Genomic DNA, 143329 nt, shown 5'->3' with positions numbered 1-143329 from the left:
TTGTTCTGCGGAATCTGTGGACCATCTTCTTATTCACTGTCCTGTAGCTTACTTTTTGTGGGTGCGAATGTTACAAGTTTTTTGGGATTCAATGGGTCATGCTAGGTTTAGTGGAGAGTTTGGTGTTTTGTTGGAACAATTGGTTTGGGAAATTTTCTTCAGATACATGGAATATGGTTCCTGGCTGCTTGATGTGGGTTATTTGGATGGAAAGAAATAGGTGCTCTTTTGAGGCTTTAGAAAAATCGCTCGATCAGTTACAAGCCCTCAGCCAAAGTACTCTTTTTGAATGGGCTAGGTGTTGGGGTTCCTCAAACTGTTCTTTTATTTGGGAGTTTCTTACTTCACTTAGTTGTGCCCCTTAAGATTAGTTTTTCTGCTGTCTTTGTTTGCTGCTTTTTGTGTTCACCATCATGAACACCTTGTATTTGCTGTTTTGGCCTTTTCTTCAAGTTTAATATAATTCTCATTACTTATTAAAAAAAAAAAAAAAGATTTTGTGACTTTGTCTTGAATACTTAAATTCTATAAATGGATGATCATAGTGGTCCACACACCATCTGATTTTTTTGGAAAATTTTTATTTGAGAGTCCATTTCAGCAATACTGATATTTTAGAAGTATTGGGCTACAGTTATTGAAGTCTAACCAATTAGGTATTTCATTTTGACCCGAATCATTTTTTGAACGCAAAGTCTACGATTTTGTTATTCAAGACATTCAAAAATTCAAGTAACTCAATCAATTAGAAGAGGACATTCTACAGTTGGATGCCTTAGCCTATATTAGCTGTTTAGTGTCAATACTAATGCAACAAAAACAAAAGTATTTGTTGTGGCCGCATAGAGTTTACTTTAGTTCTTTTTATTGTGACAACTTACACTCAATATTTTAGCCTTTAGATCTATTCCATGGATAGAATTAATTCTGAAAAAATAAGTTCCTGTCTCCTGCCTTAGAATGTTAGAAATCATGCTATAATGAATCTGAAAGTTTTGGCCAGGGCAAGCAGCCAAGGCCAAGGCAGCCTCCGCGGGCATGGTGCCAAGGCTAGGGTATGCAGCCAAGGCCAAGGTAGCCCCCCATGTGCATGCAGCCAAGGCCAAGGCACTCTGCCAAAAGGAAAACCATTGTGTCAAATGCCGATGGTGGAGCATAGATTATGACTTAGGGGCTCACTCACACCACAATCATATATGATGTTGAGTTTTTTATCAGAATGTGAAATAGGGACGTGCTGATGTGGATGCAAATTAAAAGTCTATTTGGCATATATATATAAGTTTCAGTGGGCTCTAATTAATAATTATAGTGAATTTATAACTTATGCTCTCTAGGCCATGAAAAATTATGTGTCAACAATATAACCAAAAGGAAAACCATGTATCATAACAAAAATTAAGAAAACTGTAAAATGAAATCTACAAGCAATGCACAGTGGCTATTTATATTTATATGCATTCTAAGTTAGAGCTAAAAATAAATAAATAAAGCGAGTAACTCATAACTAATTACGTTGAAGAAAAAAAATATTACATTGGGCTAATTTCATTTTGGAATGAAGTCTTTGGAAGCATCAAGCCAGGTTATAGTCAGCATTGTCGTAGGTTATAATTAGTAGTATTCTAGGATGTCTGGTACATGCAAGCAGTAGGATCAGATCATGATCAATTAGCCATGTGCTTATTGTAATTCTAGCATGTGTGTAATCAAGAAATGGCATGTGAGCTGTGTGCTTGTTATAGTCATGGTTGGTAGTGTGTGATTTGAAGATTAAGTTTTTTAATTCCTTTGGAACCAGCATAATTATTTAGCTTAAGTGACACATCAAGTGTTAGCAGATTAACAATCTTGTGATAATGCTGATCTTAATTAATATCTTGATTTTCATTCATTTTTGCAGGAAACTTGTGGAACCCATGGTATCTCCAGCATCTACACATTTAACAACAAGAATTAAAGCTCACTACAACTAGGTTTGATTATCAAAACATTATTTTTCTCCATTTCATGTTCTTTTAGTCTATAATCACTTTGCTGTACCATGTTGTTCATCATTGCTTTGATGAATTAATGGCTGCATGTCCAAATAATACTCATTTTGTTGGTGAAATGCTGGATTTTAGAAGGTTGAATCAATGATGAGTGTTTCTTTATTTATTTATATTATAATTTGTTGGTAAGCAAGAGATTGGAAGCTTGATTTTTGACAAAGATGATCAATAAGCTAAGGAGTTTGTTACTGCTGCTGCAAATATAAGGATGTCTTCTTTGGGAATCTCTTTGCACAGCTTTTTTGAAGTCAAAGGTATTGCTGTAGAAAAAAAAAATTTGGTTTTCCTTTTGAAGTACAATTAGCCTTTGATTTTGTAAATTCTTGTTCTCATGTTGTGATAGTGAAAGCAGCGGTTTTACAGTTTTGGTTTGTTTTAATTCATGTTTATTGACTTGTCGCTATTTGCATATGGAACGTTCTTTACAAATGTTAATGAGCATTTAGCAACTAAGTTCATTGTCATCTATGGTTGCTTCAAGAAGAAAATATGCTTCAACTTTTGACAACCCCCAACAAGTAAAAAGGTAAAGGATGCTTTTGTGTGTGTGTATATTCTGTTGTGGTTAAATTCATGGTGGTCCATTTGAATTATTTTGCTATGGTTGGCTTGTTATTAAAAGCTAAAGGGCAAAGAAGATGTTGGGGTTGACTTGTTCTAATTTGATTGGGATGTTTATAGGATGGCATATTGTCTTAGAGAATCTGACAAAGAAGATGTTGTTGATGCCGGTAGAACCTTGAGAAGGTGTGAAGTTGGTTATGATCTTGACAAAGGCATGTACCAAATTATGCAACAAACCTTGAGAAGGTATGTTTTCTTTCTTTGTGTTTGGTATTTCTAAGGTATGTTTTCTTTCTTTGTGTTTGGTATTTCTTGTCATTTTGTTCTCAATGTAGGCCTTTTTCCTTTGAGATTGGTGTTGTTTAAGCTTCCTTCTCCAGTTACTAGTGGGACTATGGGTACTGTTGAAGATCTAAAACAAGAACTCTCCAAATACCTTTTAGTGTGTGTATGGCAAAAATTATTTTTGCCAACTTATTTTATTATTCAGCTTATTTTTGCTACTATTCATGGATCCCACTGCACTTTCTAGTACTATTAATGAGTCTCATTGTACTATTTCAGTTAACTTTTACCTTTATTTACAGTACTTTCAGTAAAAAAATTTTAATTTTAGCAAAATAAACGGATTCCAAACAGACCCTTAATGTACAAGAATTGGCTATTGTAAATACTTTTAAGTGTACTATTCAAAAAAAAAAAATTAATAAGTAATAAGATATATTGATATCAAAAAGGAAACACCCTAGTACACAGGGAGTGAGCAAGGGGACAACAAATCAAAAACAAAAATTGCAAGAATCTAGGAAACCAAAAAAAGAAGGGAAAGATTTGTTTTGCAAAGCAAACAACCAATCCAACAAAGTTCTAAAAAAGAAAAGCTTGAGGTCCGGAATAGATCGCTCAATATCTTCAAAACAACGACTATTTCTCTCCCTTCAAAGACACCACATTAAGCCATGAGGAATGATGGACCATATATAGCCATTTCGACGACGACCAAAGCTGCCTTGCCAACACTCTAACTATTCAAAAAAGGTTTTGTATAGCATGTAGTGATTCCTGTTTCAAATTTAAAAATGTAAAGGGCATCAGATAGAGTAGTTGATTTATGTTGATTTGTATAGTTTTTTTCATTGTGTTAAAAGATTAGTTGATTGGTTGTCGTAATTTAATTTGGAATTGCACAATTGAGTTTACATTTATATATTGAATTAGGTTATTAAATTTTGTATCAATGTGAAAGAGTGCATCCAAATTTATTTATTTGTTTATTTTAAAGAAAATACTTATTTTAATGTTTACAAATCGTTGAAATTTATCTCAAGATACCCTTTATCAACGGTTGAGTGCATGTAGAAAAAAGTAATAAGCATATTTATGTGTATATGTTTCAATGGCTTTTAATAATATTTTGACGTTTATTAACCGTTGATAAAAGTGTAACATTTTTTTCGATGGTTGCATAGGCCATAGAAAAATGTTCTCGACATAGTTTTTAATGACGGTTCTTGATGGTTATTTCAACCATCGAAAATAGTATTTTCAATGGTTTTTAATACCTTTTTCAACGATTTTGACAGTTGAAAATAACCAAATTTATTATAGTGGCTGGGGCAGCTTCACTACCTGGAATGGGTGCAACTTCATTGGCCACTGTTGTAGATACAAATTGCTCGGTCAACATTGTTGGATTATCTAACAGTGCCGTGACTGAGACATCTCAAGGTTAGGGATGGCCATGGGTAGGATATGGATCAGATATACCCATACCCTACTCGAAAAGTTTGCCCATGGGTATCCGAATATCAATACCCATTAATATTCATACTCGAATCTCACCCGAATATATTATCCATGGATATCCATACCCTACCCGAAATCCATTTAATTTTTTTTATCCAAAACATTTTAACGTAAAAACTAACCAATCTTAAAAAAAGAAAAAACTAATCAATAAAAAATTTAAAAAAAAAAAATTTTATATGTTAGTGTGTATTTGCTTCTTCTTCTTTCTCCTTTTTTTTTGAGGTAGAGATAGAGATAGAAATAGAAATAGAAATTTTATTAGATAAAATTTCTAATAATCCCAAAGACATCTCCTTTCTTGTTGTGTGTATAAAAAATTTAAATTTAAATTTAAAAAAAAAATCCAAGAAATTTTTTTTTTTTTTATATTGAGAATCTCGGTGATTTAAAAAAAAAATAAACAATAAAAAATTCTTTGCCGTGGTGTGTGAGGGATGAATAAAGAGCTAAAGTTAAAGCGGTGTCCAAGGTATTGAAGAAAAAGAAGAGGAGAGAGAGTGTGGAGAATTGTATAAGAAACGATGCCGGTTAAAAGAAAAAGCTTGGCTCCGGGTTAGGAGAAAGGGAATTCCACAGCATAGAGAATTACAACAGAGCTTATCAGTTGTGTGTTAAGTTCTAAACTGATAAGTTGATTGCTTATTAGGTTACTTTATCTGTCTTCCTCTCTCATAGAAAAAACCCCATTTCTGCAACTTCAATTTCTCATTATATAATTTCCTAGAGAGAGAGAGAGGGAGGGAGAGAGAAGAGTTTGTTTTGTAGAGAGAGAATCTCTGTCTCTCTTTGTTCGGTTCTGTTTGTGTTCTTTGGTTTTCAAGGTAAGAGAGTTTTGTTTTTCCTACGATTCTCTGTGACGGTGAGAGAGGTCTTTTATTTTATTTTTTATTTTTTTGGGTCGGGTTTGGATAATATTCATACCCTACCCGAACAATTCGGATAATATCCATATCTTACCTGGTTAAGCTCTATCCATGATGAAAAACCGAGTATTACCCGAAACATTTGAATCGGGTAGGGTTGGATATCCATTACCCAATGGGTATGGCCATCCCTATCAGGGTAGACTTGCCTCCATTACAAACTCTGAATTTCCATCCTCAGTTTTGGTGTCGGTGCTAACAGTTTCTGGGGCTTCAGACTCTGTTACGGCATGTTGCAGCTGACTTTTGACTTTGGTCATACCAGCTTTTCGGGTCCTAGCTTCAGATACATCTCTTGATCCTTGACTCTGAGCCTTGTTGATTCTCAGTTTCAAGAATTGATTGTGATGCTGCTGCTGGTGGTACTGGCACTGAAGCCAATGTGCCTGCTGCAGGAATCAGTCCTGGTGCTTGGGCTTGAGAGAGAACATAAGACATCAACAGCTGGGCCAAAAGGATTTGGGGGTCATTAACACCTGGTTGAACTTGAGGAGTTAAGGAAGTTGATGGAGAATTGACGTTAGGTTGGTAGACTGCTTGAAGCCCCATTTGTCCGTGCTTTGATGGAGCGTTAAAGTTAGGTGGGTAAAGTGCTTGAAGTCCTGCTTCTCCATCACGGTGGCCATGAAACCGCTTTTGATTTCCCTGGTGCTTTTTACCAGTCAAATGACTATTAAAAACAATCTGTGAGTCACACTTGACATTGCACAACTCACATATTAAAGGAACCACCGGTTTTGGTTTAGGGGGCTCAACCGGCCTTCTTGATCCTTCATAGGTTCTATATACTTACCCCATTGGCCCCCTCTCATCTTTCGCTTCAATCCACGACCTCGAGCTGCAAAATGATCCTGAGGCTTACCCTCAGGTTCAAAAGCTAAAACTTCAGAATTCCCTACTACCTCTTTCTGCTGCTCTGTTTCCTTTATATTGTCATCAGAAACAGTTTCAATGTTTAGTTTTCTAAAGGGTTTTGGTTTTCAAATTCCTTAACTTTTTTCCTGCTGAACGGTTCCTTGTTTCAATCCAGAATTGGGCATTTGCACATTCTGCTGTCCAGTTATGACTTGGTTGAGTTTCTGCAACTCCTTGTGTACTTGCAAAATTCTTATGCGGCTCTTGGATTTCCAGAGTGTTGCAGTCAACCCTACAAAGTTCACACCATGCCATTCGGGGAGGTGGCCAGAATGGAGCACCAGGCACTTGTGCCGCTACAGGTAATTGTGCCTGCCCAGAAACTGATGCTGAAGGTGGTGGCATTATAGCAGCCCCACCTTCAACTGGTGCAGATGCAGTAGCTGTAGTTATTGCTGCACCATGTGGTGGATAGTGCCTGCCACCACCCTGGCCATGTCCCCTACCACGAAAATGGCCCCGGCCACCCACTCTGGAGGGCCTACCACCCCTTCCACCTCCACCTCTATATGGAGATTGCCCAAATCTGCAGAATAGTATTTGAGGATCAAGTGGACTATGTAATAATGTATTTGCTAGATTCTTTTCTGATCATAGAGACAACCATCTAACAAGCTTATTAAAAAAAAGTTTAAAGATAAATTTGCAAAAATAGCGAATTAAGCATCAAGAAAGCAAGACAACAAAAAGTACATTACATGTAGCTTATATGCATAAATGGAGTGACAATAAAATGTTAAAACACAAAATGGGTTCTAAACAACCAGACTGAAATTTTCTATAAGTGATTTGAGGTGTAATTGTGTGAGACATCAGAAAAGTAAATAATCTGCTAAAGCAGAATAAAAGTGTGAAACCATTATATATAAATTGGTAAAGACGCTACAAACTTCATGCATAAATAAGAAATATATTACTAAACTAAAATGAAGTTTGTTGCAACGACCAGCAACCTTGATTAGGCACTGACCTGGAAAACTAAGAATTAGTTCAACCACGTAATGACAGATGGCGTTGTTCTTGAGAAATTAAAATAATAAAATTATTAACAAAAAAATATTGTCAAAATTATAAGAAACATGCGGGCATTCTTGCAAAGCAGCCATGAAGCTTTTTAAGCCAGTATCTTTAAGGTCACTCCTACAAGTATTTAGCAATGCAATGCCAATTACAGAAACAAATACAAGCAGATAACTTCTGATAAGCAAAATATCTAATATGAAAAATAACCAGGATCGCCATCCTCTAAGTGACCTTAAGTTCTAATTATGTTTGTCAAGCCACAGCTAAAAACAGATATAAAAAATAAAATAAAACAATCCTTATTTTGTATTTGCAAATACTGGCTTTTTTAAATGACCTTAAGCTCTAATTATGTTTGTCATGACATCTTTGTTGAGTTAAAAAGGAGATATATGGAACTATACACCCAAAGACACAAACACTGGATGTATATATACAAGTATTAATCTGTATTTAAACTCTCTCTCTCTCTCCTACACACAAAAGAAAACCTTATTTCTTTTGAATTTTTAGATAGGATTAAGGAAAAGGGCATTTATTGGCAAAAAGATATTCCCTCATTACACTTGATACAAGGTCCTTCTTGTATGGTTATTGGTTTGTTTCTTCAAAAACTAGAATTTTAATGCATAAAAGACCCACTAGAAACTCTCCACCAGACAATTATTTCATCCATTGAGATCAACTTTTTTAGCATCACCAAGATGCAAGTTGATCTAAAAAAATTCTTGGTAATCCTCATTAAGGGCCCTGAAAACAGGGTACTCAAGTCTCAAACAGATAACAAAACACCTAGTTCAAAACAAAACTGGAGTAAAGAATCATATTAGACACTGGGACCATTAAGATGAACTATCCCTCACTTGCTTAATTGTAAGATGCAACAAGTACTTCAGTTGAAAATACCAGACAGTTACACTGAGGAACAAGCACAAAGTGGCCTAATAAAATTTCAATTATGAGCCAGAAACTAAATCAAATGATAACAATCAAACCCAACAATATATGAGTTAACAAAATGACAACACATGAATTTGGGAAAGAAAGATCACTTGATTAGAAAAGCACATCTGCAAAGGATGACAACTTGTCCACACAAACTCTAAAGCAACCAGCAAAGACCTGCCAATATGCTTCAATAAAATGGCACTGAAAGCTATAGCCATAATTGTTTTGTAAGCTAATTAATGGACCCAATTGTCTTTATTTGGTCACTTAAGGGTTTTCTGGCCAAGTTTCATAACTATATGTTTTGGAAGTTTTTAATGTCAAAGCTGAGAATTTAATACCTATCGGCTATCAACTTGTTGTCCGAATGATATTCCCATTAGAGCCAAAGGCAGCATAGCAATATACTCACTAATAGAATGCAAAAATGCCAGAGCTAGAGGCATGTTGACTCTCAAGTCTCAAGGCTCAATGGTTGACACATTAATATGCTCTCACTCTCTCTCAAACTCTCTTGATCGACCCTCTCTTAATTGATCTACAAGCCAGCTAACAGATCATCTTCATAAGTGCTTAGAATATAACATTTGATCACTCATCGGATAAACACCATTGCTCCCAAGGCCTACAAATATATTAGTTTATGAGTATCAATCTATTTCTTAGCTATTTTTTATTACTTTTAAATTTTTAGTTCTTATTTATTTAAAAGAGTATCTACTTAAAGATTAAGGGAGTGTTTGGTACATGCACTTAAAAATATGTATTTTGTTGTTTGAAAACATGTGTGGAAATACGCATGCGTGAAAAAGTGTGTGGAAATACATGTAATGTTATTTAAAAACTAAAAATATGTATTTAGGTTGCCATACTTTATGAGTATCAATCTATTTCTTAGCTATTTTTTATTACTTTTAAATTTTTAGTTCTTACTTATTTAAAAGAGTATCTACTTAAAGATTGAGGGGTATTTGGTACATGTACTTAAAAATATGTATTTTGTTGTTTGAAAATATGTGTGAAAATACGCATGCGTGAAAAAGTGTGTGGAAATACATATAATATTATTTAAAAACTAAAAATATGTGTTTAGGTTGCCATACCAAACAGGGTTAAAGAGTGAAGAGGAGCAATCCTTTGGAAGAAGGATCTACTTAAAGATTGCGGGTCAATTCTTCTCACATTCTTGCTAAACACAATAGATGACTTCTTGAGGCTTACTACATGCCCCAGTGATTCTTGGTATTTAGGAGGGCACTACATAATTCTAAAAACTTTATCTTGATTTGCCCTTCAAGTCCTATTAGTGGGTGCCTTTGGGCAATTGTTAACAAACTATTTCAAGAAAGTTTTGACATCACTTTCATCAAAATATAAAAAGCCATCAAAACAATTAATTACCTTTTATTTTTAGATAAAAAGTTTCAAAAAAATTTCCTAAATCAATGCCCTTAGGGCAGCTATTTATTTATTTTTTCTTTAAAAAATAAATAGATCATCCGCAAATTACAAATGATTAACTTTTGGACAAGCCCTTGCCACCTTAAAGACCAATTTTTTTTTTCACCTTCTACTTGCTAAAGAAGTCTTGACAATACTTCCAATCCTATAATGTATAGGAAAAGAGATAAAGAATTTCCTTGTCTCAAACCTCTTGATGGTTTGATAAAACCAAAAATTAAGATTGGGAATAAGTAAAAAGAGTTGCACTCCCTAAGTAATCCCAACTATTGGTTGCCTAATGCAAGACATATTACTAACCTGAATAGAAAGCTCCACTCCATTCTAGCATAGACCTTCTCCATATCCAAAATGAAGCTACCAATACAAAAGGCACACTACCCCAACACAAATAACCAAGGTAGTCATCATACAAGTTCACATATTTGCAACAAAATTATTATCCCACATGCATGTTGGTTCTCAATTGTCCTTACATTACGGCTTTTTTTAACTATTTGAGACTCTACTGGCAATTATGTTCTGTGATGTCATTTTTTTTAATGGTTTTGTTGGTGTATATCTTCTTTTCAAATTCCAAATAGCATGTTCAATGCCACCTGTTTGAGGAGGGAAGTTATTTTATAATATATTTTCCATATATTTTATTAATCTAAAATTTGATATCATTGTATCCTTGACTTTAGCCTCAATCATGAATATTTGCCTATCTAATTAGTCAACAATGAGGTCTACACTTACACTACATATTCTACCAAAAAAAAAAAAAAAACACACACACACACACACACACAATATACATCAAAGCACTTACAACCACACCTAAACTCATACTCAATTTCATAACTTGCTTGGGTGTTATTTTGTGATTGGATTTCAATAGTTACACATAGGATTCACACATAAACTTAATAAAAAATAACAAAAAATTTGGGTGCACCAATCACAAGGTGACATTTAACTATGTTATGAATTTGGGTGTGGTACTAAACTTTCTCCACTAAGGTGCACATTTATTCCCATCACTCTGTTTCTCTGGCAAAAATGGCCCATTACCATCAATTTTGGAAATAATTTGCCCAAAAACACTGTTTCTGAAGTATATAGCCCGCTTTCTCGGGTACTCGAGCTCAGAGCTCGAGTACCATGTTTTTTTAATCCACCCTGACCTGCTGACATGTGAGGTACACAGCCCTAAAAACACACTATTATCTCTCACTTCTCACTCTCACTTACCCAGAACACACTCTCACTCTCACTTACACCTAAACATACAAACCCCAAACCCTCACACCATCGGCGGCAGAAAACCCTTCGGCGGCGACCTCTCAGCTCTCTCACTGTCTTAAGAGACTGAAACGACGTCGTTGTGATCTGTTTCGTGTATCGATGATGGTCGGGGGAGTGGAATCGTGGTCTCCGTCGCCGTCGCCTTTAAGGGAGAGGGGAAGGGAAAGCGGTGGTTGTTGGAGGATCGATGGTAATGGACTTTCCGTTGGATGACAGTGGTGCGACGGCGTTTTCGTCCTCCTCTTCTTCTTCGCCCTTTCTCCACCCAAATTGCCTCGCAGGCTTCGCCGGAGACTCTCGGAGTTTAAGTCCCCGCAGAACTGTACTGTCGAAGATATCGAAGCGAAGCTCCGCCACGCTGATCTTCGCCGCCAGGTCTCTCTCTCTCTCTCTCTCTCTCTCTTTGGTGTGGTTCTTGGTTTGTGAAATTACTTGGAACTTAACTGAGCCAATTAATTCTTCAGGTGGTTAAAGATTCTTGTTTTAAACGTGCTGATTAGTTAATTAAACATTTTGAAGACTTATCAATCTGAATTTCATTTACAGAAAATCTTCAGAGATCACCAAACGCTGTGATCGTTTCATAAAAGTTGGTATAGTCTGTAATTTTCTCAGGAGCCAGATCAAAATTTTGATTTTTTTTTTATCTTGGTAACCAAACATGGTAATAGGATTTGGATATAAGCTTCCTGAATCTCAAAGAATCATGGGTTATGTTATTTATTTATAAATAAAATTTTTTTGGGAGGTTAAAAGTTAAAAGCTTTGTATTGAAGGTTTTTTTTTTTTTGGGGGGGGGGGGGGGGGGGGGTTGTTAGGTAAAGGTGGGTGCTTCTTCTGTTTGAGTTTTTTCTGTTTTGTACTTTCTGGTCTTTCCTTTTCACGTCTGGTGGGCGTCTCTTTGTTCCATTTTCAAAATATTTTGCTTTTTAACATTCTTTCCTTAAAAAAAAAAAAAAATGATTACTTGTTGAATTGAATTTAAATTATCCCTTACTTTTTCAATAAGAAATTTAGTTTTGTACCCATTTTTTAAAATAGTTTTTTGTAGTCATGAATCCTACATTGGTTTTTTTTAATTGTTCTTAGTCCCTCTGAATAGTGAATCTTACATGAGCTTTATTCTATCATGTTGTTTTGGGTGCAGCAATGCGATGGGAAATTGTCAAACAAGGCTCGAGCAAAGCCCAGAAGCCCATCACGGTCCTCATCTAATGAGGAAGATCTTGGTTAGCGCCTTGAAGCGAAGCTCCAAGCTGCTGAGCAGAAGAGGTAATATTTTTGTATTGCATAACTTATTTTTCAGCCTTTTGAAAATGGGGTTGTTTGAGAAAGCTTCACCTAGGAAAAAATTGAAGTTCAAAAAAGCTGTGCTCTGAAAAAGTGCAGTTAGAAAATGCATGTTTGCATTACCAAACATGCATTTTGAGATCTTTGACTTTGACCAAAATGTCAAAATTTTCAAAATGGACCTATCCTACTCAGTTTTTCGAGTAGAAAAATTAATTGTGGTAGCGTACCTGTGCATTAGGCTTAATGTTAATATCTTGTTGACATGGATTCTGGGGACTTATTTCGTTAAGAAAATAATATAGTCTAGATTTTCCTTGTGACCTATAGTATTCGGTGCTGGATGGCTATAAAAAGCTCAAGTTTTTTTCACAACAAGAACTCAAGCAAACCCTCACTCTTCTACCCCAAACCTTGTGATTTTCTAACCTTTCTTTTATTTTTTTTTTTCTTGTGTTACCCAATTAGTAATCCATTATGGGCAGCAAGTTGGTGCCGAGTTCAGTACAACAAAGTGAGCTGAGCGTGTTAACCATGTCCAACCTCGACATCATGAACCACATTTACGCAACCCATGTTCATGGTGACGAAAAGTTTGATGTTGAGTCTCTTTTCGTTCTCGTCGAAAACATCCTTAAGCGTGCCACCCTAATTGTTGACCATGTTGCACTGGTACACTACCATAATTCTTTATTAGAATAAGATGCTCTCTCTCTCTCTCTCTTGTTTATTTTCTTTTTCCTAAAACGGAATTTTAACTTGGACTGAAGCATTCCATAGTTTGGAATACACTATAGTGAGGTAGGGTAGCCATTACTTTTACCAAAGAAATTGAAAAACCACTTCAGCCTTAACGAAGTGGAATAAGCACACAAGGTTGCTTTACATTTTTGTTTCTTTAAAATGAGGGATATGTAATGCAAGTCCATGTTTGGGGACTTGTCTGTGGAGGAGGATGCCAGCAGGTAGGATTCATCCTTATGTTTCTGCGTCTTGATTCATTTACAAATACATTATATTCTCATTCCTGTTATATGATGACATTACCCGGTTCATCAGCCTCCAGTTTGAATATGGCATCTTGAAAATACATTTGGTTTTCATGTTTGACAGTGATGATATATCTTTGGATGGCTAGAGCAAGAACTGGAAGAATGCAAAAATGATGATGTAAGTAATTCCATATCATTTCCTTTGAAAATTCATTCCTTTAGATATATATTTTTTATCAACGGTCCTTTAAGCTGCAATTCTTTATTTATTTTATTTCTTTTGCTTTTTCCTTGTACATTTTAATCGTGTTTTATTATGTAAATTGTTTTCAGTTGCTTACCGGAAGAATGCTTTCATGTTTATTTTTAGAGGTTTATATATTTATGACCCCCGTCTCTTTAATAATGTAGGTAGTTGCAAACATACTATTTGAAGGTACAAAATTAAGGGAGTATACAAAGGGGGTTGAGAACAATTTACGGAAAGTTGAATTGGACTCGATTCAGGTTTGTGCTTACTTAACGAAATCCTTTTTTGCCAATCAATAGTTTTATAATTCATAGAGACATGATTTATTTTTGTAAACTTTCTTACTAGGCTTTGCTTTATTTTAACCGGAAAATTGTCTCACGTAGCTCATAGTTCTATGAAGTTCACAACATAAAAGTGTTTGATGCTTTGTTGCCTGAAATCCTATAATTATCCATATAAAAAAAAAATAGTGTAAAGAGGCTTCTCTTCTATGTCAGGAAGTCTTCTTTGTAATGCTTGGTTCTCCACTTCTACATCATATTATATTGTGCAAAACTTTTTCTTCTTCTTTGATTCGTAAGTTTACATGCAATTAGTGAGTTTTGGAACCCAAAACCTTACCCTCCGCCCTTTCTTATTGAGGAGGAGGTGACGTGTTAGCTAGAGCCCATTAGCCATATTGTGCAAAAACTTTGTGGAGCATTGCTTCCTTTCGGAAAGCTTATTGTCATGAGATCATTTAGTTGGTGATTTGGGTGTCGACTCACCATCACTGTTTTTTCATAATGAATTATGGAAAGTTGGTTTTAGTGTCTCATGAGACACTTTTTGCTGAATGTTTTGTTAGTGTAGTTATCCAAGTTAAAACTAGTGGTGATTAACAAATAGACCATGCAGTTATTGGATTGTGATTTATTTGTGTGAAGTTTTGAGAAGCTTTGGTATCAGATCTGGAAGTTTATATTACCGTATCTGCCCTATATTCTAGTACTTTCATATTGCCCAAGTTTCATGCTACTATCATTGTTTCCTTGTGCCAACTTTCTTTGACTGGTTAGATTTTGGACCAAATATATTTTTTTCTGTCCCACCCTTTGTCAATTAACTGCATGGCTCTGTTATCATTTTTATCCTTGTACTCCAGACACATTCTCATTCTCTTAGAGTTGGCAAAGTAAGCCCTACCTCATCTAGTTAGGCTTGCTTGTCTAGGTAGCCTGCATTTAAGGTTATAATAATTAGGTGTAGCACTTGGAGCTAATGGGCCATGAAGGAGGACAGCTTTAGTGACATACACTTTGGGGGCCTTTGGTTCGCCGTGATGTTCAATTACAGCATAATATTACGTTATTGTAATATTACATTAATGTAATCTCAATACAAGAATACAACATTACATTGTTTAGGAAGGGATGAGATTAAGATGATATGATATATTTTGTAATTTTAAATTATAGTAATGTTAGAAAAAATAAAATAAACCAAAAATTTTAATGTCACATTATCGTAATATGCATCATATCAATGGTACATCATAGCGAACTAAACGCCCTTTCATGATGAGCTCTGGTTTATGGTTATTTTTTGGTCATTATTATTAATTAGGTATTTACAATTCTTTAAAATAGTTGTTCTACTTGTGTTGGACATTTTAATTTGTTCTCCTTAGGTTTTGAGTTTGACCAATTTAAAATAGTTCAAGTTGTTACTGTTAGCTTGTGTGCCATTATGGGTTTTACAACTGGCCCAAACTTGCCCTAAAATTGTTAGTTTCCAACTTTAGTTACCTTAAGTGTCGCTTTGGCCATGGCATGTGCATGATCATATCTCCTAAGTGAATAGTTGGAGAAGCATCAGATGTTGCAGGTTGTCTCAATTTATGTGTATGGGGAAGATGTGCTTGAGAGCATGTGTATGCACATCAACTAAGAATAAGACTTTTTTGACTTGTTAGATTGCTCATCCTTTTTGTTGTATTGCTCTTCTGTGGCACTATATTAGATTATAGAAACAAGATTTATTTGGTAAGAATTTAAATAGAAAATGTGTGTTTGGTTTATTTTGATTTTTGATTTTTTTTTTCATTCATTGGTAAAGATTTGTGTCGCAGAGATACCTTTAGAATCCTTTTTGAGTACTCTTTTATTATATATTTTATAAAGATTAAATGTTTTTTATTGCATTAAAACTTCTTCTTCAACGTTGCAGGATTACATAAAAGAAAGTGATAATTTAGTGTTGCTTCATGATCAAATTCGTGAATGTGATAGAATCTTGTCACAGATGGAAACTCTCCTCAGTGGATTTCAAGTATGTTGTCCCTTACTTTGCAATAAGCAATTATTTACTTGCTTGCAGCTTCATTGAGACTGTTTCTCATTTGTTTTATACTGATAAAATATATTTTGATGGATATACACAATTGATCACCCTCTAATAAAACATATTGGCTGAAAATGTAGTTGCATATATCTTTGTCACTTTGCAATGATCATAATTTTTTTTAAAAAAAATTCTTGTATATGTTGACAAAATTATATACATTGTTTTTGCTCAGGGACAAGATTATATGCATTCTTGATTTTAGTAGCGGTTCCTGGATATAAATCACTACCTCACATAAATACCATAAGTTATACATGTTTTCCATTAGTCTATGGTAGTAAAATTTCCCTTTTTCCCAATGCTGGTTACTTTTTGCAAGTACGCTATTTATAAGCTGAAAAAGATTGTAGGAATTAGCTTTATATCACTGCTGCTTTAAGGATGTCATAACTAGTGCAGTCATTTTTTCCCTCTCCTATACATCCATTTGTCAAAATTGATAGTGTTTTTAATTCAACTGTTATATGTAAATAAGGAGAATATGAATCACAAACTTTAGATGCATTTAATGGTATAAAGGCTCTATTTGTTTAACTTTCTTTTTACATTGATTCTTGCAGAATTATTTGTTGTTGTGTTGTTTTGTTTTTTATCCTCTTCTTTTAGTAAAACCCCAGGGTTTGAATTCTACTTTTCAATGAAGGTTTTCTCCTTACCTCTTTTTGTCCCAGGTTGAAATTGGTTCCATAAGTTCAGACATAAAAGTCCTCCAAGAGAAGTCTATGGATATGGGCCTGAAGCTTAAGAATCGTAAGGTATCATTGTTTGTATGAGTAGCTCCGCTTCATTGTTTGTTTGGAGTTTAAATTTTGAGAACCACAGAAACATGCTTGTATATCTATTAGATGTTAATGACCACTAGTTAGTAAAACAAAAACATAAGAAAAATTGTATTTGTTTGAAGTTCCTCTTGGGGGTTATATGTGCTTTTTCAATGATATTTTGTGGCAACAATTTCTCAGCAGGGGATAAAGCTAGCTGAGTAATGATTCTTCAATTGGTGATTTGTGATATGACCTAGTTGGATTGCATTCCTTGTCTTTTTCAATGACAAGTTTCTTTCTCTTTTAGATTTATGCAGTTTTTGTAATTGATTGTCTACACCAGTATATCTCCTGTATACTTGGGTGACTCTTTTTTCTGATTTATATAATCTTATTACTTATCAAAAAAGAAAGGGTACCATTTTTGAATTATTATTGATATGCAAAATGTTTTTGTGCTGTGATAACATTTTACTTCTTTTTGGAGTTAAAAGAACACAACCGAAAAAAGTGTGAAAATGTGGGGAAAAACTTTTTCGAAGTTTTTCTATCTGAACAATTTTCCTGGAAGTGGGCCATTTGAGTAATGCCAAAGTGACATCTCTAAATTATTGTTCTATAAACCTTTCCGTTTTTCTTATGATTGTTCTATGTTCTATAAACATTCGGCAGAATCAAAATTGGCAAAGTTTGTCGAAGACATTATAGTCCCTCCAAGGATGGTTGACATAGTCGTTGACGGAGAGTTATTTCTAATTTTTGTAGAGCCTGCGTTTTTACTGTTACTGTCATAATTGCTATTATTACATGTTTCTCGTAGCTTTCAAACTTGCTCACAGATGGTCTTGGCTTACAAACTTGCTCATTGATGTCCTCATCCAAAAAATTGTTTTTGTTTACCCTTCGTTTACATGTCCGTTACTTAAAAAGAAGAAGAAGAGTTTCAGTGATTTACCCATCCAATGAGATTATCAGGACTTTGGTTATTCTTTAATGTTTGGGATTTGAATTATGAGAAAAGCATTGATACATTAATCTGAGAGAGGTCTATTTGTGCTTCATTTATTTTGGTTTACAGTTGCCTTAATTAAGAAGGCTCCTTTTTTAATATTTTGCTACAAGCTTTACCCTTTTGCCTTGATACCAATCACATCAAGCCTTGGATGGCAGAATGGGATTTACATATGCTCTTTTATGCTTGATTTATATCATTGTTATGTCCTTGTAAGGCTTGCTAGGTTGGTTTGAGGGAGAACTTAATGTGTGGAAAAATGTGTTTACTTGAAATGATTAACTGTTCTCATGTTCTCTCTCGCCCCTCCCTTATTGTATTAGTGATTCAATCATTGCATGATGGGTTACTTATCGAAAAAAAAAAAAAATCATTGCATGATGGGGTTATTGTGGATTGATTGTGGAAAGATCTGGTCATCTGCTTCATTTGCTGCCCATCTTTTTTTTATTAAATTGCAACTTAGAGTAGCACTTTCTAGATGTTTTATGCTTATATACATGATTTAGGCTCTTCTGATATTCACATTATAGGTTAAAGTTGATTTGTTAATATGCAGGACATATCTATAACACAATTGAGCTACAACATACGTCCTTGAATGTGCATGGTGTACAGTCCATGTTGCTTCCTGGTTAACATAGTGATTTGGGAGATTTTTGTGTTCTGTTTCTTTTATTGCTGTTAACATACTTGCAGTGGAATTTGTCCAGATCAATGATGAATACATGAGAACTCTTGAGATTCTGAGTAAGAAGCTGAAGTTTGTAGAAGTGGATCCTATGGTCAAAGCTTCAAAAGCTCTGAAAGACGTTCAACCTGAGCTTGAAAAAGTTAGGCAGAACAATCTGCAAAGGTTATTGACTAGAATTACTGGATGCTTTGGTTGATGATGATTATTCAATTTCTTGTGTTATTGTATGTTTTAAACCTACCAAAATATTAATGTGAGAGCCCCTGTACAATGTCATGCATATCATATACACTAATCTGCCCATGTACATATTTGGATACAATATTGTTTGTATGGACTGTTTAATTATCAATTAGTAATAGCAGTCCTTATTGTGCACAGGAAGAATCCCAAGCTTGTGACTTGATGAGTTAACACTCTTGTGACCATTTCAATCATATATGTTAGAAAGGACTACAATTTGACATCTGTAACTTGAATAGAGTTGGTTATTAGTACTTAGGTTTGATACTTGAACATAATTTTGTTGACTGAATATTAGTTTTGGTCAACATTTTAATCTATATTTACTGATAATCAGATGTTTTTAGTTTGCTTCTTCAACTGAAGTTAGAGTTTTGAGGTAATTGCTAAGGTCAAAGATTTCCTCAAGGCAAGGGTAGGGATAAAAGGTTTTTTTCAACAATTCTCGTCTTAGTTAGCTTCAACAGAAGGTAGCCAATCCAAATTTCATTCATTTGATAAGGATTCAACATGTACATTGTATAGTATTGAGGCCAGAATGTCTTATTAATCAAAATTTGAATAGTGACCATTTTGTACTGAGAACCTTTTAGAATTACAGTGACCATTTGATGAATTGTATGTATGGCCAAACTTTTTCTTTGTGCTGAACTTTACTGTAATGAAATGACACATTTCTTTGTTTCAGTGGAATTCATTTTGTTGCCAATCAACTCTCTCATTTATCTTATATTTCGTCTGCCTTGTGCAGTATTCAGTTTTTGGTTCATCATTGACTATTGGAGGAGTGATTGGTGGATTAGTAAGTGGAAGGATTGCAGACCTTTTTGGTCGGAAAGGTGTAAGTTTCTTTTGTCACCTTTTTGTATCTTAAGGCTCACTGTAAACTTGTAAATCTATAAACTTTGTTTGTGTGTGTTTCTTTTTACTATTGTAATGCAGGCAATGTGGTTCTCTGAAATCTTCAGCTTGGTAGGGTGGCTCGCCATTGCATTTGGAAAGGTGCTCTCTCTTGTCCTTCATTCCAGTTACGCTGCATTTGATTGTCAATATGTTCAAGTAATAAGGCAAACCGGAAGTGGTGGAAAGGGTTGTAAGTTCTAACCAACTTCTATAACTTGTAATAACCCTAGAATCTTTTAGGAGCCTCAGGATTTATAATAAAAAACCTTCAATCAACAAATTGAGAAAAAAATTAGGGAGTATTAAATAACTGAATATATTATTGATAGCTTTGCCTTGAAGGCTAGTAACTCCCTTTCGTTATGGTAACAATTCTACACTTAGTAAACGCTGGACATATAGAAGATTAATATTGATTTTCTAGGATGATAATTAAATATTCTTGACTTTTAATCCCAATTCACCTTGTCTTGCATTTTCTCAATGAAGTCACACGAAGCATCAGGATGTTATGGAAGGAACTATTCTTAGAATGAGTTCCAACTCCCAACTAGTTTTGAAAAGAAAACCTTCTGATTATACCTAATATCTTACTTTTTTTTATCTTTTTTTTTTTTCAAGTTACTTCCATTTGTTATTTTCATGGAAGTTGTGGAAGGGCCAAGATATTATTCGAAATCAACATGAATCAGGTCAAGGGAATCACTCATTCTACATTTTCTCTGCTGGGTTTCAATCACTAATGGAGTTCACTATTTGTTATAGAACATTTGGTGGCTCGATCTTGGGAGACTTTCATTGGGAATTAGCATTGGAATTTTTTCCTATGTGGTAATTTATCTGTGTTAACATTTGATGTATCTATTTAAAAGACACAAAATAATGCTCAAGTTCTTATACCAAACAGGTACACATTGCAGAAGTAACACCTAAAAATCTTAGGGGACCATTTGCATCAGCTAACGAGGTATAATGAAATCATTGTGGCTTTAAACCAATCTCCAACTCATTGTTAACATACCAATGCTTTGTCAAGAGCGCAGTTGCTCCTAGCTTGTGGTGTTTCACTAATGTATTTCATCGGAAATATCATTACCTGGCGTACCCTAGCATTAATAGGTAACTTGTTTCTTGGTCCTTCACTAGTCACTAAATTATGGTCATCTGAAGGGAAATCTGTTAAAACAATAAAATTGGTTTCATTTTCAGGTACTACTCCATGTCTTGTACAACTAATGGGATTATTCTTCGTTCCAGAGTCTCCTAGATGGCTGGTGGGTCCAAATATCTTTATGGGAATGTAATTTATATGTTGTTTTAATTTTGTGACTAAAAAGAAGACGATTTAGAAGTATTAGTGAAGAAGAGAAAGATCAATTTTTATGACATGTAACAATATTTTTTCATTATTTCATGACTATATATATGTGTCTCAATTGGACTTTATTGTAGATGTGGGATTTATATTATGGGTGAAAGCTAGTAGAAGTATATCACTATGTTGGTATTGGCTAGCACGTGCAGCCCAAAGTAGTTCTGAAAAAAATAGGATTGGGTACCAACCTGCCAATTTGCAAAATCGTCAACATTGGGTACCCAGTCCTATTTTGAAAATTGGCAGGTTGGTACCCGAGCTTGGTGAACTCAGGTACCTTGTGAAGTACCCGAGTCCACCAAGCTCGGGTACCAACCTGCCAATTTTCAAAATTGTCAACATTGTACCCAGTCGTATTTTGTTCATTTGCAGGTTGGTACCCGAGCTTGCTAGACTCGGGTACTTCACAAGGTACCCGAGTCCACCAAGCTCGGGTACCAACCTGCCAATTTTCAAAATTGTCAACATTGTACCCAGTCGTATTTTGTTCATTTGCAGGTTGGTACCCGAGCTTGCTAGACTCGGGTACTTCACAAGGTACCCGAGTTCACCAAGCTCGGGTACCAACCTGCCTATTTCCAGAACTTACTTGGGACAACTGAAAAAAAAACTAGGCAGATTAGTACCCGAGTTCACCAAGCTCGGGTACCAATCTGCCTACTCCGGAATTACCCAGTCCAAATTTCACAACAGAAAAAAAATGACTGTCAGATTAGTACCCGAGTCCACCAAGCTCAGTACATGGGTAATTCTCTTTTTTTTTTGAATTGGCAAGAATTAATTAGAATGGTTTTGTATCTTCTTTCAGTTTTTCTTTTTGCGTCTTTCAGTATCTCAGTATTTATCCGTCATGTGATGATTTACTTTAAAGTTGTAAATCATGAATCAGACCAATAGGAAAGCATTGAAAAGCTTTAGCTGCCCTGATTATCATCAAGAATGTGACCGAAATTATTATCATCATCAAAGCCTGATTCAAGAAGCGATAAAAATGGAGAAAAATATCAAATAGAAATCTACCATTGATTAGTCTTGAAGGGCAATCATATTATTTCTTGTATCAAACTTGAGATCCTGGCTTAGTTTGACATTACGCAACATGTACAGCAACATAAAATCATGTCTTTGGTAGTACTAAAAAGGATATAAATCTAAGCACCCATAAAAGCATTTCAAGCCTTTCAAGATGAGAGTAGTATGATAACAAAAAGGAGATCAAAGGCAAGGCCCACTAATAATGATAGCCATGCCATAAAAGGAAACTATAACAATATTAGTAGTTAGATGAGCAGTTGGCAGCACTTCCAACTCTTGGCATGCCGACATTTTCCCTCTTCGACTCTTCATCCACAGTGAAAGTTACACCACACACCTGACCAGAAATTTCCACCTTGGCACAGGCTTCACCTCATTAAGGGGGTGTTCATAACTCCTCAAGCCTCCAGACGATGTGAAGAAGCATCCTTTGGAAAACAACAGAAACAGATAAATCAGCAACCTAGTAGTCATGCTCATGATGTAATATCAAACAAATAGACTATAGTATTAGTATCTGGAAGTTCATTCTAATAATTACACAAAATCAAAACAAGTCCTACTTTTTTGAACTTTTTTTAACAATGTGGTAGATAAATGACAGCACTTGATAAATGGGAAAATGAGTTAATTAGAATACCATCAATTGTTGAAATATTTTGCAAAAATAGGGACTTCAGCATGCTGAATTTGAATACTTATCACTTCATTCACATCATATCCTATTTTTTGTTTCAATCCAATGGATGATACGATTGAAAAACACTTGTAAGAAATGGGCATTAGCATTTTACACATAATGATCCAACACATACAAAATCAACACTATAAATAATGCAGTCATCAACACCAAGCATAAGAAGAGAAAGTCTTAGTCCCAAAACTTTGGAATTGGGTATGCATCCTCAAGAGACTAATTGGAATGAACCACATGTACACAAGCAACGATGATATTTTAACGATATATGTCATAGTTGGTCCTTCAAATTTTTTCCAATCTTTCTTAAGTTATAAAAATACATAATTGAATGGCATATAGCATGCATTTTGTTTCAAGTTGCATTTAGAAGAATGCCACGGTTTAAAATTAGCGTACCTAGTCTGCGACACCACCACTTGTCGGTACCTCATTCCGCTTAGGGCATGTTCTTCGGTTATGCCCCTTTTGGTCACACAACCCGCATTGCACCTTCCTCCCCCCCTCCTTCCACGGTGTGGTTCTCGGCCGTCTCCCACTCTCGTCCATCTCATTCCTGATTTGTGTTGAGACAGGGCGGCCTTTCTCTCGAATCAATCGGGGGTTAGGGAGGACCCTTCGAGTTTCTTCAGGATCCGGCCATGATAATCTATCTTTCAACGCAGGGAAAATGGGAGCATAGCTCCGAAACAGTGCATCCACGCTATAGCATGGGTCAATGTATTGCTCTGCATCATGTCGATACCTAATACAAACTGCAATGACATGTGAACATGGTATCTTGTACAACTTCCATTTTTGACATGTGCAACTTCTTTGCAACAAATTAACTCCATGTGTGTGATCCCCATGTCCAGCACTCTCTGGATTATGCGGTGTATCTACTTGATATGATTGTTGTTGCGCGCTCAATCTTGTCACCCTATGACGCTCCACCTTCGCCTTATTTCTCATGAAGATATGCAAGGCATATTTAGTCCATTTTTGTCCCGAATTTGACTGTGCTATGCTCTTATTGCGACGATCATCGAAGTAAGAATTCAATTTGAACCATGTGTATTTCACCATTGCCGTAATGGGCAAGCTACGAGCACCCTTTAGAAAACCATTGAAGCACTCAGAGACGTTTGTCGTCATTGCCCCATAACGATAACCCTTGTCAAAACTTAGAGCCCATTTCTCTTTGGGCACATCCTTTAGATATTGGTGCGCATCCCGGTTGACATTCTCAATTAACTCGAAGGTGGTATTGAACTTTCGCTCCTGGGTAGCACTTGCTGCCCTTCATACTAGATTCTTTAAAGTTTCATTGTTCCATCTAGTGTTGACGTTACTACATAGATGACGAAGGCAGTAACGATGTTCTGTCATGAGAGGCCGCAGGGAAAAGTCTCGATTATTGTCTCTAAAAATAGCTTGTATCCCAAGGTGTCTGTCAGATATGACACACAGGTGTCTCCGGTCAGTAACATACGTTCTTATACAAGCCAAGAACCAACCCCAAGTCTCTGTGCTCTCGCTCTCGACAACGGCGAAGGCTACTGGATAAATTTTATTATTAGCATCTGTCGCCATTGCAATCATCAATTTCCCTTTATATTTTCCATAGAGGTGGGTTGCATCAATGCTAATCACAGGCCTACACTTCTTGAACCCAACAATACATGGACAAAATGCCCAAAATACGGACTTGAATGTACAGGTTCCCTGTTCATAATTATCGTCCACTATTAACTTATACTCTGTACCCGGACTTGCGTCCTTCAGTCCTGCCAAGAAACGCGGCAACTCCGCATAAGACTCCTTAAAATCCCCGTATATAGATGCAACGGCCTTTTGTTTGGCATCCCATACCTTGTATGTGAACCATAATGATTACGTTAGAAATTAATACAAGTTAAATAAAGAAACTTGAAGAAAACAAATCAAGACTTGTAAAACTATATTATTTCTTCGCTCCGCATTCCTTTTTTTCTTTTCTTTTTTCAATTTCAATTTTCATAATATAAAGTATTCATGGGTTTTGGGAAAAAAAATATCATGATTATACTTCCCAAAAGACTGATGTCTCTATGTTGTATTGAAAATATAATGCAAGTTAAAGAATAGAATACCTTGTAATGAGATATTTCGTGTTGTAACTCTGCCAAAGCAACGTGGCGTAAGTTCTTTATCTTATACGCAGGGTCTTCTCGTATATAGCGCTCAAGTACATATGATAAGAACACCGAATCAATCATCCGACCATCATGAGCATTCTAAATTTTGTCGCACGTGTGGGGGCCCTTGCATTTTGCGATCTTCCAGATATTGTCTCCCTTGCAACATATCGCACGGACTGACCATGGACAGGAATCATCCTCGCAACTCACCATAAGCCTCTCTGAGTCTGAATGCTCAGTTTTGAAGCTAAAATTATCTCGCACTGCGTACCAAGTCAACGCATGTCGCACCGCCAATTTAGTTGCGAATACCATCCCTTTAATTGGCTGCTCCCCAGGCGTCCATGGTAATACTTCCGCTTGCATAACCGGTGATGGATCAAACATATTATCCTAAGTGTTTTGGGTGAACCATTCCGGCGTAGGATCGGGACCGGGGCATGTCTCTCTATTTTCTTCTACAACCACATCTTCGATATGATCAACATCCTCATGTTCACCCATGGTATCTAGGAGCTCCTCGAAGTCATCCCTAGTAACATCGATATGGGTTGCATCATCACCAAGTCCGTGATCATTAGGGTTATTGTCGGATGTGCCCCTATGGAGCTCATCATTAGGTAAATGCTCTCCTTCATGCACTTGCTGGGGCCCTTCCTCCTCCTCAATTGAGTTCCCATGGGCAAATGTCTGCCACGGTTCATTGCCAAACCCATCTCCTGTGTTCTCTACACACCCTTGATAAGATCTTTCTGGTATTGACTCGATGTGCTCATCTACTCTTCCATCCAAAACAGTATGTTCCGAACCCTCTCCAGCCTCTACTGTGGCGGGCTCAACAGTGACATAGAGATCCGAAGCAATGAATCCTCGAGCCACCATTTGTGCAACCATTTCCCACATCATCTTCACTTCGGTGCCACCCAATAATTGTAGTGAATTGTAGAAAACCTGTGTGTCTACAACCCATTGAGGTGCTCGATACACGATGGAAATCTTATGCCTAGAGTGGTCTAACCCCATCGCCTTCAATATTCTTCGTTGCAAGTTCGTAAGCCCTATCCCATGTTTCACCTTAACGTATTTTTGCTTTTGGTTCGAGCCTTGGTATGACAACCCATGCAACTCATGATAATACATCTCCCCGTCGTAGTACACATAGAAAAAGTGAAAATCCATCACCGACCTGTTATTAACAATATAAAAGTTGTCATCATCTATAACCACTTAAATAAAGATGACGTATGATAAAAACAATTTATATTCAAACTCAACCTCCTAAACTTTCTGTATAGAGATATAAATAATTTTCAATCGTTTTAACCACATATCTATAATTTATAATATATTTAATTACAATACTTGGCTGCCAGCAAATTGTAAACAAAAACTGTGTTTTATTTAATATTTAGATAACTTGTAAATTATAGAATAAATAATATACAATGACATAGTATTCTTTTACATCTAAATAAATAAAATACATAGAAAAATAAAATATAAAATTTAAGATTCAAAGCATAGGCAAATATAATGACAATGATACGAATTCTTTTACATCTGAATAACTAAATACATAGAAACATAAAATATAAAATGAATTCCCCAAAGCATAGGCAAATATAAGTTTTAATGATACAAATTTCTTTCTTCTCCTTGAGTTTTTTGTTATTTAGATATAGTTTATGTTAATTGTGGCTCCCCCCAAATGAATTTTGATATTGTATAGACGTTCATTTTCTTTACCAATATCACTATTCACATCACTTGCCTTTCTTGCTTATCTCATAAATGAATGTGAACAATATAGTTATGTATAAATTTTTTTACAATTTTAAATTCTGAATTTTTGTTATAAACTAAGTTTTTTAAATATTTAGAAGGATAGAGAAGTAAATGCTGAATGGGGCATATTGTGAGAAGCAATCAGACAGCAAGATATATACACAACTTTACAAGTATTTGCTATATTTTTAGATTTCACAAAATTAAATAAAAAACTTATACATGATTTCTTTTTTCTTAATTTATTTGAAGGAAAAGGAATCAAAGTACATGTCTAAACTATATGTATTATTCTTCTAAAGCATATAATAATTTATGGATTTACTATCTCTCTTTCAACTATTAGTAATTATGAAATGGTTTTTTTTTTCTTTCTTTTTAGGTAAAAAAAAAAAAATGCTTCTAATTGCAATTGTTTCTTTACAATTTATTTTGTTACAATATAGTTCTGCTCCATTTGTTTAGATAACTTGTAAGTTATATATATATATATATATCAGCAGTTGTACATGGACGCAGGGTCTTGCAAAAAACTCAACTCATGAACTGTGGTCATGCAAAAATAATGTCATACGAACCACACATGCACACACAATCAGACAAAACATTTAACTTACCTCTATGTATACAATAGGCAGGACCCAAAGGTTAAATGGTTTGCCTTCAATGGAAAAAACTGACACAGTTCATCTGCAGATGGTGACCCAACAATTGTAAATAGCTTCAGTAATCTTTCACATGGCAACAACTGACTCTTCACATGGACTTGTGATGTTAGTGCAAGAGTCATTATGGTCATAAATTCTACAAGTAAGCTAGTGAGGGAGACTCAGAAGGTACCATTTGCCTTAAGTTAGTGGTTGGCGTCAGACAAGTGGGCAGGAAAAAAAAAGGTGAATTTCACTTAAATTTGGAAGATCAAATGCTCATTTATAGCTATTTTTTATTATCTTTTTTTTTTTTCCATTTTTGTTTGAAGATTAGAATAAGTGTTTGTAGATTGTAAGTGTCACTCTATCATAAATTTATATTAGAGTAATTGTACAACCATAATTAACAATTTGTACAAAATGTTGATGTGGCCAACTTGTTATTGGTTTTTATTTAGGCGTACCATTAATATGCATTTTTTCATAATAGCTTAATCACTCACCACAACAGTACTTTGTAAAAAAATGTGATTGACAGTTTGTATCTGTAGTATTATTCTTTATATTATATGTCTATGAGACTATATGTAATATTGATTGTGTGCATTATTTTTTGTTATAATGTTATTTGTGTAAATAATAATGTGTGTGGAAGTTTGTGTGTACAATATAAAAATAATACTTATATGGCTAATGAAAAAATGACATGACATTTGTAATTTTACTACAAACACTTTATAAAAACTGTGGGAACTTACATGTCCTGATATAACTGGATTTTATTTATTCTCATGACAAAAATAAAGAAAAAAAAAAACGTTGGCTTCATTGTACATTAATTTTTCGTCAATCAAAAAAAATAATAATAATAATTAACGCCAACCAAGTTTGCGTTACTGGGTGGTGGTCTTTGTGAAGTACCCGAGCCCACCGTGCTCGGGTACTAGCAGACTTCCTACACTAGCAGAGTACCCGAGTTTGGTGGACTCGGGTACTTTGCAAAGTACCCAGGAGTGGCCCAGCGTACCTCTGCCAATTTCAAAAACTATAGGCCCACCACACCCGTACATTGGGTGAATTTTTTTAAAAAATTTTTGCTTCTTTGGGTTGATGAGACTTTGAGAATTATTTAGCCAATGAAAACATACCACGTACTTATTTAGCTTAGTTCACAAATGTTATCTTCTTCTTTGGATTTTCTTTCTCTCTCCGCCCCCTCTGTAACTCTCTCTTTTCGCGTCTTTTTTTTTTTTTTTTGACCTTTTCCATTGCTCTTCCCTGCACTGATCCATGCATCAACACAGTGGCAATGGGCATTAAATCTGAAAGTAAAAAGAGAGCCAGAAAACAAGCATAACAACCTCAAAAAGTAAAAGGAAAAAAGAAAAAGAAAAACTTAAAGGTGTGGAAATTCCTTGCGTTGCAAATGGGCATATTAACACTAACAAGAAGCTCAAGTCCCGCAGAGAAGTCATTGATAGATCTGAAGGTGAAGGGTTTTTGGGTTTGATAGATCTGAAGGTTTTTCTGATTTGTTAAATTTTTTTTTTTTTTTTCCAATTGAATTTTTTTTTCTTCTTGTTGTAGAATCAGAATAGAGGGATGAATAGCAACTGGGTTAAGAAACTGGTTTGCAAAGATCCAATTAGTAGACACGGCTTTTTCATCCGTAGCAATTTCTTTCTTCTTTTTTTTTTTGTTTTTTTTTTTTAATTTTTATTTTTCGGTAGAACTTCATGGTTCTATTTTGGCTTTTGTTCTCTTTGTTCTATTTCCTTAATCTATACAACAAAAGATCTGAAATTTCACGTGAGGTGTGGAAATTTTATTGAGCGGAAAAATGACAAACTTTTTGCAGTTTTTGGTTCTGTTATCTTTTTCTTTTTTGGTTGATTTTTCAATTCAGAGGCTCTCATGGGAAAAAATGCAGGAGATAATATCAACTTTTTACGGTTTTCTTGGTCCTTTTTCTCTTGCTCTTTCTTGTTGACTTCTTTTATCGATTCAGAGGCTTTTCGCTAATCTAGGGGAAAAAAAATGAAGATCCATAAAGGTGTGGAAATTCCTTGTGTTTTTGCGTGTTTGAACATACACTATCAAATTTCCATCTTTCATGCAGATTGGTACCCGAGTCCAAGAAACTCGGGTACCAATCTGCCTAAGTTCATGATCTTGTTGAGAGTACTAGGCCAACGTTAAGTTTAAATTAGGTAGCTTGGTACCCGAGTTACATGGGCTCGGTTACCAATCTGCGTAATTTCCAAAATTACCCTGGCTTAAATACCTGGGTGATTCTGAAATTAGGCAGATTGGTACCCGAACTTCCTGGGCTCGGGTACCAGTCTGCCTATATTAAAAAAAAAGGCGTAGTACCTTGGCTTTTTTTGGGTTTAATTTTTTCCCCATGCAGATTGGTACTCGAGGTCACTAAACTCGGGTACTAATCTGCCATTTTCTTAAAAAAAAAGGGACTGAAAACATTCATTAAGAACCTATGCAACAATACAAAGGAAAGCAAGAACTGAAGTCACAGCAAAATTTGCCACAACATGAGAACACAGGTGCTTTGCACCTTCTACTGAGAATTGTCTTCCATCAATATATAGAGTGCATAGACAAATCAAAAAGGAAAAAAACCACCACACCCTCAACAACAATGGAAAAAAGTTCATCTCATTTTTTTTTCATAATAGCTCAGTGCTAAGCAAGATTACATAATACTCACCAAATAATACATGGGCTAAGTTATTATTTTCCATGTACTCATAGGCTAACAATAATTGCTCCCCTTCAATACAACATCCATAAAGCTTCACCAGATTTGGGTGTTGCAAACAAGAAATCATGCCTATTTCATTTAAATATTCACAATTCCCTTGCTTTGATTTAGATGAGAGTTGCTTAACTGCTATGACAGTACCATCAGGTAGTTCACCCTGCACCGAACCTTATCGGATAAGCAGGAAAATCAATACTCAATGGGATCAGCCATGTAAGAGTAATACCTTTTTTTTTTGTTTTGCTAAACATTTGCTAAACGAGTGATACCTCGTACATAGGACCAAAATCACCTTCTCAAATTTTGTTGGCAGAATAGCAATCATTAGTGGCTGCTTTTATTTTTTTTGAAGGTAAAAGTTCTCTGCAAATTTAGTCCTGTAATATCTGTTCCAGGAGGCATATATGAAGCCGTATGATAAGGAATTGTCAGTTTTCTTTGTAATTACTTTCATGATTCACACTTAAGGAAAGATGATATGCTCATATGAAAATTATATGCTCAGGTGCATAAAAATTGTAAATTTTCATTGTAACTGCACAAAAACTAGTCATTACTTGAATAAGAAATTGAGAATTCAATTCAGTAAAAAAGAAATCAACCCTAACAATTTAACACGACAAAATTTTGAAGAAAAAAAAAATTCTAAGAAGTTTCATATACTCTGATAAATTACATATTGTCCCAAAAACTTAAATTATTTGGAAATGGTGAATTAATCAGTTAACCATAAATCCAACAATCGCTCTCATATAGACCCAAAATGCCCCTTAATAAGTGTGGTCCAACACATGGGATATTTAACATTTTAAATAGGAGCTGGTTCCCACAGTTTCTGCATACAAACCCCAAGTAGAAACTACAGACTCAGATTAAAGAAAAGCCAAGCTGCTACGAAATGTGTCATCAGTGCTCTTTTCTTTCTTTCTTGTTAGTGCCGCCACTATCTACCACTTTCTTTAAGCACAATATTTTGTTTTTTCCTTTTTACAAGGAAATTGCCTTTCTTGGATCCGATCTATCAACTGCAGTTGGAGAAACAAACATTTAATAATATATATAATCAATACAGAATGGAAAATAACAAAAATTCCAGACGGGAAATCTTCAAACATGAAAACTATCCAATTTTTATGGAAGAAAGGTCATTCTCTAAAATCTGTATGATCAGCACAGTTCAGATACATTCTCTGTGGCTATTCTTCAAATTTTTTGATAAATGTTTCCTTCATTACTACTTCTCTTTTCTCACAATATTTTTAAGATAAGCTTCGTAACAAGAACCAAATCAATAACATTCAAGAACCAGGAAATTCCAAAAACCAAAGATAACTTGCAATACAATTCAATCAATCAGAATCCAGAAAAAAACCCATTAGTCTAAACCATATGAAAGCACAAAAAAAATCTCAGGGACAGCATCATCGGCCTCAACTTCCGTGCCAGTGGTGGCATGGAAAAGCCCATCTTGTTGTTGTTCCACATAGCCTTTTCTTAAAATTCAAATCTGGCAGTCACTTTCCTAAGAAAATCTTCAAACCCTTTTCTTGAATTTCCAAGAAAAGTGTTTTTTTTTGTTTCTTTCAGTTGTTGGAGAACCACTTTCTATTTAAGGATAACTTAGAGCATTCAGGAAGAGAGAGAGTTTCAGATCAGGTTTTCAGGGGAAAAACATACCCCTGGCACAGAAAGGTACCAGGCCACAGACTGCATATATGGAAGAAAATATTATGTATTCAATATATTACAAGACTACATAGGCAATCCCAGAAAATTCTCAAGTACCTACCCCAGATAAGACCCTAATTGAACCACAAACAATCAGCCTTAGTTCCCTAACCTATCAATGTCTAAATTCAAACTCCACTAAAAAAATATGCTCTATCAACTATTTGTGCATCTATATAGAGCAAACTAAGAACAAAGTTTTCATTTTTCAACAAATAGATTACACTATCCATATTGGGAAAGTAGAGAACATCCCAGCAATGCAGAATTATCAAAATAAGGGAGTAGAAAACTGAAATGTCCAAAGTCAACCATTAAAAAAATGTAGTAATAATAATAATCATAAATAGACAATTTAAACTTAATGAAATTACAAGCAGTTGCATACCAACAAACCTTGCTGATCTGGAAAGGCAGCAACACATCTTGTCTGGTACTTTAGAGGTGAAGTGATTCTCTTGAACTCAGTCTGTTGGCATTTGGACCATGATTAGACTTGAAAATTTAAAGCAAAATAAAGGGAAGATAAGACAATGAGCACTATCAATGACTCAAACACAATTTACGTTTGAAATTTCACGGTATCTCAACCATTTGCTCATTATTATGTACACATATACTTTCTAATAACAATACAAGTACAAAACAAGGATATTTGTAAATCCCATGAAGAAGGCCATTGTAAAATTCAACTCCTTTTATATTGAAGCTTGGAGTTCTACTTGTGCTTATTGAAACAACAAAGAAGTTACTCAACTCATATCACCATGATGCAAACCACAAAATACTCGTGTAGTTTAGTTTCTGGTATAAAGAGACAGTAAACTAATAGAGATGATAAACAGCAAAGAAACCTATTCCATACCCAGTTCACAAAGCTTCCATATATTTATCAAAGATGTAAACCAATATCAGGCATATATGTTTATGTCAACAAAATATACATATTTCCAGAATCACACTTGTGCAGTGATTAGATGATAAAGCCACCCATATGTTGAACCGTACAAGCAAACAAAGAAACATGCCAACCAAAATAATGTATCATATTTTGTCTGTGGGACTCACAGGAGAATCCTTAGCAACAAGAAATGAGGAAGCACTTGTGAGTCGTGCTGCTAGCATCCAACTTCTGGTGGTTATGAAAAAAAAAATAAATGCTCTAACCTTTTAGAGTGTTGATACAAAAAGGTCTCTATACTGCATAGAAACCATTTCTCTTGCTCCAGCACTTGTAAGCATCTCTCTTAGTAGCTACAGACCACTTGGGTTTTTCCTGTGTTTTCAACCCAAAATTTGCTTTCACAGCAGACTAAGGAATGCAGTAAAAGCTAAAGAAAGTACTGAATAATGACCATCATCACTGCCTCAAATTTGTTTGGAAGAAATAAATAAACGAACTAGTCAATCGCAAAAAAAGGTTTTGCTAACAATAGCAAAAAGTTAATGTCACATACAGTGAATCTATTCCAAACAACCTACCAAATACATACATACACACACATATAGAACCTGCCAATTTTTCTAATCCACACACACATATAGAACCCAAGTGATTCAACCTGCCAGATACATACACACACATATAGAACATCCCAATTTTTCTGATCCACACACACATATAGAACCTGTCAAATTCAACCTGCCAAATACATACACACACATAGAGATTCAAATATTGCACAATAATGAATCTCAATCGAGAGTCAGCCACAAGTATCACAATGGAACACAAATCAATGACAAGTCTTGCCCCTCACAATATTGGCTCAAATCAATGACAAAATTTAAAATTTTAATATGGCAAATGAATCAATCCAAAAAGAATGTTATATGAAGGGGTTTTATCCTTGAGCTCAAGTGTATCTCAGTTTTTATTGTAGACATGGCTATCTTTTGGCCAAATACCACCTTCTCCTAAATTTACTAGGAAAAAAAAACAGTTGTGCAACTGAAACATAATTTACATAAGTTATTCTATAGATCTCAAATGGAAATTTCTGAAGTTCATTGGCAGAATTTTGCAAGTTACGAACAAAAAATATATCAGATTGTAAGCCCAAATGTTCATGTTCATTGCCAAAATATATGTGCTACTATATATATATATCACCAAAGAACAAGAAGATCCTATACATGACAAAAAGATCCTACACCATTACAAACCCAAAGTAGCACAAATTCTTGCCCATTCTTGAATCATTCTCGTTTTCTTCTCCTCACCGGTTCCTTGACTGGTCTCACCTTGCCTGAAAAGAACACAACAAGAACACAACACAAGCAAATATTAATATGCAAATGATTTAACTATAAAGCGATGTATATGTAATCGGTATAGAATCAAACTATAGTACCATGTCCAGTCCCACAGTCAGGAGGATGTGTCCGTGTGCGTTGCGGCCTTCGTGGCCGATCCTCGATGTGCAAAGGCTCTGGTGGGGGGGTGGGTATCTTTGTCTGGATAAACTCGGTATGCACAAACTCAGGGGGGACAGCAACAGGGGTGGGTCGCCCAGGAGTGGGCATGAACCTCATCTCATCTCTATCATCTAAAACTGCGGGGGCAAGACCGGCAGTCAGTGGGGGAGACGTACGGGTGGTGGGCAACAGAGATGTACTAGGGGGTGTGGGTGGGCAAGTACCATCGCTCCTCATGGATGGGGACCCAAATGTGTCTCTATGGGCAAACATATGGGATGGACCCGCATCATCGTGTGCCATGGAGCCTACGTCATAAGCAATGTCGTCCCACATCTCATCTGTTGTCTGACTTGCTTCCTCCATGGTGTGGTCATGCACGGGTGTGTGGCGCCGAGTAGATGTGGGCACGGGTGTGTGACGCCGACTAGATGTGGGCACGGGTGTGTGACGCGAACCAGATGTAGGACGCTGAGCAGATGTGGGACGTCAACTAGATGTGGGCACGGGTGTGTGACGCTGACCAGATGTGGGAGGCCGACTAGATGTATGACGCTGGCTAGATTGACATCCTCCACGCCCTTGACGTCCACTTGCTTGCCGACCACGTCGTACAGCTGGTTCACTTGTGTTGCCCACGTTACGTGCATGGTCCAAGGATAACCGACCGATCTCTTCAACAGCTTGCAAGGCATTAATACAGTCGGTGTAGATCTCAGACCCTGGTTCGCACTTCGTTATAATGTGCAACTGTGATTCAACCTGTCAGAAATATACAAGAGGGTAGTTTAGTAGGTTTAACTAAACTATGCGAACCAAAGTACATTTATAACGAAACAGTCTTTGTAAATTTACCAAAGTGTCCCAGTACGAAGTCTCTTTTGTAATATGGCGAATAGTGCGGGGACGAAACCAAACCAAATACTCGTCATTGTAGTTCATCTCCCCGTGAAAGGCCGGTGCATCGGCAATTCTGGCGTGCACAGCCCATTTAGCAATATGCGGGGCATGTATTCGGGCCCAATCTTTTTCGTGCTTGCCCTGGAGGGTGATCTTGTGCAGTTCAATTGAAGTATCAACATTTCCTGGTATGCCTTGCTTCATCCCAAACTGTCGGAGAACATGTTCGGGATGATGGCCTTCAACCACCCAAAAATGTATCAGCGGCACAATAGACCTCCATATACGTTGGCCTGCCGTACAATATGCGGGTTGAGAACGCAAATAATTTCTGTACGGCTCCCAAACAATCTGCAATGATTCAACAGATGCAAACAACCATATTAACAATATAATTAGAAAAAATATGTAACGAATGTGAACAATACATGTAACTCTGAAATTAAGAATGTTTTTTTTTTTTTTTTTGATAAGTAAGAAAGATATATAATTAAGAATGTTTATTCACTCCAAAGTGAATTGTAAGTACAAAAACGATACCTGATTTGGCCGCAGTGAAGTAAGTGACACACGATAGGCACGTAGGACGTGCATCGAATGTTCAGTTGTTATCTTAGCCCCTTTCCATCTAGCAAACAACACAGACATAACCTTCATATTAGTTACTTACATAATTCCCATGCGAACAAAGTTAATGAGGAAAAGGAAAATCAGTACATATGCTAAGATGCTACATACCTGACAGCAAGTGGACCTGGAGGCAGTGCCTGGTGTGGATGCCTCATCACAGGACATATGTGGGGAAACCTCGCCCACGCCCACAACTGCACCAATAGTAGTGCACCCCCAATCTGCTTGGCTGTCTTCTCTGATGCCTTACAGAGGTGTCTATAGAGCCAACTTAGTGCTGCACTACCCCAACTATACTTCTTTCCGTTGCTGATTGGATCGAAATATTGCAAATACCTAACTGAGATCCGTTCTCCAGACTTATCCATAAATAGCATACCACCTAACAACTCCAATATGTAAAAACGAGCATACTTCTGCACAAGCGCCTCAGGGGCGTCAACCGGGAGAGGGTCGTGAAACTAATCCTCAAGCCATTTGGCTTTTATGCTCGCCCCTTCCAGCACTCCAGTGTTCTTTCTGTTGTTTCTAAGTTCTCTATTTGGCGGTATACGCCCTAGCAATCTTCTGCAGACGTCACGCCAACTGCCTGTCGAGGGTATAGATTCCACCAACGGCAAGCCATCTACAGGTACCCCCATTATAACCTCCATATCTTATAGTGTGATGGTCATCTTACCGTGAGGCAAGTGAAATGAGTGCGTCTCCGGCCGCCATCTCTCCACCAACGCTGTGATCAATGCGTGGTCAATGTCCATATGTGGGACCCAAAGCAGCCCATCTAACCCCGCATCAGTGATATAAGCGAGAATTCGTGGATCTAACCCATCTACCCCTCCTTCAAGCAGACCTTTGTCTCGGTGACGACAAGTCAATACACCTGGCACTTCCTGCAAATAGAGCAGCGTAGTATTAATAATAATTACAGTACCACATAATAAGTACGCTTCAAAGTTAAATTCTGCCCATCTTTCGACTACATATATTGAATAAGTGCATACCTCGCCTTCCAAATGAGCATCCAAAAGCAAACTTGAACGATGCTTATCCTGCCTCGTGCACAAAGTCTGTATAGCTCCATGTGGGTCCATATCTGGCATTTGGAAACAACATCAAGACAGTCTTATTTATTTATTTTTAATTATAAACAAATTTGTCTGAAAATGGCAACATTATTCATCTAATACAGTCTTTCACTGATTTAATAAATTATTTTAGAAAAGTTAGTTATCAAAGCATGTGTTTCGACAATTGATTCATTTAACAAATTAACATTTCTTTTGATAAATTAACATAGTATCAAAGCATGTGTTTCTACAATTGAAACTTATCTCTACACTACTAAAATAAATTATAAACAACATAAAAAAGTGTTAAAATAATAATTAAATTCACTATTTTTTAACATGAGACAAAACTTTTTATCGTGCAATGTGTGCATGTGCGTGAGTGCGTGAAAAGATTTGTGCAGCTCATGGGTCCGGGATACAATTATAATTTTCCGAGTAACATTGGAAAGATATACATTTGGACCACAATACCAAGTTCCCGTTCACATTGGCAATCAGTATTCTCAAAACCATATCAGTTTCCTTAAAGAATAAGAGATTGCAGTCATTAATAAATTTTAATTGATTTAATTAGTACAAAATCTTGAAATAAATTTTGATGCTGTCACTTTTTGCCATTTGGGTTATTTACATACCAATCACACCCAAAAAATGCCAAAAATGTAAGCACATCATGGGTAGTTCAATTTTCTTCTCAAATATAGAGTTTTAATGGCTTATTGACTTGAATAAAATGAATTACAAAAAAAAATTGAGTACGCGATTGTGTGGTGCAATAACATTCTTCACAATACAAATTGCATAAATTCTCTTTTTAATAAATCTAAAATATTCAAATAAACTTGCATATTCACATTTGCATTAACCTAGTATGCTGAAAAAATTATTGGAGACAAAAGCCACTGCCATTCTTGAACAGAAAGAAGCAGCAGAAAGAATGAAAGAAAACAAAATCAAACATAAAATGAAGAAACAATAAAATTCCAGCAATTATGAAATAATAGCACCACAAGTATGGACTGAGGTGTGAGCCTTGTCTTCCTTAACTATATTTAGCAGAAAGAATAACATCTTCCATGATATGCGTATTGAACAATGTTGGAAAGATCAATACATGGGGAGGGAAACTACAAAGTACAAATCATGGAGTATCATACAAGAGCAAAACGATCACAAATGTTGCTTCTTATTTTTATAAGTGCAAATTCAACCAACAAGTTACAAGCTTGACAAAAACAAACTAAGTACATGAATGTATGACTTCAATACTATGTTAATTGTTTGAGTATCTATTTCTAATTTAAGAACAAAACTATACCTTAAGGTAATCCTAAAAGGTAGAGTCACAAAAAGAGAGAGATTAAAATAAAAAATAAAATCATATGTTAAAAGATGATATGTTGAAGTGACAAAATTTGGTAATATCACCTCAACCAGAACTTTTAATTTGATGTTAGGGGATGACCAGAGCAATACACCAATTTATGCCAGTAATCCTTGTACTAAATGACATTTTCTTTTCCTTTAAGTAGAGGATGGTGGATAAATTAAGAAGAGTTATGAATGTACCTAATGTGAGAGGAAAAAAGAAAAAAGAAAAGAAAAAGGAAAGCAATGCCCTATGCCTAGTAATCAGGAAAAGGGAGGACAAAGTAGGGGAATGCATGAGATACATAGTTATGAAACTCACTTGAGGAATAGTAAGTGAAAAGTTATATACTTCAAAAGTTTTTTGATGAAGTTTTACCAAAAGAGTTTGAGTTAGTTCAATAACCTAGAGGATAAAGGCCTAGAGAATAATTTGAGGTACATAATTTTGGAACTCACTTACAGAATAATAAGTGAATAGTTATTTGGTTGAAAAAGGTTTTAGACAAATAAAGTTATACAAAAAAGATTTGAGTTAGGTTAATAGGCTAATGGGTTGATGATATTCTATCTCCTATATGAATTTTGTGTCCGAGGTTTGATCGCCCACAATTTTAGACTAATCTAGAAAAAAAAAAAAGGAAAACTTTGAATTAGTTTCAAAATTAAGTAAGATTGAAGGAAAAAATGTTGATGCTTTTAACTGTAACAATACGTATTGAAAAATATATTTTCCATTTGCTAAGAAGAATAAATTTTGAGGTCTTAAGTGTCTAGCATAATTGTTGTATGGTATAGAATTGATGAATAGAATGAATGGTACCGCAGTTGGAATTGATAGGTGGGTAAAAAGGCTAGTGAAAAGGAAAACGAATGGTTAGCCTTTAACATGAGTGAATGATAGTAAGGTCGATTATCAAAAAAAAAAAAAAAAGAATGATAGTAAGGTCACCTACAATGCCGACTGCACAAAGCACAGGAGCACACAGCCAAAAGAAAGATGATGGTTTAAAAAAAAAATATTACAAATTGATATTTTTTAAAATAGTACAACCTCATTTTGTGATATGGCTTTCTAAAGAGTTACAAATAAAAATTGAAGCCATATGGTTTTTCCACTTTGAGACACCAATTTGCTAATGATGATAAGCTCATAACTACATTGATGCTGATCGCTATCTGCTATTGAGACTTCTTTATTAATTTCATAAAACAGTATTCATGATAGTTACATGTTTTTAGACCATCAATTTATGGACAGCCAATTTGGATTTTCTTGAAAACCAGTTCTATTAATGCAGAGAAAAAAAAAATATTATTTACTAGGAATAAGGAATATATATATATATATATATAGTAGCTCATATGGTTATATGCAACATCATTATATGTGATCTGTTTCAACTTTCAAGTTTAATGCAAAAAAGTGAAACATTAGAAGTGCGACAATGAATTCTATTTGTGTGTAAGAGTTTAGAGGCTATATATCTTAAAACACTGCCACATGAATTTGTTCTATATATAGGTGTTACTTTAATAAGCCTATATTAGGTTATAATAAATATTTCGAAACTATTGCTAAATATCTCCTATCTCCTATAGTTTCACACTTTGAAACATGGCATAAGATTACACAGATAATTCCTAATTTCCTATTAATCACTAAATAGTACGATATGCTGCCTGTATGGTGTATATATGTGTATCATGAAGATCCCTTTTTATTTCCTTAATCTTTGCATTTAGAAAAAAAATACTAATTACTTGTGGAGAAAACAGTAAAATATATTTCATGTCCATTCAATTAGTTCACATTTGTCAAAAGATTTTTTTTTTTTTTTTAAACACTATTTTTTTTTCCATCTATTTGTTTTGCATTTATCAGTAATATTTTGACTTTCATTCCATTCTAACCAGAATATTCCGTTCTGGTACATAAATAGGTACACTATATACCTAATATTTTTGTCTTTGTCAAAAGTCAGAAGCCTAAATTGGCCATTTGGACAAAATTTTGGCATGAAATGAGATCTAACTTTGTGGATTAGAGTTTGAGGTTTGGAAACACCTCATTTAAGAGGACCTTTGTTGTAATGCAAGTAACAATGAAAGACAAAGACTAGAATGACTACAATTTCTAAGAAACTAAGTACCGATATCTAAGTTATTTCCAATGCAATGGATTTGAAGTAATCTAATTCGAAATAAATTGGCTTGAAGTGAAATATAAGTAAACAAACTAATTCAAACTAATTCAATTCAAAGTAAACTACATAAACCATATACTAGTCATCATTCTAAAACCAAACTAATTGAAAGCAAGCACAGCAACTAGATACAAGAAACTAACTTAATTAAACTTGATCACAAAGTTCACAGAAAGCACTTACAAACATAAATTCTTCACTACTCCTAAGAACTACAATATCTCCTACAAAACTAAGTACAAATGATCTCAACAAATTTTTTAGTGTATTCGCGGTGTTATTTTCTGTAGAAGATGCCTCTATTAATACTTAAGATTTTAGCGGTTATTATCATTTATCAGTTTATGCCTTCCATGTGTTTCCTTGCTAATTGTTAATGACACTTTCCAAATTTTCAACTATTCTCAGTAAACTTCTTACAACTTCTTTGAGGCAATTATTCCAAAGTTAACTGCATCAATGCCATGTGTCGCTTTTGCAGATGTGTGTTCCAAAAATTGCTCAAGGCCCTTAACTACGTTGAGGGAATTGCTCCACCCCGCCCTCAACTATTTGAGTATTACTATGCCTAGCATTACTCCTAGTTTTCAATTATTTTTACTGGGGGCACCACATCACCTACACCTTTTCAGTTGTACGTTTCTTACTGTGCCTCTATTTCATCCCACTTCAGAATTATTTTAACCCCAACAGAAACCATTACAAACAACATTTAACTCCATGGCAATTGTCATTTAAGCCCAAGAAGAGAAACACGTGAAATGAACAATTGTCAGTCTCTCACCTAACTGCCAAGGGCCTCAAGTACAAATAGAGGACTCGTTTTCAAGAAAAATAAATCTAACAAACTTGCTTATACATAATGCAATGATCATTCTCTTTGTTAAGAGTCTTGAAAGTTGATTATAGAGATGTTTTGATGGGATTCAAGGCTGCTAAGATGGGTTTCTTCAACACTTGACTGGTGGCATTGATGGAGGTTGGTGGCAATAATTGTGGATGGATGGGTATGGATTCAATGGGTATAGAGAGAAAATTTAAATAAATAAAAATACAAACCAAAAAAATAGTAATTTACTAGGAAAAAAAATATATAATATAATTTTTATGTGCTCAAAACAGCATAGTTTACAGGATGTGGTTTAATACTGTACGTCAAAACTACATTGTTTTCAGCTTAGTAGGAATTTAACAACAGCCCCAACAACGGGTATTGACAAAGGGACGCATATCAAAGCGTATTATACTTTTCGGATCCAAAATCTAAATGTTTAAACTTTAAGCTTTAGAGACAAAACAAAATGACCACGTACTTTAAGAAACAAAGTGCAATTTAATCAAATATAAACATTCCTCATCTCTCTATAACATTTGAGACAAGTAAAGAATATTTCCATTCCTTCCATCGCATATAATCAGCCCTACCAGGAAATTAGAATGGGGCAGAACCATGTCAAATTTTGTTAATTTGCAACAAACTCCTAAAGTATTATTCTCACTGTTTCGGTACCACTCATAGCTTTTTATGAGACAGCATGAACAAAACATTTATGTTATATAGGGACGAACTGCTCTAATATATGTCAAATAAAAATTTTATATTTTATAGAATCTTATACTAACAATTGAATTACTTTTCAACACCATTCTCTAGGTTAGAGAGTTTCCAAATACGAATTGAACAACTCTTCTTGTTTGAGCTTACTGAGTTGCTAATCCAGAGTTCATCCAGTACATGTTTATGACTTAAGAGACAAATATGGCCCTAACTCACAAATCACAATTCACGTGTCTGCTTCCAAAAAAAAAAAGCGTTATCTTACATCATTAGCATCTTGGACTTCATTTTGAATCTTAGTAAAACTAGGGTCAAAGCTTGGATCCAATGCACTAGAGCACTGGACCCAATCCCAGTCTGTAAAACTATATGCATTTTTAAATTTAAACACTACTAAAATCAAGTGAAAATTAACACAAATCACACATAGGTCACTTCCTAGCTAAGGTTTACCCTCAATATAAGTTGGCTTACTGACACATGTATCATAAGCCTCTTCTTGTCAGTGTAGAGTAAATGTTCAATTTGTATAAGCTATAATGGAAAGATAATTTTGAAACCAAAAATCTACGATCAAGTATACCCAATGCTCCAATCTGGCTCCAGATAATGGTTCTGTAACTACAAAATAACATTTACAGCATCTCCTCTACAAATACCCACAAAGACCCACAAATACCCAATGCTGAAACAAATATTGAGATAAGGAGACATACCTGGTGAATCCAAACTGAAGATGCAGACCGACAGTGACAGTGAGAGCGAGCGCGAGACTGAGAGGGAGACCGCGAGCGAGACCGGCGAGACTGAGAGGGAGACCGCGAGCGAGACCGAGAGCAAGAACAAGAACGAGACTCAGAATGAGAGCGACCGCGAGACTGATAGGGAGATTGAGAGCGTGAGGAAGATGATAGCGAGATTGAGAGGGAGATTGAAAAAGTGATGGCGAGATTGAGAGGGAGTTTGAGAAAGTGATATCTGAGATTGAGAGGCAGATTGAGATTGAGAGGGAGTTTGAGAAAGTGTTAGTGTGGGTAGCAGTCTAACAAATGGTTTGGTTTGTGGGTAACAGGGGGACAACGGGTTTTTCTGGTACTCGAGCTTCCTGAGCTCGGGTACCAAGCTATTTTTTTAATTCCTTGTTTCCATGTCACGGTGCCAGGTGGATTAAAAAAACATGGTACTCGAGCTCACCAAGCTCAAGTACCCGAAAAAGTGGTACTTTGCTATCTAGTTCGGAAACAGTGTTTTTGAGCAAATTATTTTCAAAATTGATGGTAATGGGCCATTTTTGCCCTGTTTCTCTTCATTATTACTGTTCTTAATTTAACAGGGTCAACTTTCTCATCATTAATGTTCTTGAGGCCCAAAAGAGCTGGTGAATTTAAAAACATCAATAAGCCCAAGCCCAACCCAACATATTAGTGCTTTACTCTTTTTACGCCTAGAACAGAAACCTCTCTCTTCTGCCAAAAAATGTCCCAAACAATGGAACCTCGTCGACAAGTACAACCTTGGATCCTCCGACAAAGGAAGAACCATCTACCACAAGACATCGTACTCAACATTCAGGTGCGTTTGCAAACCCTGGGACTTCTCAATCACTAGTCCTAATTTCATCTCCACCCACCTTAATAACACCAACAACGACGATGATCATGCTTATCTCATACAAACTTGTATTCATTATAACTCTTCTAGGATACCAAAAGTCTGTAAGCTTCTTTGTTGTGACCACACGTTTGATTAGCTTTTTGAGTATTCAGTCCCCTCTGCTTTTGATTTAGACATGTCCCAAATTGTCAGTTCGTGCAATGGTTTAGTGTGTCTTGTTCGATATGGAAATCGTTCCACTACTTCTGATTCTATGTTTTTGTGCAACCCCAGTATTAGAAAATTTAAGCCAAGATTTTTGGAGTTGCAATTGTGATCATGGATTGTCAACACCTTCACTATTTTGGAGTAGCAATTGTTTCCCCTCATGTTTTGGTGGCTAAATCACATGTTCATTGCCAATGGTAATGAGAATGAATCAGTGTGTTTAGCTGCTAATACATTGTGTTTCTATTAGTATTGGTGTTGTCATTTTGTGAAAATATTTAACAAATTATTAAGTGTAAATATGGAAAGTTCTTTTTGAACCTCAAAGTTTATGGTAATGTGGACAGTGTTTCTAAAATTTTGTTTTATATGAAGAAGATTTGAAGACACGCTGTTGTAAGGTTGTCACATGGCTTGGCCCCTTTCATTTTTTTGGCATTGATGTGATTTGACCTGCTTTGGTTCATAAGATAAATTTGTTTATTGATTGCATCACTATAATAACATTTCAGTTTTTTGTTAATATACAAAAATAGTAATTCTGAACTAAAGTTATCTTTTGATTGGATGTCATACAAGTCTTTTCTTTTTTCAACTCTCTGGAGTTGATTTCCATTTTGAAAGTTGACAGACGTTTTAATTCTCAAATTGCCATTGTAAATAAAAGTTTATGGTAACGTGGATAGTGTATCTAAAATCATGAATTTTATTAACGACATCTATTGTCCCTAGTGTAAAAGTTGGGAGTAGCAATGAACCATCTCCTTGATTGATTGTTCAATCTCCAGCTGCTTCTAGGAATGGTCTTTATTTATTTCAAGGTACACCTATGACACTCCAACAATTTATTTTTCCTCAAACTCAATCATTCCATCAAGAATGAGTACGGAATACCCATAATTTTCATCAAAAACAGATATACATTAGTAGCTTCTGGTCTATTTGGAGCCTTGGATTAAAGTTTACTAGCTTTTCCCCTGATTGGAATGGCTCATAGGTGCAATGAGCTCATACAACTTGCTTGGCCAACATGGCTAGATCATCCAATGGTGCCACAATTTGAGTTATCTGAGGGTGAGCTGCCTACTTTACACACTGAATTTCTATCCTCAGTTTTGGTGTCAACACTTAAAATTATTTGTGCTTCAGATTCTTCTGTTAAAGGTTGCAGCTGACTTTTGACTTTTGTCATACCAGTATCTTGAATCCCAGCTTCAGATATATCTCCAGATCCTTGAGTCTCTAAGCCTTGTTGATTCCGAGTTTGAAGAATCGATCCTGATGCTCTAATGGAGTGTTCAAGTTAGATAGGTACAGAGCTTGAAGTCCTGTTTCTCCATACAAGGAACTATGGCCATGAAACTGCTTTAGCTTTTCCAAGGACATTTTACCTATCACACGACTATTAAAAACAATCTGAGTCACACTGGACATTGAAAGAAGTTCTGTTATGGTTTGAAGGGCTCAAACGACCTTTTAGATCCTTCACAAGTTCTCATATACTTGCCCCTCATCTTTCACTTGAAACCATGCCCCCAAGTTGCAAATCATCTACAGGTTCAACTGCCAGAAGTCCCTACCACCACATTATGTTGCTCTGTTTCCTTTCTATTGTCATCAGTAATAGTTTCACAGTTTATATTTTCTGGATGGGTTTGTTTTTCAAATTCCTCAACTTTTTTAGTCCAAAAAACTCCTTGCTTCAATTCAGAATTGGGCATTTACACTTTCTACTATGTGGTTCTAACTTTGCTGAGTCTCTACAACTCGCCATGTCTTTACAAATTCCTTTTATGTTTCTTTTTATTATTATGCTACTCTAGGATTTCCAGAGTGTTGCAGTCAACCATACGAAATTCACAGCACACCATACCGAGAGGTGGCCAGAATTAAGCAATTGGAACTTGTGCCAATACAGATAATTGTACCTGCCCAGAAACTGAAGCTGAAGGCAGCGGCATTATAGCAGCCCCTCCTCCAACTGATGTAGTTGTAGTTGTTGCAGGACCATGTGGTGGGGTGTGCCTGCCACCATCTCCTCCTCTACATGAAGATTTCCAGATCTACCGAATAGGATTTGAGGATCAAATGGACTGTGTAATATTGTATTTGTTAAATGTTTTATGATCAGATAGGAAAACGGACTGGAGCAATAATCTGATTAAAAAAAAATAGCAAATTAATCATCAAGATAGAAAGAAAACAAAAGTATATTACATGTAGCTTGTATATATAAATGGAGTGACAACAAAATATCACAACTCAAAATGAGATATCTAATAAACAACAAGACATAAAATCTTAACAAGTGACCGAGACACCGAAGAATGAAGAACCTGCTAAAGCAAACTGAAAATGTGAAACCTTCATAAAAACTACATATTTTACAATTAAACTCAAGGGAAGCTTGTAGTAGCAGCCTAGAGCAGGCACTGACCTAGAAAATTGAGAATTGGTTCAACCAGGTAATGACAGATGGCATAGCTCTAAAATATAATTTTTTTTTAAAAAAAATCAAATTTTCACAATTATGAAAAACTTGCAAGCATTCAAGCAAGGCAGCCATGAAACAATTAGAGCATTCACATTAACCTCTTCAAATTTTTAGCTAAACTAACTCAAAAAAAAACACTGCTGTTTCAAGTTTAATTGCCTTTATTATTATTATTATTATTATTATTATTATTATTCTTCATGCCTCAATACTCTATCACTATTATAATTAAATATTATTTCCTCTCATTCACATTTTCAATCCCAAATTTTCACAACCATAACACACAACTCAGCACAGCCCATAGACCCACAACCCAACACAACCAAATGCTGATCTCATAAGGCTTCTCACCAATGAAGAAACTAATAGTAAATAGCTTGATATGAATGCTCTTAAGACAGTATCTTTAAGGTCACTACCATTAGGATTTAGTATTACAATGACAATTACAGAAACATATACATGCAAATATGAAAAAAAAAAAAAAAAAAAAAAAAAAAAAAAAAAAAAAAAAAAAAAAAAACGAAAAAAAAAAAAAGGCAAAAAAAAAAAAACAACAACAACAACAACCAAGATTTCCTTCCTCCAAAAGACCTTAAGCTCTAAACTCCATGAAGTCTCTCCAGCAACAGCTCAAAAATCAATAATAAAAAAAAAATCAAAATTATTCTTTTCACCCTTGCTAATTTAAAATTTCCAAAAAAAAAAAAATAATGGTAGAGAAAGAAGAAGACACTTCAATTTGTTGTGAGCCCAATTTTCTTTTATGTATGTAAAACTTGTTCATAGGCTACGGAGGTGAGACATTGTGAGGACAGAGGACCATGTGCAAAATCATTGTACAAGGGAGAAAATGACACCACTATCATACTTCCATAACATAAATGTGACATCGATCATAAATTTTCTATGATATTTCCATAAGCCAACTAAACATTAACATGATATTACAAAAAATTTATACCAACTCCAATGCATTGAAGAACAAAAAACTATGATTAAACAAACAATCAACTTATGAGTCAACAAATAGCGTCCATGAAACTATGGTTGCTTCATTATAATCATATTTGCTTGTTCATTCCAGACTCTATTTCATTAAAATATTAATTTTTTTTTAGTCAATTTTTTCTTCTTTTCATGCACAAAAACTATTATTCACTTTCTTTTATTGTCCTCTAGAAATGAAAAGAAATGATAAAAAAGTATTTTGCTTAAGCTACTATAAATTGTATATTTGCACAAGCATTATACCAAAATTTCATTTTGCATAATCAGTTCATGATCTGATGTTTGTGATTTTTTGGATTATTTAGGCTTTATATTATTTTATATGAGCTAGTGCAAATGCTCTAATAGAACTCATAAATTATTTATTTATTTATTATATTGATTTGACAGTGAAGGTGGGGTATTTAAACCACATACCTTTTGCTATAATACCATAAAGTGTTTTTTTTTTTTTTTCTTAATTAAGAATGCTTAGAATATCTACTAAATACTAGTTGTTGCATCTTAACTTCTATCCCCAACTTTCAAGACATTTGTACTTGAAGATGTACCACTTAGACCAACATGTTTCATATGAAAGTATCAATTAAGTTACAAAACTTTTAGAGAATTTATAAAAGAGAAATGCAACATATACAATATTTTCACCACAAATCTTAGGTGGTTTGTTGTTAAAGGTTATAATTTAAACCCCTACTAAAATTACTTTTTTACCACAAAAAACAGCTAATAACAACCTACCACTTAGAATTTGTTGTAAAAATATATTATGAATATACATTTCTCTTTATTAAATTTTTGAAGAATTAGTGGAGGGTAAAAGAACTTACCTGGATATTCATTGGTAAGAGGTTCCTGGCAATAATAGAAAATTTTGGTGTGGGTGCCATGCAAGATGTTCCATGTACCTTCGTGTCCAATTGAAGCCTTGACTCATGACTCAAGTCATGAGTCAATAATTAGCTTCTACGAAGTTGAGGTTCATTCCATTATTTCCATTATTTCAATCCGTCAGACTCGACCGACCTGTTCAACTTGAAGGCCTACGAACGGATTCGAATGTCCATACAGGTCGGGTATGGGTCAATTAAATTTAAAAATCGATTTTTCAGGTCAGTTTCGGGTCTATAGACTTATAACCCATGTAAACCAACCCGCCCAACCTAGAATTTTTAAAAAGAAAAAACATGGGTGATGGGTCTGTAATTAGGTTAACGCCGACCCGTTCTACACTAACACTTATGTTTTAGTTTTAGAAAAATCTCTCTCTCTCACTTCCTCTAATCTCTCACTCAAATCCCTAACTCTAGCACCTAGCCTTCTTGTTGCCGCCGTTACCAAGTTGGGCCTTATCGCCGCCCCTAACCCTAACCTCCTTGCCGTCGCCCAATCCATCGTCACTGATTCAAACTCCACAAGCCTATTGCCGACGTTGCCCTGTTGTCGCACCTGCAGTCCTTAGTTGATTCTCAAACTCCACAAGGCTCCTCTAATTTACTTGAAATCTCATCTTAATACTCTGATATGTGCATTTTGATGGTGGGTTAGTAAATTTTTTTTTTCTTTTTTAAAAAAATTTGTACTGATTTTGTCATTTTTGTGATGGATGTGTTGGTGGTGGGGGAGGGAGTGGTGGTGCTGGTGGTGGTTTAATCTTCTCTCTTTTTTTCATTTTAGTCTCATAGATCTGAGTTTTTTGGTTTGGATTGAAATTTCTTTGTTTTGGGTTTTTTTTTTTTTTTTTAAGATTGTTCTGGGCTTTGATTTTGTTTTAGTCTCATAGATCTAGGGTTTTTGGTTTGGATTTTGAGAAGATTTTTTTGGGATTTTTTTTAAAGAATATTGTTATGGATTTTTTCTTGAGAAAATTGTTCTGGGTTTTGAAATGTTGTTGTGCTTGAGAATTGAGACCTGAAATCACCCAACTAGCTCCAACTCGATGACTCGCTCTATCGGGCTTAACCCAAATGTTCGGTTGGCCACGGGTCCATTTTCCGTTCACCCAATTTGATCGAGTCGGTTGCAGGTCAGACCCAAACCCGATCTGACCCAACTCATGGATAGCCCTATACCATCCATTAAGTTGCGGTTCCCTTCAAAAAAATCATATCTAATTGTTTATTATATATTCTATTTAATTAAAATATCAAATTTTCTTTTTTTTTAATTATTTTTTTCTTTTCACACATAATTATTATTCACTTTTTTTGTCCTTGAGAAACGTAAAGAAATAATAAAAAATTATCTTGCACAAGCTATTGACTTGTGTATTTGCACAAGCATTATAGCAAAACCTTATTTTGCATAACTGGTTCATGATATGATGTTGGTATTTTTTGGATTCTTTAGGCTTTATGTTATTTTCTATGAGCATATGCGAATGCTCTAATTGAACTTATGAATTTATTTATTTTTTCTATTAAATTGATAGTATGGTGGGGTAATTAAAACACATTCCTTTTGCTATAAATAATAGAAAGTGTAATTTTTTTCTTTATTTAAAGAATGCTTAGAATATCTACTAAATACTAAACATTGCATCTGGAATCTCTTTGCCCAACTTTCAAGGACTTTGTACTTGAAGATATACCACTTAGACTAATATATTCTATCAGTAAGTATCAATTAAGTTACAAGACTTTTATAGAATTTATTAAAGAGAAATGCTACGTACACAATATTTTCACTACAAATCTTTGGTGGTTTGTTGTTATTGGTTTAAATTTAAACTCCTACTAAAATTACTTTTTTTTTTTTCCCATCAATAATAATTAGTGATAACCTGCCTATTAGAATTTATTGTAAAAGTATTATGAAAATATTGTGAACATAAATTTCTCTTTATTATTTGAAAAGTTAGTGGAGGGTAAAGGAACTTACCTGGATATTCAATGGTAAGAGGCTCCCAACAATAATGGACAAGTTTGGAGTAGGTGCTGTGCAAGATGTTCCATTCATCTCCATATCCAATTGAAGCCATGACTCATGACTCAAGCCATGAGTCAACAAATAACTTCCACGAAGCTAAGGTTCCATTCCATTATTTCCATACAAACTTGAAAATGACTTTTGCAAGTAGAGTCGTCCCTATCTTTGTTTCTTTCTCTCTTGAACATCAATGAAAAATACAACTTGTCATCCCAACCTTCAACATGTTCAATTAAATGGCCACTACCGTGTAAGAAAAATTGATCTAATTCTTTGTTGCTTTCTTACTTTATCCTCATTGCTTTCTCACTTTATCTTTATTGCATGTAGAGTCATACCATGTAAGAAAAATTGATCAATTTCTTATTAAATTTAATGCAACGAGTGATTATCATTCTTTTTTTTAAAATTATAATTACTATTAAATAAAGCAATAAGAAAGAGAGCTTGATGGGCCCAATCACTATTCTTTTTCAGTCCTAAAAGCTATCAGTCTTACAAAATCAGCCCATCTGACTCATAAAAGTAGCCTATGACAAGTAAAATTATTTCATGTAATTTCTTATTTTTTTTTCATATTAAGAATGAAATTTGTGACACTTTACTAATTGCACCATTGATTTGCATCTTTTAATAGACTAGTGTATTGCATTGTATTAAAAAATTGGTTTTTATGATTTTTTTTTTCATACTTTGGTCTCCTATTCACATTAGCTCATGAAAAAATTTCTATCTATTTTAATAAAAAAACTTATTTTTTTTTATTTTACATATTCGCTTTTCGAAACACCTTTAATCAGATTATCTACTTTACACTATATTTTTTTTAAATATTAATTTTTTTTTAATAGTTTCTTTTTCTTCACAAATAACAACCACCATCTACTTTCTTCCTTCGTCCTTGTCATACGTAAAAAAAGAATGAAAAGCTAAATATAATATGAATAGTGCTAGTGTAAATTTACACAAGTATTATAGCAATAATATATTTTTACACAATTTGCATAGTTTGATGTGAATGAATTTTGGACTTGGTTGGCTAAAATGTGATAGATTTTCTATTATACAAGCACTAATGGGAGTGCTTTGAGACTCTAAATCCTAGTTTCCTCTCTACATGAGAGTGACACATGACATCTTACTATAGTTGGTTCAATGAAGTTTGTATCCAAATTTTGTCCTAGGACTAACATTATATGTGGATGATTTTATTAATCGCCATCTAGTGAGTTGAAAGAATTTTCCTTCAAACTAATTGAAGGAAAACTTTTTTTCTTTACTATTTTGGGTGTTACATGCCTTTTTTGGAGATAAAATATGTTTTGATGTTATGGCATGAGACTTTATCTATTGTCTTGAGATTTTTTTGTAGACTACTCATAAAACCATTACAGGCCCATACAATGTGTGGAAATATATAATTATTTTGTGATAATGTGTCTAATTTGTTCTCTGAAATTTGTTGAAGAAAATTTGTTCCCTCTAAAAATGAAACAATTTCTATAAGTATTTTTCATTGCTATATTTCTACAAATATAACATTCTATTATTTTATATTTGAGTGCGTTTGATTGATTTTTTTTTAAAGGTGGTCCATATTCTTTTTAACTAGTATTATAGTACGTTATGTTTTCCTAATTTTTTTTTTGTAGAACTAAACTTTCTTCAAATATATTATACAAATTTCTCTTCTCTTAAGGAGATTATCATGATAATCAAAACTCACCACAAAATTATAATATTATCTTAACCAAAATTAAAATTAAACTAAAGGCATTGAAGATAGACAATATAATAATTTATTACTCACACAATTTATAGGTACATTTAAATATATAACCATGTATATTTTATTTGAATATAAACTCAAATCTCCACTTTCAAAATAACTAAATATTAATCCAAACTAAAATCAACATAAATTATAAGAGGGAAAGAGGGGAGTTGTGATGGAGACTTAAAAAATACAACACAAAACGTATCAACACAAAGTAGAATTATAAATAATAAATAAATAAAATTCCATCAACTTGAGGGTTAAGTCTATAGTTAGTAAAATATGGTATGCATAAATTATGGTAAACATAGAAATGAGTATAATTTGGTATCTTTCAATAAAAGTGTGTTTCAAAAATTCAGCATAAAAATATGGAAACAGAAAAATAAATAATATGTGTGTAGTATGGGTATTAAATGTTTATTTATTAAAAGTTTGTGTAAAAAATACGAAAATATTTATCATATAAATACAGTGTGTTTGTGTGTGTGTCTATACATACATACATACTCAGTTACTCACTTACAATTATTATTGTGGTGTACTAGTGAGGGGATGAAGCATGGCAATAGGTTGTGGTAGCTTTTGTGTTTAACTTTTTGTGAGTTTCACAATTTAATAAAGAGTAATTCTAAATGCACAAACAATTTTACAATATTTTTACAAATTGTTGATGTGAGATTGTGATAAATTATTACGGGTTCTCATTTGGGCCCGCTACTAATATCATATTTTTATTTAATAATAATCACTTATCACACCAGCAGTTTGTAAAAAAGTTTATAAAATAGTTTATAGCATTAGCATTTTTATTTAATAAAATAAAGAATATTTTTCACAATAATTTGATAATAAAAATTAAGTGTCAAGCTGTTAATGATAAATAAAAAAGTGATATAACTTATGAACTCTAAATAGAAATCAGTAATAATTTACCGCTTAGGTTTTGTTGTAAAATTGTTATGAAAATATTGTTTATTGTAACACTATTTTAAAATAATAATAATTAAAAAAAAAAAAAGGTTAAAGATGATTGTTTGTGTTTAACTTTGAGGGCATTACGTTTCATTTAAGATTATTTTAATATTTTATATGTGTAGTTTCTCACTTTCAGTCTTAGGTTGCGTTTGGCTCTATGTAAATTGAATTTTGAGTGTGGAATGAATGCAGGGGAAAATGAATTCCCGTAAGGAAAATGAAATCTGGATGTTTGGTTCTGTAATGGAAAATAGTCCAGAAAATGATTTTCAGTGTTTTGTAAAATTTTGAAAATGCTATTTTCCTACAAATGCTTCGTATTTTCCCAGTAATTTTTTCAACTTCCAAACAAATTTTATAATAGAAAATTTCAAAATATACACCTAACACAACCAAAAATCAAAATAAATCATTTATTCACAATATATACATGATATACTTGATGAGAGGAGGAAGAAAGAGTGAGAGATAGATCGGGAAAGAGAGAGATCAATACCAGCGGAGGATGGCGGCAGCTAGATTGGGTGGGTGTGGATCGGGCAAGGTGGATGTGGGTTTGCCGAAATGGGGATTGGGTTATGTGGGTAGATGGGTAGCTTGGATGAGGATCGGAGCTCATGGAGGAGGGTAGCTTGGATGATGGCGGGGTGGATGATGTCGGTGGTGGATCGGAGACATGCAGTGGTGGAGCATGGCAGCAAGGTTGAGTGGGAAGAAAAGATGGAGAAATCTCACCATTGAGTGGAGGAAATAGACGGCTTGGGTGGTCGGAGCTGAGCTTTGTCGCGTCGGTGCGTGAGGTGGTGCCGAAGTAGTGCCATTGCTCTTTCTCTACTCACTCTCTCTACTCTCGCTTCTTGCTCTTTCTCTCTCTCTCTCTTTGGGTGTTTGTGAGTCCAGAAATCATTTGAAAGTAAAATAGAAGTGTAAATGATTTTTTGGGTCAAAAGACTTATTTTACGGTTAAAGTTTAAGATTTTCCAGAAAAACTTTATTTTATATGTACACTCAAACACACTATTAGGTGTAAAATATTTTCCAGAAATCATTTACACCTAATACAAACACAACCTTAGATAGCAACAGGTTTGCGTCAATTTTGTTTAACTTTTATATATGTTCGCATTTTATAAGCCCTTTTTATCGTTTTTCAACCTTCACGAGAAGTATACGTTTACGTACAAGAAGTTTAAGAGTATGATACACTTAGGCAGTAAGAAACAATAAAAAAATTCAGCAAAAGAAAAAAAAAAAAAAAAAATTCAGAGAGAATACTCACTTTTTTTTTTTTTTTTTAAGGTCAAGGAGAGAATTAAGAGGTTACAGTGATAAGATGTTTGCACATGAATGCGCGTTGTCCAAAAAAAAAGAAAAAGATTTCCACTTTCTCTCTTTGTGGAAATTGCCGGAAAGTGCAAAACACGTTGGACACCCCCATCACTCAGAACGTGTAGGACACGTGAAAAATTGCAATGAGGAAAATTCTCTCTTTTTTTAATTTTTAATTATTATTTTATATTTTTATTTTGTACCTATCTTTTTGTCTTTTCTTTTGTACTTACCCCTTTTTCTTTCTTCTTATCTCATTTCTCAGAGACCCACACCAAGCGTTGTCCTTCTTCAACTTCTTTCTTCTTCCTTTCACGGTAAACTCCTCCTTCTTCCTTTCCTCACCGTCAAATCACCTCCCTCCACAAGCATTTTCTTCCACCACAAGAACCACAAGAATCAAAACCCACCAGCACCACAAGAATCAAAACCCACAAGCACGGACTCCGTCGACCCACAAGCACCTATCTCCGCCGCCAGCACCGACCCACAATCAACAAAACCCATTCCCTCTGAGATTCAATTCTAGTACACTTGTTGTAAATCATCATTCTTTCGTCAAATTTCCCAATCAAACGTACCTACTCAATTTGCAAGTTTTCATTCACCTCTTATCATTCCTGTTAATTTCGTCACATCTTTGATCTTTCTTACCTTCTGCTCTTCTTTTTTCATCTTCTCAATCTTCAGTCAACAGATCATATCAATGGATTTCTTGACCAACGAAGGAGCCTCTTCTTCTTTTTCTACTCCCCAATGGATCTATGATGTCTTCTTGAGTTTTGGCGAAGATACTCGTAATAATTTTACAGGCTATTTATATGAGGCTTTGTGTTACCAGGGTTTTAACACCTTCATCGATAATGACCTTCAGAAAGGAGAAGAAATTTCAATGGAACTTCATAAAGTCATTGAATCGTCAATGATTTCGATTGTTGTATTTTCTAAAAGTTTTGCATCTTCTACTTGGTGCTTGAATGAACTTGTCAAGATCTTTGAGTGTAGGAGTAATGGCCAACTGGTTCTACCAATTTTTTACAAAGTGAACCCATCAGAAATACGTAAACAAGATGGAGAGTTTGGGATTGCTCTAGCTGAACACGAAGAAAAATTCAAAGATGACAGAGAAAAGGTTCAGAAGTGGAGGAAAACTTTAACAGAAGCAGCTAATTTGTCTGGATTTCATTACAATGATAGGTATGTATTTAATTAATGACTATTTCGGTGTGCTTTTATTAGTTACATACTTTTATTGTTTTTCTGTTTATATATTATGTCACAATTGCTGACATTGAAGATGGGGATGGTGGTGGTGGTGGTGGTGATGAGGGTAGGGACGATGAAGGTGAAGGGAAAGGCTTTTTTTGAAAAAATATTTTATTTTATTTTTAAAACTGGGTTGATGCCAAGGATCTTAGTCAAATTATCATATGGCATAATACTATTAGATTGGAAGACCACTAGGTATTATTGATGAGGTCTTCCAAGAGGACTGAATAATTTCTTTGTATTCTAAATACTAAGGCAGTTAAGCTATAAAGGTCAATAGTAGAATTAGGGTAATTTTAACTTGGATAATGTTTTTTTTTTTTTTTTTTTTTTTTTGATAAGATTAACTTGGATAATGCTATCAATTGTGAGAACTCTGTGTTGTTATATTGGTTATAAGCTTATAATGGTTTTGTTATGACTGCTAATAAATTATGAAAGTAATGTTTCTATCATATTTTATTAGTTTTTGAGAAAGTATAATTATTATAACACGCACTTTCCTTTCTTGCCAAAATTTGGCATTTACATTTACCGTTCCCACCCCATTAACCCATCACTATATGGTCGTGATGTCTTATGCACTAAGTACACTTCCTTTCAGCATCAAAAATTGGTCATCACTTTTATGTTAAAATCTTTCACGATTTTTCTATGTATCACACACTTCATCAATATAAGAATACCATTTTTTTTTATATTAACAATTGAAAATTAAACAGATAAAATAATCAACAATCATATTATACGTGCTAAACAAAAATTTCTTCCATTAAACTTCTTTTTTTTTTTTTTTAAATTAATAAATCTACCTAAAAGGACCTCATATGACAGCAAATTAATAAAACCAAACTGTTGCCCTCAAATGTCCAACCCAGAGATGCCTTTGATACCTCTTCATCTCCACCAAATTAATAAATTATATTGTTTCCATCCCAATTTTCAATTTTTCACAACCTTATCTCTCTTTTTCTCTCACACATCGATTATTCATTTAACCATTTCCATGTTGTATCTACCCATGAACATTCTAAATACAATCCACCCCATCATCCACAACAAATCATTTTGGTTTGGTATTGATTGTTCTCCACAAAATTACAATTACGATTTTGAGAAGACATGGATTGTGTTTTTCATAGAATTTTGAAGTTAAGTAGGCAATATGATGATCTAATCTTTTTTTTATTTTTTTATTTCTTTTGATCTTTTTTCTTTTTCTTTTTTGAATTCTTCCATCTAGAATTTGTAAGGTGTTTCTGTTGTTTTCTTTCTTTAATTTTCCAATGTTATTGACTTGTGTAATTGTTAACTAACTTTTGATTGTTAGAGTTGCTTTATTTGGCCATCATTGTTGTTGAATTTCTCATTGTTAACTGACTTAGATTTGATAAAATATATGCATGGGTGTTTCTTTTTATTTTGAACAAAATGGTGGATTTATAAATATTTGTAGAGCAACATTGATATCATAGTAGTCTCAAAATCTTTAGTGTTACAACTTGCAATTTTGTTATAGTTGCATCCCAGTCTCAAAACCTACGATCAGATTTCTTGCTTCTCTTAGCTTTCTTGGTAAGTTTTTAAATACTTTCTTTGCTTAGCTGGTCATCTTTGGGAAAATTAAAAGTCATGAAAAGAACAAGACAAATATAATATACTCTGTAGCATTAGTATCCCGTTATGGATTACCATTATTCAAGGAATGTGTAAGTATTGGTAGCATTATTCAAGACAAATATAATATACAGACACATTCCTTGAATTTCTCTTCTACCCATAAACTTCGATTTTGTTAGTTTCAATTTAATCTTTGATGTACTAGAGTTCGGTTTTGATGAAGAATAAGTCACCATGAGTGCCTTATTGCATATAATCTTTTGTGCCCTCAAAAAAGATACCTCTAGGTTATGCAATTGGGTCTTGGATGGATTCTATAATAGGAAGCTAGATTTCTTTGTTGTTTAGCCATATATTTCGTAAGTTTGCTTCCCTGCAGAAGCTTTGATGGGTTATAATCACTTAAAAAGGAAGTTTAATTGGTTAAAAGCCCTATAAAAAAATTTATAAACTTACGGTGAAATACTTAGCACATGTGCTCCTATAATAGGTATCTGATAGTCACTGATAAAGAACCTATGGTGATATACTTAGCATAAGCTCCTAAAATGGGTATTTGGTCGTCACGGATAAAGTAGAGATTTTTGGTACAATGCTTAAATGTTTGCATATCTAAGTATTTTATGATACTCTTTGGTATTATTTGGAGTGTTGTATATCTTTTATGGGCTATCTTCTTTAGGAGCTTGAACTAAATAAAAAATGGAAAACAAATTAACTTATTTTGACTATAAAATCTGCTATTTAAATGTTAATTTGTTATTATAAATATTAGAATTATTTTATTTTCCTTTGGGGTGTACGAGACAAATGCAATCCAAGCAATTATGCATGCAACATTGGAATATAAATCCTCTATCTATTTTTTTTTTTTTTCATTTTTTTTCTTCTATCAAACAACTGGTCATGTATTCACTTGACTTTTCTTATAAAATAAACAAAATTTCAAATGAAAAAAAACAAAAAAAAAAAAAAATTAACACATGGCAATTCAAATGGATAGAGGATTTGTATTCATAATATAGAATATAATTTCATATGACATTTGAATGTATAAATTTAAAACTTAAAAGTTTTTCCGTACATTGCATTGGTTAATCACTAGTATCATATATAATTGATTGAGAAAGTTACAAAAGATGATATGTGTCATTGTTTTATGCATTGTCAAAGAGACACGTGTCACTATTATGTGTATCCACCAATTGTAGGGACCCAAATTTTATATTATATATTATGTATAGATAGATAGATGCTTCTTTCTCAAAAAAAAAAAAAAAAAGAAAAAAGAAAAAAAGATGCTAGAAATATAATAACTTTAATTCACATGATGTTATATATTCAAACAACTTTTCCCTCAAAAAATAAAAATAATTCTAACAACTCTTCTTCTTTCATTAGTTAGAAACTTTTAATTGGTCTTGTGACCACTAAGTGTCCAATTTTGAAGGTATACTTAAAAAAAAAAAAAAAACCCATATATTCTACTATTAAATTATAGAAATAAAATAATTTAATGTTAATGTTACAATTCAAGAGTTTCTCCCATTTAATTTTTAGACAATTTTTTACAAAATTTCCTAATCTCATTTTGTTCAAGTATTAGAAGTGAGTTTCCAGTAAGTGGGCCTCCTCAATCCTCATCACTAAAAGGGAGTTCCTATCCAACCATTTGCTAAAATCCTAGATCTAATTTTCTAGCCAAAAGAAGAATAATGTGCTAAAATTAACGATATTTCCTAATCTTTTGAATTTCAATGCCATTTAATTTAAATAGCAATATGTTAATTGCACAGAACTAGACATATTGAACTTTGTTCATCTTCAGATTTATGTTTACAACAAATCCAACTCATTATGTCTTTCTTATGCTCTATGCTTTGCAGCTGCACTAAATCTGAATTTGAGTTTATTCAAAGAGTTATAAAGGAGATATCAAGCGCTAAATCAAATCAATTATTTGTTGCTAAACATCCAGTTGGAATAGATATTCGAGCAGAGGCCATAGAATTGCTTTTAGATATCGAGTCAAATGATGTTTGCATGGTAGGAATTTGTGGTTCTAGGGGAATAGGTAAGACTACGATCTCGAAAGTTGTATATAATAGTATTGCTAACCATTTTGAAGGAAGCTGTTTTTTAGAGAATGTTAGTGAAATGTCAATAACAAATGGTGGCATAATCCAACTACAAGAGAAACTTCTTTCTAAGGTCTTACAAGGTAGAGACTTGAAGGTGCAAAATGTATTTGAAGGTATGAATTTGATAAAGAAACGACTTCATGGTAAAAAAGTTCTTTTAATTCTTGATGATGTGGAATACTCAAAAGATGTAGAAAATTTGCTTGGAGATTGTAACTGGTTTGCTTCCGGAAGTAGAGTAATTATAACAACAAGAGACAAGTATTTACTAACCTCTTTGGGAAGAGATCCTCAAATATATGAGGTTACAAAATTGAGTCAATGTGAAGCTCGTGAACTTTTCGACCGGTATGCCTTCCAAGCAAGAAAATATGGGGAAGATTATTCAGAACTTGCAAAACAAATTATATGTTATGCCAACGGCCTACCATTAGCTTTAAAAATAATTGGTTCTGATTTGTGTGGAAAAGATATACATGAATGGAAAAGTGCATTAGAAAAGTATAAAAACATTCCACATGAAAAAATTCAAGAAATACTAAAAATAAGTTATGATGGATTGGAAAAAATTGAAAAGGATATTTTTCTTGATATTGCATGTTTTTTTAAGGGTTACAACAAGGATGATGTTGTAAATATATTAGGTTCTTGCGATTTATATCCAGAATATGGTATCAGAAAGCTTATTGATAAGTGGCTCATAACCTTGGAAGATAGCCATTTGTCAATGCATGACTTGCTACAACAAATGGGTAGAGAAATTGTTCAACAAGAATCAGAACAGCCTGAACAGCGTAGTAGGATATGGCATTTTAAGGATGCTCATAAATTACTAACTGGAAATATGGTATACTTTCTTTGCTTCTCTATTTTTTCAAAATATTTCTTTATTGGATTTTCCCTTTACAATATTGAACAAAATATAATTTTCTCAATATATGTTTTGTTTAAAGTTTCAAAATCTTTATACTTTTGTTAAATTCTATTATGAAGTGTGACTAATTCTTTGTCCTAAGTAGGGATCAAATAAAATTCGAGGTATAATGTTGCGCTCACCTGAACCAACAAAGGTTGCATTGAAAGCTAATGTTTTCAAGAGGATGAAAAATCTCAAATTTCTTATAGGCAATGTACATATTGGTGAAGATCTTGAATATCTCCCAGATGAGTTAAGGTTTCTTGAATGGCATGAATTTCCTTTGTCCTTATCTTCCAAATGTTGTGTCCCTGAAGAACTTGTTGCACTTAAGATGTCTAAGTCTAACATTATATTGGAGAAGGTATTCAAGCAGGTATAAGTATTATTATTTATAAATTTTAATTTCTTTAAATGTTATTTTTAAAAGTTGTTGAAGATTAATATTGTTTTTTTTTTTTTTTTTAATTTTTCATAGGGGTTCCAGTACGAAAATTTGAAAATGATTAATCTGAGATCTTGTGAATTCATTACCAAATTACCTGACTTGTGCTGCCCAAACTTAGAGAAATTGGACCTTCAAGATTGTAAAAATTTAATTAAGATTCATGAGTCCATTGGATTTCTTGAGAAGCTTAAAGTATGGACTCTCCGGGGCTGTTCACAACTTCAAATTCTTCCAAATACACTCATGTTGAAATCTCTAGGATATTTTGATCTAAATAACTGCTCAAGGCTTGAGAAGTTCTCCGATATTCATCCAGAAATGAAATGTCTAAAGAAATTGTTTTTGGGTCATAGTGGTATTAGAGAATTGCCTTCATCACTGTTGTATCTGACTGAACTTGACACGTTAGAACTACCATGCTGCCGTAAGCTTACAAAATTTCTAGTTATTCCTTCTGCCGAATTGAGACCGGCGTGCAATTCCTTTAACAACTTTTTGGGACCTACTGGGTATCTGAGCTTGACAAAACTGGATCTTACCGGATGTGTTAGAATTAAAGTTGAATTAGATTCTTGGATGCAGGCCGATTACTTTCCAATATTGACAGATTTAGTTCTAGATTCTACCAGTATTGTTACCATCCCAGAAAGTATTAGCAGATTTACTAGATTACAATATCTTTCCATAAGATATTGCAGAAAGCTTCGGGAAATTCCAAGACTTCCAAAATCTATAAGAACTGTGGTTGCACTGTATTGCTATCGGCTGGATCCACAATCATCAAGCAGATTATGGAATCAGGTGTCTCTCTTTCTCTCTCTGAAGTTTAAGTTATAAAGAAACAATTTATGTTAAACTTCAATTTCTTGCAGTTTGGAGAAATTCTAGGAATTCTTCCAAATACAGTCGCTGAAGCTGCAAGAAGCTTTGAATCTAAAATTCACTGTCTTGTACTACCAGCAATTGAGATTCCAAGGTGGTTCAAATTCAACCATCACCAGAGTGTTGGAGATTCCGTATCATTCTTGGTTGGTCCCAAATTTTCAAATTTAGTTGTTTGTATTGCTTTTCCATCAAAGGATGAGAACAGCAATATGGAGAACCATTGTTTCATTGACATTTCCATCAATGGTGTTAAACAATCATTCATGGATTTTGTTAATTATGGCCATGTATGGTTAATTTATGGGAAAGTGAATATATCAAATCCATCTGAAGAGAATCGCATTAAGGTTGAGGTTAGACAAATGGTGCAGATAAGATCGAAGAATACGATGAGGATTTATGTAGAATGCATCTGTTGTCCTGCCTCATCTATGGATCAATGGGCTTTCAACAATAGGGAAGAAGATTCAGGCCATGTTGGAATCCGACACCGACTGCAAAGAAGAAATCATCGATCAACCCATGCTAGACATCCCCAAAAACACTACCTGTCTCGCTTTGGATGGCTTCGAATCCGATTCCAACTCTGGAAACGAAGCTCCAAACCCTGGAGACAGTGATTTTCTAATGGGTTTCATGACCAGGGTTCATCTTCAATTCCCAATGCCTTTTTCAATGATGATACCAACACCAATCTGTACGCACCATCATACAAGACAAAAACATCTTGATTCAGCTTTAAAGAGATGGTTTGCCTCTCTCTATTTCTCTAAATTTAAAGGATCATTCATAGGATTGTTGCTCAAGTATATATTGTGTTTCAAGTAAATAATAGCGAAATCAAATTATTGGGCTATGTAATTATAGTTTATACAAGAAACATTTTATTTCTTTATTTCTTTTTCAATGTAGATAATGCCTTGTTGCTATTGAAGTAATTGGTAGGCCTAAGATCCCTTTTCACCTTGCAATTTGATTTTCATTTATTATAATATTTGTCTTTTATTCATCTTATTTGTCTGCTTCTGGTGCATAGTTTCTTCTTGTAAGATATTCCAAACTTCTCTTCTTCTTCTTTTTGTGGTAGAAAACGAAATGCATTTCATTAACTTAAATTAGAAGAGTTAAGGCATAGCCTCTCATAAAACACACCTACTGAATTATAATACATCACCAAAATAATATCCAGTGGTGGACTAGAAAATAACAAAGAGTCTTGCTACTGAGTTGCTCCCATTTTTCCAAGTTTGTCTGCACATTGATTCGCCACTCTGTGGCAGTTCTTAATCTTGACATTCGGAATTTGCTCCATTAGTTACCTGCAATCCAAGATGAGAATAGAGTGAGCAATATTATCGTAGGATTTGCCCAACACCTAGTCCATCACCACTTTGGCATCAAAACCAATCTCAACTGCCTGCAAGTTTAAAGAATTGCAGGTTTTAAGACCATCACATAAGGACCAAAGTTCTGCCTCTACACTTGTGGCTATACCAATGGCTCTACTAAACCCAGATACCCATTCTCCATTGCTCCCTAGGCAGGCCACACATTACCCTCTTTAACAAGGCAATTTCTGTCTCAAGTTGGCTTTGGGTCTCTCTTGCTGCACTACCCTGGGCATCCTCTCAAATAATTCCTCCACCACCTGCCTTACCTGGATTTCCCATTGCTGACCCATCCATATCTAGCTTGAGCCAATTCATCTCTGGCTTTATCCATCAAACATTAATTGAGCTCTTTGTTGTCATAGGTTTAACATGTCCAGCATAGTAGAAATAATTTAGAGCCATGCTTTTCACTTCTTTACTCAATCTGCTATTTGGTATAACTTGGTTGAAAACTCTCTTATTTTTCTACATCCACAAGCCCCAGATACCAAAAGCAAAAAACACTTCCCACGGCAAGGTTGACTCCACCAGATCCTTACAACGTCTTAGATTTTTTTCAGCCAACTACATAGGTCAGAGTTAAAGAAATTACTACTACACCTCATGTTACCTGTATCCAGCCAGAATTTTTTTGCAATTTCAGAGTCTCGAAGAACATGAATAATGGTCTCAGCCTCTCTCCCACATGCTTCACACTTACTGTCTTCGGCAATGCCTCTTGCAAAAGTAATTCTTTATCTGGTAGACTAAGAAGATAGCGCTTCCATATGAAAACACTGGATTTTTGGAAGCATATCCACTTTCCAAATAGACCACCCAGTGAACTCTGCTGCCACATTTATTTCTCCTTTTGCTAAGTTGTAGGCATTTTTCCCATCAAAATGAGGTTGAATAAGCCCAGCTAATGTTGTCCAAACCAGATTCTAAGTAAGGAATCGTAATGGCCTTGATTCTTTGTAGTAGGTCACAGGGAAAAACAAAGAAGCAGCACCCAATGTTCCAAATTCCCTCCTGAGTCACCTCCCCCACCTTCATTTGCTCTTCCCCTTGATTGAGGAGACCTATGAGCAGACTTTTTTACAATCCTTCATTAAGCCATTTATCATGCCAAAAATTGAACGAACTGTTTGCACCCACTACCCATTTGGTACCTCGAACAAAAATTTCTTTACCTTTAATCATAGTAGCCCGTGTTCTGGAGCCTGCACTTCTTGGGTTTAAATACTTGGTTCTTAGGACTTTGGCCCATGGTTGATCACTTTCTTTATTCATCCTCTAATTTAACTAGGCAATCAGAGCTAGATTTTTGGGTTTTGCCGCAGTTAGCCCAAGTCCTCCCTCTTTCTTTGGCCTAGTGATCTTATCCTAGTTTACAATATGCAGCTTCATTTTTTCCACAGAAGATCCCCAGACAAAATTTCTACTGGCTTTATCAATTGCTTCAAGGGTTTTTTCAGGCAGCATGATTCCTTGCATGACATAAGCCGAGATAGCAGACAACCCCAACTGAGTAATGAAAACTCTCCCAGCAAAGGAAAGGAGATGTGCTTTCCAGCCACTTAACCTCCCCTGCACTCTTTCAATAACAAAATCAAACTCTTGATTTTTTGTACCCGGCAGCTTCAATGGGAATCCCCAGTACTTCCCAAGGTTTGGAATTGAGTGAAGATCTAAACAAGAGCATAGTTCATCCCTTCTTTCCCTCAAGACATTGGGCGAGAAATAGATCCGTGACTTGCCGTTGTTTACCTTCTGCCTAGAGAGCTCACAGAAGCTATCAAGGGCTTCTTTTATACTGGTGCAGTTTTTTTCTATTAGCTTTTCCAAAAAGAATTAAATCATTTGCAAAGAACAGAAAAGAAAAGCCTAGTCCACCCCTAGATGTTTTCACCGGATCCCATAATTTTGAGTCACATTTATCCTTTTTCATAAATTCGAGAACTTCCATGAACATCATGAATATATAGGGAGACAAGGGGTCACCTTGCCTTATGACCCTAGACTGTTGAAATCCTTCCAAAGCTCCACCATTAAATAACACTAAAGGATGAGATGCAGCTCATAATCACATTCACAAGATCATCTAGGATATTAAACAGCCTGAGATTGTCCTGAATGAAGCTCCTTCCAATCTATCATAATCCTTCTCAAGGTCTATTTTGAGGTTCATGAAGCCCACATTCCCTTTCTTTCCACTCATAGTATGAAGAATTTCCTGAGCTATGATGACATTGTCCATACCTTTTATACCCGAAACAAAAGCAACTTGCATTGAGGAGATAAGATTGGATAGAAAGGGTCTGAGTCAAGCAACTATAATCTTCGTGATGATCTTATACACTGTGTTGCACAAACTTATTGGGCGCAAGCTGCCAATTCCATCAGCTCCTGTATGCTTGGGAGTAAGTGTAATGAGATTTTTATTTATGTGCTTCGGGACCTTATCATTATTAAAGGCCCCTTTTACCATATTTGTCACTGTTTCTCCAACCAACAGCCAAAAACAACTGGAAAAAGCCAAGATGTGGCCCATCAGGTCCTTGTGCCAAAAAAGGTTTTAGGGACCACAACGCTTCTTTAACTTCTAAACTTCAATTTTACCAAATAACGAGTATGTTTGCTGATTGTTCAAAATTGAAATTCAAGTCAAGCACACAACTGTTCGATGAAATGCTTCTTCAAGATATTGAACCTATTTGCTTGGATGACCTATGCTACTCATCGAGCCAATTGTTAAGGTTTTATTTTTAATTTCTAAAAAAATATTTCTGTTTGATTACTTAATTACTTATGCTTTTCTCCTGGGTTTTTAAATTTTAATATTCTTAATTGTCATGGATTGTTTCTTTGCTTTTTTTGGCTCACTGAATATTACTTAGATTGTTCATAAATTTATTGAAAGATAAAGGACATTTGACAAGGATGCATTGAGCTTTATACCAAGAGAAATGTAAACTAAAATCTGCAACAAGCTATGGCCCTAGAAGGCTTTTTTTTTTTTTTTTTTTTCTGCAGAACCTGCCTTGAGAGTGTGGCTCACTTCTTCATATTATTCATATTTGATTGGTTGAGGTTGAGTAATTATTTAAGCACATGTTTTTATTTGCTTGTTTCATTCTTTGTCAGTTAGCAATAATTGAATTAATGATGTTGTCAACACCACAAACTTGTCATTGTTGAGATAACAACTGTACCTGCTAACAAAACATCTTTATTTCTTAAGTTTTTGTGCTTAAAAATGATTCTCTAAAGCTTTAATTAAATTCTCGAAGTAGTTTCGAGTCATGCTATTGCCATTGGAAAACAAGATAATCAGTAACTGATTTAGAAGTACAGATTTACTGATTTGGCCACATGATCACTCGTCTTTATACAGTCAAGAGAGCCTCACTTCTCCGTAGTCAATGCTTAGATGGAAGAGCAGAACTCAGAGATATGGCTCTCAAATGTGGGCTGCCCTATGGAAGCTTGAACTTTCATTTAAATTCCTTATTTCCTTCGGAAAGCTACAAAATGATTGTCTTCCATTGATTAGGGAGTTAACAATTAGGAATCTCATCACTAATACTTCTTGCCCTTCATGTGCTATAGAAGAGGAATGCTTGGATCACCTATTTATTACCTATAACTTAACTTGTGTGACGTGCTTCAAATCACCACTCACCATTAGAAGGTACTTGAGTCAAATTCAAGTCATAATTGTGTTGCTACTTGGCTGGAAAGAGTGTACAAAGCATAAGGCCGGTGCAATCAATTCATTGTATTCTTTCAACAATCATTGGGCTATTTGGATACACATGAAAGAATAAGTGTTAATGCTAGATTTTGAAGTCCTAATTCGTAGTGCTTACCTTTATACTATTTGTAGGGATGCAACAAACACATGGGAAGTGAATGCTTCTGTTAAACCACCTAATGTACTTTTCAGTAGTTTCCTTGGCAGTATAGCACATGATCAGATGTTGAAGGTATGGATTCCTCTCTCTCTTTTCGTGACTATATGATAGTATAAAACCTATAGAGAATCTGGTAAATATAATTATTATTGGATGGTTCATACAATTGAATGCATAATACTTGAGGTGTGATTGAAGATGAAAAAATAAGGGATAATTCCACCAGATATGTTGTAATTGGATACTCATGTTGCAGGCCATTTCTTCAGTCAATATTTTGGGGAAAATTGGGCAATTTCTTGAGATTATGGTAGTGCTTTGGTCAAATTGGTCCGCATCTGCCCTCATCATCCAATGCGTTTGCATGGATTGTGTAGTTGTTTTTGTATCATTTTCAATAAGGAAAAAATGTTTATGTTTATGTCACCCTGTCAAACTAAACTTTCTAGCATTTAATTGCAAGCTTCAATCTTTGAACTTTAATAAATATATAGATAGTGGGTTTAAGACACATGTTACATATATATTGCATAAATGATCCTTGGGTGTCTTCTTTAAAAGGTATTTAATAGGAATGCTTTCAAACCAATTTATTCAAAGATATGTTTAAAACCATTTCTCGTTTTGAGAAAAGAATATTGTCTTGAATAATCATTTTCTTTATTTTATGTAGGGGGGTAAGGGTGGGGCTATAGTTTAAATGCTTTGTACATCATAGTATCCTTTTGGCTGTATAAAATGCTCAATGAATTCCCATAGGAGGGGTTGATTCCTTGCCACTTGTTGAATCAATATGGCTGGCTCAGGTTTTCTCATGTTAAGATATAGTGCTTCAGGCTACTTAATACAGATGCATTTGACAGCTTTAAAACTACTATTAAAATCTTAATCTTTCCTACTAATAAAAAGGATCAACACATTCACTTTTTTTTTTTCTTATAATTTTTTTTCCAGTACACATTCATAAGGAATTGCTACGGTGTCACCAACAACTGAGAAAGAGATTTCGCTTATATCACCAGTGATTCATACAATAGCTTGTGGGTTTTGAGTGTTGACCCTTACCAAGATTTCAATGGTGCATGTGTTCTATAACTCGGCTGGATTTGTAGAAAGAATTCCTTTGTACCTCAAAACCCATCAAACCCCTCACACTAATAGAGCTTCACTTGCTGTTTAGCCCTCCCATTTGAACCTTCGCTCTAGTCCCTGCACACAAACGAATCCGAAGAAAAACAAAATGACAAAGAATCACATCTTGAAGAAGAAGAAGAGCACTCCGACCTGAAGAAGACTGCGATAGTATGGTGAATACGTTTGGTTGTCATGAAATTGTAAGAAAATTAATAATAATAAAAAATTTAAGATTAAATTTGTTATAAAAAAGTATTTGTAAATGTTGATGTGGCTTGATTTTGCCATCTAAGCGCTTATGTGGTCTTTAAAATTTAGACATGTCAGCTTAATCATGGCAATAATGCACATCATTTGCCACACAAGTATTTTCCGTTAGTGAGTTAACAATAGAGACCAGATTGAAAGCAAATTAAAAATAATGTGGACTAAATTAATTACTATCAAAATGTAAGGATCAAATTGATTGTAACCCCAAAATAGAAGGACTAAAATGGTATTTTGGCCAAACTCAAATCTTCACTTTCAAAATAACTAAATATTAATCCAAACTAAAATCATCATAAATTATAGAGAGAAAGAGGAGAATTGTGATGGAGAATTAAAAAAATAAGACACTAAAATGTATCAAGACTATGTAGAATTAAAATAAAAAAAATAAAAAATAAAAAATTTCATCAACTTAAGGGTTAAGAAACAATAAAAAAATCAGCAAAAGAAAAGGAAAAAAACAAAAATTGTGTGAGAGAGAGAGAGAGTATTCACCTTTTTTTGGAAAGCTCAAGAAAAGAATAGAGAAGCTACAATGATAAAGATATATCTTACAGAATACTGTTGTTCCCACCTCTCATGTAAACATTATTTTTTTAATTATCAAGTGTTCCATGTGAAAAGAAATAATAAAAAATTATTTTGCTTAAGCTATTGTACCTTGTATATTAGCACAAGCAGTATACCAAAATTTTATTTTGCATAGCCGGTTCATGATTTGATGTTTGTGATTTTTTGGATTCTTAAGGCTATATATTATTTTATATGAGCTAGTGTGAATGTTCTAACAAAACTCATGAATTAACATCCTGCCATTTAAGATTTATTGTAAAAATATTATGAACATACACTTTTCTTTATTAAATATTTGAAAAATTAGTGGAGTATAAAAGAACTTACCTAGATATTCATTGGTAAGAGGCTCCCAACAATAATGGAAAATTTTGGTGTGGGTGCTTTGCAAGATGTTCCATGCACCTTCGTATCCAATTGAAGCCTTGACTCATGACTCAAGTCATGAGTCAACAAATAACTTCTGCAAAACTAAGTTTCATTCCATTATTTCCATACAAACTTGAAAACGACTTTTGCATGTAGAGTCATCCTTATCTTTATTTTTTTTCTTATTTGAACATCTATGAAAAATACAACTTGTCATCCTAACCTCCAACACGTTCAATTAAATGGCCAGTACCATCTAAGAAAAATTGATCAATTTCTTTAGTTCTTTCTCACTTTATCTTTATTGCCTGTAGGGCCATGTCGTGTAAGAAAACACTATCTCAAATTTAATGAAATGAGTGATTGTCATTCTTTTTGTATTTTCATTATTATTAAATAAAGTAATATGAAAGAGCTTGGTGGGCCTAGTCACTATTCTTTTTCAGTCCTAAAAGCTGTCAGCCATACAAATTAAGCTCATCTGACTTACAAAAGTAGCCCATGTCGAATAAAATTATTTCATTTAATTCCTTAATTTTTTTTTTTTTCATATTGCAATGTATTAAAAAATTGGTTTTCATAATTTTTTTTTATATAATTTGTCTCCTATTCACATGAGCTCATGCAAAATTTCAGTCTATTTTAATATAAGAATCTATTTTTTCTGTTTTGTATATTTACTTTTTAAAACACCTCACATCAAATTATCTACTTTACACTATATTCCATTAAAATATGAATAGTGCTAGTATAAATTTACATGAATACTAGAGCAACAATGTATTTTAACATAATTTTACATGGTTTGATGTTAGTGAATTTTGGGCTTAATTGGCTAAAATGTGATACTTTTTCTATTATAGAAGCACTAATGTGAGTGCTTTGAGACGCTAGATCCTAGTTCCATCCTACATGAGAGTGACGCAGGTCATTTTACTATTGTTGGTTCAACCAAGTTTCTATCCAAATTTTGTCCTATGACTAAAAGTACATGTGGATGCTTTATCAATCGACTCGTAGTGAGTTGAAAGAATTTTCTTTCAAGTGAACTTTTTTTCTTTCCTATTTTGGGTGTTATATGCCTTTTTTGTGCAGAGATAAAATATGCTTTGATGTTGTTGAATGAGACTTTATCTATTGTCTTGAGATATTTGTAGACCACGCGTAGAGTAATTACAGACCATTGTAATGTGTGGGAATATACAATTTTTTTGTGATATGATATAATGTGTAATTTGTTTTCTGAAATTCGTTGAAGAAAATTTGTTTCCTGTAAAAATGAAACAATTTCCACAACTATTTTCTATCGCTCTATTTCCACAAATATAACATTCTAGTATTTTAAATTTGGGTGTGTTTGATTGATATTTTTTTAAAGGTGGTCCATATTCTTTAACCACTATTATAGTGCATTATGTTTTCCTAATTTGTTTTTTTTGTAGAACTAAACTTTCAAAATTTCAAATATATTATACAAATTTCTTCTTCTCTTAATTAAGGAGATTATCATGATAATCAAAACTCACCACAAAATTATAAAATTATCTTAACCAAAATTAAAAATAAACTAAAGGCATTAAAGATAAATAATATAATAATTTATTACTAACACTAAAACGTGTCAACACAAAGTAGAATTATAAATAAAAATAAAATAAAATTTCATCAAGATGAGGGGTAAGAAACAATAAAAAAAAACTCAGCAAAAGAAAGAAAAAAAAATTGTGAAAGAGATTCTTTTTTTTTTTTAAGCTATAGGATGGAATTGAGAAGCTACAGTGATAAAGTTGTTCATACATTCTCTCTATGTGGAAAATGCAGAATGTGTAGGACACCCTCGGTGGAAAATTGCATTGAGGAAAGTTCATGGAAGAGGGATCTCTGATCAAATCAATTGACGTGAAGTTTTTCTCTCCTTGTGAAAATGCAGAACATGTAGGACACCCTGTCACCCTTAATGGAAAATTGGGATTTGGATCCAGTGGGGGCAATTACACCACACCCACTCACATTAATTTTTATCACTTTCATTTTTTAACTTTTTCAACTTTTTTTTTTTTAATTTTTTGTTATTCAATGGTTGAAATTGAAAGTTTATTTTTTGAACTTTCAATCTCAACCGTGTATTACTATTAAATTAGGTACAATACCCTAATTATTACACCTAATCTGAATCCGGAAAATTGCATTGAGGAAACTTCGTGGAAGAAGGATTTCTAATCAAATCAATTGACGTGAAGTTCTTCTCTCATTGTGGAAAATGTAGAACGTGTAGGACACCCTATCACCCTCGGTGGAAAATTGCATTGAGGAAATTTCGTGAAAGAGGGATCTTTGATCAAATCAATTGACGTGAAGTTTGAGATGTGGCTATTCAACAAACAATGGTTCAAACAGGACAAGTAAAGTAAAATACAACTTGTAAGTTGTAACAATGTTTATGTACACAGCACCATGAATTGAAAGGAAAAATTAATATTAGGGAAATGTATATAAAAATCTTGTAATTTAATTCCTAGGATACGTTAAACTTCAAACTGAGTTTAACTTTTAAATGGGATACTTTAAATTTCATACTTCCACAAATATATATAAATCCAAATCTGGAGTTTTAAGTGTCCTATTTATGAAATATGAAAGTGTGTGGTTTAAAATATGTCCAATTTAAAAGTGTGAGGTTTAATGTGTACCAAACAAACAAAAAAAATATAATTTTTTTTTTACTTACTTTTCCTCAATATTTGCATTTTCTCATGAAATATCCATTGGCTTTAATTGCTTAGTAAAATTCCAACTAATAGGGTACATAGCATTCAAACTTTGCCATTCAACAATGAAGTAATGTTGGCATTCAGGTATGGTCATTAGTGTCTCTTTGAGCCAATACTCTGACATGCATATTATAAGTTCATAAAACAAATACCAACTTGTTTGGGTTGGGTGCAAAATATTTGAACCCTACATATTTTGGACACTTCAAGAAATACCACCTTGTTGAGCTCAAAGGTTGGCAATAAAAAATTTATTAACTATTTGAAAAGTTTTGTGGGGATGTTCCATGCATCTTCATATCCAATTGAAGCCATGACTCATGACTCAAGTCATGAGTCAACAAATACTTTGAGTCATGAGTCAACAAATACCATCCATTAAGCTGCGGTTCCCTACAAAACAATCATATGTAAGTAATTATTTATTATATATTCTATTTAATTAAAATATCAATTTTTCTTTTTTCTTTTTTCTCTTTTCACACCTAACTGTTATTCACTTTTTTAGTCCTCAAGAAACGGAAAGAAATAATAAAAAATTATCTTGTACAAGCTACTGACTCGTGTATTTGCACAAGCATTTTAGCAAAATCTTATTATGCATAACTGGTTCATGATATGATGTTGGTGATTTTTTGGATTCTTTAGGCTTTATGTTATTTTCTATGAGATTGTGTGAATGCTCTAGTTGAACTCATGAATTTATTTATTTTTTTCTATTAAATTGACAATGGGGTGGAGTAATTAAAACACATACCTTTTGCTATAAATAATAGAAAGTGTAATTTTTTTTTTTTTTTTTTGTATTAAAAGATTGCTTAGAATATCTACTAAATATTAGCTATTGCATCTGCAACCTCAATGCCCAACTTTCAAGGACATTGTATTTGAAGATATACCACTTAGGCCAATATATTCCATTAGTAAATATCAATTAAGTTACAAAAACTTTTATAGAATTTATTAAAAAAATGCTACGTACACAATATTTTCACTATAAATCTTTGATGGTTTGATGTTACTGGTTTAAATTTAAACCCCTACTAAAATTACTTTTTTTATTATTTTTTTTATCACCAAAACAGCTAGTAATAATCTGTTTATTAGAATTTGTTGTAAAAATATTTTGAACATAAATTTCTTTTTATAATTGAAAAGTTAGTAGAGGGTAAAAGAACTTACCTGGATATTCAATGGTAAGAGGCTCCCGACAATAATGGACAAGTTTGGTGTGGGTGCTGTGCAAGATGTTCCATTCACCTTCATACCAATTGAAACCATGACTCATGACTTAAGCCATGAGTCAACAAATAGCTTCCATGAAGCTTAGGTTCACTCCATTATTTCCATACAAACTTGAAAATAACTTTTGAATGTAGAGTCATCCCTATCTTTGTTTCTTTGTAAGAAAAATTGATCAATTTCTTATTAAATTTAATGCACCGAGTGATTATCATTCTTTTTTATTATTATTATAATTACTATTAAATAATCAATAAGAAAGAGAGCTTGATGCACCCAGTCGCTATTCTTTTTCAGTCCTAAAAGCTATTAGCCTTACAAAATCAGCCAATCCAACTTATAAAAGTAGCCCATGAAAAATAAAATTATTTCATATAATTATTTGATAATAAAAACCAGGTGTCAAGCAATTAATAGTAGGTAAAAAAATTGTATAAGTTATGAACTTTGAATGAAAATAAGTAATAATTTATAGAATAAATTTTGTAGTAAAAATACTATTTATCATAGTACTGTTTCAAAATAATATTGGAAAGTTAAAGCTGATTCTTTGTGTTTGGCTTGGAGGGGCATTACGTTTCATTTAGAGTTAACATTCGGTCAGGCAGTGTTTTACGACAGCCAATAAGAGACTGCCAAGTCATCCCTTTTTAAAATATTATTATTTTAATAAAAATATCTCATCATTCTCTCTCTATTTACGGTCACTCTCTCCCTCTTTCTCTTCTCACTTCTGCCTTTACCTCTTCTTTCTCACTGTTTCCTTTTCTCTGCCGTTTGTCTCCACTGCAATCACCTTGAAGGCGACGGTAGCCACCATCTCTTTTTTGTTTTATTCTCCATAAAAGATTATGCTTTACTCTACACTGGCTTGCTTTTAATGAGTCACTTAAATCCCTCTCCAAATCAAACCAAAACCAAAACCCAATCTGAGAGACAGAATCGGAGTGAGAGAAATAGAGAAGAGAGAAGAGAGAGAATCGGAGAGTGAAAGAAGAGAGAGAGGCCGCTGTTTCCAGCCACGCACCACTCGCCGTCGACGTCGATCCCTAGCCCGCAACCCACAACCCATATGCTACCAGGGCCCGTGACCACTCCACCACCACGCCACAACCATCGGACCGCCCTAACACAGCGTCGCCACCATCGAGAGAGATTGGCAGAGAGAGCCCTGATTTGATGAGAGAGGTTTGAGTTTTTAGAGAGAGAAGTCTGAGTTTTTAACGCAGTCAATTTTCAGATTTAGTGCCCTCAACTCATCCGTGAACCTCCACTGGAATTTCAAGCTTTCATTCATCTCTTCTCATTCCTGTTAATTTCGTCACGTCTTTGATCTTTCTTACCTTCTACTCTTCTTTTTTTATCTTCTCAATCTTCAATCAACAGGTCATATCAATGGTTTTCTTGACCGAGGAAGGAGGAGCCTCTTCTTCTTCTTCTGCCCACCGATGGGACTATGATGTCTTCTTGAGTTTTCGAGGTGAAGATACTCGTAAAAATTTTACAAGCCATTTATATAAGGCTTTGTGTGATCAGGGTTTTAATACCTTTATTGATGATGACCTTCCGAGGGGAGAAGAAATTTCAATGAAACTTGTTAAAGCCATTGAATCGTCAATGATTTCAATTGTTATATTCTCTAAAAATTTTGCATCTTCTACTTGGTGCTTGAATGAACTCGTCAAGATTTTTGAGTGTAGGAGGAGTAATGGCCAATTGGTTTTTTTAATTTTTTACAAGGTGAGCCCATCAGAAATACGTAAACAAGATGGAGAGTTTGGGATTGCACTAGCTGAACATGAAGAAAAATTCAAAAATGACATAGAAAAGGTTCAGAGGTGGAGGACAACTTTAACTGAAGCAGCTAATTTGTCTGGATTTCCTTACAATGATAGGTAAGTATTTAATTAAAGACTATTTTGGTGTGCTTTTATTAACTACAAACTTTTAGTGTTTTTCTATTTATAAATTATGTCATCATTGCTGATATTAAAGATGGGAATGGTGGTGGAGCAAGAGGGTGGGGACGATAAAGGTTAAAGGGAATGCTTTTTTTTAAAATAAATTATTTTATTTTTAAAACTGGGTTGATGCCAAGGATCTTAGTCAATAAATTATCATGAATTAGAATAATTTTAACTTGTATAATGTTATCAATTATGACAACTCTGTGTTGTTAAATTGGTTATAAGCTTTTAATGATTTTCTTATGACTGCTAATAAATAATGAAAGTATTGTTTCTATCATATTTTATTAGTTTTTGAGAAAGTATAATTATTATCACATGCACCTTCCTTTCTTGCCGAACTTTGGCATTTGCATTTACCATTCCCAACCCATTAACCTATCACTAAGTACACTTCCTTTCAGCACCAGAAATCGGTCATCACTTTTATGTTAACATCCTTCACGATTTTTCTATGTATCACACACTTCATCAATATAAGAATACCATTTTTTTATATATTAACAATTGAAAATTAAACAGATAAAATAATCAATGATCATATTATACGTACTAAACAAAAATTTCTTCCATCAAGCTTCTTTTGTTTAAAATTAATAAATCTACCTTATTGCTACATCAGTGAACTTCACGTTGTGGTAGTAACATAGTGCACGAGTAACACACTTAACTCTTCATTGCATATCTTAATAATAGGTGTTAGACAAAATATGTGGTGTAAGGTCTCAGATAAATTAGAAGATTGAATTGTATGATATTAGATTAGATTTATAGTTATTGTACTTAATAATAGGCAATATTTTATAGTCATCCGGTAACTAAATTGAAAAATCAATGGGTTAAAATCCAAAAGTGCATGTATATGGTCTATAATTACTTGATATGTAACTGTTTTATAATTTACTATTGGATGCTAAATAAATATTATGCTCAGAAAATATTTTTCATCCTGTGATTTAATAAGAAATAAAAAAATAATAATGAAGCAAATAAACAAATCAATAAGGTGGATTAACTATTAAAGGTCTTTTTGCCTCTCTTCTAAAGGAAAACGTCTTTTCCTAAAATGCTATTCAGACCTTTTAGCAGTTTGCTTGTAATTAAGGGGTGACAGCCATTAATCAATATAAGCACTAAAAAAAATCCTAAAATGTGCACCAAAAATTCCACCAATATGACACCCCTCGTCAAATTGCTTTTAGTTTTACCTTTTAATTTTTCAGATGACTTATTAATTGCCTTAATGAATACAAAATTTAAAAGGAGTATATCATTATTTACAAATTACAATTATCTGTCCTATAATATAATTACAGGCAGCCTTATGCATTAGTGGCGAATAGGCTGTGAGTGTTTTTTGTGCTTTAGTACAGACTATTAGTCTTGCTTTTCTTTTATGATTTCGGTTGCACCATTTCTTTAAATTCGCTTCCATTACGGTTCACTTTCTCTTCCTCAACTAAACTATTGTTAACACTACAAATAAAAAATAATAAATAAAACAAAACTGCTGCCCTCAAATCTCCAACCCAGAGATGCCTTCTATACATTTTCATCTCATCCACCACTAATTATATTGTTTCCATCCCAATTTTCAAATTTTCACCACTTTATCTCTCTTTTTCTCTCACACATCAATTATTCATTTAAGCTTTTCAATGTTGTATCTACCCATGAACATTCTAATTACAATCCACCCCATCATCCACAACAAATCATTTTGGTTTGGTATTGACTTTTCTCCACAAAATTACAATCACCATTTTGAGAAGACATGGATTGTGTTTTTCAAAGAGTTTTGAAGTTAAGTTGGCAATATGACGGTCTAATCTTTTTTTCTTTTGATCTTTTTTCTTTTTCTTTTTCTTTTTTGAATTCTTGCATCCAGAATTTGCATGTTGTTTCTGTTGTTTTCTTTCTCTAATTTTCCAATGTATTGAGTCATGTAATTGTTAACTAACTTTTGATTGTTAGAGCTGCTTTATTTGGCCATCATTGTTGTTGAATTTCTCATTGTTAACTGACTTAGATTTGATAAAAAAATAAGCTTGGCTGTTTCTTTTTATTTTGAACAAAATGGTGGATTTATAAATATTTGTAGAGCAATATTGATATCATAGTAGTCTCTAAATCTTTAGTGTTACAACTTTGTTATTGTTGCATCCTAGTCTCAAAACCCTCCATCAGATTTCTTGCTTCTCTTAGCTTTCTTGGTAAGCTAAGGTGAATTTCACCTAATTAGCACATGTGCTCCTGTAATAGGTATTTGATAGTCACTGATAAAGAACCTATGGTGATATACTTAGCATAAGCTCCTAAAATGGGTATTTGGTAGTCACGGATAAAGTAGTGATTTTCGGTACAATTGCTTAAATGTTTGCATATCTAAGTATTTTATGTTACTTCTTAGTATTATTTGGAGTTTTGTATATCTTTGATGGACTATCTTCTTAGAAGCTTGAACTAAATAAAAAAAATGGAAAACAAATCAACTTATTTTGGCTGTAAAATCTGCTATTTAAATGTCAAATTGTTATTACAAAGAATTATTTTATTTTCCTTTGGGGTGTACGAGACAAATGCAATCCAAGCAGTTATGCATGCAACATTGGAATATAAATCCTCTAAAATAATCATTTTTTTTTTTTTTTTTCCAACAATCACAACTAGCCATGTATTCACTTGACTTTCCTTATAAAAAAAAAAAGTTAAAAATGAAAAAAAAATCTAACACATGGCAATTCAAACGGATAGAGGATTTGTATTTGTAATATAGAATATAATTTCATATGACATTTGAATGTATAAATTTAAAACTTAAAAGTTTTCCGTGAATCGCATTGGTTAATCACTAGTATCATATATAATAGATGGAGGAAGTTACAAAAGATGATATGTGTCATTGTTTTATGCATTGTCAAAGAGACACGTGTCACTATTATGTGTATCCACCAATTGTAGGGACCCAAATTTTATATCATATATTATGTACAGATAGATAGATGATAGAAATAGAATAATTTTAATTCACATGATGTTATATATTTAGACAATTAAAAATGAAAAAAAAAAATCTAACACGTGGCAATTCAAACGGATAGAGGATTTATATTTGTAATATAGAATATAATTTCATATGACATTTGAATGTATAAATTTAAAACTTAAAAGTTTTTCCGTGCATCACATTGGTTAATCACTAGTATCATATATAATAGATGGAGGAAGTTGCAGAAGATGATATGTGTCATTGTTTTATGCATTGTCAAAGAGACGTGTCACTATTATGTGTATCCACCAATTGTAGGGACCCAAATTTTATATTTTATATATATTATGTATAGATAGATAGATTCTAGAAATAGAATAATTTTAATTCACATGATGTTATATATTCAGACAACTTTTCTTTCAAAAAATAAAAATAATTCTAACAACTCTTCTTCTTTCATTAGTTAGAAACTTTTAAATGGTTTTGTGACCACTAAATGTCCAATTTTGAACGTATACTTAAAAAAAATTATTTACCATATATTCTACTATTAAATTGTAGAAATAAAATAATTTAATGTTAATGTTACAATTCAAGAGTTTCTCCCATTTAATTTTTAGACAATTTTTTACAAAATTTCTTAATCTCATTTTGTTCAATTATTAGAAATGAGTTTCCAGTAAGTGGGTCTCCTCAATCCTCATCACTAAAAGGGAGTTTCTATCCAACCATTTGCTAAAAGCCCGGATCAAATTTTCTAGCCAAAAGAAGAAGAATAATGTGCCAAAATTAATGACATTTCCTAATCTTTTGAATTTCAATGCCATTTAATTTAAATAGCAATATGTTAGTTGCAATGCACAAAACTAGACATATTGAATTTAGTTCATCTTCATATTTATATTTACAACTAATCCAACTCATTATATCTTTCTTATGCTCTATGCTTTGCAGTTACACTGAATCTGAATCTGAGTTTATCCAAAGAGTTATAAAAGAGATATCAAGGACTAAATCAAATCGTGAGCTGTTATTTGTTACTAAACATCCAGTTGGAATAGATATTCGAGCAGAGGCCGTAGAATTGCTTTTAGATATGGAGTCAAATGATGTTTGCATGGTAGGAATTTGTGGTATTGGGGGAATAGGTAAGACTACGATCTCTAAAGCTGTTTATAATAGAATTGCTCACCGTTTTGAAGGAAGCTGTTTTTTAGAGAATGTTAGAGAAAGGTCAAAAATAATTGGTGGCATAACCCAACTACAAGAGAAACTTCTTTCTAAGATCTTACGTGATAGAGATTTGAAGGTGCACAATGTATTTGAAGGTATCAATTTGATAAAGAAAAGACTTCGTAATAAAAAAGTTCTTTTAATTCTTGATGATGTGGAAGACTCAAAAGAGGTAGACAATTTGCTTGGAGAATGTAACTGGTTTGCTTCCGGAAGTAGAGTAATTATAACAACAAGAGACAAACATGTACTAACCACTTTGGAAAGAGATCCTCGAATATATGAGGTTACAGAATTGAATCAAAGTGAAGCTCGTGAACTTTTCAACTTGCATGCTTTCCACACAAGTAAATATGGGGAAGATTATTCAGAACTTGCAGAACAGATTATATGTTATGCCAATGGCCTACCATTAGCTTTAAAAATAATTGGTTCTGATTTGTGTGGAAAAAAAATATATGAATGGAAAAGCGCATTAGAAAAGTATAAAAACATTCCACATAAAAATATTCAAGAAATACTCAAAATAAGTTATGATGGATTGGAAAATTTTGAAAAGGAAATTTTTCTTGATATTGCATGTTTTTTTAAGGGTTACAACAAGGATGATGTTGTAAATATATTAGATTCTTGCAATTTATATTCCGACTATGGTATTGGAAAGCTTATTGATAAGTGTCTCATAACCTTGGAACATGACTATGTGCCACCGGATGACTCTTTGTCAATGCATGACTTGGTACAACAAATGGGTAGAGAAATTGTTCAGCAAGAATCAGAAGAGCTTGAACAGCGTAGTAGGATATGGCGTTATAAGGATGCTCGTAAATTACTAACTAGAAATATGGTATACATTCTTTGCTTCTCCATTTTTTTTTAAAATATTTCTTTATTGGATTTTCCCTTTACAATATTGAACAAAACATAATTTTCTCAATATATGTTTTGTTTAAGGTTTCAAAATCTTTATACTTTTGTCAAATTCTATTATGAAGTGTGACTAATTCTTTGTCTTAAGCAGGGATCAAATAAAATTCGAGGTATAATGTTGTGCTCACCTAAACCAACAAAGATTGCATTGGAAGCTAATGTTTTCAAGAGGATGAAAAATCTCAAATTTCTTATAGGCAATGTACATATTCGTGAAGCACTTGAATATCTCCCAGATGAGTTAAGGGTTCTTGAATGGCGTGAATTTCCTCTATCCTTATCTTCTAAATGTTGCCTTCCTCGACAACTTGTTGCACTCGAGATGTCTAAGTCTAACATTATATTGGAGAATGTATTCAAGCAGGTATAAGTATTAGTATTTATAAATTTTAATTTCTTTAAATGTTATTTTTAAAAGCTGTTGAAGATAAATTTTGTTTTTGTTTTTTGATTTTCTTTTTTTAAATTTTTCATAGGGATTCCAGTATGAAAATTTGAAAATGATCTATCTATCTTGTGAATTCATTACAAAATTACCTAACTTGTGCTGCCCAAACTTAGAGAAATTGGATCTTAGCGATTGTAAAAATTTAATCGAGGTTCACAAGTCTGTTGGGTTTCTTGAGAAGCTTAAAGTATGGAATCTCTATTGCTGTTCACAACTTCAAATTCTTCCAAGTACGCTCATGTTGAAATCTCTTGAACATTTTGTACTACGTGATTGCTCAAGGCTTGAGAAGTTCCCCGATATTCACCCAGAAATGAATTGTCTAAAGTCATTGAATTTGGAAAGTAGTGGTATTAGAGAATTGCCTTCATCACTGTTGTATCTGACTGGACTGAAGTGGTTAAACCTACTTGGCAGTAAGCTTAGGAATCTTCTAGTTGGGGCCAATAAATCACAAATGCGGGAGGAAGAAGATATTCCTTCTGCCAAATTGAGACTGGCTTGCAATTCCTTTAATAACTTTTCGGGACCTACTGGGTTTCTGTGCTTGACACAACTGGATTTTAGCCATTTGAAAATTAAAGTTGAATTAGATTTTTGGATGCAGCCTGATTACTTCCCAGTATTGTCACATTTAAATCTAAATGCTACTAGTATTGTTACCATCCCAGAAAGTATTAGTAGATTTACTAGATTACTATATCTTACCATTCAAAATTGCAAAAAGCTTCGGGAAATTTCGAGACTTCCACAATCTATAAGATATGTGAATGCAATGAATTGCGATCGGTTGGAGACACAATCATCAAGCAGATTATTGAATCAAGTATCTCTCTCTTCTCTTTCTCTCTGAAGTTTAAGTTATAAAGAAACAATTTATGTTAAACTTTAATTTCTTGCAGTTTCGAGAAATTGTAGGGATTCTATCAAATATAGTCGCTGAAGCTGCAACAAGCTTTGATTCTGAAGGGGTTCAAATTGGGAAGGATCATTATCTTATACTACCAGTAACTGAGATTCCAAAGTGGCTCAAATTCAACCATCATCAGAGTGTTGAAAATTCCGTATCATTCTTGGTCGGTCCCAAATTTTCAAATTTGGTTGTTTGTATTGCTCTTACATCAATGGGTGTGAAGACCGATGCAATGTACGGATGGGGTATTTACGTTTTTATCAATGGTGAAGAACAATTCATAAATACCATGACGTGGTGGCCGGATGGTAATTGTGACAATGTATGGTTAATTTATGGGAAAGTGAATATATCAAATCCATCTGAAGAGAATTGCATTGTGGTTGAGGTTAGAGGTCCAAGATTTTCTCCAAATAGGATGAGGATTTATCCTATGGTGGAATGCATCTGTTGTCCTCAGAAACCCAATATATCTATGGATCAATGTGCTTTCAACAATGGGGAAGAAGATTCAGGCCGTGTTGGAATCCGACGCCGACTGCGAAGAAGAAACCATCGACCAACCCATGCTAGACGTCCCCAAAAACACTACCTGTCCCGCTTTGGATGGCTTCGAATCAGATACCAACTCTGGAAACCATGCTCCAAACCCTGGAGACGGCGAATTACCAATGGGTTTCATGATGAGGGTTCATCTTCAATCCCCAATACCTTTTCAATGATGATACCTCAATGATGATACCAAGGCCAATCCTTCACCACCATCTCAATCCAACTTTGAAGAGAAGGTTTGCCTCTTTCTATTTCTCTAAATTTAAAGGCTTCTTCATAGGATTATAGCTCAAGTATATATTGTGTTTTAAGTAAATAATTGCAAAATCAAACTGTTGGGCTATGTAATTATTATTTATACAAGAAGCATTTAATTTCTTTATTTCTTTTTCAATGCAGATGATGCCTTGTTGCTATTGAAGTAATTGGCAGGCCTAAGATCCCTTTTCACCTTGCAATTTGATTTTCATTTAATATTTGTCTTTTTGTCTGCTTCTAGTGCATAATTTCTTCTTGTAAGATTTTCTAATCTACAATTTTACCAAATAATGAGCATGCTTGCCGCTTGTTCGAAACTAAAATTCAAGTCAAGCACACAACTGATCGATGAAATGCTTCTTCAGGATGTTAAACCTGTTTGCTTAGATGACCTATGCAACATCAAGCCAATTGTTAAGGTTTTATTTTAAATTTCTACAAAAATATTTCTGTTTGATTACTTATTTAGTTATGCTTTTCTCCTGGGTTTCTAAATTTTAATATTGTTAGCTGTCATAGATGTTTCTTTGCTTTTGTTGCTTCACTGAATAATATAACTTAGATTGTTCATAAATTTATTGAAAGATAAATGACATTGGACAAGGATGCATTGAACTGATTACCAGGAGAAATGTAAATTAAAATTTGCCATAATCTATGGCCCCAGAAGCCTTTTCTTCTGCAGAACCTGCCTTGAGAATGGGGCTCACTTCTTCATATTATTCATATTTGATTGGTTGAGGTTGTGGAATTATTTAAGAACATGTTCTTGTTTGCATGTTTCTTTCTTTGTTAATTAGGAATATTTGAATTAATGATGATGTCAACGCCTTAACTTTGTCATTGTTGAGATAACAACTGTACCTACTGATAAAACATCTTTATCTCTTAAATTTTTGTGCTTAAAAATGATTTTCTAAAGCTTAAATTAAATTCTCAAAGTAGTTTCAAGTCATGCTGTTGCCATTGAAAAACAAGACAATCATTAACTGATTTGGAAGTACAAATAAACTTATTTGGTCCCATGATCGGTCTTGTCTTTATACAGTCAAAAGAGTCTTGCTTCTCTATAGTTAATGCTCAGATGGAAGAGCAGAACTCAGAGATATGGCTCTCAGATGTGGGCTGCCCTGTGCAAACTTGAACTTCCATTTAAATTCCTTATTTCCTTCGGAAACTACAAAATGATTGTCTTCTAGTGATTAGGGAGTTAGCAAATATGAATCTCATCAGGCATCACACATGCTTCTTGTGCTTCATGTGCTATAAAAGAGGAATGCCTGGACCACCAATTTATTACCTATAACTTAACTCGTGCGACGTGGTTTAGATCACCACTTACCATTAAAAGGTACTTGAGTCAAAGTCAAGTCATAATTGTGTTGCTACTTGGCTAGAAAGAGTGTATAAAGCATAAGGCTAGTGCAATCACTTCACTGTATTCTTTCAACAATCTTTGGGTTATTTGGATATATTGAAATAAAATAGCACATGAAAGAATAAGTGTTAATGATAGATTTTGAAGTCCTAAGTCATAGTGCTTACCTTTATACTATTTGTAGGGATGCAGCAAACACATGGGAAGTGGACACTTGTTAAAACACCTAATGTACCTCCCAGCAGTTTCTTGGCAATATAGCACATGATCAGATGTTGATGGTATTGATTTCTCTCTCTTTTCGTGATATGTCTATATGATGTTGTAAAATCTGTAGAGAATTTGGTAAATATAATTATTGTTGGATGGTTCATACAGTTGTATGTGTAATGCACGAGGGGTGATTGAAGATGAAAAAAAATAAGGGATGATTCCACCAGATATGTTGTAATTGGATACCCATGTTGGGGGCCATTTCTTCAGTTAGTACTTTGGGGGAAAAAGGACAATTTCTTGAGATTATCGTAGTGCTTCGGTCATATTGGTCTGCATCTGCCCCCATCGTCCAATGCGTTTGCATGGACTGTGTAGTTGTTTGTATTATTTTTCAATAAAGAAAAAATGATTATGTTTTTGTCACCACGCCAAACTAAACTTTTTGGCATTTTATTGTAAGCTTCAATCTTTGAACTTCAACAAATATATACATAGTGGGTTCAAGACACATGTTATATTGCGTAAATGATCCTTGGGTGTCTTCTTTAAAAGTTATTTAAAAGGAATGCTTTTAAGCCAATTCATTCAAAGATATGTTTAATTTGTTTTGTTTTGAGAAAAGAAGATTGTCTTGAATAGTCATGTTCTTATTTTTATATAGGGGGCAGGGGAAGGGCTGTAGTTTAAATGATTTGTACAACCTAGTATTCTTTTGGCTGTATAAAATGCTCAATGAATTCCGATAGGAGGGGTTGATTCCTAGCCACTAGTTGAATCAATAGGGCTGGCTCAGGCATTCTCATGTTGAGATATGGTGCTTAAGGCTACCTAATACAGATGGATTTGTGACTACTTTAAAACCAAAGCAAAAGCACACACCAAGAATTAGCATTTGATTGTGCAATAGAAGTTGTAAGCAACACATGCTTTACAATTTGGATTACAGTTTATTGCATTTGAATGGCTCTTAACTTTTTCGTAATTCTTGTTTAGATGGTGGAAATTGTAATTGATCCTCATAAATGACTGATTTTCTCATTATCATTCAGATGATCTTTCTAGCTTGTCTTTCAAATTCTATATGGGCCATTTATCTTCTCTTGATCCTTTGCACATTTATTTTTTTAAAGGAATATCATGGATCAACTATTTATTAATGGGACCATGATGGGTTTGCCTTATTTAATGGCGTGGAATCTATTTGAGTGTTTGATTTTAATGTTTTAGGTATCAAGGAAAAAAAAAAATGGAAGTAAAGAATCTGATTTTAGCATTTCAATCAAGTTTCTTAGCTGATTTATAGCTGGATTGGTGGTGTGGATCTTTCAATTTCATTCAATTCTAACACAAAAAATCATTTCAGATTTCTATGGGTAATCCTGTCTGACCTTCATTTGGCATCCTGATGGCAAAGTAATGCTTACCATGTTGGTTGATTTTTTTTTCTAGAAGGATTATGATACCAACACCAATCTGTATCAAACCATCAAAGAAGACAAAAACATCTTGATCCAACTTTGAAGAGAAGGTTTGCCTCTTTCTATTTCTCTAAATTTAAAGGCTTATTCATAGGATTATAGCTCAAGTATATATTGTGTTTCAAATAAATAATTGCAAAATCAAACTGTTGGGCTATGTAATTATTATTTATACAAGAAGCATTTAATTTCATTATTTCTTTTTCAATGCGGATGATGCTATGTTGCTATTGAAGTAATTGGTAGGCCTAAGATCCCTTTTTACCTTGAAATCTGATTTTCAATTTATTATAATATTTGTCTTTTATTCATCTTATTTTTCTGCTTCTGGTGCATAATTTCTTCAGGATATTGAACCTGTTTGCTTTGCGGGCCTATGCTACTCATCAAGCCAATTGTTAAGATTTAGTTTTTAATTTCTACAAAAATATTTTTGTTTGATTACTTATTTACTTTTGCTTTTCCCCTGGGTTTTTAAATTTTAATATTGTTAATTGTCATAGATGTTTCTTTGCTTTTACTGTTTCACTGAATAATATTACTTAGATTGTTCATAAATTTTTTGAAAGATAAATGACATTAGACAAGGATGCATTGAATTGGTTACCAGGAGAAATGTAAATTAAAACTTGCAATAAGCTATGGCCCTAGAAGCTTTTTCTTCTACAGAACCTGCCTTGAGAGTGGGGCTCACTTCTTCATATTATTCATAATTGATTGGTTGACATTGAGGAATTATTTAAGCACATGTTTTTATTTGTTTGTTTATTAATTAGTTAGTATTTGAATTAATGATGATGTCAATGCCACAACTTTGTCATTGTTGAGATAACAACTGTATTAGCCCTTAAGTTTTTGCTTAAAAATGATTCTCTAAAGCTTAAATTAAATTCTCAAACTAGTTTCGAGTCATGCTGTTGCCACTACAGATAAACTGATTTGACCCCATGACTAGTCATGTCTTTATATAGTCAAGAGAGCCTCGCTTCTCCGTAGTTAATGCTCAGATGGAAGAGCAGAACTCAGAGATATGGCTCTCAGCTGTAGGCTGTTCTGTGGAAGCTTGAACTTCCATTTAAATTCCTTATTTCCTTTGGAAACTACAAAATGATTGTCTACTAGTGATTTAGGAAGATAGCAAAATAGGAATCTCATCACTGATGCTTCTTGCCCTTCACGTGCTATAGAAGAAAGCCTGGATCACCTATTTATTACCTATTACTTAACTTGTGTGACATGGTTCAGATCACCACTCCCCATTAGAAGGTACTTGAGTCAAAGTCAAGTCATAATTGTGTTGCTACTTGGCTGGAAAGAGTGTATAAAGCATAAGGACGGTGCAATCACTTCACTGTATTCTCTCAACAATCTTTGGGCTATTTGGATGCATTGAAATAAAATAGTGCATGAAAGAATAAGTGTTAATGCTAGGTTTTGAAGTCCTAAGTCGTAGTGCTTACCTTTATACTATTTTTAGGGATGCAACAAACACATGTGGACACTCCTATTAAACCACTTAATGTACTTTTCAGTAGTTTCCTTAGCAATATAGCAAACGATCAGATGTTGAAGGTATGGATTCCTCTCTCTCTTTTCGTGATATATCTATATGATGGTGTAAAACCGGTAGAGAATTTGGTAAATATAACTATTGTTGGATGGTTCATACAGTTGTATGTGTAATACATGAAGTGTGATTGAAGATGAAAAAATCAGGGATGATTCCTCCATATATGGTGTAATTGGATACTCATGTTGGGGGCTGTTTCTTCAGTCAGTATTTTGGGGGGAATGGGCAATTGTTCTTCATCTGCCCCTGTCATCCAATGCATTGACATGGATGTGTAGTTCTCTTTGTATTATTTTTCAATAAAGAAAAAATGCTTATGTTTATGTCACAGTGTCAAACTAAACTTTTTGGCATTTAATTGTAAGCTTCATTCTTTGAACTTTAATAAATATATAGATAGTGGGGTTCAAGAAACATGTTACATATATATTGCGTAAATGATCCTTGGGTGTCTTCTTTAAAGTTATTTAATAGGAATGCTTTCAAGCCAATTCATTCAAAGATATGTTTAAAACCATTTGTCTGGTTTTGAGAAAAGAAGATTGTCTTGAATAATCATGTTCTTATTTTTATATAGGGGGTCTGGGGTGGGGCTGTAGTTTAAACGCTTTGTACATCCTAGTATTATTTTAAAACGCTCAATGAATTCCCAAAGGAGGGATTGATTCCTAGCCACTAGTTGAATCAATATGGCTGGTTCAGGTGTTTTCATGTTGAGATAGGGTGCTTAAGGCTACCTAATACAGATGCATTTGTGACAGCTTTAAAAGCAAAGAAAAAGTACACACCAAGAATTAGCATTTGATTATGCAATAAAAGTTGTAAGCAACACATGCTTTATAATTTTGATTATAGTTTATTGCATTTGAATGGCTCTTAACTTTTTCGTTATTCTTGTTTAGATGGTGATAATTGTAATTAATCCTCATAAATGACCAATTTTGTCATCATCATTTAGATGATCTTTCTAGCTTGTCTTTCAAATACTATATGGGCCATTTATCTTCTCTTGATCCTTTGCACATTTATTTTTTTAAAGGAATATCATGGATCAACTATTTATTAATGGGACCATGATGGTTTTGCCTTATTTAATGGCATAACATATTAACATCTATTTGAGTGTTTGATTTTAATGTTTCAGGTATCAAGGAAAAAAATGAAAGTAAAGAATCTGATTTTAGCCGTTCAAACAAGTTTCTTTGTTGATTTATAGCTGGATGGTGGTGTGGATCTTTCAATTTCATCCAATTCTAAGTTCTAACACAAAAACCCATTTCAAATTTCTTTGGGTAATCTTTTCTATGACCTTCATTTGGCATCCTGATGGCAAAGTAATGTTTACCATGCTGGTTGATTTTTTTTTTGAAAGGATTATGATGTATTCAATTTTGGTGTTTCATGTTTTTCTTTTTCTATTTTGGCCTATACATGGGAGGAAGATTGTAAAGTATTTAAGATTGTTGTAATATGTTATGCCTCTCCCTTTTTGTATTTAATTTTGTTTCCCTAGGAGGACTTGGTGAGGATTATAACATACTTGATTTTGGTATATCATATTTTTAAATTTTCTTTCTTAAGTTTTTGAACTTTTCCCTCACATTTGTGTGAAATGAAGTAAGAGGAAGGCTCTTTGCTCAAAGTGAGAAAATTTTATGAGATATTACCAAATTATACAAAAATTGCATTGTTTATTCTTATATTTAAAGAATAAAGTAGATATCATCTATATTCCATTATATATTGTCCTTTAAAATTGTTATTGTTGATGACTGACATGAATGTATATTCTTATGTTTATGATTGATGGATAATCATATCAGATAGAAGAGAAAGAACGATAGAACCAGTCACAAGGGGTCCTTTACCGTTTTATAATACCATTCAAAAGAAAAATTTTATTCCCATGGTCAAATATAACTAACCCTGATATAGATTGCCATGCCTTTCTTCCATGTAGAATTTGAATTTCTATACATAACCAAAGTTAAGGGAATCTTGATATTCAATGTTTAGTGCCAATACCTTGCTGGCTGATTGGTACTTTGTATCTTACGTGTTCCCCTACAGGAGAGGCTAAATGGGGTTGAGCAGTACTGCCCTTTCCCCACATAGCTTAGCAGTACCTTGTGGCAGAGGGTGGAAAAATTGAAATGGCAGCTACTTGTGGGATGGTGGCTGGGTATGATGTTTTTAGCGTAGGGGTAGAGATGCTGATTGATGTAGGCATAAAAGTATGGGTATGATGTAGAGTGGTAAATTTTTATTCATGATTTTTTACATCCCTTAATGCTTGTGGAATGGATATCAAATACTGGAGGAGAAGGAAGTTTGATTTTGAATACTGTTATGTGTAGATAATTAGTTTGGGGTTCTAAAATTTTCCATCTTTATTGCAGAGAAATTGGACATTCATGGAGGTCTAATAAGCTCAGAAGAAGATATTGGACACTCCAAATTGTACGACAAGAGTCAAGACCTGTGTGATTGCTAGAGGGAGGTCCAAGAACTATTGTTTTTTATAAAGTCAAGACATGTGAGGTTCTTAATTCTTAGTGATATTCTTTGTTTTGGAAGTCGTAAGTTTGCCGCGATTTGCTTAGATTCTTGTAACAGTGAGATGGCTGTTTGTTGTGTTCCTTGCCAATCAACGCACAAAAGTTTGGTTGATCTGTGCTTTTAAATCAAATAGGTCTGTGCTAGTGCTTGCCACCTTCTATTTAGTCATGTTTTGTAAGGTCTTTTTAAATAATCTATCATAAATTGGAAGGTTTTTTTTTTCTATTTTTTTAAAGGGCCTCAGATAAAGTTTCAGTTAGTACAGTTAAACAACTTTGTAAACAATGAAATACACCTATGTCTTGGAGTGGTTTTCACTTAAAATTATATAATCACCGTATACCTATGACATTTCAACATTGGTTGGTTTGTTTGTTTGTTTGGTTTTTTTTTTTTTTTCTTCTTCTAAAGATTTAATCACTCCCTCAAGAATATGATTATTGCTAATTTTCATTCAAACAGTGAATGGCTTTAAAGTAAAATTGAAAATCTGTAGTTTCCGGGTTGCAGATTCTGTATCTGTTTTTAATAATAACTGTAATTTAAGAACTTTTTAATAATTTTGGTGGGATGCTCTCTTGATATCATCCCTCTTATCCATATTACATTATCCACAACGGCCAGCCTATTGGAACCAAAAGTTTCTCTTCTCTACCAACATGTTCTTATGGCCCCAAAAACGAATAAATTTCATTACATTACTAGATTTTGTACATCATTTTATTCATAATTCCAAAGATATGTTAATTTGGAGATCTGATAAGGCATGTGTGCACTATTAAATCCAGTTGTAACTTATCCTTTTGAAAGCTCTCTCTCTCTCCCCCATGAGTTGAAGCTCTTCTCCCTCATCAAATGTGTAGCTACTTGGCACTACTAATAAAAAAATTCCTAATTTTCCATGTTTTCTATTCAAACTTCAAAGCCTTGGTAAACAGTCTTCTCCGTGGAGAAAGCAAATTTTCTTTGATTCTCAATCCTTTCTTTGAAAGTTGCAATGGAACACGTTTTCCTCTTAGATTGTGCAATCACTTCTAGTTTTGGGGCCACCTCAAGAACTGATCTTCATTTTCAACATTATTTTTTATTATTTATTGATTCCATCAAAACTAGAAGGTTGAATTCACATCCAATAAATTATCCATTTATAGTTTTTTGGTAGTTTTTATTATTTATTGATTCCATCAAAACTAGAAGGGTTGAATTCACGTCCAATAAATTAATTATCCATTTATAGTTTTTTGGTAAATTTTGTTTCACCAAAAAAGTTTTTACTTTGAAGATATTTAAGGCCCCTCGACCATATTTATGATGAGAATTAGAATACTAGGAACACTTCGGCCTATTCACTTGACACTCCAGGTCTCAGTCTTGCGTCCTGATAATGAGAGAATAGTAAGGACTCCTAATAATATGTATATCAGTTTATCATCCATGCTTGCATGGACTTGACCATACACAGAGCATCTATATTTGCCGTGATAAGTTATGGAAAACCACATCAAAGTGAAAAGAGAAAATCGGTAAACGATTCTAATTTGCCCAAACGAGCTCTATAGCAACGGAAGAAGACACACCACGACATTGGGAGACAATTATACAATAGGAAGCAACATTTTAATAGCAAAGAAAATGTCCAAAGAGTTGAATAATTAAAAGGAAGCCAATAGGGTATTAGTTTAGTTATGTGAATAATTTCCTCAATGTTACAATGCAGCGTCCAATGAGCAATAGTGAGGGTTTAGGAATTACACTTTCTAACTAAATGTAAAGCTTGCCAACAATAGCATGAATTTGATGCTAAGCTAGTTTCCACTATTAGTGGTTCTATGGACTAGTGAGATCTGTATAGAGAACTTTGGATTCGTTGAATTTCTTTTAGTTCATTTCCCTCCATCAAAACCTTTCTAGAACAAAGCTTCGAGTGCTGCTCTTGCTTCTGCTATAAGGGGACCATCCATCTATCCTTATTAGCTTAATACAAACCAAATAATGCCATTCTTATGGTCATGGCCACCTATCGCAAAACATGTTTGGTTGTTTGTTGACACTGCATCAAAATTAATTTTGACAAAAGGGGGAGGAAGAGGTGTTCATGTTCTGGTACCTTTGTACCTCAGTAGTGGATTCCCATGCTTGCAAATGAGTTTTTGTAGGTTGAGATGTGCTCCCTACATTGGATCAGTCATGGTCCTATGTACCATCTGACTATTCCTTTGCATCCAGATCACATCACAACATATGGTAGCATACATTGTTAAATTTCTGCCTCTTCTAGTGGGACCTTGATGGAGCTTTTGTATTGAACACTATTTGGTTCCATTCCTCCATAGATGACAGGTTGAGCTCTTCAATTCTAAAAGGTCGTTGGGGACAACCATAAATTCCGAGTCACTAGGCACTTTAAGAATGGGTGCTGTATGGACACCTGTGCTGCATTACACATCATGCAGTTTAGGTCTTCTATTGAAAATATCAGGTTTCGTATCACTTTTGTTATGGAATGAATTTCCAGAGTTTTAATTTTCATGAATTATAAGTCTCCACGACTTCCTTCCATTTTACTTTCGGCATAGGACCACTCTCTCTAGTTGTGTTGGCCAGTCCAATCAACAGTTCTTGTTGAGAAGTCTCCACTCTAATTTTGGGGTCTTGAAGTCCAAGATTTATGTTCCAATATACATTAAGGTTATCGTTATTAGTTCTTACCCCATTTCTATCTTTGTCTGTCAGTATGCTCCATTCTATTTTTCTATCATTGTTCTGTTGATGTACTCCATACGTCTAAGCCCAAGTCCCATAACAAGTTTAGGCTTGAAAATGTTATCCCAAGATTTTATGTAGAATCCTCTTACGTCTTCTTTCTTCCCCACCAAAAGTCCCCAAGTATCTTGTCGATTTGTTTACAGGTTGTTTCAGGAAATCCTATTGTTGACATCGTATAGTTCAGAACTTCAGATAATGAATCTGATCAAGTAAGCTTTAGCTGTCTAGGATATTATTCTTCACTAAAAATGCCGTACCTTTATTTGTATATTTTCTAATACATGGGCTAGAGTATAAACCTTCATTCTTGCGTCTTGTTTTCTCTATCTTTGTGTGAAGATTCATATGAATACCTGAACTAAATAGGAGCTGATCTTAACAGTGAAACAATAGGGAACTAACTGTGAAGAATGATGCTAATAAGCCTAATATTAACATCACTAGTCGCAAACTGGCTCAATGCGCAAAAAAAATTTGACATTATTTTTTTTTTAAGTGAAAAATGAGAATTGTAGTTGAGACTTATAAGTAATAGTCTTAAACTCATCTCAAAATAATGTGATTACATTGGAATATATAATATATATTAAGAGGAAGAGCCAAAACCCAAATCTTTCCAATGTAATTGTGAACCAAGCTATGGAGTTTCTGTGTTATGTAGCTTCTCCTAGGAGCCCAACTCAAGTTGTGACTAGAAGCATCAAATGGGAGAAGCCAGCAATGGGATGGAAGAAATTGAACACTGGTGGGTCGGTTTTGGGTAGACTTGGTCAAGCAGGCTGCGGTGGTGTTGTTAGAGATGATAATGGGAGTTGGATAGCGGGTTTCACAAGGCATATAGGTTCTACGAACTGTTTTGCAGCTGAACTCTGGGGTCTAAGGGATGGTCTCAGCTTGTGCCTTTCTCTAAATATCCCATGTCTTGTTGTAGAGTTGGATGCTAAAGCAGTGGTTGATGCCTTAAGGAACTACAACTATGATAACACTATTATATCTCCTATAATGGATGATTGCAGGAAGCTACTATCCTGTTTTCAGCAAATTCAGATCAAGCACTGCTACCGGCAAGCTAACAGATGTGCAGACTTGTTGGCCAAAATGGGAGTGGAGCAGGAAATAGATTTTCTTAATTTTTTGAATCCGCCTGTGGATGTTTTGCAAATTCTTCAGGATGATAGGATTGGTTTGCATGTAAATAGGACCTGCCATGGGCCTGTTTCTTCTCTTTGAGTTTTAATATATCGCCTATTTACCAAAAAAAAAAAATATATATATATATATATATATTATGTAAGTAAAGAATTCTACATCTTGATTTTTTGTAAGGCCTTTTTTTTTTTTTTTTGCAAGGAAACATATTGCATTTTACTTTCAATTTATTATATATGGAAATATTTTTTTAATATTTTAGAATATAGGGAAATATGCATCAAAACAAAAATGGGGGTCAACCTCTTTAATGACCCATGGCCCCAGTGTGTCACTTGGTTAGCATTTCTAAGGTTGCAACAATAAAAAATTGGAGAAAGTATAATTTTTATTAGAACATGAAATTGAATCTTGATTATTTCTTATGAAAGCTAACATTATTTTGCATTTTTGGAGAAGTTAACGAGCAATTTATAAAAGCTTTTTCTTCCATTTTAATTTATCACATAAGAACACTATTAAACAAAGCTATAACAATTTATATTTTGATAATCACTAAACTCGTTTATGAGAAGCAACCATTACAAATTTTTCCTCCCCAAAGCATATTATTGATTTCTTTTTTCTTTTTTCTTTTTCTTTTTTTCCTTTCCATACAATTTTAAAAATGTGAAAAATTGAGGAAAATCTAAATGTGTAGTAGATCTAGTCAATCATAAAAGGGGGGATTCATGATAGAATTGTTCATACATATCCATATTTGTTTTTATATACCATGGAATCACTTCATTATTTTGAGTTCCTAAAACATTTATACATTTTTCACATTACATGTACATTAATTGATTTTAAGAGAGTAGTAATGGTTCTTCCAAATCAACTTTATATTCTTGTTTGCTAAAGATTCATGTATAGTAGCTCTAGAACCGTATGTTGTTTGATCTCTTCCAGGTCTTCAGCTTTAGTCCAAATCACAGCATAAGAGCTGTAGTTTAACATTTTTTTTTTTCTATTTATTTAAGTTGGATGTTACGTCTTGTTATTATGTCCCTTATCCAAATTACATGATTCACAAGCAGGCCTTTTCGAACCAAAAGTTTCACTTCACTACTAACCTGTCCTCAATAGCCCAAAATTGACAAGAAATTAGTCTTGGACACCCAAGTCAGCAACAACCAAAAAAAAAAAAAAAAAAAAAAAATTCTAGTCTTAGAAACAATGAAATTAGAAATTTAGAATAATATAAATTATGACCGGGCACAATTTTTCCTGGACAATGTTAAGGCAATAGAGCAAGCAAGTGAAGAAGTGGGTCAAATACTAAGCTGTTGAATAATATGGTACCGACCGACTCCACCAAAAAGCAAAGCCAAGTTACATTCTAGTAAATTTCTAAGTCCCATGAGCTAGGGCCATAAGACAAACAATTTACTCCAGAATTGACTTGGAATTCTAATTTAACAAATAAATTTCATATATATGGAAAGATTCATTGATGAAGGGCAACTTTCAAAGATGCTTTGTTGAAAGCTTGATACTTTAAAGTGAACTTTAAACAAAAAATAGATTAATGGAAACTTCTGAAAATAATGTAATCAGCAAAGATGATTTTACAGATGTTCACAATAACAAGACAGGAGTTTTAACATATCACAGTGCGAACCTCAAGAAAATATTCCTTTATTACTGTTGGATTTCTTTTTCTTCTTTTTCTGGGGTACAAAAAGAAAATTATCTTATTAGTTGTGTTTCTATTTTTTTGGACTCTGCTCCTACGTATGCATTTTGGCTTCCACATCACAACTTTATCCTAGGGGGCAGCTTCACTACCTGGAATGGGTGCAACTTCATTGACCACTGTTGCAGATACAAATTGCTCAGCCAACACTGTTGGATTATCTAATGGTGCCGTGACTGAGATATCTGAGGGTAGACTTGCCTCCTTTACAGACTCTGAATTTCCATCCTTGGTTTTGGTGTTGGTACTAACAGTTGCTGGGGCTTCAGACTCTGTTATGACATGTTGCAGCTGAACTTTGACTTCGGTCATACCAGCTTTTTGGGTCCCAGCTTCAGGTACATCTCTTGATCCTTGACTCTCTGAGCCTTGTTGATTCTCAGTTTCAAGAATTGATTGTGATGCTGCTGCTGCTGGTATTGGCACTGAAGCCAATGTGCCTGCCGCAGGAATCATTCCTGGTGCTTGGGCTTGAGAGAGAACATAAGACATCAACAGCTGGGCCAAAAGGATTTGGGGGTCATTAACACCTGGTTGAACTTGAGGAGTTAAGGAAGTTGATGGAGAATTGACGTTAGGTTGGTATACTGCTTGAAGCTCTGATGGAGTGTTAAAGTTAGGTGGGTAAAGTGCTTGAAGTCCTGCTTCTCCATACAAGGCACGGTGGCCATGAAACCGCTTTAGATTTCCCTGGTGCTTTTTACCAGTCAAATGACTATTAAAAACAATCTGTGAGTCACACTTGACATTGCACAACTCGCATATTAAAGGAACCACCTGTTTTGGTTTGGGGGGCTCAACTGGCCTTCTTGATCCTTCATAAGTTCTCATATACTTACCCCCTCGGCCCCCTCTCATCTTTCGCTTCAATCCACGACCTCGAGCTGCAAGGTGATCCTGAGGCTTACCCTCAGGTTCAACAGCTAAAACTTCAGAATTCCCTACTGCCTCTTTCTGCTGCTCAGTTTCCTTTATATTGTCATCAGAAACAGTTTCAGAGTTTAGATTTTCTGAAGGGGTTTGGTTTTCAAATTCCTCAACTTTTTCCTGCTGAACAGTTTCTTGTTTCAATTCAGAATTGGGCATTTGCACATTCTGCTGTCCAGTTATGACTTTGTTGAGTTTCTGCAACTCCTCATGTACTTGCAAATTCTTTTTATGTCGCTTACCATTCTTATGCTGCTCTAGGATTTCCAGAGTGTTGCAGTCAACCCTACAAAGTTCACACCATGCCATTCGGGGAGGTGGCCAGAATGGAGCACCAGGCACTTGTGCCACTACAGGTAATTGCGCCTGCCCAGAAACTGATGCTGAAGGTGGTGGCATTATAGCAGCTCCACCTTCAACTGGTGCAGATGCAGTAGCTGTAGTTATTGCAGCACCATGTGGTGGAAAGTGCCTGCCACCACCCTGGCCACGTCCCCTACCACGAAAATGGCCCCGACCACCCCCTCTGAAGGGCCTACCACCCCTTCTACCTCCACCCCTATATGGAGATTGCCCAATCTGCAGAATAGTATTTGAGGATCAAGTGGACTATGTAATAATGTATTTACTAGATTCTTTTATGATCAGAGAGAAAACCAACTGACAAGCTTATTAAAAAAAGGTTTAAAGATAAATAGGCAAGAATAGAAAATTAAGCATCAAGAAAGCAAGACAACAAAAAGTACATTACATGTAGCTTATATACATAAATGGAGTGACAATAAAATGTCAAAACACAAAATAGGCTATAAACAACCAGACTGAAATTTTCAATAAGTGACTTGAGGTGTGATTGTGTGAGACATCAGAAAAGTAAATAACCTGCTAAAGCAGACCAAAAATGTGAATTCATAATATATAAATTGGTAAAGATGCTGCAAACTTCATGCACTCAAGTTCACTAGAGCACAGATAAGAAATATATTATGACCAAACTAAAATGAAGTTTGTTGCAACGAGCAACAACCTTGAGCAGGCACTGACCTGGAAAACTGAGAATTGGTTCAACCAGGTAATGACAGTTGTTCTTGAGAAATAAAAATAATAAAATAATTAATAACAAAATCTTTTCAAAATTATGAGAAACATGTGGGCATTCATGCAAAGCAGCCATGAAGCTTTTTAAGGCAGTATCTTTAAGGTCACTCCTATAAGTATTTTCCAATGCAATGACAATTACAGAAACATATATGTGCAGATAACGTCTGAAAAGCAAAATATCTAATATGAAAAATAACCAGGATCACCATCCACTAAGAGTCCTTAAGCTCTAATTTCCAGGAAACTAAGCACCTAGAACTGCCTTTCAAACCACAGCTAAAAACAGATATAAAAAATAAAATAAAATATTTCTTATTTTGTGTTTGCAAACACTGGCTTTTTTAAATGCCCATATAGTCCTTACCTACCATAGATCCCTATGTTTGACATGACATCATTGTTGAGTTAAAAGGAGAAATATGGAACTATACACACAAACACTGGATGTATATATACAAGCATTCATCTATATTTAACTCTCTCTCTCTCTCTCTCTCTCTCACACACACACACACAAAAGAAACCTTATTTCTTTTGAATTTTTAGATAGGATTGAGGGAAAGGGCATTTACTGACAAAAAGATATTAAATCTTACACTTGATACAAGGTCCTTGTTGTACGGTTTGTTTCTTCAAAAACTAGAATTTTAATGAATAAAAGACCCACCAGAAACTCTTCACCAGACAATTATTTCATCCATTGAGATCAACATTTTTAGCATCACCAAGATGCAAGTTGATCTAATAAAATTCTTGGTAATCCTTATTAAGGGCCCTGAAAACAGGGTACTCAAGTTCCAAACAGATAACGAAACACCTGGTTCAAAACAGAACTGCAGTAAAGAATCATTTCAGACACAGGGACCATTAAGATGAAACTATCCCTCCCTTGCTTAACTGTAAGATGCAACATGTAATTCAGTTGAAAATACCAGACAGTTAAGCTGAGGAACAAGCACAAAAGTGGCCCAATAAAATTTCAATTACGAGCCACAAACTAAATCAAATGATAACAATCAAACCCAACAGTGTGAGTCGACAAAATGACAACACATGAATATGGGAAAGAAAGATCACTTGATTAGAAAAGCACATTAGCAAAGGATGACTTGTCCACACGAGCTCTAAAGCAACCAGCAAAGACCCGACAATATGCTTCAATAATATGGCACTGAAAGCTATAGCCATAATTGCTTAGTAAGCTAATTGATGGACCCAATTGTCTTTATCTGGTCACTCTAGGGTTTTGTGGCCAAGTTTCATAACCATATGATTTGGAAGTTTTTAATGTCAAAGCTGAGAATTTAATACCTATTGGCTATCAGCCTGTCGTCCCAATGATATTCCCATAAGAGCCAGAGGCAGCACAGCAATATATTCACTCTAACAGAATGAAAAATGTCAAAACCATGTTAAACAATTGTAGAGTCATCACCATCAATATAATAGCAACCAAGAAAGAAACCAACATTTTAAATCTGGCAGAAAAACTGAGCCAAGCCAAGCCAATCAGCAGGACAATAGAGCTCAAGGGAAACCACAACCAATAAAAATTTTTAGCTCTAAGGTGTCCTGCTTTAGATAAACTTGACTGAGCTTGGCTGAGATCCATTGCAAGTGAAGCTTCATCAGAATAGAAAGAGGCTCCAAAGGGGGTGCGCACTTTGCATAATAATACTTCACATTACACCCCTTTTCAGACCATAATATAAGACAGGGCCAGAATATAGTTGTAAACTCAGCTATTTTAGGTTGGCATAACACGCTTGTACATTGAAGGAACCAAGCTTTGTTCAATAGCCTATATTCTTTACACCATGGCAACAAGCTACCCACTAATACTTTTTGGTGATTTGGCTCAAAGACCCAATCAAATAGGTTTCACTAAAACTGGATGATACAAATATTCTAACAAGCATAAACATGACTAAATCCATAGTGTGTCTGTGTCGGACAGATATGCCAAACACGCTTGCATGCATGTCTAGGTGTGTTGTCAGAGACACAATCACAACACAATGAAGGGGAAAAAAAAAAAAATAATAATTCAATTTTTGTCACCTCTGAAATAAGATAGGCATGTTGACTCTCAAGGCTCAATAGTTGACACAAAAATTCGCTCTCATTCTCTCTCAAACTCTCTTGATCGGCCCTCTCTTAATTGATTGACAGGCCAGCTATTAGATCATCTTTATAAGCGCTTAGAATATAACATTTGATCACTCATCAGATAAGGTTTCATCTCTGTTAGCTGGTACTCTGGATACTAATTAATTGTCTTCTTCATTTCTCTAATGCTCTGCTTTGGTCTATGTTAGAATTGTGTGGTTAGATAATTAAATATACCATATCCAATAGATTAAGCTTGTGGGACAATCGGTAATTTTACAGTCTAAAATCTTTGGACTATGGTCAACTCTCTTATCTGTTTCATGGTTTGACTGAAGTAATCTCTTATAATATCCTCTTGTCAGCTTTATTATTAAAACCATTGCCCCCAGGGCCCACAAATATATTACTTTATGAGTATGAATCTATTTCTTTGCTATTTTTTATTACTTTTAAATTTTTGGTCCTGCTTATTTAACAAAACCTAAGATAAATATGAAATCTGTCAAGAAATGTATAAAATAACCATAAAATATATATTAATTAATTGTTGTGTCTCCGCTGTGTGGTGCCCTAGTTTTTCAAGAAACTTTGTGCTGTTATGTCCCATGTCCTGTCAGTTATGTGTGATGCAGGAGACACAAGAAGGTAAGATTTTTATTTAGTATTATTTATGTTTGTAAGTCAATTGTATTTCTATGTTTTAGGTCCTAGTAGTTTATTAAACTATTAGTATTTTAATTTGGAAGCAAGGTTATTTTTGTAATAAGGCAATTAGGGTTACTTACACCAATTAGAACTAGGGTTTAGTAATTCTTTATAACCAACCTATTATACTCCTTGTGAAGATAGTTGATATTTTAATGAATGAAAAAAAAAAAAATGGCCTTTAGTCTCTTTGGTTTGGTGCTGACTCCAGTTCCACCCTGGGTGCTGACTCCTAAGTGCTTTTCTTGCTTGGTGCTAACTCCAAGTCAGGCCTAGGTGCTGACTCCTAGGTCATATTACTCCCTACGTCTCAAATTGTTTGGCCTGTATTCCATTTTGGGATGTCCCAAAATTATGTCCTATTTGAAAAGTCAAACACCATTAATTTATTAACTTTCCCTTTATGCCCTTAATTTATTTGTGGGAGCATTTTTTTTAATTTAAAAAAAATTAAAAAACTAAATTTTTAAATCCACTATACATGTCATCTTTATTCAAATTATTTAAAAAAATGTTTTAAAATAATTTTTTGATAAATTTGTTTAAGGGTAATTTATGAAATTTTTAACTTTTTTTTTAAGAGATAGAGCAGTTAATGATGTTTTCCTAAATAATTGAGTTTTTCTAACTAGGCCAAACAATTTGAGACGAAGCGAGTATTTTATTATTGTTTTATTTTATTCTGGTTGTCCTGCGTCAGTTTTGGTATCAGAGCTTGAATGTGCTTCTGATGAACCCTCCATAGTGCTTGAAGATCTAAATCTTGGTGAAGTTGAAGAGGTTAAAACCAGATGCTTACTATGGTTCATAAGGTTCAAGATGAGATTATGCTAATTTCACACATTGATTTTGTGATTCCAAATGAGTTTGATTTGATGGAATTCAAGGTTTTTCTTTTCTCTATGCTCCCTAAGGTGATTCCGGACTTGAAGCAAGTGTTCCTTGTTAGCATCCTAATCCTTCAATGCTTTAAAACTCAAGGTCGAGTTTTCTCCAACCAGAGGAGAATGAGGCGGAGATGCAAGATTTTTATTTAGTATTATCTATGTTTGCAAGTCAATTGTATTTTTATGTTCTAGGTTCTAGTAGTTTATTAGGCTATTAATATTTTAATTTGGAAGCAAGGTTATTTTTGTAATAAGGAAATTAGGATTTCCTACACCAATTAGAACTAGGGTTTAGCAATCCTTATAAGTAATCTATTGTACTCCTTGTGGAGATGATATTTTGATGAATGAAAAAAAATGGTCTTTTGGTCTCTTTGGTCAGGTTTTGACTCTGGTTCCACCCTAGGTGCTTACTCCTAGTGGTTTTCCTACTCAGTGCTAACTCCAAGCCAGGCTTAGGTGTTGACTCCTAGTTTATATCCCTTTATTTTACTATTATTTTATTTTGTTTTGGTTGTCCTACGTCAATGTGTCTGCGCTTAGTAGCATACATCTTATAGGATCTCAAGTGTGTATAAATTATAAAATTATATTGTAAAGCATATAAAAAATCCTAAAACATCTATACTATTTGTAAAGAGGATTCCCTGCTTTGGACTCAATTTTTTGGATGGACCATAATACCCTGAAATTCTCTTTATGAAATCTTTAAAATTTTAATTATGGTCAACTATGTAAAACTACTCATATAAATAATGTGAAACATGCTTTGATACATTCAGAATCCCCTCAAAATTTAATTTTAGGATACAATTAGTCACAACATTCTCCCCAACAGGCTAATAATAGGATTTAGTGTGTGTGTGTGTGAGAGAGAGAGAGAGAGAGAGTGAGAGAGGAAGAAAAGAACTGGAAAACCCAAAAAGCCAAAGCAAACGGAGAAGTTGATAATCATAAACTGATTCAAGCTAACTTGTTCATCAATGAACCAATTAAACAATTCCATGTTCTTAAACCAAGTAATGATCAGGAAAACACCAGACACTCCACCAAATCTCACTCACTGTCAGGAACGGCACAATTTGGAGATCCCCTGGTGGAGAGGCAGTAGTCTCTCAGATTCATTTATTTACCTAGCCTTTCTTGTTTTAATGAGTTTTGTTAAAAAAGAAGCTTTCTACTTGCTCAAAATTAGGTGAAACTGTTTGTGGTTTCAAGATGTCTCAACATTGAATTCAAATCCTATGAGGATGTGGTAGCGGAAGGAGGCAACAAATTCACCATAGAGATTTTCCAAAGAGGCAGAGACTTCCTTCCTTGGCTCAATTTTTGTAGAAGAAGTTCATGAAAACCTTGGAGGAGCTAGTATGGATGGATAGTCCATCAGAATTCACAACAATGAGATAGGGTGAGAAAGCTTATGCAGCACCATAGTGAAGTTACATATGATTTATGGATTGCCAGTCAGATGGGGAAGGTGGGAATAGATTTTCATGATTGGGAATTGGAGTCAATCTCTTCTTTTCTAGCAATTCGATACTCCAATATTCATAGGTCAGATGGGTGTGATCAGATGCGATGGAGATTGAGAGCAAATGGAGGCTTTGCTGTTTGGTCTTATTATGTGGCTATCCAAGGTACTCCGAATATTTCTTTTCCTTGGAAGAGTATTTAGTGTTCCCAAAAAGGGTTTCATTTATTTGTTTGGAAAGCAGCTTGAGGGAAGATTCAAACATGTGATAATCTCATCAAACTAGGTTTCACTTTAGTTGGTTGGTGTTGCATGTGCCAATGCAGTGTGGAAACGGTTTGGCTTAGTAATGGCCAGTTTTATCAGTTTCGGCCAATTTGTGAACACCCCTAAGTTTGTACTTTCAGCCTTGTACCACCACTAAAGTCAGAAAAGAGATGCTCCTCTCATTGAGAATTAAGCTTTACCTTTGACCAGTGTTTGTTTCAAAACCTCCAGGGGTCAATTAATGGCTTATGCCATCTTCTTTGGGAAACAAATGAAGCAGAGAATAAATGAGGCAGGGTATTTTTGGATCGTATATTTAAGCTCGGTAGTAGAAGCATGGCATCTTTGTGACTTTGTCATTGGTCGGGAAAAATTCATAATCCGAAGGCCCTTGGAGATAGGGTTATCTATATTATCTAGAAGGCAGGCCTTTATTCTCTGTTAGATTTAGTTACTTTAGAATTTAGATACAAATATCAGCAAATAAGGCTTCTTAAAGTATTCAGAAAAAGATGCCTGATGACACCTCAATCCCTCCCCTAGGCCTTATTTGTAAATCTATTTATCTAAATCTCACATTTTTCCTGCACATACCTTGTCAATATTTTTTCTGTTATTTAGATACCCTCAATTTCTATAGGCTAACATGCCTTGTCAAATTTTTTTTTTTTTTGATAAGTTCATATCTTGTCAATATCTTTGTCTCATTTACATGTTCACAATTTCCCTTCAATGCTCTTTGGTTTCCATTTGCGCACACACAAAAACACAGCCACATAAATATATATCGGGAGAATTATGCTAACATAGGTATTATAAGATATTAGTAGAATATGCTATGCTACACTGACTCTGATTCCCAGCACTAAAATTTTAGAATGTAGCAGACATCAAACCACACTGTAAGAAGTTGCTATTGCACTCCTGCACCACTAGGTCCACTACCAAGAATCAAAAGCAATGGACACTAAGTCCAGTAAAGAGACACTAAAATCATATTACCCCAAGGAATTCGGAAATATCCTCTTCATATAAGATTTATTCTCAAAAGGCTTGAAAAGACATTTGTTTTACTAAGAAAGCTTCAGCAGTTTTAAGAACTCCAATTTACAGATTGCGAATACACGAGCCTAATATAGAGTTCATATTTTGTTTTATTTCGTTCGAATTGTCTACATATACTTAGATGATTGACTTTCATTATCATTTCTAATACTTCTACCAATAACATTCACAATTCATACAAATTTCTACAAAAACCAAATGAGACCAAATACTCCACAAGTTGCCACCTACAAAAGTCCACATTATATAAAACAAAACAAGCATTCAATTCTCGGTTTACCACTTTCCTCATCACGTGCAAACAATGTAAACCAAACAATCCCAAATTCTCAAAAAAAATTCACCATAAAAAAAAGAAAAAGAAACAAACTTTACCAAAGTAGATATACAATACAAGTAGCTAAAAATGCACATAAAACATCTACTAAATAGACAAAGCTGTAGTAATAAAGAAAACCCATTACCGGAGGGTGCCCGGTGAACTGTGATAGAGCGGCGATGGCAGCTGTGGCGGCGGCCGGATTCAGCTGCTGCTGATTCTCCAAAGACCCTTGTGATTGTGATTGTGGTGGGTAATACTCATTCTGCTGGCTCTGCAAATGGGGTGTCTGATCGGGTGGGACCCCTGGAGGGTGAATGGAACTGGTGGGTTCTGCTGATTGGGATTGGGATTGTTGGGCATATGAATCGGTGGTGGTGTTGGTGTTGTTGTTGTTGTAATCATGGGATTGGTAATATTGGTAGTTTTGGTCATATTGGTGAGTGTAGGAATAGTAGGATTGGGATGAATGATCATAGGTTGGTTGAATTTGAGATGGGTCATAGGAAGAAGCTTGTTGTTGTTGGTATTGGTTGTAGTCATAAGAGGAGTAATCCATTGGTGATAGAATTGCTTTCTTTTGTGTTAAGGAGTTTTTGGGGGTTATTGGTTTTTATGGGAATTGGAGGAATTCGATGATTGATTGATTGATAGCTATGGCCTATGGGTATGAAAACATGAATGAGAGGTTGTTCTGAAATTTTTGTTGGTGGGTTTAACACAGTCGTGTGAATGTGTCCGTGGGTGAGTTTTTGTGAATTGTGTTTGTGTGTGTTTTTTGCAGAAATTGCGTAGGTGTCCTGCGGCTTTTCTGAATTGTCTTATGCGGCACATAATTTTCAATAATTACACTTTATACGTAAAGAAGTGCTACATTAACAATATTTTCATAACAAATTTTAAGTAGTTAGTTGTTATTGTTCTAATTTGAACACATTACTTAAATTACTTTTTTTATCTGAGATTCAGATCTTCTAGATTTTACAGGGTACTCCACCATAAGATTTCTTTAAAATCCTAACTATTCTTTTATGATTTAAGGGTCTAAATTCTGCTATGTTATCATTCCATTAACATACTCTTAATTGTTTTGTTTGTAATATTATTTATTATTTTAAGAGTATTGTTAGTGGAATATTCACATGGTAAAATTTAGACACTTAAATCTTAAAAGAGTGATTAGGATTTAAAAAAATTTACTAGTAAAATCCTTTTAGCTACCATCTAAATTTTATTGTGAAAATGTTATGGATATAACATTTTTCTTATATATAATTACATATTGTCATCCTAGAGGTCTTCTTGTTCTTGTTATTTTCACTAAAATAAGATGATCAGTAAAACATAGATGAAATGCATTAGGTTTTTAAATTAAATTGGCATATATAATTATATTTTAGTCTATTATTTTTAAAAAAGATAATGTTATTTGTGTCTTATTGATCATGCAATCTTATATTTAAATTTAACCGGAGAATCTAATGATGTGGCTTATATGATGAGGACAACTTGCAATTCTGTCTAAGCACTGTTTTTCAAAAGTGGAAGTGGAGTGCAACTTTGCTGAACTTGTTGATCTTTTGAATTCGGACAGAATTTGCTCACTTGAGGTTGCTTGGATCCTCGAAGATATTACTTTGATTAGAGATAGTTTTGATTTTATTATTATTATTATTGCTAGTATTCCTTTATGATGTAATAGTGTTGCTCTAATTCTAGCTAGTGTTGCAAAAGAAAAAGAGAATGTCATTGTTTGGTTAGAAGAATACCCCTCTTTTCTCTTCCCTATTTTACTACAAGATTCTATATAAATGAAGTCTAGAATATATATAGAATCGATTCTGCTCAAAAGAAGAAAAAATATATATATTATTTTTGTGTAAGCTAGTTAGTTAGAAAGATGATTTGAAGGTTGGGACCGGGCCTTTGGTTTTTGAACCGACAAAAGAGGAAGTCTATCCTTGTACATTTTTTTGACTTCATTTTGTAAAATATGGTGAAAAATGAACTAAATATGTCAAAAGGAAAATTAGTTGACAGTTATGTTTCTTGCATAATTTCAATTATGACCGTTAATATTGGAGAATACATTGTCGATAGGAAAGAATAAATTAAAGAAAAGGTATTTTGTCACCCCTAATAAAAATGATTTGAACTCTTGAAAGTAAGAGATGAAAGGGAAGAGGGAAGGGTGGTAGTGACCAGTGAGAATAGTAAGAGAGAGTGACTATTGTTTTGAAAGTTGTGTTTGTTTTGATGTAAAATATTTTTTGGAAATTATTTTCTCCATTTTAGGTGGTTGGCTTGACAGTAAAAAAAGAATCCTCTAAGCCATAAATTATTTTTTGTCTCCCGTCCATAGCAGAACAACACAAGCACTCCCCCTCCCTCGTGAGACCTGTCATGACCATTTGATGTTTTAATTTAAAACTTGAAATTTATTGATATTTTATTGTGGATAAACACTCAAATTTATGTGATGCAATGTTGGAATTTTGCTGTATATGATTTTTCTTTTGGTTGTTGACATTGTAGCCACAAAATATATATATATATATATATATATATATCTTTTTTTGGGAGGCTAAAAGCTGAATTTCATTAACAGGAACAAGCAACAAAATTTTTCATCCAAACTTCCCTGACAGGAGCTAGGATGGAAGAAATATTACAGAAAAAAAGATTATTAACACCTAAGGAGCATTTTACCATAGCATAGGCTACATAATTCAACTCCCTCTTAACTAAACTAAAAGAACATATAGAAAATATATTCCTAAGTTCTAGGATATTACAAATAATATTATAAATATACCAGCAGCTCTCTACACCATTATTGTTTATGGCATCAATGCATATCTTTGAGTCTTCTTCCACTAGGATTCAAAGGAAATTCTCTGATATGGCTAGCTGTAGTGCCCAAAAAATGGCAGAGGCCTCTGCTAATAAAGGATCACAAGGAAATATACTTTTTGGCCTAGGCCTCTAGTAATTCACCTATATCATTTCTTGCAACCACTACTAATGAGGTACATTTGACAGAAACAGCAGCAGCTACATTTAATTTGATCATGCCTGATGGAAGGCACTGCCATCGGTTAGCAATCTTTTGGTTTTGCTTCAAAGGCTATTGAAAAATACAAGTCTGTTCCCTGATTATGTACTCCAAATTACTTATTATTTTGTTGAGGTTAATTGCCTAGTCACTGGAGTGAAGTACATGTTATCTTGAGTTCCAAATTGACTATAGTGTCAAAACCATCTACAGATTGACTTGATGTGGGATGTCTCCTGAGCTTTGGGTGCCATTTGGTACTTGGGAAGGGTATTCTCGGATAGCTTAAGAGTATATCCACTCTATTGATCAAATTGAAAACATTTTTGTTAAATTTTGTAAAACGGAACAAACGAAGTGCTAAAATGTCTTCAATTTTCTCTGTATTTTAGACATTGTCATTTATTCTCATTATATATTGTGCTCTCATCCATACATGAAAGTTGAATTCATATAGTTCGATTGGAGTAGAAATCTGATGGAAATAAGATAATCAAAGATGTCGTTTTTGGCCCAGGAAGGAAGAAGAACCGGTTTTGTAAGGTAAACAACAAGCTTTTCCATGATTTTTTTTCTTGTAAGTAAAACTTTTAATGAGAAAGGAAAATTGACTAACACACAGGATGTGTGAAGTCCATTTCAAAGAATACAAATCACAAAAATAGAGAAACTGAAAAATCAACAGAAGATGTCAACAAAAAATCAGCAAAATTTTACCATGCTTATGGTTCAATTTCAAATTCATGATTTTTATAAAATTATCAACATTTTCACTGTTTACAACATATTGCAAAAGAACCGCTCTTTGGTTTACCGAATGATTTGATGAAGAAAGGAAAGCACTTTATATTGATTCGAAATCCCGTCGATCTTTTGGTAAGATGCTTGTGTAATTTATTTATTGGTCATTTGCCTCACAATCTGCATATGAAATAAGTAATTAGTTCCTTTCATTGTAAAATTCATGACCTTGCTCATAAAATTTATGACTAGTACTCTTATCACTAAAAACCTGTTATTAAAAGACAGTTAAGCAAACACATGATGGGGAATTTCCCCTCAAAACAGAGCAAGGGACTTCCCATGTACAACATAAATCCCTATTACAAACATGGTTTTGTTGACAAAAGTCTCTCTAGCAAACTCATGGTTTTGAATGCACAATACCTTCCTCAAAGCTAATCAGACCTCCATGAATGCTCTATTTCTCGGCGACAAACGATGGCAAACTGCACAACCTCAAGCTAATCTGCAGATAACAGCAATCAAACTTGATCCTCTCCGGTATTTGATACCCCATTCCACAAACATTAAGGGATGTTATAACTCATGGACAAAATCCAACCCTCTAAATCACACCAATACTTCAAAGGAAACAACATGATAATGGTCTCATTATTTCTATTAGAGCTTGCATATAACAAGATTCTATGAAATCTTCTTATCCGGATTTTCATCAAGCAACACAAGGCTTTCCACAAAAGTAGTAGCTTTAGTTGGAAAATGTGGAACAATAAGCTCCTTCTCATTTAGAGTTACAGGGTCAATTATAACAACAACAAAATGAATTCCCCTCTGAAATTCAGCATCATATTTAGTCTTGGCAGTCTTTACTATAACTTCACCATGCCTCGTGCAACCAATTATGGATTCAAAACCTCCCAACCGCAAAGTAAAAAGTTTATTCCATGATTCACATACACCATACTCCCCCATCACCCAAACGCCGTAGCGTATTCCAGGGGCATAACAAAATTCTGATGAAATGAAGGCCAGATTCCCCTTGATCACAGCTAGAATTTCTGGGTGTATTTTCCCACCATAAGGGATTGCTATCTCTCCAAATTTCTCATTGTTGACATCAAATGACAAAATCTTTTTTCTACTAATTCCGAAATCCTCTTTAATCCATGCCACCCAATGCAAAGCCCCACTAACAAATGTATCAGATGAATGAGATTCCTTTAATCTTATTAAGTTCAATGAGATTCCAACCCTTCTCCATTCATCCGAACTTAACGTGTAAACCTCGGCCTGGAGCTCAGCATGTCTTTTGACGTAGGGTTCAGACGTAGAATATATCTTTATGACCTTGTAGTCATTGGTTTCAGACTGATAAGCAAATCCAGAAGAAACCCGTTGGTGTTTGCTTAAGCAAGGCAAACTCTTGAATTTTCTAATGCTGGGGTTCCACAAATACGTGGGGTTCCATGAAGAATCAGCGAGACACAATACGCCATTGCATGAACCTACTATATTGGGAAACTCCATAGAGAAATCTGAGGAAATTCTATACTCAGAAATCTTGTTAAACTTAGGATCAAAAGCAACCAAACAAACTGGGTTAGAAAGAGAAGAAGAAGATGATGAAGAAGAAGAATACGTGGCTTCCTTTGTGATAACATTAGGCATGTGTATGAGATAACCATGATCAGAAACGTTGTTGTTGTTGTTGTTATTAAGGTGGGTGGAGATGAAATCAGAGCTGGTGATTGTGGAGTCCCATAACTTGCTGACACATCTGAACCTTACTATTGATTTGATCGGTAGCTTTGGCAAGATGCTGATGATGATGATGTCGTATGGGACATGTTTCCTTTGCGACATGTTTCAATTCGGCGGAGGAGATAGCACAGGGAAGAGTTAGGGCACGTCTGTACTCTTCTCTTTTTTCTTTTTATAGTCGAAATTTCATTTTTATTTTTATTTTTATTTTTTTAATAATTTTTTTTATACTTATCTTCTTCTTTTTTTCTTGAAACTCTTTAAAATTAGGGGTGACACTGATGACACTGGGGCAAGAGGATTATGAATGTTCTACTTTCGTCTTGCCCTCTTTTTTGAGATGGGAAAATTCTGCACAAGTAAAAGTTAGGCACATTAGCTTTGGTACAGATTGAAAACATTTTACTAATTAAATAGAAAGGGCAACTGTGAAAGTATTAAGAGAGAAGGAAAATTTGTGTATCGTCCTTATTTGAAAAAGATTTTTTTTTTACCACTTTTCTATTAAAAAAAAAAGGAGTTCTTTTTTTTTTTAACCTTATTTAAAAAAATTTTACAATATTTTTATAACAAATGATGTGTGTGTGTGTGTGTGTTTTTTTTTTTTTTAATAATTTTTGATAGTTACAGTAGTGCTTGAACTCAAGACATTTCCGTTGAAATGCAGATAATTCTAATTGAGCTACTAGGCTCTTGGCAAAATAAACAAAGTCTCAAATCTCAATTCATCATAAGTCCAAAAAAAAAAAAAAAAAAAAAAAAACTAAGATTACACCTGGACTCACCACAAATCAAAATAATATTGTTGTGACGTTTGGTTAGAATATGATTGGCTCAATATATTTTGGGGTTAATGTGAAAACTATTAATTTGGAGCATTTTTATATTTAAATATAATAATAATAATATTATTATTATTATTATTATTAATTAAACATCTATTTTCCTGCATGTAAAGTTTTTTTTCTAGATCAAGTTTTTGATGTGTTAAATTTATTTTTCAATTGGAGTAGAGGCGGAGCCAAGGGGGTGGGGTGGGGGGCAATTGGCCCCTTGACCAACCCAAAAAATACCCTAATACTTATTAAATACCATTGCCTACTTTTTGTTTTTGGGTTTATAAAATGCCACTCTATTTCTTTGGTCTTGAAACAGAGCACAACTTCTAAACGAACTACTAAGAAACCTCAAGTCCTCCATTAGCATGTCTTGCTTTGAATTTTTTAGTATGTCCCTACCATATTATAATTTGAACCTTTTATAAGTATTAACCAAAATAATAGAAATTCACATATATTACACTCAATATTTATCTAACTACTAACAGTTGATTCATAACTTAAGTTTTGGATTTAAAAAATTAAAAAATAGATCACTCATGTGAGAAATATCTCAATAGTTAAATACAATATTATGAATAAGCTTTTTTTTGTAGAGTTTATTTAGTTATTTACTTTTTTGTATAATTACATTAAATATCACTTAGTATTTAAATGAATAACTTTTAATTTTTCAAATTGGTCTCAAATATTATATATTCACATAATGTGTATAAGTACGTGTAGAATATATAAATTCCCTCTCCCAACTCAAATCCTGGCTCCACCGACTTGGATACTGAAAAGGTAGTGTATATATGTGACCTTTTGAAAGAGGTTTGTCTTTTAAACATCATGGGCAATACGATTTTCTGTGTCACACGTAACTTTTCTGCTTTGGATCATTGGGCCTGTGCTTGTTTTCTTTTGATTTTGTCATAAATTCATGATGGCAACAATGATTTACAATTTCGACTGTGTACGAGCGTAAATGGAAAGGTGAATATTGGCCCTGCATAAAATGAAGATATTTTAGAATAGCATCAATTGGATTTCATTGCATTATTCAAATCAATCAGTGCTTTTTTTTTCTTTTCTTTTTTTTAACTTTTTAAGGAGGTGGTGTTGCAATAGCAATTGGCTAAACAATATGAGTGGTCCACCCCAAAGTATTTGGAACAATAAGAGGGATACAACCCCGCTTTATAGTCATTCTAAAATGTATTAGAAACTTGTTAGTCAATCAAAAGTTTACTAAACTTTAACTGCATGATATATTATTCATACTAGGCATGTTTGATGGGAACAAAATAAAAAATTTAATATTCCTAACTCCTAATTCCTGAAGACAAGCCTTGTGTCTTTCTCCCAACATGAACAATAACTACAAGAATCTAGCTTCAGAATTACTACCAAGCATAAAGCTGCAATAAAGGAAGTAAATAACTTGGTCACTCTTGCAAACCATTGATCAGTTCAGCTTCAAGGAAATTTCGAGTGCTTCAATGAAACAAGAAGCCAAATGCAACCCAGATCACAGAATCTACACATCCTCACTTTCTAAATGGCACCCTGGCAAACCCAGCCCACAGAACATCAGATCCTCACTTTACAAATGGCACCCCGGAAGGAACACCTCGGGCATATTCATCATAACTCGAACCAAAAAATTGCCTCAAGAAATACTCTTCATATGGAATCCGTTGTGCAAAGAAGCGCCAAACAACAATTGCAAATCCAATCGTCGATATGGGATTACAAAGCATTATCTGAGTACCAACCGACCAAATGAAGAAACCACAATATGCAGGATGTCGTATAAATCTATAGATTCCATGAGTAATCAATCTGTGATTCTCCTCACGATTGGTCCTAATAAGATGTGTGAATGAATAACCAGCAGTAATAATTGCTGCTTTCCTTATTATTTCGCCAACTATAACCATTACAAGGCCCAAGTTACTAATCCACCAGTATTCCTTCATCCCAGGAAATAACACAATTTCAATTAAGTACTCCAGCAAAGAAAAGAACATTGCTGCAAGATAACTTGGGCTAATCAGAAGAGACTTAAGATTAACATTTGATTTCCCATGAACGGCGAGTGCTAAAATGTATTCAGAACTGTGAAAGAAAATTATCGAGAGGAACATCTGAGATAACTGTCTGTAAGCCGTGTAACTGAAGATTTCTGTCATTTTTGGTAAATAAATGAAGTCAATTTTTGTCTCAGATGCAATGCAGTGAGAACTATAGCATATAGCTCTCTCAATAAAGGACTAGGATGAATAAACAGGAACTTTTTGGTGTAAGCTTCAGACCTGAAAAAGATGCAGAGCAATACAACGTTAATATGGTAATCTGAACCTCCAAATCACCCCAAAGATGCTTCAAGAAAGACATCTCCTGCCAAAAAGAACAATGATCATAACTAGAATTTAGAGACCTGTGTAAAAACTATAAGGACACATTTTTCCAACTTCCAACGCGATGCCCCTAAAAAAGAAACATGGTATCTGCAAGTAAGCAGAATACTTTTCAGGTAAATTGAATAGAGGTAGCTTACTTGTTAAGGCATCAAGTGGTATTAGGGGTCTCGCATATAACTACTGAAAAAAAAAAAAAAAAAAAAAAAAAAAAAAAAAAAAAAGGAAGAAGAAGAAGAAGAAGAGAGAACGGGATAGAATTGATATGAACCAATGGAGGAATTGCTCATAACCTCAGCAAAACCAAGAGAAATCCTAGATTGTTTAAGTAAAAATAATGCAGAAAAAACTTCAGAAATACTACAGGTTAAGGATTTGAAATAAATGAGACATTCGTGTAAAAGTTAGAGTTGAAAAATGGGAATAGTGGACATCAAGGAACCTAAAAGCAAATATTTCAGCTATCTTGGATCATCTATCAGAATGTTTCTCACTGAAGAGTAAAGTGAAGACATAGTAGAAGACTGTTCCAGAAAAATCCCTGCCTAATAAAAAAACAATTTTGTAATCAACCATAGTTCATGGCACAATAGGATGAATCAGAAACAAGTCCATATTATTGACACAGAAACCAAATTTAGAAACTGAAAAAGTAAAAACAGAAATAGATAGACATGAATAACAAAGGCTAGAAAAACAAGACAAGTTACTAACAAAGCAGTAGAGTGGAGTAATGAAGAAGAATAACAACCTAATTGAGAAGAGCTACTTCAATCGCTGAAATGAGACTAGCACCAAATAATATTCTAGAGGATAAAGAGAGACTAGCATGATTAAAGAGTGGGTGTGAATTGTTAATTCATGATTCCCTAATTGAAAATATTGTTCCTTACAAAGCAACACTAGATGTATGACTGCTCTTACCATTTTTTTTGATAAGTATGACTGCTCTTACTAAGTAATGGGTTAATGATTACATTTACACAATTAGAAGTTCATGTCTTTACCATCCATGCAAAACCTGTCCTAAATCAGATCAAGGAGAAACCATTCCTACATAGGAAAAAACTAATAAATTCATGATTTAATTCAAGTGTTCATGTTTTCCATATGGCACATCCATTAACTACAAATATCACTAGTGAGAAGGCTAAAAAATTGAACTGTGTTCACTATAAATTTGGGGAAAACATAAATCGAACTGGTCATTCAGCCACTAAATATAATCTTAAAGGACCTTCATTAAATTTAAATGCCCATTGAAAGAATACAAAAGACATCATGGAACCCAAAGCATGGGTAGCAATATTGGGAGGAAAAGGCCCAGATTCCAACCAAGAGAACCTCCTCATTGCACTACAAGAAATTCTGGTTTGACTAAAAAAATAAAATAAAAAAGATCTATACAAATATTGACTCCATAAATAGCTCCAGTCAGTTTGGATTAGATTCATTCCACTCCCCATCACCACTCTCTGTGAGAAAATGGAACAGCATGAACATAGAGTAAAATTTTTATATTCCACAACTGCCACAAAAAAGCAATACTAAGGTCCATTTCAAACCCAGCTAACAAACCTTCAAATTGCCAAGGCAATATTATAAAAGTCACCAATAAGAAACTAACCCATAGATAAGGGGGGGAAGTGCTTTTTCCTAATTGGAATTGTTGGGAAGATGTAGGGAGTTACTTTTCTTTGTCACCCAATCTGTGACAAAAACGGAATTATTAAAATATATCATTCACAGTCATCCATTGATTTTTTTTTTTTTTTTAATTCTTGAAAGCTGAACCCTATCTATAGTTGTAGAATCTGACCTTCAGGATGACTATTTTTCTACAGTATCCATTATCAAATCAATTATTCCCACAAACAAATTGAAACTCGAAACTCAAGATGCATAATTTTCAGCCCTTCTGTTTGGCTCTTGACTCTTACTCTATTCTCCTTAGGAAATCCTTTTCTTTCTTTTCTCTTTTTGGTCCTGTCCAAACAGTTTTGGAGCCTTTCAATTTGTACTACTCATAGTCCTAGATCGTCTTGGCACCCCAAACACCATAGCATGAGCTATGAGCAGCTCCGAAAAATGAGACCTACTTAAAAAAATTTCCCAGTAATCTGATCATATGTGAAATCAGGTCCCTACAGATTCAAAACAGGCTCAGGAACCAGAATTGATCCTCTGTTCACCTCCTCAGAAGTGAGAAAGTGAGTAGCAACCTAAAAAAGCCCTCCCTTTCCATAACATAGAAATTATCTCCACATCTTTATTCTAATACAGAGTAGCATTTTCAAGTACCCTTAGTAATCTTATCATCACTGTTTCATACTGCCACAATATATCAATACATCATATTATTCGTATCCAGGGCCGACCCTAGGCTTAGGCCAATTAGGCCATTGCCTAGGGCCCCCTTACTAGAGAAGGCCCCAAATTTGGGGGCAAATTATTTATTTATTTATTTTTATATATAAATATTTTTGGGAGATATTAAAACATTTTAGTTTACATTTTTTTTCACTATTAAGAAAGCTTAAAGAATTAAGTAATGATAGAGATAGAGATAAGAAAAATTTAAATAAATAGATCTTACAAATAGACGTGTTACTAATCACAAGTAATTCAAATAGAAAAATGTTAAAAATACTATAAATTTTATTACATAACTTTTATTTATTTAATTAATTTTATACAAAATAAAAATTATATTCTAGCCTAATCTAAGTATATATGTGTGTAACTCTATTCTAGAGACTTAAATCTCGGCCATTACCCCCCATACCCCACAAGAACTTATATTTGTGGAGTAATCACTACACCAAAGGTGTGTGGTGATCTCCATAACTTTTATAACTTGATGTGACAATGAATATGATAGGTAGATTTCAACAAACTTGTGGAGTGATCACTTCACCGAGGGTGCGTGGTGGTCTCCATAACTTTTATAATTTGATATGACAATGAATATGATAGGTAGATTTCAACAAACTATTGAATGCATTTTTGAATGAATATTTGTGATTGATGATATATCTTTATAATTCTCATGTTGTAAATTTTATAATATTTCTAGTATTTTTGTAAGCCTTATGTCATTGATTACATTTATTACAACACCAGTTTGTAGTAAAATTTGTTATAACTTTAGCATTTTCTCAAATATATATAAAAAAAAAAAAAAAAATCAAAAAGAGTAAAAGGAACGGATTTTTAAAAAATTATTATATTATTATTTAAGTGATAACATAAAGGCCCATTTGAAAATTTTGCCTCCGAAACGCTTAGGCCGGCCCTGTTTGTATCCCAAAAAACATGAAACAATGAATTTTGAATTTAGAAACTATAAGCCCAGCGACACAAATTTTCACAACTACCAAAGTGACATATTGTAGTTGATGACATGCTTTGTAAAGTGATGTAAGTGGTGGATCCATTTGAAAGTGTGATGTTGCACTATTCACAACTTGACATCTCAGCGAGTTGTGAAAAAAAATTATGAAAAATGTTCTGTACCTAGCATTTTAGAAACCCAAACAACAGAAAATCTCAACAGACCTTTCCAATCCCATTTCTTTTTTTCCTAACAGGGAAAAATAATATGAGAATAGAACCAACTTCTATGAGTAACCCATGTCATTGAAAATACAGGAAAAATAAAAATAGAACCTAATTTGATTATTCTCTTCAAACAGCACAAACACAATGCACAAATCACAACCCAGAATCCTATCAAATGAACCAAATCACATAATAAATTAATGTACTCATAAACATAAAAATAAGGAATTCACTTTCTGGGGTTTCTCAGCACCACAAAAAATATTATCATACCCAACATTTTCTCATTTCTCTTATAGCAATAGCACACTAAATAAATCATAACCCAACAGTCTAATCAAACACATCAAATCTCAAACTTTATATAGAATTCATAATATAATATGAAGATTTGAGTGAGAGATTACCTGAGTATTGAATGATAGTTCACTTTACTTAGACTTCACAGTCCCAGATACAGTTTCCTCACTCGAAGGTGGTCGTCAAAAGTTGAGCTTGGTCGGCTTTTCTTACAACCTTGTCAGCTTTGCAATTTGGTCATGTTCCAATAGGGGCTAGAGCTAGACTATGCTTGAGGTTATATATATATTTATGTTGGGTTTTTATAGTAGAAACTAGAAAAAACAACCACCTATTTGATTTTGGGGGTACTTAGCACTTTGTACTCCCAAACTACAGGTTGATCTCTCTGTCTTCGTCCGTGAAGGGTTGTGGTTTTGAAAGGAAAAGAAGAGGTGGGTTTGAACGGCGGAGTGGCGTAGACGTGGTAGAGGAGGAGTGGCGGAGACTGGGTGGGCCGGCGGTGGAGACAGGGGAGGGTTTAGGGACTGAGAACAGCTACGATCTGTGGAGAGAGAGAGGAAACAGAATAGAATTTGGACCATTTAAATATTGGAGACCATTGGGCTCCGTATTACTTTGGACCCAATTTTTTTTTTTTTTTTTTTTTTAAATCTAGACACAAATTCAATAGAATTTTAATTTATGGATCCGTTATATAATGATTTTTTTTAAATGATAAATTTTAGTTACAAAATAAATATTATTACATATTTTGAAATTTTAATCGTTGAATTGTATGTTATTTACATATTTTAATACACATTAAATTTTGTATTAATCATATATTAATTATTATATAATTTATAAGCTTATATTTTTTGCATAATTTTAAACTACAAAAATTTACAATTTAAACATTTTATTGATAACATAGCCATTGATTTTTAATTTTTTACAAATTTTGCAAGTATAGAGAATATAAAAAGAATATGTAATCCAATGGTGGATTTATCAAAATTTACCTCCAATAAAAATATATTGAGTAAGGCTAAAACCAATTTTGTAGCTAAATTTTATCTTTTTTTTTTTTTTTTAAGCTTAAATCCACAAAATACGTTGTTAGTTGAGCTAATTGAAGTTTGGAGCTTAGACCCAAACTTTGACCTTTTTGATAAATTTTTAACTAGTTTTTTTTTTTTTTTTTTTTTGGTTTGTCTGGAATTATTTATATATAATGAGCTATGCTACTGGCACAATAAAAGGTTGAAGTGTTACTCGGTCATCCTCCTTTACCCTTTTTTTTTTTCATCAAAAAGGAAAAAAAAAGTTTGAAGTGTATATGGAATGTTTGTGGTGATTTGGTAAGTGTGTAATGTTTAGGGAAACATTCTATGCTCTTTTAAGAACGAAAACATTTTCTATTCTACTTAGCTTATTTTTCATTGACCATAGAAAATATCTTCCATTTATTTGCATTTTTTCACCATACCAAACATTAGAAAATGTGAAAAATATTTTCTATCAAAATAAACTACGTGAAAATGAGATTTGTATAATACAATTTTATGGGGTGTAAGTACCATTTCACATATCAGAAAATACAAAAATGTTTTATGTGAAAACAAAGTGTAAATGAGATTTTGTGAAATGCATAGAATTTTTAGGGGTACAAGTATTTTTTTTTTCTCTCTATTTTTTGGGGTAAAAATTAGATTCATTCAACAAAACTAAGGAACATGAGATGTCTCAAGCAATACCTATTAAGAAACATCTCATTGAGGTCATCCTCATATAAAATAATAGTTAAGTCCATAGACTGTCATACAAAATAAAATTCAAGACTAGAATCACGTGAACTTGGATTAATTTTACAAATATTTTTTTTATATATATAATAAAAAAGGAATTACATGTACTTGGATTAAAAAAAATTCTCTTAATACAAAAGAGAAATGTTATGTCTACAATATTTTCAGAACAAATTCTAAGTAATAAGTTATTATGGATGGGCAAATAAGTTGATTAGTTCTCATCCTAACTAAACAGCATCTGCCTGCAATCATTCGGAATAGGCGACAGAATGTCATTGTCACATAAGAAGAGTTACCTAAAACATCAACAATAGATCTAGTAGCATCTAACTCTACTTCTATAGCAGTAAAATTACCTCCCCCACCCCACTATCTAGCTATCACCTTTGCGCATAATAGAGGAAATTCAAAACTCCATACCCTTCGAGGAAGCTCTCTGCCTTATGAAGCACAAAATGATGATTTTTAGTCTGGCTCACGATCTGAGCACTATATGAGTCTAGAAGAACTAGTAACAAACAAGTGATGGGAGACAGGGAAGGCTTCAATGTTCGTCCAGTGATCAGAAAGGGTTAGAGTGGCGATCAAATGTTCTGGCTTCTGGTTGACGTTAGGTCCCTAGGGATTTTTTAGTTACTACTTTTCTGAGAGTTTATAGAGGGTATTGAGTCTATTGACTTTCGATTTTCTCCACAATAAAGAGATGCAAAATAAGAAGAAGGCTAAGAGGAAGCAATTCAAGGTAAGATTAAATTTATAATTTAAAAAAAAAAAAAAGAAAAAAACAAAGAGAGAGGTAAAGTAGAGTAGAGATTCTCAGAATTGATCCATTACAGCTTTGATGTGTTAAATTTCGCTAAGATGAGACTAACATAAAAAACTGGAAATAATTCTTCACTTTTTAATAATTTGACAGTTGAGTCGGGATTTAGCCTGTACAGAACTCTGTTGAAAATACGATAATCATCAGTAAGTGCCAATTGAGCTACAAGATATTCCCTTAATCAATAGCCAGCCTCAACTTTAATAAAACGTTGGACACGAACTGTATGCCTCCATTTTCAACATTTAATTGTATTTTCATATTTTGACCAGTTTTGATAACAATCATTCATTAGCAGAATTTGTATATCCTTTTTTCTTTTCCTTTTGCAATTTTCGGTAAGCAGTTTTAGCCTTGATAATAGAAAGAAGGGATGCTTTCTTCTGATCCTCATCTTCCTCGAGGCAATCTAGCTCTAATAAATCAACAAAGGGCCACAGAGCAGTGCACCATCACAAGCCCAAATTGCTTCAATGGCAATGGGCTTCTCAAAGGGCAACTAGAACAGTGAACATCATATGTTGATCTAAGATGTATAAGAATTTCCAATGTGGCTAAGGGACTTCACCAAAAATCTGAACTCCCCCATAACTGCCATCCTCCATCTTCAATCCTTATAGCAAGATGAGGAGACAAGTATGCTCTTTGACAAGCTTTATCAGGAGAAGCAAAACTACAGAGAACTGTTCGTTAAGCCTCAAAGTTCAACTTCATGAAGATCATCTCTAGAACTATTACGACTCGATGGAAACTGCACTGATAAAGGGTCACCTGGCCTGTACAAAGATGGAGATATACTGAGGACTTCTCCTAAAGGTTTTACTTCATTCATCATTGAAGGATTCCATCCATCACTAAGGTTTCCACTCCATGATGCTGTACGCCGTGAGGGAGGGGGAACTAAGCTAGTTCCATGTGCCATTGGCCCTGTTTTCCTTTGTACAATATTATCCATGCTAGGAAACCGCTGCAGACTCATTGATGGCAATGTTGATTTTTGTGTGGAAGAGATAGAATCCTCTTTAAATGAAGTAGGTGGATTGGCATTGTTTAGAGTAGCCTCTTGCATGCTTTCTCCAGGTGTCTGAACTGTCTCCACAACAGAAGCTACTGGAGCAGGGATGAAAAATTTAGGATTGGAACCACCCCCAGGTTTAGCAGCTGGAATAGAAGGTGTCTGGAACAAATTTGATGGGGTCCCACCACCCTTATTGAATGTGTCAACATACCTGAAGAAATTAAAGTAAGTTTTACATATATAATCAGGAATGGTTATGAAAAAATGCAAACCAAATGGACTTCCTGGTGGCCACCCTATTACAACACTGAAACACGTGCGCACACACAAACACACAGAGAGAGAGAGAGAGAGAGAGAGAGCAGAGTGCAGAGAAGTTTTCCAAAGCCTATACCTTGAGCGAACACCCATCCGTCCACGTGCAGAGAACTGGTTTGAACCAGGTGGAATAGGTGGGATCCCCGAACTTCGTTCAGAAGAGATTGGGCTTTTGGTTTCAAGCCCCAATTCCAAGGGAAATCCTCCGGTTTTTGGTGCATCTTTCACGTTGTAATCTGGCATTCCATTCTGAAAAGCTGCAGTTGTTGGTGGAGGTGGTAGCGCAGCCTCCTCAGGTGGAGGAAGTTCAGCGCCTTCTTCAACCCATCTCTTAAGCTTTTCATCATAATAGAATCTATTCTTCTCACCCAATTTAGCCTTCACAAGAATATTGGGAAAAGTAAGTTCTCAGGGTGGTGCAAGAAAATGATCTTAAAGGGGGAAGTTACTTCACATACCTGCCGGTCTGGTCTGGATCTCAAGACCAATCCCACAGTCTTTTGGAATAGCTGTGAGCCAAAACGACCAAAACGAGATGACCCACCTGATGCTGATGCCTTTCCTTGCGTATCAGAAGAGTTTGTTTCCTTAGATGAATCAACCTGATTGAAGAAAAAAAAAAATCTGACGTAAGAAGTTTATCCCTACCCCTCATCTCTCATTTAAATCTAGGTTCACATTACATCCAACAGAGCCTCCTAATAATTGTGTTTACTAGTTACTGATTCAATAATTCTTTACCCATGCCACAATGCCTAAGCTTCACCTCACAATAGGATAATAATTCACAACCCTCCTCCTTAAGCATAACACATCTCTTCATTATTCACATATGATATCTCCACAAACGCCATCCCAATTTTCATAAATGTGTTTACAACGGTAAGAAATTATAATAAGCAATTTGTAGGGATGGTGATGAGTACTGCCCTCTGCTTTAAAGAGTAGGGATGGAAAGGCCATTACCATAATCAGGATGCATATGGGGATTGGTTAAGAACTCTAATCATCTCACTTATGGAACAGGGATGTTTTGTCCACCCCAGCCATTCCCATACATAATTTTATGTATCTTCAATATACCATAAGTAAGGCTAGACAACTGTATGAGCTTTGTGTGTATGCATATGTGACATTCACGCACCTTCTTTAATTCAGTAAACCCGTACAGTGCCACCCTAATCAATTAGGATGAGAATCCTCTAAGAGTTCAAAGGGTAAATCCACTGCGGACTTCCTAAAATCCAATACAACCAATGCGAAATGAGTATATTGAATTTCACCACTTCACTAGCAATTAAACAATGAAAAAAAATGCAAATTCCACCCTCTAAGTTTGAACAAAATTCATTTCAATTCTCTAACTTTAATTTCATTCAATTGAGTTCTCTAAGTATAGCATTTCCATCAAATTTTGTTATATGTTGTGGTTAAGTGTCCAAATTTTTATTTTTATTTATTGTTTCTTCAAATTTTTTAAATTAAAAAAAAAAATCAATTAATTATTGAAAAACATTTTCCAGAAATTTAAAATAATTAAATTAAATTAATAACAGAAGTTGACAAACAAGCCTTAATTGAATAAACTTATAGAGATTTCAATTGAACGAAACTAAAGTCAGGGAGCTGAAATGATTGTGGTCAAACTTAGAGGGTGCACTTTGCACTTTTGCCTCAAACAAACATTGACTAGTACTATTTTGACATGCATATAATTTTTAATGATGTGACAAAATTCAATCGTCTCATTTCACAATGGATGGATAGGATATCAAGAACTCCATGGTAGAGATAACCTAGGTAGAGTTAGCCCAGGAACTTTAAATTATCTTAATCGACCAAATTATAACTCAATTTTTAAAAAAAATTTGTAAGCAATGTCAGGAAGAAATGCCATCCCGAGAAATGAAGCAATGGACAAAAAACAGAACACCAGCCAGCAAAAATTTCTACCTTCTTAGGAGCACTACCAAAGATTGGCTCCGAGACACTTCTATTAGGCATTTTGTTCTCAGCAGCCCGCTCATATATGGGTTCCACTGAAGCTGATGGCATTAATGAAGACATTGCCATTGTTGATTGACTGTTCGATACTTTAAGGCCTCCTGGTTGAGAAGCATATTCATTATGTTGAGCACCACTATGTGATGTTGAAGGTACAGGTGGAGGTAGCCCTCCAACAACACGATGAGCAGTACTGTCAATGAAGGTAAGCAATTTACCAACCAGTTTGGTTGGAGCCAAATTTGATCCATAACCACCCTGTACATGATATATCTTCACATATAAGAAATCAAACCTCTAGCTTCATTGATGAAAAGAATAAACGTTCGAGAGAAACCTGCTGGTGGGTTCTAATCCGCTCCTCAAGAGACAACACTAATTGTCTCCATGTGTCCACTTCTGGTGCTCTACCAGTCTTGAGAAACTTCAAAATTGCATGGCAGTACCTAAGCCAATATATTGTGTGAAAAGACCAAAGCCCATTTTGCAGAAACCATAATTAACTTATTCATTTTTTTTACAAAGTAAATTAGCATACTTCAATATAAAGCAATCATTCTTACTTCAAAGCATCTGCAACTTTTCCAACTTCAGCCAGCATGTGGGCATATATAAGCTTATATGGCTGAAAAGGTAGGAGGAGAAACTGAGAATTCCCAAGCACCTTTGAGTACTCATGTAATTCTGTCCTCTGCCCACATATTCATAAAGCTTGTTCATTTACATTATTCAGAAAAATAGTTGAGAGGAAAATAAAGGAGTGCAAATGTATTTCCAAATAACTTGGTAACAATGGTCACAATCCACAACATAATCCATGAGCTACCAAAGATGCTGCTTCTTGAACAGACTGAAATTCAAACTTTACAAGCTAAATACAAGCTGCCAATAAGAATCAAAATCACACTTTCTAGATAATAAAATACTGCATCAGCTTTGAAAAATCCTAGTTTAGAATTGATATATAAGACAAAGGGTAATCTAGAACACCTGTATTGCCTCAGGGCTGGCAAATGTTCGTGGAAATTTCAAATGATCTGCACCAATAAGACAGAGTCTTGCAGCATCCGAATATGGTTCAATGCTGGCTTCTGCAACTAAATAACATATGTGTGCAGCAGTAGTCTGTACAATTACATCAGAGTCAGGGAGAGAGCAAAGAAAAACATAGATCTTCCAGTGAAAAAACAAACAGCAAAAGACTCAATATAAATGAAAGCACATGTTACGTACCTCCCCATGCTCCTTCCATAGGCAATCTCCTAGATGAATGATGACAAGCTCATCATCTTTTGTTCTATTTGCAGTTATGACAGCTAAATTCTCTTCCCATTCCTCTAACATGCAGTTAGCCCCACTCTGTAGTACACAATATAAGATCATTAAACTAGATGAAGCTGTTTCATAAAAACAAATAAATAAATCAAAATTATAACCAAAAAAAAAAAAAACCCTAGCTGAAGCAAAATTATTTTGAAGAACTAGAAAGATATAAATCAACAAATACACGTGTTCAAGGGTTCTTATTTTCATCATATTTTTAGGGCTGGGAAAAATGTTAGAAAAAAATAAATAAATTTGAGTATTACATGTTATCGGCACTACTTGTAGCTAAGGACTAGGATCTCATACATTTATTATGCATCTGATGCAAAGCAATTCGATTTTGTTTCCCCAAGCTTCACAATGTATTGATTTGACATACATAGTTCAATTTAAATCCAGATTGAGCTTCCTTCATGCCTTAATTTCCATGGATAAAAAACATATGTCACAGAGGAAGCTAGAGTTCCCACCCTTAAGATTCATAATCCTCCCCCAACAATACCATAACTTACTATTTGTACACCTCAATGCTAAGAATAGATGAGAGATTCAAAACAATAGATCAAAAGGTCTCACATCCATTAGAACCCTGTACATTGTTTTCTACCACTACCCACAACTTCAGCTTCAATTCTGCTCACCATATAGACATTATTATATTCAAAAAGGTTTTTTTTTTTTTTTTGATAGTATTAGTACTCATATTATCACATCACAACTTACCATGCCATATCAATAAGAATATTGGCCATGGGGTAATCTACTAATTTTTCCACTCGTTGCATGATGCTTTCTTGTTAAAATGGTCTCACCTTTTCTAATTGTTGCTGAACTTGTGTGCATTTAGTACCATGAGCATGTATATGGATGTTCACATACATTTTAATTTTACCTAAAAACCTACTAAAAAAGGTTACAACTATCATGATTACAAAGGTCCTGTTTTCCCTTAAACAATTAGGATCCATCATTTGATTTTCTATGAGAACATGGTGTTTTGAAAAATAGGCCCCATTTGGTATAGCAGTTTAACAACATGTTTTCAGTTTTTAAACAACATTATACACATTTTCACACACATTTTCACCTACACGTATTTCCAAAAAATACAAACAACGTTACTAAAGCAACATTACCAAACGGGTATTTCACCAGAAACAGCTTCTAGAATTAAGTTTGGTAGCGCATTTTTACATTGTTTTATGTTTTTATGAATTTTAAAATAGAACATTTTTACCAATCCAAAAAAAAAAAAAAAAAAAAAAAAAAAAACACACAGGCCCAAAGTTTTCCAATTGATTGCATGAAGCCTATAAAACCTTATTCTCCCTGTTTTAGATTTTTCATCTTTTTAAAATAATTTGTCAATTAGCTCTAAATCAAATGGCACTTCCTTCTTCCATGAGAACAGATACAGTGAGTTGTGGGTTCAAAACTCAGTAACAAGATTGTACCTAGTGCACAAGGCTCCTGTTTTGTAGGGCCTAGTAGAGGTTGTTGGTAGATAGCTTTAACCTCAATTTTTAGAGAAGCTAATTCTCGGATTCAAACTTGTGACACTTTCCTTGAATGAATGACACTTGCCATTATACCAAGGTTCAAAGCTCACTGGAAATTCAAAATACTTTAGGGTGTGTGTGTGTGTGTGTGTTTGTGAGAGAGAGAGAGAGAGAGAGAGGGGTTTAATGGATTATGTCCTTAAATTTTGCTTTATAAACCCAAAGTATCTTTCACTTTATGATCTTGAAAACATATGCATTCAAGGAACAATTCCCTATTCACTATATCAAGCTTCAGAGGCAGGATCAGGAATGAGACCTAAGTATTTCACATCTAAAGAAAGGTTTCATGACAAAAAAACACATTCAGCAAAAATAGCAAGCCCAAGTATTTCTTGTCTGTAGCAACATTTTCATGACAAAAAACACATTCAGAAAAAAATAATAATAATAATGATAATAATAATAATAATAATCAAAGTAATCAAAAATAGCAAAGGCAAATAAATTCATCAAGAACAAAAAACATAAAACCTTTTCAGCACAAGTCATTGAGTTAATATATCACCTTGACAGGCTGTTGAAAAAAATCTACAGAACCGGGTAAGGTGCCACTAATAGTGGCACTAGAAAACACTTCTGCAGGCTGCCCAGCAATAAGCAGGCATAAAGTCCGCAAAGGTGATCCAGCTATGAATTGGTTAAGTGCCATTTGCTTCACAGTATCAACATAAAACTGCCAGCGTTTCAAAATGAAAGAAGACATTATCAGCATCAACTACATGTACACTTCTAGTAAGGATTTTTAATATGCAGGGAAGACGTGTGAAGAAAGCTAAAATCTGATGGCAAGAACCTGATCCCCAAGTTGAGATGCAAGAACAAGTGCCGGTCCCCACAGTTGACCTCCCTGTGCACATTGCAAAGCCTCTTTCTTCCTACCAGAGACAAGAAGACTCTGTACCTCAAGTGCAGTAGCCTTGAACAGATCAATTAGTAATGTTAGTTTTAAGAGTCATGTTAACGGATGCTCTTAGGGATATTGTTAATAAACCATAATAAGAATGTTTTGACCCCACTTTCATGGGAAATATAAAAAGTTGTCAACAACATTTATTGTATCATTCTCCCAATAAAATGTTTCTAAAAATAGTTCCTAAAGAGCATTGGTTAACATTTCCCTAGTTTTAAATGGCATTAAAATATTCAATGTCGCAAAAGGCATTAACTACATAAAACTGGGAGAAAAAAAAATATGGATACCTGAATTTGGGCTTCAGAAGGCAAGCTCTGCAAGCAGTGTGCAAGTGCACCATACGCACTCTTTCTTTTGGAAGTTGTAAAGAGCTTAGCAATAGCTGACTCAGGACAATCACTTTCCTAATTAAATTTAAAAAACCAGGAAAGATCAATGGCCAGTAATCAAACTCATGAGAAAAAAATTTGAATTGATGTCTTTGAGTCTTTCAGAGAAAATTTATGGGCTTCACACTTACATTTTACGATACATATTAAGAAATTAAGATTAGAAATATGTTTTATTTTAAAAGTAACCTGTAGCATACAAAACACATCCAATTTAAATGAAGTGTTCAATGAAATACTAACTAGCCAGACACTTCAAAGCATTCAAAACAATAATAAATACAAGTACACTCGTTGATATTTATTTAAATATAAACAGCAGGTAATGGGTGAATAAAAAAATTTGTGATAGGATATTTCATTGTCCCATGAAATTTGAACAGTCTCTCCTTAGTTTAATAAAAAATACATCATCTTTAATGAGGCCAGCAAAAACTCCATTACCATAATTTATGGGAGGGGCTTAATTTTAATAATCCTTGAAAATCTATTGCACTATACTTTCCTAAAGATGGCTGCCCCTCTTGAAATGTTCCATTCATAATGGAAGGTTTTTTTTATTTTTTTTTTTTTCTCGATCAGATATCCAGATAGGTTGTCTGTAAATAGAACTATTAGGAACAATTAATTTCCGATCTTACCTTCAAGGCTTGGTCAGTGCCAAAAGGTGATCGAAGTTTTCCATAATACTGACATGATATTTTCAGCAAAGAAAAAAGCAACCTAAGATCTTCACTTTTCCTATAATCCACAATTGGAGATTCACAGGTAGCAATCTTTTCATCAATCCATTTGTTTAACTCCTTACTTCCAACACTCCCACCAACCAAGGGACCAGGAAAAGATTGTTGGCACAATGCATAAAAATAATCACAAGCACCCAATCCAAAGCTTGAAGAATCATTTTTGTCCATGACAACTTCCATCAAGTTGAGAACATTAAGCACACATCCTACAGAGTCCTTCACATGAGAAAACACCAACACCGATTATAGGCAGTAGCAACACTAACAATAAGTGTTAAATAATTTTGTAGTAAGAAAAGAAAAGTAAAAGTAGATATTGAAATCAGAAGAAAATAAGATCTAACCTGGCTTTCATATGAGTTTCTGAGAAAAGAACTATTATCTTTCATGACTATAAGTTTCCCACCAAAACCAAAAGTGACTAGAGCATGTGGAGGCCGTCCTGCAGATGACCTCCCCTCACTTGGCGCATAAGAGAACTGAGTTCCACTCTGTGGCAGCTGTTGTGAAAAATTCACTGGTTTCTGATTACCCAAGTGAGCAGGTGAGAAATGCATGTGTTGATTTAGGTCCTTGGCCTGATTTTGGTGCTGATAAAAATTTTCATCAGGAATAAAGCTTTGAAACTCAGCAACCCTACGGCCGCTGTCAACACTTTGATTTGGCTGTTCATACTGAGCAAGTGATCCACGAGGAACGAACCCCGACTGTTGATTCACAGAATCAGTTAAATGACCAGTGGAACTGTAATGGTTCCCTAATTTCTGGTTTTCAGTAAACCCAATTGTGTCGCTCTTTGCAACATGTTGAGTTTGCCACATATTCACAGTTTGGTTATTGTAATTGCTCGCAGATCCATCCCAGTTTGCAACATGTTCTTGACTAACTAGACTTTGTGACTGATGATTCTCCACATTCTGATTTTGATATTGCTGATTATAATCTACACTTGTTAACTGATTTGAAGCTGGAGTGTATGTTTCCAACAATTTCCATTCTTTAGTGATGCTGTCATAGTACCAATCAGGATAATTGGGATCAAATACCATATGAGCTGGGTATTGCATATTTCCTTGGGAAATCTGATTCCAGTTAGAGACACTGCCAGTTGTACATCCGTCATCCACAGTTCCAACAACAGACTGAGCCTGAGCTGTTTGCTGCTGATAATAACCACCTACTGTGTGGTCTGAAAGAACTGCATCTGCATTTGCATGATCATTTGCATTCACATTAATATCAGCACTTGAACTTGCATTTGCATCATAACCCTCCAACTGATACCATTGCCCAGTGTTTGTGTCGTACTTCCACCCTGGATAAAGATTTTCCCAATTCTGACTGCTACTCAAATCCTGACCATCTATATTCTGCCCCGTAACTGCCCCATAGTATTGACCTTCTTGATGTTGCCCATAATTGGAGGCCCCCAAATCAGCAACTGGGTTTTCCGAAACACCATCCACAAAATTAGATTCTGTCCCCAACTTGCCCATATTCATCACATTCTCAAATGGGTCTTGCGAGTTATCTTTCAACTCACTAAAGAATTCCGAGTACGTCCCAAATTCACCACCATTATCATCCACCTCCGACTCAAATGAACTCCACTGAACAACTTTCACACCCGTTCCCACAGACACGCTACTCTCACCCACTGAACTATGCAATGCACCTTCCTCCCCTTTCCCCACTTCGCTACCCTCATTTGTTTCATTGGGTATCACTACTGATGGAACGCTCTCTTCGCCAACCACACTATTAGACTCGTCAGTATTACCGGGTACCAACGAATTGCTCACTTCACCAACCACATTTTCCTCATTGGCATCCAATGATGCAGCAGACACAACCAAATCTTCATGGCCCATTTCATCATTGACCTCAAGAACATCATTGCCACCAGAGTCAACTCCGGCAGCCCCCACTTCGCTAATCCTTATATTAGAAACCGCTTTTGCCTCATCTAAAGCGTCATTCTTTACAACACTAGGCACAGATCCAGTAAATTCAATTTCATCATTAACAAGTTTATCAAAAAAATCCTCATCCGTATGATCCTCCACCTCAAATGGAGGAGAAGAAGCCATCTATTATCTATATATATTTATACAATAACACCCCAAAGCCTCAAACAAAAAAACCCACAACAGAATCAACTCCAATCAATCCTACTGTTCACAATTCCTTCACAAAACACAAACACATTGACAAATTTTGAGCTATGAATTTCTGGGCAATCCAAATTTGTCACAAAATAAATAAACAAATTACCATTGACCCATCCGAAACAAACCCAAAACACAAAAGATCTAGGGGCTTATAGTTTGTACAATCTCTTAAAAAACTCTATTTTGACTTTGGTCTTGGCATGGAAAATTTTCAGCCAAAACCCACACAAAAAAAAAAGTGCTTGCAAATTGCAATTAAAGCATTTGATTGAGTGATAAAACTTCAAATGATGAGAGAATGAGAATTGCGTACCTGTCAGATTAAAGGGTACAGAGAGAAACACAGAGAAAGAGAGAGAAATGGGCAACTGAGACAAAACATGGATTTGGCATAGCAATAGCAGTAGTGGGAAAATGGGAAAACAAGAGAAAACACCGCACCCACCAAAAAGTTTATAAATTTTGGGTTTTTTTTTTAATTTTTTAATTTTAATATTATATAATATATGTTGCTCCACGTGCCACTGGTGTATGAGTTTTTTAGGTACACGTGATCATGGGTCTCTTAGTGGAAAAATGATGGGTAGGTATGTTGATTTATAGATTTTACTTGGTTGACTTTTCTTTTCTTTTTTGTTTCATTCAAGATATAGTTTAGATATAATTGGCATTATATTAGATTACTATATGAATTAAATTTAATCTAATTATACCCTTGAGCGGGTACTTGTGTGGTGTGGTGTGACGTTAATCCAAAAGTTCCAAGTTAGATTTATTACATTATCGATACATGAGATTTCTAGATATTTCATGAATATAATAAGTTAAACAGTCTTGTCAAAAGTTAGAGTACTACTTTCTTATATATATATAAAATAAATAAATAAATATTCTAATATCGATAAAATTCTTTTTTTTTATAATGTGTTTAAATTTAATTATAGTACACCTTAGAAACTATACCTATCCTTTCATTTATTATACTTGCCAAAAATAAACATTCCAAATTCTCAACTTTTTTCACAAATTTTATCTTAAATCTTCACATATTAGATTGTGATTATGACTGGTTGCTTGTCATTTTAAATCTTTAATCTTCATATAAACATTCTAAAATTACGATTGGCTGCCTATTACTTTCACATAAATTTATCATATTTTTCCATCACTCTAGACAACGACATCAAATAGTTGTGAAATTCGGTGTGGAATAGGCTATGGTTCTAGAATTTGTCCTAGTTGTATGGAATCCTAAATCTTTATCTTAGAAAAAAAAAAAAAAGATTTTAGTTTGAATATCTTTACTATAATTGCCATAAACTACAACCAATTCAAGACAATTAAGCTATATATACATCGTTAGTCATTACTATATATAGAAACTCAAGATCTTTGTGATGAACTGATGATGGTTAGTTTTGAATCTTTTGAAAGGAAGATGGGGATAGTGAGGACATCAATGAGTGATGGTAGATTGGTGACTAGTAGTACACCATGGTATTTATGCAAATGTATTGTAAGATCTAGTTGTGGTTTTGACCTTAATACTTAGCCAAAAAAAAAAGGCTTTTTATATAATGTCTTGCCAAATAAATTCAAGTCACCTTCTCACCCTCTCCAATTGTTCTGTCAACAATAGATAATGATACTCCAATCCCAATGACATTTTGTATTAATCACTTATCGTTTTTACATAAGGTTGAAATCCACAATTAGGTTAATACAATATTACGCATAGAATGGGTTTTAATGTATTTTTTTGTGTTCCTTCATATACTCTAAGAATAATTTCTCAATGTACTTATTTTTAACTAAATGGATAGATAAATGTCTTTAGCCAAAAGTTAAGTATACTTGGTAGAAAGTTAAGACAGACGGTTTTATATATATATATATATATATATATATATATATATTGAATTATTCATATCGAACAAATATAGATTTGCCTTATCAATTTCTAAAATAACCATACCTAAACAAATCGATTTTTTTTTCTTTCTCTGCACATAAAATTTGATCCAGTTTCTATTTTTACGCCATTTCTTTATTTTTATTTTTGGTTTTTTACTCTATTTTTAATTGAATTCACATGTACATAATACACATTTATGATAAATATCTCTTCTAGTAAGTATTATCTAGTATCTACAGGCCTCCCATTATCTGGTTTTGCCACTATATATCCCCTTCATTGATTTATATTATACTATAAATTAAGAATAAACAAAAATCGGAAAAATGTACACTTTAAGTTTTCAAAATTCAACTCAATGTTCACATTTTCTTTTTATATGTGGACCTTACTTAGTAATCTCAAGATTCTCAACGAAAATCACACCGCTGCATCACACCAGCATGTGTAATGCCCATTTCAATTATTTGCCTATTTTCTCAGGTCTAAGGGAAGTTGTCATTACCGCTTGTGGGACAGGGGTTCATTTATATATATATATATATGTTATGGTTTTCAATTAGTTAACCAATTTAATCAAGTTATACCTTATCCCAACATGTTTTACGAGTCCTACATTCAAGCTATGGTTACATTTGTCACTCATTCTCATAGGTCTAAGGGAAGTTGTCATTACCGCTTGTGGGACAGGGGTTCATTTATATATATATATATATATATATATATATATATGTTATGGTTTTCAATTAGTTAACCAATTTAATCAAGTTATACCTTATCCCAACATGTTTTACGAGTCCTACATTCAAGCTATGGTTACATTTGTCACTCATTCTCATATAACAACATCACAAATTGGAAAGAATGGAAAGGGATACAATAAAACACTTTCTTTCTTTTTTTTTAAAGAAGAATCAACTATTAATGATACTTTACAAGTAGGAGTAAAGAGTTTTAATGAAGAATCAATACTTAATGATACTTACAAGTAGGAGTAAAGAGAAAAGGCACTGGGCAATATAGCGAGGTGAATGTGTGAGTGTGAAGCAACAATTTCATTCAATGCTGTCAATTATGATAGTTTCAAAAAAGTTGCAATTGAATCCATGGGTGATGCATAATTGGCATGAAGTCACCGAGTTACTATGAAGGAAGGGTTCCTTTATTGAAAAAGGAGGTGATATAATAAAGAGCCATAAATATGAATGGGATGTTCCATTATGTCTAATAAATGGCAAGACAAAAGTAATCAATCTTTGATAATAATAATAATAATAATAATAAGGTAAAAATATCATTTTGGTCCTTATATTTTGGGGTCATAATTAATTTGGTCTCTACATTTTGGTAACAGTCAATTTAGTCTTTACTATTTTCAACTTGCGGTCAATTTAGTCCCCACTGTTAACTTAGTAACAGAAAATACATACATTTCTAACGGTGTGCACAGTTGACACATTTGATATTGACGTGACAAATAAATTAATAAAAATAATGTTTAATAAATATTTTAAAATTCCACGTTGGCATTTTCGCCAATTTTAATAGAAATAAAATAATTTTTATTTTAATTTCGCGGTAGAAAACAAAATTAGGCATCTCAGATTTTCTTTGATTTTCATGGCTCCCAAACACAAAATTACCTTCTTTATTTTTCTATCTTAAATCCTTGAATTCATGAATATATTCCACAACATCTCACCTCTATACAATTGAGAAACATCCTGATTAGAAATAGCCAATAAGAAATTGGAATTTTAGAATACAAAAAATTTCAACAAATTATTCCCAGCAAACTTTCTCGGTAACCAAACAGAAACCAAAAAAGAAAAAGAAAAAGAACAAGAACAAACCCAGATGGAAACCCTCTCATTTCGGGTTGGTATCTTTGTGTTGAGTCCAATCCTATGGCTTTGATGGGGACAAGTCTAGCTAAATTTGGTTACAAAAAATCCATATAATCTAGTAGCCAAGTATCCCTTTGAAACCTCAAAAAACCAAATCAAAACACCAAACCCAGGTAGGAATGGCAACGGGTCGGGTTCGGGCCGGGTTTTTACATACCCGGACCCGACCCGCGGGCCAAGACCCGCGGCCCGGACCCGGCCCGTTTACTATCCGGGTTTTTTTTCCAGGGCCCGGACCCACCTTAGCCGGGCCCCGCGGGCCCCACGGGCCCCGTCCAGCAGTCCCCCTTCAGAGCCCAATCTAAAGGCCCTAAACCTTGACCCAATTTAAAAAAAAAATTCCAAGCTTCTCATCAGAAATTACAAAATTACAAATCATAGCCAAGCCATTTTCATTAATGCATGGTAAGCTAGAAACAGATCACAAGACCCATGCTTTCATTTTCCACACTTCACATCACAAATCACCCAAAAAAAAAAAAATTACAGAATTTATCAATTATCAAACCCAGGAAATTTCACTCTCACGGTCTTACGATGAGCGGTGACAGATCAGAGAGGGAGGAATGTTGGCTTGGCGTCGACGGCGGGGTGGACGTGGAAACGCATGGAGGAGGAGTGGCTGAGTGAGAGTGAGGCCGTGAGGGTGGGTGAGAGTGAGTGCTTGAGGGGGGGCGACGACCATGCGGTGGGTGAGACCGTGAGACTGTGATAGTGATGGCTTGAGGGAGGAGGCGGCTGTGACTGTGAGGATGGATGAGAGTGAGAGTGAGAATGAGAGCTTGAGTGTGCTTCTATGAGGGTGAGGCGCTGTGAGGGAGGTGAGCTGCTGCTGAACAAATGAGGGGCTAGGGTTAGTTATAGCTCTATATATATACACAGGGGCTTTTTTTGTAATTTTAATCGGGTTATATCCGGGTCGGGTTTCGGGTTTTTTGATAAAACCCAGACCCGACCCGGACCCGTTTCGGGTTTTTTTTTAAAACCCATACCCGACCCTATTCCTAATCGGACCGGGTGAAACCCGGCCCATTAGGGTCGGGTCGGACCGGGTACCCGCGGGTCGGGCAAAAATTGCCATCCCTAAACCCAGGGAATCTAAAATCAACCTCAAAACCCCATTTTCCAAACCCTAACAACCAAAAGAAAATCCATTACAAAGGAAACAAACTTGATCATTGGGTGGCTGTGATGATCGAATCATCTCGGGATGGAGCACGAGTGGAGCTTTGGTTGGTGTCACGGTGTGGTTGGTGGCGGCTCGGCACAAACCCAGAACCCCGAACCCGCATCCCTAAGCTCTTGCTATATCTCTCTTTAATCTGGTAACTTTGGCTCTAGTTGGCGTGTGGGGTTTTCTGGTCTCAAAATTGGTTTGGTGATATCAGAGTTGGAGAGTGGGTTTGTTGGCTGTAGTCTTGGTTGTTTACATTTGTAATTGAGATTGTGAGGGGTAAACCACGGGTTTAAAGGTGGTCTCAAATGAAATGGGTCTGTGTTGATGTACTAATCTAATATTTGTATTTTTGTGTTTGGTTGGTCAGAAAGTACACGAAGATGCAAAGAAAATCTGAGATTTCTATTTTTATTTTTCATCTTTAAAACTGTGAAATTAAAATTGGGGGAAAATGCCAATGTGGAATTTTAAAATATTTATTAAACATTATTTTTATTAATTTATTTGCCACGTCAGTATCAAATGTGTTAATTGTGCACACCGTTAGCCATGTATGCATTTTCCGTTATTAAGTTAACGATAGGGACTAAATTGACCGCAAGTTGAAAATAGCAAGGACCAAATTTACTGTTACCAAAATGTAGGGATCAAATTAATTGTGACCTCAAAAATGTAGGGACCAAAATGATGTTTCCGCCTAATAATAAGGAAAATACTGACAAATGACCTTAAAACAATCGTTAATAATTCATTTAAATAAAGTTTTGTTAATAATCAATTTAAAGAAAGTTTGTAAGGGGAAAAAAAAAAAGCAATTAATGTTTTAACAGTTTTTTTTTTCATTTTTCATAAAAGTAGTATCAAAACTTTTCTAAAATAGATTGTTAACCATTGTCCTAAGGATATCCGTTAGCATGACCTTAATAATAATTGGTGAATTATTCTAATGGAAACATGCTTATTAAGTCTATTAATGCGTCTTTATGTATAAAATGGTAATGTTAACAGATGCTCTTAGGACAATTATTAATAAACCATAATAGAAAAGTTTTAATATCACTTTCATGAGAAATATAAAAAAACTGTCAATAATATTTATTGTTTTATCATTCTCTCAATAAAATGTTTCTGAAAAAAGCTCTTAAACCTTAAGGGCATTGGTTAACATTCCCCTATATAAAATATAAAAATCAAAGAGAGGATGTCTCAACTACTTGATAGCATTGTGGAGAAAATTGGAGCATCTAATGTTGTAGAAGTTATAATTAATAATGCGATGGTCGGTACAAGAAGTTATTTTCACTTCTTAATCTAACGAAATTAAGAAATATTATTCCTTTTATATTTTCATTTTCTTTATATAATTTGTTACTGATTATCATTCTTTCACATTTTTATATTACCATAACGATTATTGGAGGCAAAATAACCTCATTTATATTGGATAATATTTGCTACCCATTGACTGGATTTAATTTTGGAAGACATTGCAAAGCTTCCTACAATCATGAGAACAATAAACTTGATAAGATGCTTTATGGGACAAAAGAATTTGCTTTAGGCCTGCTAAAACCTGATTTGCTACTTCCTTTCTCACATTATCAAGTGGTCATGAGTCAAAAAGATAATTTGAGAAAGATGTTTACTTTTTAGGATTGGACATGTAGTAAATGGGTAAGGGATAAATAATGAAAAAGATTGATTCAAATTATTCTTATGCCTTCATTTTAGAATAGTGTAGTCTATAATCATAAAGTGTCATGTCCTCTTGTTCATGTGCTTTGATTAGTAGATAGCAACAAAAAGAACCAGTCATGTATGAGGCTATATATGGATCAAGCTAAATAACCCATTGTCTGTTCATTTAAATAAATGAAAGATAAATACATTTAAGTATTTAAAATACTGTAATAGATTAAAGGTGGGAATGTTAACTCCATCTCTCTTTGCATGCATATGAGTACTTATCGAATATTTTTATGATGCCTATAACACCCAAAAATTTTCAATTCAAAAGGTCTATATTTAATCCACCATAGAAGGTTTCAAAAGAAAATATTTTCAATTTTCAAAATAAAAGCACATGGTAGTCCATCGAATCTTCAAAATAACCAAATAATCTCAACTCCACAAGATTGCAACATAAACTAAATACCATATAATAACTCCTCACAAAAGCAATTTTTTAAATTAAAACTCAAAATCTCAATGTAAAAATTTAGACAAAAAACAATCAGAACATGATAGTTATATGTACAGAAATAATTGCTCAATTTATATGAATTGTAAGAATATTCACAATGTCCAGTGCATTGTTCCTCAAAAGGGTCACATATATGTATTGCTACCGTGGGTAGGATCACTGAAAATTAATAATCACAATCCGAACATTCACAACACCAATTACATAATTCGGGTCATGGCCCATGTATTGCCACACATGGTGCAGCCACTGAAATTATTTCATGCAAATAGTAAAATCAAAGTTGCATACAACCAAGATCAAATCAGTTTCACACAAATGCAATAGCTCAAAAGATATAAGAATGGAATGCTAGATGAAAATGTTACATGCATTAACAATACAAAGATAATGCCAATGAGTTGAGAATACTCAAGGAACACAAATTTATCAAGAAAGGATATTCAAGTGGTTTGATCAACGAATAGGGGAAGGTGAAGTATGAATGAAGTCCTACTTACCTCAATACACAAACTAAATAAGAAAGTTTACTTCGCACTAATTTCATCACAGCGATCACTGGAGCCTAAGTTATTTAAAAAAAAACAAAAAACAAAAAACAAAAAACAAAAAAGAGTATTTCTAATGAGGACAAATAATTTCACACCTACACTATCACTTAACAAAGAAATACTATTAACCCTGAAATTCCAAATATTCATTTTTATCTTATACTAATTAGAAAGATTCTTATTTTAAACCTAAGATAAATTTAAATTAAACCTAACCCTTCGTCGCCTTACCAATTAGATGTTCAAACTTGTAATTAGATATCTTAATTTGACAAATGCACATTCAATTTGATATAAAAGCATTTAAAACATAAAAGCCCTAAATTTGGCCTATGTCCTAATCTTAACAATTTTAATTCTTTGATTAATCCCAAATATATGATTATTTCTTCGAAGTGGTGTTACCCAACCATGAACAAATGGCCCAATTATATTTAATTTGGTTAAATCCTTACTGGATTGAAAACCCCTAATTTTCATAATAAACCTAAAACCAAAAACCCACCTTTCATTAAATCCCATCACTTATGCCAAATTTTGACCAAATTGGGAGTTTAAATCTTCAATTGGGACCCTTAATTGCATTCTTGATAAATAAATTTAATTGATTGATAGCCAAAATATATATATATATATATATTTTTTTTTTTAATCTCGAATTTAGGCATAAAACCCTAATCCTAATATGCTAGTTCTCTAGTAATTTGTTAACCAATAAACCAATTACTACTTTGATCAATTAGAGGTTTAAATAATCTTCAATTTGAGTCTTCATGAATGATGGAAATAAAATATAATTGTAGCATAGCAATCCCTAATTCATGCCCTAAACCTAACTCTAGCTTTAGGACTTATCCAAAAACAAAAACAAAAAAAAAAAAAAAAAAAAAAACCTTTAGGAATTTTCTAATTCTAGCCAAAAGCAATAGGATTTAAGAAAAATTAACTTCAAATCTCAAAATAATTGGCTTCATTACTTACTAAGGAGTGTTTGATTGAAAGAAATATGCGAAAGATCCAAAATAGATTAAAAATATGAATTTTTTAAATTTTTTTTAAAAGATTTAATAGAATTCGACAAAGCCAACATAAGGGATTGGGGGGAAGGCTTAATTTATTTATTTATTTTTTTTTTTTTGGTGTTTTGGTTGTCCAAGAAATTTTTTTGAGGAAAAATTGTCTCTTTTTGGAGAGTCTCTAGTGACAACATTCTTGAGAGGAAAAATGAGCTCTAGGATTTCTCCTACTAGCAAGTATGAATACCAGATTATATATCCTTTAGGTTGCCTAGTTTTAGATGGGGAATCATAGAAAACTAATTATTTTAGCTTTGGAAATAAAACTTAAACATATTTGTTTTATTTCATATATTTTTTGTGTGCATATTACAATAGCCTGATAGTTGAGTATAAGATGAAAATGTAATGAGTAGTTTATAAAAGTTCATACAAAGGTAACATCTTCTAAGCATTGAGAAACAAAATAAAATCATAGATGAGTTGCCTCTTTGGGATGCTTATGTTTATTAGGTATAAAAAGAGAAAAATACTAATTCTTCATTTTGTTATTTCCTTCTCTCTTTTTTTTTTTTTTTTCCTTTTTTCTTTTTTTTGCTAAATAATCACTTTTTTCAAAACAAAGACAGGATTACAAAAAGGGAGAAGATCTGTTACATCTTTGTCTAACGCCCAAGCTAGGAAGACCAAAAAGAAGAACTAGCCCTGTCCAATTGAACAAGCTGCCCAATGGGCCAAAAGTTGGGCAGGGAAAGGGAATTTACCCTCTTTATACACAAGAAAAAGAACAAGAATCAAAAGTATTAACAAGCTTCTTTTTATCTGCAAGAATCGTTGCTATGCTCTAGTGGGCTTGTTGCGCTGAGTTAATTAGGGGCTCAATTACATTAATTCCAAGCATCCCCTTCCACTATAATTTTGCTGTAGTCTTTTTGGACTGCTCTTCTAATTGCAAATAAAGCCTTCTCCCAAAATAGGACTACCTGGATCTCTTGTTCATTTAATTAAATAAAAAGTTATTTAATCTTGCTTCTCAAAAAAAAAAAAAAAAAGTTATTTAATCTTTAGAAAGTTTTACTTAAACCATTTCTTATTTTCATCAACAGACGAATGGTGGCCTGTTTACGAATCTTTAACTCCAAATTTATAGCAATTTGTTGTAAAAGTTCTCATCTAACACATAGTTTATCAGGGTGTGAGCAGAATTGAAGCATGCTTTAATAATTGACTAAAAAGTTTCAGTGTGAAGTGTGAAATTTATAACTTCATGTTCTGATGCATTTATGCATGCATGTTATTTATTTATTTATTTATTTTTTTGGGAATTATGTAGGTGCATGGCAAGAAGATAAATTAGTTAGCACATTCTTGCATGGATGATTTGGTATATATTCCATAAAATTCCAAAGCTATTGGCATTGAAGAAGAAAGATTCAACATGACAACAGGAATGAGGCCACTAGGAAAGGCAACAGGTTCAAGTTCTAGCTCATAACATATTCCTCATGATAGAGATAGAAATAAATGAGAAGAATTACTAAAGTTAGAATTCTTACAATGACAAGGATGATGGTATTGTGCTTGATGAGGATGATATCTATATACTTTAGTAAAGCATTGCATTGGTTTTGTCAGGCAAATAAATCATTACTTAAACTTTTAGTGCCTTTTGACCTCTGCATTTTGGGTATATTTTGATTCAAGCATGAGCTTCATGTTTCTGTTTTAATCATGGCTCCCAAATCATGGTTGTGTATATAAAATATAGTATTTTCAATTTTTATAATTAATTGATAACTTGATTGTTGTACTATTTATTAATTATTTTCAAATTTATTACATTATTTATTTATTATTTTAGAAATTTGCACTTCACTTCAATTAGGTGTGCATCTGCACCTTGCGCTTAGGCTCTAAGAGGCCTTTGCACTTAAGTGTGCCCTACGCTTACAAGGGGTGGAACTCACATTTCTTTGTTCCAAGTATACGGAGGACAACCAGAAAAAGAGCATAGTATTATATTCTCCTAAGTTTGGATGAAAAAAGAAAACCAGTTATTAGCTTATTTCTGTTCATTGTAACTTTGTTTGCCTGAAATGGAATGGAGGCTGAAGAGACAGAGAGCTGTCTAGTTGAAAATGGCCTCGCAAGATTTGTCACAATCACTGGACTTGTTTGTCTGCAGAGTGGCTCACATCCTCAGGCCTAGTACTATTTATTCCCCCACTCATTCAAAGCCAAAGGCCCAGAGACATACAAACAGAAACTTTAAAAGACAAACAAGGCTTTGGTAGGCCTTTCAAACTTTTGAGGCCGAAGTGTTTCATACTTTCTATTCATATCTTTACCTTCTCCTTTTGAATGCATTAGAGAATTCAAAGAAAGGTCTTATACAATAATAATTGTTGAGTATTGCTAAGTGGCCTAAAGTATACCTCAAAAGTGAGAACACTCATAACTGGTTCTCAATGCCAGACAGCCAAACATGACTTAGAAATATGGAGGAAGAGAAAGTGACCCTTTTGGAACTTGTAATCAAGTCAATGGCCCAACTTCCAAATTCAACCGGAGCCAAGAATTGGACTATATGTATATAAGCAAGATCCCATGAAATTTCGCTTTCGATAATTGTTACCAGGAAATACAATAGTCATAATAATCATATATTTTGTGACACAATAATTTTAAACTTTTGCATTATTATATAGTGGATGCCTGTGAGGTGCTCATGTGGTACATGTTGGTGTACAAAATCAGAATATAATCATGGACAGCAACATTGGAGGTGTTTCATACTTTCAAAACCCAAATCTACTTTGGTCTGTGCTCAAGAAACAAGTAATTGAATGCCCAAAAGAGATTTTTGATACAATACAGTGATATTGGTAAGTTACAGATTTGGATTTTAGACGGATAAAACTTAGGTACAATTTATTAGGTGTTACACTTTAGGTTTTTAAATTAAATTCAAATACATAACTGCATTAAATTTAATTGTTTTTAAGATATATAACACAATTTGTATTGAAAAAACTAATATACAGCCTTAAGAAACTGCATCTAAATTTTATTGACTTACACCGACAGGATGGGCATTGAAGTTCTGTAGCCGAATTAGTGTTCCACACTGCAATGATATTGGAATGAGATTGCTAATAACTCAGTCGGTCAAAGTATAATTAGACACTTGGACTGGCACTAAATATTTGTGGTTGAGCAAAATCATTATAATAAATACGTACCTAAGCCTAACTACTCTCACAAGAATCAAACATCCATAGCACTAAACTTTTGCGGTAACATTTTCTACTAGTCATAATGGTTGTTGGCACTTGGTGCCGGTGGCTTTGACCTGCATATAGAATTATACAATATACACCAATGGAAAGAGAGAAAAGAAACCAAATAAAAGAAGTAAAAAAAACAGAGAGTCACAAAAATTGTGATTGTAAATTTGTAATTGCTTTGTGACTCATAGCAATTGTGATTTTGTCAACCGCAATTATTTGTTTGCTGATGAAATGGGTTTTTCATCACTTCTTTACAGTTAACGAGATGCTCTACATTATTGAGATTGCTTTTAAAAGCAAACACAAATGGCTTTTAGCAAGAACAATATTCCTACTGTAACCAATATAGCAAATGGGTGTACCTCAAATTCCCAAGCAATAACAGCAATACCTTTTTCCTTTTCTTGCTAAGTAAAGCCTAATTAGTAGTAAAACAATCTTATCATGATGACTTTTATGCAAGGAATGGGCTTCAATTTTTAACATCTAATCCATTGGTAGTAAGCAGTGGGCACAGTCTATTTGGTTAATATGCTGACCCATAGTGAGGACAACACTACCAATAGAAGCTTTTTCTAATAGGGGCAAGTTGGGTAGTGCCAAGCCACTAAACAAGGAGAGCTTTTCAAAAAAAGGCAAGTTGGTAGCCTAACTTGAAGTCCAATAGTCCATCTTGAAAAAGGTAGAACTAGCAAGTGAATTTCTAAAAGTACTAAATTTGCCTTCAATGCATATGTTAAAATAATATGAGCTAAGCTTAGTTAGTTTGGTTAGTTCATTATATGTTTTGCTAGTCTCCAGTTATCAATTCTCTCAAAAGTTTATATAAGATTCAAATTTAAAATCACCTGCTTTAATACCATAATAAATTTCTACTTCTCTTACAAGGTTAAACTAATAAAACAATGTGAATGTAATTATTTAACTATTATTCTAACATTATACTATATTGAATATTGTCACTGTTCGAGCCATTTGCTATACCATTGCATCCAAGAATCCCTATCTTAATCTAATTAGAGGGTAATTTTGATAATGCGTCATTTAAGGTTGTCATCTTCTAGCTTTCTCTTTCTATTGTGAAGAATGTCTTTAATTTCTCAAATTGCATCTGCCCTTTGACCTTTTAGTGACCCTTTCCACATCCTAAGTACTCATAGGATGAAATCATCATTGAGATTTGAAGATTGGAAGGGGTTGCGGTGAAGGAAAAGCCAAAAAGGACATTTTGTAGAGAAGAATTGTAGGTTAAAAAAAAAAAAGAATAGAAAATCATTACCAACGAGGCAATGACATTCTTGGTGTTGCTTGTTAAAGTGTTTTAGTCATTTTTACTTATTTTAAATTTTCCAAAACAATATTAATAAAAGGACCCAACTTTCATCTAAAT

The 143329-nt window shown here is 34.0% G+C and overlaps 12 protein-coding genes and 2 long non-coding RNA genes across 26 annotated transcripts in view; 6 read left to right on the top strand and 8 right to left on the bottom strand.

The window, feature by feature from the left end:
• The window catches only part of LOC115986837, a 21767-nt gene extending 8587 nt beyond the window's left edge, over positions 1-13180 (top strand). The window contains exons 4-7 of one of the 4 annotated variants that reach the window (XM_031110175.1): positions 1904-2580; positions 2736-2864; positions 12135-12259; positions 12746-13180. In XM_031110175.1, coding sequence (XP_030966035.1) covers positions 2522-2580; positions 2736-2864; positions 12135-12259; positions 12746-12795 — 363 coding nt within the window. In that variant the 5' untranslated portion in view covers positions 1904-2521 and the 3' untranslated portion in view covers positions 12796-13180. Of the gene's footprint in view, positions 1-1903; positions 2581-2735; positions 2865-2953; positions 3133-9329; positions 9617-9681; positions 11363-12134; positions 12260-12745 lie in introns of those variants that run through there. The other 3 variants (XR_004090900.1, XR_004090901.1, XM_031110176.1) reach the window with 3 other exon arrangements.
• Positions 13181-13439: 259 nt separating this feature from the next.
• On the top strand, positions 13440-20129 carry LOC115985108 (vacuolar protein sorting-associated protein 52 A-like). The gene is made up of 8 exons (XM_031108077.1): positions 13440-13447; positions 13603-13627; positions 13681-13776; positions 15731-15832; positions 16579-16662; positions 18397-18539; positions 19372-19461; positions 19563-20129. Exons 1-7 carry the CDS (start codon positions 13440-13442, stop codon positions 19394-19396), a joined length of 483 nt encoding a protein of 160 aa, XP_030963937.1. The 3' UTR covers positions 19397-19461; positions 19563-20129.
• Positions 20130-23029: 2900 nt separating this feature from the next.
• LOC115985107 lies at positions 23030-25179 on the bottom strand. The gene is made up of 3 exons (XM_031108075.1): positions 25003-25179; positions 24105-24484; positions 23030-23912 (listed from the first exon to the last, which is right to left on the bottom strand). The coding sequence occupies exons 1-3, from the start codon at positions 25177-25179 to the stop codon at positions 23030-23032; spliced, it is 1440 nt and encodes a 479-aa protein (XP_030963935.1).
• Positions 25180-30995: 5816 nt separating this feature from the next.
• LOC115983647 lies at positions 30996-33229 on the bottom strand. Its single transcript, XR_004090138.1, has 3 exons — positions 32902-33229; positions 32123-32203; positions 30996-31031 (listed from the first exon to the last, which is right to left on the bottom strand). It is a non-coding gene; the product is annotated as an uncharacterized LOC115983647 (long non-coding RNA).
• A 425-nt stretch (positions 33230-33654) lies between these two features.
• LOC115984149 (filamin-binding LIM protein 1-like) lies at positions 33655-34522 on the bottom strand. Its single transcript, XM_031107069.1, has 2 exons — positions 34089-34522; positions 33655-33983 (listed from the first exon to the last, which is right to left on the bottom strand). The coding sequence occupies exons 1-2, from the start codon at positions 34516-34518 to the stop codon at positions 33934-33936; spliced, it is 480 nt and encodes a 159-aa protein (XP_030962929.1). The 5' UTR covers positions 34519-34522; the 3' UTR covers positions 33655-33933.
• Positions 34523-34617: 95 nt separating this feature from the next.
• On the bottom strand, positions 34618-42881 carry LOC115984148 (serine/threonine-protein phosphatase 7 long form homolog). The gene is made up of 6 exons (XM_031107067.1): positions 42602-42881; positions 36684-36775; positions 35791-36572; positions 35593-35680; positions 35008-35403; positions 34618-34914 (listed from the first exon to the last, which is right to left on the bottom strand). The coding sequence occupies exons 3-6, from the start codon at positions 36057-36059 to the stop codon at positions 34642-34644; spliced, it is 1026 nt and encodes a 341-aa protein (XP_030962927.1). The 5' UTR covers positions 36060-36572; positions 36684-36775; positions 42602-42881; the 3' UTR covers positions 34618-34641.
• A 460-nt stretch (positions 42882-43341) lies between these two features.
• On the top strand, positions 43342-45580 carry LOC115987476. 2 transcript variants are annotated; one of them, XR_004091096.1, is made up of 5 exons: positions 43342-43457; positions 44439-44527; positions 44623-44780; positions 44904-45017; positions 45530-45580. It is a non-coding gene; the product is annotated as an uncharacterized LOC115987476 (long non-coding RNA). The 2 variants fall into 2 exon arrangements; XR_004091095.1 differs by having other exon boundaries at positions 44439-44780.
• An 8846-nt stretch (positions 45581-54426) lies between these two features.
• On the top strand, positions 54427-62514 carry LOC115986640 (disease resistance protein RPS6-like). Its single transcript, XM_031109861.1, has 6 exons — positions 54427-55423; positions 59002-59369; positions 59970-60103; positions 60276-60548; positions 60651-61421; positions 61493-62514. The coding sequence occupies exons 1-6, from the start codon at positions 54933-54935 to the stop codon at positions 62123-62125; spliced, it is 2670 nt and encodes an 889-aa protein (XP_030965721.1). The 5' UTR covers positions 54427-54932; the 3' UTR covers positions 62126-62514.
• A 2498-nt stretch (positions 62515-65012) lies between these two features.
• On the top strand, positions 65013-67492 carry LOC115985106. The gene is made up of 4 exons (XM_031108074.1): positions 65013-65634; positions 66765-66864; positions 67049-67150; positions 67466-67492. The coding sequence occupies exons 1-4, from the start codon at positions 65510-65512 to the stop codon at positions 67490-67492; spliced, it is 354 nt and encodes a 117-aa protein (XP_030963934.1). The 5' UTR covers positions 65013-65509.
• Positions 67493-73880: 6388 nt separating this feature from the next.
• LOC115986638 (TMV resistance protein N-like) lies at positions 73881-89803 on the top strand. 5 transcript variants are annotated; one of them, XM_031109856.1, is made up of 12 exons: positions 73881-74339; positions 74538-75046; positions 79065-80190; positions 80365-80637; positions 80750-81547; positions 81624-82422; positions 82586-82863; positions 84007-84103; positions 84201-85566; positions 86994-88378; positions 89157-89341; positions 89486-89803. In XM_031109856.1, the coding sequence occupies exons 1-6, from the start codon at positions 74331-74333 to the stop codon at positions 82368-82370; spliced, it is 3462 nt and encodes a 1153-aa protein (XP_030965716.1). In that variant the 5' UTR covers positions 73881-74330; the 3' UTR covers positions 82371-82422; positions 82586-82863; positions 84007-84103; positions 84201-85566; positions 86994-88378; positions 89157-89341; positions 89486-89803. The 5 variants fall into 5 exon arrangements, with proteins under 5 accessions (XP_030965716.1, XP_030965718.1, XP_030965717.1 ...); XM_031109858.1 differs by lacking the exon at positions 89486-89803 and having other exon boundaries at positions 85491-85566; positions 89157-89479; XM_031109857.1 differs by lacking the exon at positions 89486-89803 and having other exon boundaries at positions 85488-85566; positions 89157-89479.
• A 5304-nt stretch (positions 89804-95107) lies between these two features.
• Positions 95108-104887, bottom strand: LOC115986708. Its single transcript, XM_031109966.1, has 2 exons — positions 104298-104887; positions 95108-96804 (listed from the first exon to the last, which is right to left on the bottom strand). The coding sequence occupies exons 1-2, from the start codon at positions 104709-104711 to the stop codon at positions 95371-95373; spliced, it is 1848 nt and encodes a 615-aa protein (XP_030965826.1). The 5' UTR covers positions 104712-104887; the 3' UTR covers positions 95108-95370.
• Positions 104888-108635: 3748 nt separating this feature from the next.
• Positions 108636-109814, bottom strand: LOC115985104 (F-box/kelch-repeat protein At3g06240-like). Its single transcript, XM_031108073.1, has one exon. The coding sequence runs from the start codon at positions 109812-109814 to the stop codon at positions 108636-108638; it is 1179 nt and encodes a 392-aa protein (XP_030963933.1).
• A 1986-nt stretch (positions 109815-111800) lies between these two features.
• On the bottom strand, positions 111801-117383 carry LOC115983441 (protein-S-isoprenylcysteine O-methyltransferase A-like). 4 transcript variants are annotated; one of them, XM_031106111.1, is made up of 3 exons: positions 116925-117383; positions 112852-112936; positions 111805-112721 (listed from the first exon to the last, which is right to left on the bottom strand). In XM_031106111.1, the coding sequence occupies exons 2-3, from the start codon at positions 112931-112933 to the stop codon at positions 112135-112137; spliced, it is 669 nt and encodes a 222-aa protein (XP_030961971.1). In that variant the 5' UTR covers positions 112934-112936; positions 116925-117383; the 3' UTR covers positions 111805-112134. The 4 variants fall into 4 exon arrangements, with proteins under 4 accessions (XP_030961972.1, XP_030961974.1, XP_030961973.1 ...); XM_031106112.1 differs by lacking the exon at positions 112852-112936 and having other exon boundaries at positions 111801-112851; XM_031106114.1 differs by lacking the exons at positions 112852-112936; positions 116925-117383 and adding an exon at positions 114584-114697 and having other exon boundaries at positions 111801-112851.
• Positions 117384-119478: 2095 nt separating this feature from the next.
• Positions 119479-130330, bottom strand: LOC115984384 (protein transport protein SEC16B homolog). 2 transcript variants are annotated; one of them, XM_031107420.1, is made up of 14 exons: positions 130194-130330; positions 128054-129941; positions 127605-127925; positions 126862-126978; positions 126455-126577; positions 126167-126334; positions 124007-124132; positions 123764-123898; positions 123337-123464; positions 123111-123219; positions 122723-123031; positions 121228-121371; positions 120846-121147; positions 119479-120662 (listed from the first exon to the last, which is right to left on the bottom strand). In XM_031107420.1, the coding sequence occupies exons 2-14, from the start codon at positions 129797-129799 to the stop codon at positions 120131-120133; spliced, it is 4260 nt and encodes a 1419-aa protein (XP_030963280.1). In that variant the 5' UTR covers positions 129800-129941; positions 130194-130330; the 3' UTR covers positions 119479-120130. The 2 variants fall into 2 exon arrangements, with proteins under 2 accessions (XP_030963280.1, XP_030963279.1); XM_031107419.1 differs by having other exon boundaries at positions 128054-129896.
• Positions 130331-143329: the final 12999 nt, after the last annotated feature.

Source organism: Quercus lobata, chromosome 4, assembly GCF_001633185.2.
Source record: "Quercus lobata isolate SW786 chromosome 4, ValleyOak3.0 Primary Assembly, whole genome shotgun sequence".
Classification (NCBI taxonomy): domain Eukaryota; kingdom Viridiplantae; phylum Streptophyta; class Magnoliopsida; order Fagales; family Fagaceae; genus Quercus; species Quercus lobata.
This window is presented reverse-complemented; position numbering and strand designations above follow the sequence as displayed.

Coding starts and splice junctions, on each gene's coding strand:
- LOC115985108 (XM_031108077.1), top strand. Junction 13,777..15,730: donor TTGAATTGGACTCGATTCAG/GTTTGTGCTTAC, acceptor TCAACGTTGCAG/GATTACATAAAAGAAAGTGA. Junction 16,663..18,396: donor TGAAGCTTAAGAATCGTAAG/GTATCATTGTTT, acceptor GAATTTGTCCAG/ATCAATGATGAATACATGAG.
- LOC115984384 (XM_031107420.1), bottom strand. CDS start 129,799: ATGGCTTCTTCTCCTCCATTTGAGGTGGAGGATCATACGGATGAGGAT. Junction 124,133..126,166: donor TTTTTCAACAGCCTGTCAAG/GTGATATATTAA, acceptor TGTGTACTACAG/AGTGGGGCTAACTGCATGTT. Junction 123,465..123,763: donor CCAGCCCTGAGGCAATACAG/GTGTTCTAGATT, acceptor ATATGTGGGCAG/AGGACAGAATTACATGAGTA.
- LOC115985104 (XM_031108073.1), bottom strand. CDS start 109,814: ATGTCGCAAAGGAAACATGTCCCATACGACATCATCATCATCAGCATC.
- LOC115984149 (XM_031107069.1), bottom strand. CDS start 34,518: ATGGAGGAAGCAAGTCAGACAACAGATGAGATGTGGGACGACATTGCT. Junction 33,984..34,088: donor TGACTGTGGGACTGGACATG/GTACTATAGTTT, acceptor TGTTCTTTTCAG/GCAAGGTGAGACCAGTCAAG.
- LOC115986638 (XM_031109856.1), top strand. Junction 80,191..80,364: donor AATTACTAACTAGAAATATG/GTATACATTCTT, acceptor TGTCTTAAGCAG/GGATCAAATAAAATTCGAGG. Junction 81,548..81,623: donor CAAGCAGATTATTGAATCAA/GTATCTCTCTCT, acceptor AATTTCTTGCAG/TTTCGAGAAATTGTAGGGAT.
- LOC115986708 (XM_031109966.1), bottom strand. CDS start 104,711: ATGGATTACTCCTCTTATGACTACAACCAATACCAACAACAACAAGCT. Junction 96,805..104,297: donor AGTTCACCGGGCACCCTCCG/GTAATGGGTTTT, acceptor ACTATTCTGCAG/ATTGGGCAATCTCCATATAG.
- LOC115983441 (XM_031106111.1), bottom strand. CDS start 112,933: ATGTCTTTCTTGAAGCATCTTTGGGGTGATTTGGAGGTTCAGATTACC. Junction 112,722..112,851: donor TTGCTCTGCATCTTTTTCAG/GTCTGAAGCTTA, acceptor CAAAAATGACAG/AAATCTTCAGTTACACGGCT.
- LOC115986640 (XM_031109861.1), top strand. CDS start 54,933: ATGGATTTCTTGACCAACGAAGGAGCCTCTTCTTCTTTTTCTACTCCC. Junction 55,424..59,001: donor GGATTTCATTACAATGATAG/GTATGTATTTAA, acceptor TATGCTTTGCAG/CTGCACTAAATCTGAATTTG. Junction 60,104..60,275: donor AATTACTAACTGGAAATATG/GTATACTTTCTT, acceptor TGTCCTAAGTAG/GGATCAAATAAAATTCGAGG.
- LOC115985106 (XM_031108074.1), top strand. CDS start 65,510: ATGTTTGCTGATTGTTCAAAATTGAAATTCAAGTCAAGCACACAACTG. Junction 66,865..67,048: donor CACATGATCAGATGTTGAAG/GTATGGATTCCT, acceptor CTCATGTTGCAG/GCCATTTCTTCAGTCAATAT. Junction 67,151..67,465: donor CTGCCCTCATCATCCAATGC/GTTTGCATGGAT, acceptor TATTTTATGTAG/GGGGGTAAGGGTGGGGCTAT.
- LOC115985107 (XM_031108075.1), bottom strand. CDS start 25,179: ATGTTTGATCCATCACCGGTTATGCAAGCGGAAGTATTACCATGGACG. Junction 24,485..25,002: donor CAGACTCAGAGAGGCTTATG/GTGAGTTGCGAG, acceptor TTCACATACAAG/GTATGGGATGCCAAACAAAA. Junction 23,913..24,104: donor TTCTTGGCTTGTATAAGAAC/GTATGTTACTGA, acceptor TCTAGTATGAAG/GGCAGCAAGTGCTACCCAGG.
- LOC115984148 (XM_031107067.1), bottom strand. CDS start 36,059: ATGCTATTTATGGATAAGTCTGGAGAACGGATCTCAGTTAGGTATTTG. Junction 35,404..35,592: donor CTTCACTGCGGCCAAATCAG/GTATCGTTTTTG, acceptor GAATCATTGCAG/ATTGTTTGGGAGCCGTACAG. Junction 34,915..35,007: donor CTTCGTACTGGGACACTTTG/GTAAATTTACAA, acceptor TATTTCTGACAG/GTTGAATCACAGTTGCACAT.